Source organism: Nylanderia fulva, unplaced genomic scaffold, assembly GCF_048542155.1.
Source record: "Nylanderia fulva isolate GAGA-0341 unplaced genomic scaffold, ASM4854215v1 Scaffold264, whole genome shotgun sequence".
Classification (NCBI taxonomy): domain Eukaryota; kingdom Metazoa; phylum Arthropoda; class Insecta; order Hymenoptera; family Formicidae; genus Nylanderia; species Nylanderia fulva.
This window is the reverse complement of record NW_028190330.1, coordinates 6,125-109,800: the sequence shown is the minus strand read 5'-3', so window position 1 is coordinate 109,800 and position 103,676 is coordinate 6,125. Positions and strand designations below refer to the sequence as shown.

Sequence of the window (103,676 nt, the reverse complement as noted above, 5' to 3'; positions counted from 1 at the left end):
ATACGCGTACGCGTGAATATCAGCGGGCGGGCATCATAATAACGGACGGAGTCCGGCGTACGGTGAGGGTCTACTCCCGACGGGCGCTGATCCAGAGATGGAAGGACAGCCTCGAAGATCCGAGGCTGCCAGAACAGCGCACCGTCGGGGCTATACGACCCTGTCTAGAGAATTGGCTAGACAGGGTCAAAGGAGGGGTGTCTTTTCACACAACGCAGGTGTTCACCGGACATGGTTGTTTCGGTGAGTATCTGCACAGGATTGGAAAAGAGCGCACAACGCGATGCTGTCACTGTGGCCACGAGCGAGACACCGCCCAGCACACACTCGAAGAGTGTGCTGCCTGGGCGGGCGAGAGAGAGGAGCTCGTGGCCATAGTGGGGAGGGATCTGTCATTGCCCTCAATAGTGAGGGCAATGACAGATAGAGAGGAAGCCTGGAAGGCGTTCTCCTCCTTCTGCAGCAAAGTTATGCTGCAGAAGGAGGAGGCAGAGAGAGAGAGGGAGAGAGGAGTGACGGAGGATGGGGACGTGCCCCCTCTTTCCCCGGCACCGGCGGGCGTGCCCGCTCGTGGTGCCGGGGATCGGGGGGGGGGGGGCGCCCCCAGTGAAGAAGAGGGAGAAGACACGGAAGGGGGAGGTGTGCCCCCTCCCGCTCCCCCGCGGACACCCCCCCGTGGATACCCGCAGTGGGTTTAGTGTAGTATGTCTTGGGCCCCCTGACCGATTCATTAGTGGATCGGCCAAGGGGAACAAGAAGTCTCACATAACCATCCGCTCTCTTTCCGGAGAGCGGTGGTATCCATGAGGATTCCCACTGCGTCAAAAAAAAAAAAAAAAAAAAAAGGTGTAGTCCCCACTGTGGGACTTGGGCGGCGGTGATGTACCGGTGGGCTTAGCCGTGCCGGGGTGATCCGCCGCACTTGTCTCATGGATCGCCTGGGGTTTGCTCGCGTGACCATCTTCTCACTCACCTGAAAGGGTGTGGAAGGAGATGGTCGTGAGGATTGTGCTTAATCCTCCGGAAATCCGTAAGTACACTTACTTCGAGTCATTTACTTCGAGACACGGATGCCCACCGGGGCGCGGTGATGTCAAGTGACGGGATATGCTCCCAGAGGCTGACATCGCCAGCAACAGGGGTCCGCCTTCCCCCTCGTATAAAAACGCGGAGGCGGGGATACGGGTAGGGATGATGATGGTTGCTCGAGTTTATCTCGAGTGATCAGACATCATACAAACAGGGGTCTGCCTTCCCCCTCGTATAAAAACGCGGAGGCAGCCGGGCCGGGAATGTTTCAGTACTGTAAACATTCCCGGGGCTACGTTTAGCCGACAGCACGGGGGTCCGCCTCCTCCTGAAAAATCGGAGAGTGGCTAGGGACTTAGATCGCGTGCCTCTACCGGGAGGCTCGGGTAGAATCTCCTGGTGCTTTGGCAACAGGGAAGAAGAGGGTTGTGCTTCACCCTTCGGAAATACGGAAGCACATTACTTCGAGTCACGGATGCCCGTCGGGGCGCGGGGATGTCAAGTGAAGGGACAAAGTCCTGGAGGCTGACATCGCCAGCAACAGGGGTCCGCCTTCCCCCTCGTATGAAAACTCGGAGGCGGGGACACGGGCAGGGATGATGGCTCTTCGAGCTTGCTCGAAGAGTCAGACATCATACAAACAGGGGTCCGCCTTTACCCCTCGTATAAAAACGCGTAAGGCGGCCGGTGCCGGGATGTATTCAACATGGAAACATCCTGGTTAGACATGGCATGGTCTGAACGGGAAAAGGCACGTACTCCTGCGGATTCGAGCCTGCATACGCTGGGTGATGTTTGGCACACATCAACCCATAAGGCATGCGCGGGGTCTGGGCCCTCTATTCTGCTGGGAGGCTGCACCCTTAGAGGAAAAACAAAGGGCTATGCCCACAAGGAGGAGGAGCCCCGCAGGAGGGGCTCTATATTTTCCTGGGGGATCTGCGGGAGTGGCGGCTTTGACTCAACACAGACGTCTGCCTAGTGGAAGATCGTTTACTCCACTATAAATAACCGGTAAACGACACGCGAGGGAAAGGGGGAAATCTGGGAAAGATACTCAGATATCCCTCTGACGGGAAGGGAACCCTAGCAGAGGGAGAACTAAAGGGGGGCATTCGAGTCTTACTCGTCTTATCCGAGGCAAGGCCCGGCGGCGAGAGCAGATATCTCCGGTCGGTCGGGACCGTTTCCTCTTCCGAACCGACCAACCGGGGAGGCGCGCACTCCCTCGTCGAAAGCCTTCGAAGGCTTTCGACGAGGGGTAACACGGTAGCTGGTCGCCACGGCGTGTAGGGCAGGGCCGGGGAGCGGCGACCTTGTCCAAAGCGTCCGTGGGGCCCCTCGGGTGGCGTTGCCCGTCACGGTACCCGCGCAGTCGGAGGCGCGGGACCCCTGAAAGCCCACGTAGGCGTCAAAACCTGCGTGGGTGTGTAAGGGGCTCGGGGTCAGGCCGGGGTGCGGTATCCCCCCGGCCAATGACGTACGTCCCCTCCCCGGGGGAACTTGGGGCCCGGATTTGGAGTGTGGCCGGTCATGTTTCGGGGCACCCTTTGGCCGGTGGGGGTATACCCTGGGGGACAGGAGCCGTGACGGGAAAGTGGGATTAAACAAGAATGAGTTACAATCTACGATCAAACACAAACACAGATGGGGCGGAAACACAGGCGACCTCTATTGCCGATAAAATAGGGGACGGGACAGTGGTGGGCGGTGCATCAGGGGCACCGGTGGCGAGCTGCCGCCCGGGCCCGAAGTCATCGAAGATGAAGAAGGCCGCAGAAGAGAAGACGGTGGACCAGGGAAGGGACGTGTCTCGCGGCTCCTCAGCATCCACCTTGGGCTATTTGTCCGAGGGTGAAATCTTCGGCTCGATAGAGTCGTTGCCGAGCACCCTCATGGACCGCGGGGCAGTGGAGCCCCCAACATCCTCCCACGTCAATCAGGGAGAAGAGGTGCGCGTCGATGTCGTAGCATCGGAGGACGAGGCGCCACCAGAGAGGGACATGCGCGGGCGTAAGCCCAAAAACCCGGCGCTTGCCGGAAAATTCGCGGGAGTAGGCAAGGCGCGCGATGAACTGCGCAAATTGCGCTATGCGCGTAAGCTGGCGCAAGAGGAGGCCGATGAGAGGAGAGCCCAAGCCGAAGCAGCCCGCATAGGTGTCATGCTGAGGCGAGAACCGGGATCCTCCTCCTCTTCCCCATCCGACCAATCAAGGTCTGCCAGGGAGGACAGACGGACGATCAGATCGTCGCGGAGCGACCCCCACCGCTCCACCGTCGAGCAGTTGGCTTCTTCCATAGAAGAAGCAATGGGGGTGGTAGAGGGTGTTGCCCGCAAATCGGGCAACCTAAAGGGGACTTTCGTCCTCAATCTGAAAGACGTAGCGGTAGATGTCAGACAGACGACGGACGAATTACATCGTCGAGTACTCGAGACTGGCGATGCGGACGGTCTTCGCGCCGACAACGCGAAGCTGAGGCTGGAGAACGAATGTCTCCGGAATCAGATAGCATGTCTCCAAGCCTCAGTGGAGGCGTACAAAGTGCACATATGCACTGCAACGTCCGGCCAAGTCATGGCCACCCCGGGTTACCTGGCGGCCCACGAGGAGGAAGCGATGTATGGAGCCCACTCGGTTCTGCCGGAAGTTCCGGCGCAACAAACGGGACCAAACGGTCCCAATCTACCGCCGCTCCCCCAGCGCAAGAAGAGGGGGGACAAGAGACAACGAGTCGACACCACGAACAAAGAGGACTCTCCCTCGGAGACCACCTTCAAGGTACCGGAACAACCGGTACCTGGGAAGAAGAAGAGGGTCACCAAGATGGAGCTTGGTGACCAAGAAAAACAGGGGGTCTTAAAACCAGAGATCCAACCGCCACAAGGGGTGGAACACCCTTTGCCGGCTCCCCGCACACCACTGCGAGAGTCTGGCGTTAGGAGGATGGAGGAGAGGAACGACCTTGGCGAAGATATCTTTGCCAGGATAGAAGAGCTCCTGGAAAAGAAGCTCGGGGCATTCCGCCAGAAGATCTTGGCGGAGGTTAGACCAAAGCCCCGTATCATAAAGAATGAGGTCTTGGTGCCTCCTCGCCGCAGCAAAAGGGGCTCTGGGGGGAATACGGGAGGTGTCGGGGTTGGGGGGGGGTGTTATTGTTTCGGGGGAGGGGGCGGGGCCGTCGGGATGCAAGTCTCGGGGTTTTGTTTCCCTCGCACCCGGAGCCGGCACTCAACCAAAGCCCGGATCCGGCACCTTACCGGCGCTCGAGTCCGGCCCTCAGTCGGTTAAGAAGAAAAAGAGGAGTGCTGAACCCCCCGTCGCGAGCAAACAGCCAAAGGCTGTCACGGCGGCCGCCACTGCGGGCACCTCCCCGGTACAAATGGCGGAGATCTGGTCCAAAGTGGTCGGCCGCAAAGAGAGGAAGGCAGTGGCCAAAGCGGCAAAGCCCGCGGCGGCTAAGCCCGCCCAGGTCCCCCAGGTTTCTCAAAAGAGGACCCTGAAAGGGAATCAGAAAGACGAGGCGCCGCGGAAGGCGGCCAAGGCAAAGCTGCCTCGCGCCCCTCCAGCGTCAGCGATCACGCTGATGAGGCCAGAAGGGTGCGAGTGCACTCTGGACAAAACCATGGGCCTTGCGAAGGCGGCCATTAATTTGGCCGATTTCGGCCTAACCGGACTCAGGTCCAAGAGGGCCGCCACCGGGGCGCTTCTGCTCGAGGTTCCCGGTGAAGGGGGTTCCGCCATAGCGGAACAGTTGGCCGCCCGCATGGCGGAGGCCCTTGCTGGGACGGGCATTAAAGTCGCCCGCCCCATCAAGCGGGTAGAGGTCCGGATCTCCAATCCGGACTCGACCAACTGTCAGATGAGGCAAGCAGGAAGGAGGTAATCTCCTCCCTTGCTTCCGTAGGAGGATGTCCCGAAGGGGACATACGCGTCGGCGATATACGACGTGCCCCCTCGGGTCTGGGAACCCTGTGGGTTCAGGCCCCGCTCGCGGCCGCCCGGCAAATCGCCGCGGCGTCCGACAGGCGCGACCTGGTTGTCGGTTGGGTGATTGTGCGGGCCGAAGTCCTAGCGACCCGACCCCTGCAATGCTACCGCTGTCTGGAAATAGGCCATCCCAGTCAACGGTGCACAAGCGCCGTTGACAGAAGCGAGCGCTGCTACCGCTGCGGGGGCACAGGCCACACGGCCGCGAAGTGCGAGGCGACCTCCCAGTGCCCACTATGTACGGACCTGGAGAGGCCGGTTAGTCACCGTTTGGGAGCACCATCCTGTGCCCCTAAACAGAAGAAGAAGGGAGGAGGCGCGTCCCAAGAGGGACTCAAGGCGGCTCATCGGAAGAAGGAAGGAAAAAATCCCACCGGGGACACTATCGCGGGGGGTTCTGGGGGGACGCCCATCAATCTGGGCGGAAACAATCGGGGAGCACCCGCTAAGGGGACCTCCCGCAACAAGGAGTCTGGTACGGGGGCCCAGACACCAAAGTCGTAAATGATGGCGGGTGTGTCCGCCACCACCACTACGCTAAGGTAGTACAGGCCAACCTGAACCACTGCGCCGGTGCGCAAGACCTTCTGGTCGCCAGTGCGGCGCGGTGGGGGGTTGACCTTGTAGTCATCGCTGAGCCGTACTCGATTCCGCCGCTGCGGTCTCGAGCAGGTGCGGCTCGGCGGTGATCTTGGCCCCATCGCTGCTGCCCAGCACATCCTTCGAGCGCCTTGCGGCGGGAGAAGGATGGGCAGCCGCTCGGTGGGGGGAATTCACGGTGGTGAGCTGCTACATAAGTCCGCGTCACAAGCGGCCCGTGTTTGAGAGGATTTTGGGTGCAATACGCTCCTTCGTAGCACAGTGCAGGAGCCCCAGGATCCTGGTCCTCGGGGACTTCAACTCCAAGTCGGTGGACTGGGGTTGTCCCGAGGACAGTGTAAGAGACCGCATACTGCGGACTTGGGTAGAGGGCTCGGGGCTACGCGTTCTTAATCGCGGCTCCGAGCCTACGTGCGTCCGCGCTCAGGGGACGTCCATTGTGGACGTAACGTTCGCGACCCCTGATGTCGCTGCCACGGTGTCGGGGTGGAGGGTGATGGACGAGGAGACGCTGTCCGATCATAGGTATATCGCCTTTGATCTGCGTCTCCCGTCCAGCAGGGTACCTCCTCGGCACACCCACCCGAGCAGCTCACCAAGATGGGCACTGAAGCGCCTGGACCGAGACGCGTTGCGAGCGGCCATCGCCGCCGCTGTATGGGACCCAGACGCAGACCAGGACCCATGCCCGGATACAGAGTCGGAGGCTGCCGCGCTCCGGGATGTTGCAACAAACATCTCGGACGCATGCATGCCAAGGGCAGGAGCGGCACCCCCAAACCGGCGTTCCGTGTACTGGTGGAGTACGGAGATCGAGAATCTCCGGAATGCGTGCCTCCGGGCGCGCCACCGGTATGCGGAGCTGCGACGTCAATTCCAGGGCGGAGTAGCAGTCGGGGCGGGGATGCCTGCGGAGACCGAGATGGCCCTCCGAGCGGAGTATCGCGATGCTCGCGAGGCTCTTTCGGGGGCCATCGGTAAGGCAAAATTCCGGGCATGGGAGGAGTTTATCCTCACGTTGGACCAGGATTCGTGGGGGCGGCCGTACAAACTTGTACGCAAGAAATTGCGTGCATGGGCCCCCCCGGTGACGGAGTCCTTAGACCCCCAGTTCTTGGGCGGGGTCGTCGACACCCTGTTCTCTGGCACTCAGGGGCAGGAGCGGCCTCGCCTAAAAGACCAGGACGTATCCTGGTCCGAGGACGATCTGGGGGTCACGGAGGATGAACTCAACAAGGCCATGCGCCGTCTGGGAGCCAAAGACACGGCTCCGGGTCCAGATGGCGTTCATGGCCGAGTCTGGGTCGTGACGCGCAACGCTCTCGGTCACCGGCTCAGGAAGCTCTTCAATGCATGCCTGAGCCAGGGTGAGTTCTCCCCGCAGTGGAGGGGCGCTAAGCTAATGCTCCTCCACAAGGAGGGACGGTCCGCGGACTCGCCTTCGGCGTATCGGCCGATCTGTCTGCTCGACGAGGTGGGCAAGTTATTCGAAAGAATAATCGTCAACCGCCTCGTCGAGCACCTGTCCCACGTAGGGCCAGACCTGGCGGAGTGCCAGTACGGTTTTTGTGAGGGACGCTCGACCATCGATGCTATCGAGCATGTGAGGTTCCTCACGGAGAGCTGTGTCGCCCAGGGGGGTGTTGCGCTAGCTATATCGTTTGATATAGCAAACGCATTTAACACCCTCCCATGGGCTAAGATAAGGGAGGCGTTGCGCGAGCACGCGGTGCCTCCCTATCTCCGCCGGGTGCTGGACGCCTACCTAAGGGACAGGTGGGTGGAATACACAGACAGTGAGGGAGCGATACGTCGGAGGGCCGTGTTTGCGGGAGTTCCACAGGGGTCCGTGTTGGGCCCCACTCTGTGGAACTTGGGGTATAACACGGTTCTGCGGACCGTCTTGCCCCCGGGAGTCACGGTAGTCTGCTACGCAGACGACACACTACTCGTGGCCACGGGGGCGGACTGGCTCAAGGCCCACTCTCGAGCCGAAGTAGGGGCGTGACAATTGGCCGCGCGGATTCGCGACTTAGGTCTCCGGGAAGACCTGCGTAAGACCGAGGCGCTATGGTTCCATGCGCCTAGGTGGCGGGTCCCGGGCCCGGTGACGACGATCCGGTTGAGTGAGACCACACACATCAGGACAGAGGCGAAGATGCGATATCTCGGCCTCTTCCTGGATGGCTCTTGGGCATTTAGAAGCCACCTCGATGAAATGACCCCCCGTATACAGGGAGCATCTCTAGCGTTGGGCCGAGTGCTCCCCAATAAGGGGGGTCCCAAGCACGTGGTGCGCCGTCTTTACCTAGGCGTGATACGGAGCATGGCCCTTTACGGGGCCCCGGTGTGGGCGCGCGACCTTCGCGCGTCGCCGCACAACAGGAGAGTCCTCTTGCAGATGGGGCGGCGCGCGGCACAGAGGATCGCGCGCTGCTACCGTACCGTATCCGCCATGGCGGCGCATATCCTCGCGGGGGTCCCACCACTGGACCTCCTGACGGAGATGTACTCCAAATTGTACCGATGTACAAAGGAGATCCGCCGGGGGGTACCCAAAGGGGTACCTTACATCTCGTAAGTGAGATCACTTTTACTTTATTTACAGCCCGTTCACTCAGTGGTCTCTTTTTAGCAAAAGAATTTAATCTCTTTTGCATAGGATGGGACCTTGCGCAATTATTGGTGTTGGGAAAGGAACGAGGGTGGGTTTATTTAATTTATTAGTAGGTATACTAGGCCGGTTCTAACTCAGGGGCAATGAGGGAAGGTGAGGCGCGGGGGGAATCGGAGGCGAGGAGGGTGATGTCACGCAGGGGAAGGGGTCTTATCAGTTGATAAGCTTATCTTATCAGCTCAGGTTACCTGATAAGGGGCTCATGTTACCTGATGTTTATAAACAAATATAAACATATATCTATTACAAGATAAGATATATAATACAGCAATATCTATTATCCAAGATAAGATAAGGTAAAAATTCTGATTAATCAAATTCTAAAAATTATTAAGAACAAAAGGGCGAACAAAGGGCCGCCGTTTCTTTGGCGAGCGCCGTCAATCAAATATTTATTACTAAGGGGGAAGGGATTGCGTTTCTTCCCCCCATACGTGGCTGTGAGCGCGGCTGCTGCTGATCTATACGTTATCTGTTTATTTCTAAGAAATATCAGCAGGGATATTTTGCGTCATTGGGAACGAACGTGTTGCGACATGTCTTCGCCGCTTGCGACGTGTTTTCGCCGCTTGTGACGGGGTGAAATTTACACCAGGAATGTAACAATAATCTGCCGAGCGGCGGCTTTATAATTGTTATCAATTTCGGAGAATTATTAGCGGGGAGATATCGCAATTATTTCTTGCAAATTAAAAACTGCATCATCGAACGTTGAAGAACAAAGGGTTGAACGGGATATATAATGAGGGCTGATGCTGCTGTCGGGTCATAGTACGTTGACCACGAAAGCGCTTAAATTCGGTCTGCAAGAAAAAGTTTAGTGTGTAATCTCAAAGCAGTAGTTATATCTGTGTAAAAAATGTGAAACGTGAATTCACAAAAATGGAGAACACGGAGAATGTTGAGCGCAACCATTTCTCAATTGATTATAAAAATATGGAGAAAATGTTTGGGCATCTCGAGGATCATGACGAAGAAAAGTAGTGGGATATTAAACCTCGTGAAAAAAAGGAGGAAAACGTTCCGGTGACTTCGATTGTACAATATTTACAAAATCGCAAACTTGGTGTGCGAAAACCTAACACAAAGAAAGTGCGAAATTTTCTAGGAGCTCGTGAACATAGTGTAAAAAAAGCTCAGATGTGTAGTGTATATACATACTTACAGCATAAATCTTATATATGCCCTGGATACAAAATACCATCATGTTATATACATAAAATGCCTAAACGCATAATACCAACATGTTATGAATATAAGTTACATAGTAAACTTCGAGAGATATATATAAAAAATTAACTTTTTAGTAAAAGTAGTAAATATAGTTGTCCAGGTGAATTAATACTATCACCACCATCATCACCATCACCGTCAGAAAAAGTACTCGATTAGAGACGTTGGGTAAATATTGATTTGTTTGCTTATTGTAAATTAAAAAAGTGATTGCTAAACATATGTGAAGAATATAGTATATCAAAGTTTCTGAGAAACGTTGTATCATACTTGTAGAAGATATGTCTTCGCGGGAGGTGTAAACAGAACGATGATCAGCTATTGAGCAACCGCTGTATTTGTTTCGGCGAAGATTATCTTTCTGAGATAATTGCAATCACACATAAAGAACGAAGAGCTAAATGGAATATGTAATGACGACTGATGTCCGTGTCAACCCATAGTCCAGGAATTGACAATGCGACCGACGGTAGAAGTTCCGTTGAGCAAACCTTTGTCCGAAGTCGCAGGCACGTCAACATTGTATGCAGAGAAGATCTTCGAGAACACCAGTGGAGGACAGCAGGCCCAGAAACAAAAGAAAATCAGCCAACAGGGAGCGGAATTAACGGAATAAATAAAAAAGGTATCAATTGGAATACAATTTCGATAAGATATAATATTCATCCGCGCAAATATAAGATAAGTTTATGCGATTATCAAAATTTTAAGTTTACGCGAAAAATGCGAATAAATTTCGTTTCATTATATTATTTAAATTTTAAGTTTACGCGAAAAATGCGAATAAGTTACGTTTTACTATAAGTATAAAGAGCAACAAATTTCGTTCATTATATTGTTTAAATTTTAAGTTGACGCGAAAGACGCGAATACGTTTCGTTTCATTACAGATAAATTTATTTATGTTATGATTTAAAATTTAAGTTCACGCGAAAGAAGCGAATAAAATTCGTTTTATTATAAGTAAAATAAAAAAAAAGATTATTAAATTTAAAGTTACGCGACAAACGCGGTTAAGATTAGTTTCCTCCAAAAAAAGTTAAGTCTAGTTTAAGGAACCTGAGTACAGGTTGATTTAAAATGGTGCTGGTCGGAGAGCTTGCTCTCGTCCCAGTGTCCCTGTGGCCTACCATCCTCGGGCCGCTCGGACGTTTCCGGATCCGGGCCGAGGATGGTGGCGAAGGCGCGCCGCGGTTACCCAAGGGGCATAGCCCGGAGGGGTTACCCAAGGGGCATAGCCCGAAGGGTGCCGCGGCCGCCCTGCCCCAGGGCCGCTCGGACGTTTCCGAGGCGGGGCCTGGGGCGAGAGTAGGTATCCCCGGTCGGTCGGGACCGTTTCCTCTTCCGAACCGGCCGACCGGAGAGGCGCCTGCCCCTCTCTGAAAGTCTTCAGAGAGGGGCGCCCACATATGCTGGTTGCCACGGCGTGTAGGGCAGGGCCGGAGAGCGGCGACCCTGTCCAAAGCGTCCGTGGGGCCCCCCGGGTGGCGCCACCCGCTGCGGTGCCCGCGTTGTCGGAGGCGCGGGACCCCCGAAAGCCCGTGTGGGCGTCAAATCCCACACGGGTGTGTAAGGGGCTCGGAGTCTGGCCGGGGTGCGGTATCCCCCCCGGCCTAAGACATATGTCCCCTCCCCGGGGGAACTTGGGGCCCGGCCTTGGGGTGTGGCCGGTCATGTTTCGGGGCACCCCTTGGCCGGTGGGGGTATACCCTGGGGGACGGAGCCGCAGCGGGACAGTGGGATAAATAGAAATGAAGAAATTTAACCATACAAATATATTAAAGGCGGAGGCGAATCCCCTGAATAACGCAGGGGAGGAATCGGCATGTGACACCGAGGCGATGGAATCAGACCATAGCCAAGGTCCTGTCGGCAGTGGAGACCCCTCGACAGCAAAGGGGGAACAGAGAGGTCAAACACCCATAAACAAGGAGATAAGCGCGGAGATGCAGATCGCCGCGGCGTCTACTCCCCTCCCTCTGGACACAGATCCACACAAGGAGATAGAGTCTGACATGGAGGGAATGAAGAACTGGAGGTGCAACAAGGAGGGAGGAAATAAAAGGAGGAGAACTATGTCTCGCTCCCGTACCCTTTCCACCTCTTCGGAATCAGATGATGAGGGGGAGTTGGATGTGGTAGGGATAGATGGGGAACGCGTACAGGTACGTGTAGTAGAACGCCCAACCCTCCCGGCCAAACGAAGAAGAGGCAGACCCGTCACAACCGGCGCCTACGCAAAGGTTAAGGAGAGAAGGAAGGCGAAGGAGGAAATGGATCGCCTAGAATGGGAGGACATGACCCGACAAGCGGACAGGGATATCTCTGAAAACTGGACCGAGAGGGCCAACACCCGGGCCATGAGGGCTCTCAAAGGAGAGCCTATAGCCGAGAGCCTAGAGCCTATAGGGGACGGAAAAGGAGAGGTAACGGAGAAGCGAGAAATAGCAGATCTTCCCGCCTCCGAAATAATAGCAGAGGCGAACAAGTCTGTCCAAGCTGTCAGACAGATCTCTGGTTTCACGAAGGGATACAAGGGTACATCCCGCAAAGTATTAAAGGAGGCAGCGGACGTGTTCTCTTCGGCTCTGAAAGAACTCGCCAGACGCACGGCGAACGAAGAGAACACAAAGCTAATGGAAGAGAACCGTCAGCTAAAAGCGGAGATAACTTCGATGATGAAACACATTGTACAAGGGTTTCGCGAAGAGATCAGAGTACTAAGGGAGGAATTTGTCACATCCGGCAATAAGGAAGTGATCCCGGCTAAAAAGGAGGATATGCCTCCTGCCTGCCCTCAACCAAGAAGGACAGGCAGGAATATTAACATCGTGCAAGGACCCTCCCCACAACAAGTTCTCGATGCGGAACAGGCAAAATTGGAGGCCTCCTTGATCAAACAAGTGGGCGACATAATAAATGCCAGAATGGCAGCCATTGAGGAAAGGCTACCACCGGAGAGAAACTTCCGACCCCCGGTGGGCAAGTCGAACAACGAGCCCATACTCAGATCAGGGAATAAAACCCCGATCCCTAAATCGTATGCGGCGGCAGCAGCGACAAAGAAGAGGGAAATCCCCGAAGAGAAAAGGGCACAAAAGTCAACCGCTCAAGTCCCTCCTTCTTCGAAGGACACACTAAGCTAAGAAGGGAGAACAAGTCAGTGCAGAAACCCAAGCCAAAACCGAGAATAATCTCGATTGAGGAGGTTAGCGCTGATTTGAAGACGCTCTCGGTCGCCAAGGTCTCCAGAGTCTCCAAGGAGGAACCGGAAGACAAGTCGTGGAAGGTGGTGGAGGCAAAAAAGAAGAAGAAAAGCAGCATAGGTGCAACCAACACCCCTAGCACCCAACCGCAGCCACAACCAACCACCAAAGAGGGGAAGAAGGCCAAACAGGCAGCTGCGACGGGAAGGAAGACAGCCACAAGCAAGGCTACTGGGGACAACAAAAAGAACATCCCCGGCATGAAGGAGACCAAGAGGCAAAAGGTCAACATCCGTCTCCACAAAAGGGCGGCTATATTAATAAGCCTACCGCCCAGGAAGGGAGACGAGATGGAGACAACCAATGGAGAGGGAGAGAACGTACAAAGATCCCTGGGGGAAGCGGGGAAGCGATGGCCGGGGTTCAAAAGGAGATCCACCTGAAGGACTTCGGCATCACGGCTCTCAGACCCAAACGAGCAGCCACAGGCGGAATCTTGTACGAGGTACCGGGGGAAGCCAACGCCGAAAAGGCAAAGAGACTGGCTGACGCCCTAAAGAAGACGCTAGAGCCCAAAGGGATCAGGGTGTCGATCCCCATAAAGAAAACCGACATGAGGATATCGGGCTTGGAGGACTCAGCAACACTGGAGGACGTCAGGGCCTTAATTGCTGAGAAAGGAGGATGTCAAGCGGAGGACATTAGGACTGGCAAGATATCTAGGTCCCCCCGAGACGGCCTGGGCACTTGCTGGATTCAGGTTCCATCCACAGCGGCCAGCAAAATAACAAAAGCAAGCCCGCTGGTTATAGGATGGACAGTGGTAAAGGTGGAGGCACTGGAGGCGTGTCCGTCCCCTCCAGTGCCTCAGATGTATGGGAGTGGGGCACACCCGAGCCACCTGCAGGTCGGAGACTGACCGCAGCGGTCTCTGCTACCGCTGTGGCCAAAATGGTCATAAAGCCGGCGAATGCATGGAAAAGCCTTGCTGTCCGTACTGTAAAGATCACGGACACAAGGCTGACCATAGGTACGGGGGCAAAGCGTGCAAATACGCCAAAATCGAACCAAGGGGAGGAAAAAGAGGCAAGCAGGGGCCCAAAACAAAAGTCAGCGAGGGAGGGAACAAAAATCCCGCGAAGCCAGCTCAAATAAGAGCCAAAAACGAGGGGGGTAGACGTGGAGAGGAGAGCAATTCATCAACATGAAAGCTCTCCTCCTCCAAGCAAACATAAACCACTCCGCCAGGGCACAAGACCTGCTCATGCAACACCTGGTGGAGTGGAACATCGATTTGGCCGTGGCCGTGGTGACGGAGCCCTACCGAGTCCTCCAGAAAGATAACTGGAAGGGGGATGAGGTGGGCCTCGTCACCATTATTGGTAAAACGGAGAGAGGAGCCCTTCCCTTATCCCTAATAAGAAAGGGGGAGGGCTATGTATTAACAAAGTGGGGGGAAACCATAGTGGTAGGGGTGTATTTCTCTCCAAACAGAGACCTCGCCCAATTTGAGGAGTACCTGGGTAGACTGGCGGACGAGATAGGCCGCCACCTCCCGGGTAGGGTGTTGGTCATGGGGGACCTCAACGCGAAGTCTGACGCGTGAGGTTCTCCAGTGACCAATGCAAGGGGCGAGGGTCCTAGAAGAGTGGGGGGCACAACTCGACCTTCTGGTCCTGAACAGAGGGTCGGAGTACACATGCGTGCGGGACAACGGGGGATCCGTGATAGATGTCACCTGGGGATCCCCACAAGCCGCGCGCATGGTTAGGTTAGTGGCTGGCGAGTGATGGTGGGGGTCGGAGAGTTTATCGGACCATAGATATATAAGAATGGAGGGTCTCCGACCCCTCCTTGGGACGCCAGCCACGCCCCCCCTGCGGAGAGAAGGGGTTACAAAGCCCCTACCACCCCCGCCCTCTATTTTTTCGCTAACTCTCCTCGATAATTACTGCCTTATTGTCTTCCGTCCCTCTTGAGCTAATTCTGTGGAAAACCCGCCCCATTCCCATACCTCCTGCTAATAACGTTAATGAGGAAGGCTGCCTGTGTTTCCGCTTCTGCAAAATGACGGACATATGTGGAATGCCGCCATTTCCGAAGGTGCCAGGCCCGACTCAAAAGGCAGGGGGGTTTAATTGGTGGCCGCAAGAAATTCGTTGGGATGTGCGAGGCCCACATGCCATACGAACGTAACACCGATACAGCCCATGCAGGCCCAAGGCGTCATACCATCGCAGAGGGCGGCGAAACCTGCCCTTGGAGTACCTACAAGTCGTGCAAAAAAGACCCCTCCATCATGGCCATCAGTGAGGGGCCAATGCCCCCGGGCGTGTAAGCCGAGGTTGTTTGAGTACCCTCAAGCTAATGATCCATGGCTGCCCTTATGACGGAACCAGTTTTCCAAAGATCTGGAAAGAAGGCTGGTCCTCCTAAGGAAAGAGGGGCGACCCGCCAGAATCACCCGCGGCGTACCGCCCCATATGTTTATTAGACGAGGCGGGCAAGCTATTCGAAAGAATAGTAGCTGCCCGCCTCAGGGACCACCTGTCGCTGGTGGGACCCGACCTGGCGGACAGCCAGTACGGATTCCGAGAGGGCAGATCGACAATAGACGCAGTTATGCGCGTGAAGGCCCTCTCGGATGACGCGGTGGAGGAGGGCGGCGTGTTGTTCGCGACGAGTCTCGATATCTCGAACGCGTTCAACACGCTGCCTTGGCAGATCGTCCGCGAGGCACTCCAACACCATGGAGTGCCTCAATATCTACAAGACTTGGTCGGGGGACTACCTGAGCGACAGGTGGATATCTTACACGGGGCGGTACCAAAGGCCGCATCAACAAAGAATGAGCAGGGGGGTTCCACAGGGGTCGGTCTTAGGACCACTCCTGTGGAACCTAGGATACGATCGGGTTCTGCGGGGCGCGCTTCTCTCGGGCATGCACCTTGTGTGTTACGCCGATGACACACTGGTGCTTGCCCGGGGGAATGATTGGGGGGATGTGAGGAACTTGTCTTCGGTGGGTGTGGCACTCGTCGTCGGCAGAATCCGCGCATTGGGTCTGGGTGTGGCCCTCCAAAAGACCGAAGTAATACACTTCAACGGTCCAAGGAGGAAGCCACCTCAGATCCAAATAGAGGTAGAAGGAGTCCAGATCGACCGTGAAGCCCCATATGAAGTACTTGGGGCTCACACTCGACAGCCGGTGGAGCTGGCGGGAACATTTCCGTCGCTTGGCCCCCAGGATTAGGGCGGCGGTAAACAGCATTGGCTGTTTGCTGCCGAACATCGGGGGGCCCAAGGAAAGTGTACGTCGCCTTTACAGAGGAGCAATTGCGTCTATGGCGCTCTACGGAGCGCCAGTGTGGGCGGGCGACCTGATGGCGCCAAGTCAAAGGCTTCTTCTGGGTATCCAGAGGAAGCTAGCCATCAGAATCGTCCGCGGTTATCGCACGCTCTCTGTGGAGGCAGCATTAGTGGTGTCGGGGTCAATCCCATGGAATCTGCTGGCGGAGGCGTACAAGGAATTGTATGATCATAAGATCAACCTCCGTCAGCGGGGCTTGGCCCTGACACCCAAAGCGACGGAGGTGGCCCGGCGACAGGCCAAGCAGCGCGCGGTAGATAAATGGTCGGAGGATCTCCTCCGACCAAGAGCCGGGCTGCGCGCTGTGGAAGCCATAAGGTCGGTCCTTCCAGACTGGCTGTCGAGAAGATCTGGGCTCTCATATAGGGTCGTGCAGGTGCTCACCGGGCACGGGTGCTTCGGGGAGTACCTGCATGACAAGGCACGGAGAGAGCCGACGAGAGGGTGCCATCACTGCGGCGAGGTCATGGACACGGCGCAACACACAGTCGAACTCTGCCCAGCCTGGGCAGACCAGCGCCGTGTCCTGACCGACATCATAGGAGGAGACCTTAGGCTCCCCAGCATGGTCAAGGCCATGCTGGAGAGCCAACATAAATGAGAGGCGGTCACCTCCTTCTGCGAGGATGTCCTCACGCGGAAGGAGGTGGCCGAGAGGGAGAGAGAAGCCGACCCTAACGCGCACCCGATGCGCCGAAAAAGGGCCGGCGCAAGGGGGAGGCGGTTCGCCGCTCACGCAGCAATTAATTAAGGATTTTGTGGAGGGGGCGAGATGGGGGGAGGGAACCTCTCTCCTCCCGATCTCCGCCCAGAAGAAGACAGAGGGAGGACTCCCGCGGGGACCAGGGCCGATTCCCAACCCATTCTGGGGAAGGAGGGAACCTGATCCCCGGGGGAGAAACATCAACGGGAGAAGCGGAACGGAGGGGACGCGACCCCCACCCCAGGGTGGGATCAAGCGTCCCCCCCTTTTTTTCTTTTTTTTTTTTTTGACGCAGTGGGAATCCTCATGGATACTACCGCTCTCCGGGAAGAGAGCGGATGGTTATGTGGGACTTCTTGTTCCCCTTGGCCGATCCACGAATGGATCGGTCAGGGGGCCCAAGACATACCTCACTAAACCCACTGCGGATACCTTCACGGGCGTTAATGGGGGACGGCCAGGATGCTGGTTTCCCATGCCGACTAGCCGCCCCCCCCCGCCTAATCCCTCCTTGGGAGGGTGCCGCTGAGGGCGACACTCTCCCCCCCCGCGAATTGCATCGTGCGGGGGTCCTCGCGGTTGCGACGCAGGGCGATATCGACCCCACGTCGCGCCCTCCCAAAGAGTTTGGGGGGCGGGGTTGCGGCTCGAGTATCCCGCTCGAGCCGCCACCCCCCGCCTCCGAAGCGGTGCTCCCTCCCCTTCCCGAAGGGAATGGGGATTTGGCATTCGCCCCGGAGGCCCTCTCCAGAGGGTTCCTCTCAGAAGGAGAGGAACCCCCTCCGTGGACGGCGTTGCCCTCCCACCGGTGCCCTGTGGCTCCCGGTGAGAGGGCCCCGTGCGTCACGTCTCCGTCATAAAGGGGGGCCCAGGCGCCCCAATCAAGCGTCCCCTCCCTTCCGCTGAGGGGAGGCTTCCTCCAAGGAGGGAGTCTCCTGGGAGAGGTCTCGGGTGTTGGCGCCGAATCCTAATCCCCCTTTGGGGGCGGAAGGAGCGCCAACACCCGGGACGGGAGAGTCGCAGAGCTCGAAGGGCCCCCGCCCTTCGAGCTCATTGCACGCGGCTCTCCAAAGAGGGGAGAGGAGTGGTGGTGGTCCCCACTTCTCTCCGCCTGGCGGGTTTACCCGCCAAATGGGAGGGACGCACCCGAAAGGGGTGCGTCACGACGTTTCGGAGGCCCCGGTTGCATGCGAAAGCGATTTCCGGGGCCTCCGAGTAGCGCCAGAAGGACCACCGTCAGGTTTAGCGGGTCGGGAGTGGGGCCTTCAGCCCTCTCCCATCCCCGCATAACCCGAAGCCTCCCCCGAGGTGGAGGGTATGTGTTGAACACATTCCTGACGTAAAAAAAAAAAAAAAAGGGTTGCCCATTGAGCCCAATACTATTTAACATTTTAATAGCGGATTTAGAGGAAGAAATGGGGAAGGTGCGAAGGGGAGGAGTGAGTATAGGAGACAAAAGAATATATACATTGGCGTACGCGGATGACATGGTGTTGCTGGTAGAGGAGAAAGAAGAACTGAAGAGTATGATAGAAAGACTAGGAGAATATTTAGACAAAAAGAGATTGGAGTTGAACGCAAAGAAGACGAAGATAATGAGGTTTAGGAGAAAGGGAGGAAGATGGAAGAAAAGAGAGTGGAGATGGAAGGGAGAGAAAATGGAGGAAGTGAAGGAGTTTACATATCTGGGATACATAATACAAAAGAATGGAGGACAAGAGAGGCAGGTGAAAGAAAGAATGAGGAGAGCGGCAGCTATTATGGGGCAAGTATGAGGAATAGGAAAGAGAAGGTTTGGAAAAGATTGGGGGAGAAGATTATGGATGTTAGATAAATTAGTGTGGACAGTAATGAGCTACGGGATGGAAATATGGGGGTGGAAGGAGAGAGAGGGAATGGAAAGGATGGAGGAAAGATACTTAAGATGGACGCTAAGGGTAGAAAGAAGGACACCAGGATATATGGTAAGAGAGGAATTGAGAAGAGAGAAGTTGAGGATAAGAGCAGGGAAGAGGGTTTGGAATTTTGAGAAGAGAATGGAGGAAGGAAGAGGAAACGAACTAGCGAGAAAATGTTGGGAGGAAATGAGAGAAAGGGCAAAGGTAGGAAGGGTGGGATCGGACTGGAAAAGGAAAAGGGAAGAGTATTTTAGGAAAAGAGGTAGTAGGATAGAGGAGGTGGAGGAGAGAAGAGGAGAGGAAGAGGGATGGTTTGGAGAGATAATAAGGAGGGATTTGGAGGAGCAGAGGAGGGAGAGGGAAGAGAGAATAGAGGGGTCAAAATTTAACAAATGGTACAAGGAGGTTAGAGGAGAAGGAGTGCCAGAATACTTAAGAAAGGATTGGGGAGAAAGTAGATGAAGGAGAGTAGCAAGATTTAGATTAGAAAATGAGATATTAAAAAACAGGTATTGGGAAGAAACAGAAAAGAGGAAATGCAGGATATGTGGAGAAGAGGAAGAGTCATGGGAGCATGTATGGGAGAGGTGTGGATTGAAGGGAGAGAGGAAAGAGAGTTGGCAGGAAGTGGTGAGAGAGATGTTAGGAGAAAAGGGAGAGAGGGAAGGATGGATGAGGGAGATAGAGAGAGAGAGAGTGATAAGAGAGGGGAGAGGAGAGAGGAGTGTATGGGGAGATTAAGAGAGAAGAAGAATGAATGGAAGAGTGAGTGACGCGAGGGGGACAAAAGGGAAGAAAGAAAAAAAAAAAGAAAAAAAGGCAAGAGGAAACGGAAGTCCCAAAAGCGTGTGTGTGTGTGTGCATGGGGTTGGGCAGAAGCCATGGGGAGACGGCCTGGGCAACGGGCGACCCAAGGCGGAAGTCCAACCCCTTAGGACATTAAGTTAAGTTAGAGATAAGTTAGAAATAAGCTAGGTTAAGAATAGGAAGATCATTGTAGCGTGTTTTTTATTTTTGTATTTTTTTCGTTTGTATTTGCGGCTGTTGTATTGTTAAAATTGTAAAGGAATTGAAACCCCAAGGGGATCAATAAAATTTTACTACTGCTACTACTATAATATATATATACCTATATATATATATTACCTATATATATATATAGGTATATATATATATATATATATTACCTATATATATATAGGTATATATATATTATAGTAGTAGCAGTAGTAAAATTTTATTGATCCCCTTGGAGTTTCAATTCCTTTACAATTTTAACAATACAACAGCCGCAAATACAAACGAAAAAAAATACAAAAATAAAAAACACGCTACAATGATCTTCCTATTCTTAACCTAGCTTATTTCTAACTTATCTCTAACTTAACTTAATGTCCTAAGGGGTTGGACTTCCGCCTTGGGTCGCCCGTTGCCCAGGCCGTCTCCCCATGGCTTCTGCCCAACCCCATGCACACACACACACACGCTTTTGGGACTTCCGTTTCCTCTTGCCTTTTTTTCTTTTTTTTTTTCTTTCTTCCCTTTTGTCCCCCTCGCGTCACTATATATATATACAGAGTTTACCAAAAGTGTGGCAACCCCTAAATATCTCGGAAAATATACGTTTTACAGAAAAGTGTTTCCAACAAAAGTTGTAGAGTTTAAAAAGATCCACATACTGATTCTATCAGATTGTGGCGTTGTCAAGGTCAGGTCAAGGTCACGTTGATTTTTTTAAATGGCACCCCCTACATTTGATTGCATATTCTTATAGCTTAATTCAAGAGCTTTCTAAAGCACTATAATAATGTTCATTTTTATTACGTACTTTGCGAGTTATGAGGGTTTAACGTTAGAGTACCGCCGGTTTTAACATTATTCAAGGTATACCACATGGAGGGTTACTCGCTCGGATTTGCATCTGTTGTGTGTGTGATCCAGTCAACTATAAGGCAAGATCGGTCGTGGATCCAACCAACTAGGACAAGATCGGTCGTGGATCCAGTCAGCAAAAGCAAAGACCCAACTGAAACCATATCTGATCGAAGTTTTCACCTGTTATTGCTTGTATTGCCGAAAGTATCTGATTCCTCAACATATCCTCATATTTCGCTGAAGTCAAATTACCAAAAAAACTGTTCCATAAAACGTGTATAAAACATCTCGTTAGTTCCTTTATTTACCGCTATGTGACGCACAAAACATGCAGTCTAACTTGCATTTAACATTCAACTAAGAATGTATAAAGCTATCAAAGAACGAGCACCTTCTAACTGCAGCTTTGAGCAAGCAGAAATTAATTGTTATTGTCCAAATACAACGTACGATTAATTAAAATTAAACGTTTTAAAAATGGCTCGCGAGTTGTCGGAACGTGAGGGAGGAGAGGATTGGCCACCTCGGTCACCAGATCTAACTCCTCTTGATTATTATCTATGGGGATACCTGAAGAGTAAGGTTTACAGAACAAAACCTAAAACCATTAACGAATTGATACAGCGAATAAGGGATGAAATGGCTTTGATACCTTTTGAAACAAATCGTAAAGCCATTTCTACATTCTACCAAAGATTAGCATATTGTCAGGAAGTCAATGGCAGCCACTTTCAGCATTTACTTTAACACATTAAAACATATCTGCAATTTTCTGGTGCAACCTAACCTAATCTCTGTATACACGCACCGCACGCACGCACACGCATTTCGAACAATTATTATGATAAATAAGCATCCACAAATTTGTTTACTATGTTTACTATGTCGATTACTTTCCAGGTCTTTAAATGCTCCATTGTATAATAATTTGGTTGGGTCTTTGCTTTTGCTGACTGGATCCACGACCGATCTTGTCCTAGTTGGCTGGATCCACGACCGATCTTGCCTTATAGTTGACTGGATCACACACACAACAGATGCAAATCCGAGCGAGTAACCTCCATGTGGTATACCTTGAATAATGTTAAAACCGGCGGTACTCTAACGTTAAACCCTCATAACTCGCAAAGTACGTAATAAAAATGAACATTATTATAGTGCTTTGGAAAGCTCTTGAATTAAGCTATAAGAATATGCAATCAAATGTAGGGGGTGCCATTTAAAAAAATCAACGTGACCTTGACCTGACCTTGACAACGCCATCCAAGGTCAATCTGATAGAATCAATATGTGGATCTTTTTAAACCCTACAACTTTTGTTGGAAACACTTTTCTGTAAAACGTATATTTTCCGAGATATTTAGGGGTTGCCACACACTTTTGGTAACTGATATTATATATAATATATATACTTATATATACAAGGTTCCAAATTGATAGTAGAAAAAAATAGATATATTCTACAAGTCAAATAAGGTAAAATTGTCCTATAAACATTGTCCGAAACGCACCCCCTCTGAGCTACACCCCCAAAGTTTCCCCAAAAAACTCGAATTTTCCGTATATTGTCTAAACTGGACTTGAATTTTATGAAAATTGGTACATACACTTTCTTTATGCGTTTATATTCATTTTTATTGTTAAAAATTTTCTAACAAATTTCGAAGGGGGTTTTAGAGGAGGGCTATTTTCAATATGACAAAACTTGTGTGGATGCAATAAATTTGAAAACATTACAGTTTTATGACGAAAATACAAAAATAAGCATTCTTTGACTCTTTGATTTTTTTTCATACGACAAACCGTTTTTGAGATAATTGACTTAACAATGAAGACACCTGTATCTGTATCCTACACCTCAACTACTGGCAAGTTTTGCGCGAACTAAGTAGTGCTATTTTTTTTTAATGTTTGTTTTATTTTTGTAATCTACCATTTGTGGATGAGCGGATAGTGCTTTGCGTGCGAACTACATGTTGCGCAAAACTTGCCGTAGGTTGAGGCGTAGGGTACGATACAGGTGTCTTTATTGTTAAGGTCGATTATTCAAAAATGGTTTGTCGTATGAAAAAAATCAAAGAGTCAAAAAATGCTTATTTTTGTATTTTCCGTCATAAACTGTAATGTATTTCAAATTTATTGCATCCACACATAAGTTTTGTCATATTGAAAAGTAGCCCTCCCTCTAAAAACCCCCTTCGAAATTTTGTTAGAAAATTTTTAACAATAAAAATGAATAAAACGCATAAAGAAATGTGTATGTACCAATTTTCATAAAATTCTAAGTCCAAGTTTAGACAATATACGGAAAATTCGAGTTTTTTGGGGAAACTTTGGGGAGATGTAGCTCAGAGGGGGTGCGTTTCAGGACATATGTTTATAGGACAATTTTACCTTATTTTGACTTGTAGAATATATCTATTTTTTTCTACTATCAATTCTGGGACACCCTGTATATATATAAGATTTTATAGGACAATTTTTATTATTTGTCGCAATTTTTTGATATTATATTTTTTTGAAAATATTTAATTTGTGCAGTAAAAATATTGTATAAAGTTATAATGATTTTTTAGAGAAGTTTTTTATAGTAATTTAAAACATTGTTTTTTTGTATAACCCCTTTCACATGGATGCGTAAAATTGTTGCTTTTTTTAACCTTTTTTTAAAGTATGAATTATTTCACGTCAAATCGACCACCCCTTAAAATTGTATTGAATTCTATCTGCTGATTGCGAGATACCAAAATTTAGCTTAAAGCTAATTTTAGCTATTCTTCTAGTTACTGATATTGTCCGGTGATTTTGAAAAAAATTTTAAGTAGAAGTTTTGGTTTTAATAATAAGTATTTTCTTATAAAATGTCTATCATTTCTTAGAATAATGTGCAGATAATGTGCAAAAGTCAAGTTTTCAATCTAATTTACCTTGTATGTGTGTGTACTATAACATTAATAATAATTGTAATCTGCATAATTATACTATTTGTTAACATCAGTTTTTAATGATATAATGTTAAGTAACTACTGCATTATAGAAGATTGATATTACCATGCGCATTTCTACTTCATTAAAAACTCATTAAAAACTGATATTGACAAATGATATTTGTGCAGATGTTTGTGCAGAATATGATTAATGTTACTGCATTAAGAAGTTATATTAAGATGAAAAAGAACATTTTTCAAAATATTTACACTAAAGTTTTATCTTTTAAAGTGGATATCAATAATAATTAAATATATATTTATTTAGAAAAATATATAATTTTGTTTTTTTTTTTCAGATTAGGATGCAGTTAGCAAAATTAAATTGAAAATGATTTTTGTACTTTATCTTTAAGAAATAGTAGAGATTTGAATAAGAAAACACTTAAGACTATTTTCTATTACCGACCAAATCAAAATAATTACTTGAAATTTTTCAAAATCGCTAGACATAGCATAAAAGTTTTGAGCTCAATTTGAGCAAACTTCACAAATTAAATATATTTTGATGCAATGTTCAGCAGAAGTATGGCCGATTTAGAATATAATTCATGTATTATATGTGCTACAATTGTTTCTCTCTCTAATAAAACATTTGTTGTAATTTACAATATTTAATGTGATAAAAAACAAATACATAATTATATGTATTTTGTAATTACGAAATAATCATTAAAATTATTTCAATTGCGAAAATATAAAAGAAAAACGTGGAAAATTATAATCCACAAGTTTTTTTAAAATACTTTATTGAATTTTATACTTTACCTTGTAAAAATAATTATCTTATAATTCTTTAATATTGTAAGTATACACTTGATTAGATATTATTAATTCTTATTTGGTTTTATTTTGAATTGTATAATTATTATTTACTATTGTTATTATTATGTAATTATTTTTCATATTAATTACATATTGTATATAATGTTTTAATTTTATTTTATTATTATTTCGAAAACACCATTATTTAGAAAATATTATTTTCATTTTAACTTCTTTCAGCCGAAGATAATAAGAAAAGCGAGTCATATATCCTGCGGAGGGTTAATTCATATCGACATAAGATAGTTATTTTTTAACACTGCATCCCAATTGGCAATCTCCACCTATATTTTTACTACACGTTGCTTTTTGCAATGACAATGTTTTGATCCCTCTTGACAACGGCAAAACACTCGGTAGGACTTTTTAGTCAATCATCGAAAAATATTCCAATATTATCGGTCAAACCACATTATTGAAAAAATATCTAAGAGAAAAATCTCAAATTTAAATATTAAAAAAATTAAAATATATATAAAAAGATATACTAGAAGATTCGGATAGAATATTGCAAACGATGTTTTTTCTTTTCGTGTTCTAACTTATTTATTTATCCGATTACTTTACAAAATAGATAATTTTCTCAACCTTGTGTCTGTTATCGTGGGTCACATACCCGTCAGCCTTTAGAATAAGACAATGGTGCAGTGCACCACTGCGCCATATAACTCAGGGAATTTAATCGAGCAAGTTTTGTCGACACAATTACGGTGCCACAAAAATCTCTTAATCTATAATTCGATAGAACCTCCTGATTATGATCTATCGAGTATTACGGTACCGATCGCAATATTTTATGCCAACAATGACGATTGTCGATCCTATTGTAAGGAATACAGGTAATCCCGTTGCAAAATATACACGTTGATAAAAAGAGAATTAAGAGTTTAACAAGGCTCTGTAATATAAATATAAATTTAAAGTGTAAGACAGGCAATAAGAGCCAAATCGCGGATGACAGTGCGTTATCCCAAAGAAACTAAATTTTTTCGTTAGAATTAAATACCTGTGCACAAGGCACCAAATTTTACTTGGTCACGGCCAAGATTTAAAATTGGAATAATCTCTACAAGAGATTTAATTCCATACATCCCCTGTTCTCCCCTAAGGAAATACATGCGAGAGAAAAATATAGATCCGAAAGTCGCAGAATCGGGAATCAAACCCGAGACCTTTTGCTTGCCGGGCGACTGCTCTTTTAACTGATTGTGAGTTATTCAGATCCTTTCGATTCTATACTTTTCTCTGCTATATATAATGTTGATAAACAAACGCCTTTAAGCCAGCGTGTATAAATTAAGAGTTTAACAAGGCTCTGTAATATAAATATAAATATAAAGTATAAGACAGGCAATAAGAGCCAAATCGCGGATGACAGTGCGTTATCCAAGTAAAATTTGGTGCCTTGTGCACAGGTATTTAATTCTAACGAAAAAATTTAGTTTCGTTGAGATAACGCACTGTCATCCGCGATTTGGCTCTTATTGCCTGTTTTACACTTTAAATTTATAAAAAAGAGAATTATTAGCAAATATTATAGTAGAGTTTGTTTTGTATATTAATTAGAAAATATTATTGTACAGATTGTTCGTATTATCGTATTTTTTCGTATAATAATTAGATAATATTATAGTAGAGATTGTTTCGTATAAAAAGTTAGAATAAATTGAGAGTGCAGTTTAAAAGAATTATATAAGTATAAGTACGTATATAGTATTTGTATTGTATATAGTAATTGTATAAGTACGAAAGAGTTTTAAAGATCATGAAAGGGAAATATTCAAACAATGTACATTAATAGGTAAGTGTACATTTGATGATCAGTGTACATTAATGATGTGAATTATGTGTTTAAAAATTAAATAAATACATAAATACTAAATAAATAAATAAATAATATGTAAATAAATAAATAAATAATATGTAAATAAATAAATAAAAAATATTGTATATTTTAGTGATTTAAAGTATTTAAAAATATTGTTCGCTTGTTGTCTATGCCTATTATATTATATTATTATAATTTTATCAATTTATATTTTTTTTATACATGTATATACAGTAAATTATATACATATTATAGCTTCGTATATAATATATGAAAAAATCTACTAATTTACGTTGTCATTGTTGTTAAACTGTTGAATCTACTAAACGTAGTAAATAACGCAGTGCATCCTTTGCTCTTTCTATCAATCTGTAATTCATTTTTTTTTCCATTAATATAATATCACAAGTCATTGATGTAGCATTATTAAATAGTGGACAGGATATGTTAATCAGCTCAGTCTTTATGTATTTCGCTCACTTGTTTTCTGTTTCTTTTTCGATAATACATATCCCGATACTCCAGAAAATTCTTTTAAGTTGTTTGTTTTCATTTACTGTTTAGTATTGTTAATTATGGATGGAATAAGATTGATAGAAATTATGTGTTTGCTGTCACTTTACGTGTGTTTTTATGGGGACGCGACCACCGAACCAAACGAGCCCGTAGAAAGAATACTTCGATCTAGAAGGAACAACGCCAACATCAATTCCGATTTACATCTCAGCACTGTAAGTACATTTTTATTTAATTGAAATGAGGATTAAAGTTTTTATTGTTCCAGTTAGCTAAATTTCTTCAACACTGTCACAAATTGATTAAAAAAAGCGCGATCTTATACATGATGTCATTTAATTCGCGCCCACTAATTGAACTTTAACCTATGTACTTACTGGGCGCGAATTAAGTGACATCATTTATATCGCCTTTGCCGTTTTTATTGTTCATAATCGAAATAAAATTCCCAAAAATTTTATGTATGTACAGCATAGTTAAGTAAGTCTTTAATGATATTTATTGTTTTTTTTAGAATCATTTTATTTCATTTGTAGTATCGTTTAAAGTTAGATGCTATTAAACTTTTTTTCCTTATTGTTTTAAAATATAAGAAATACGTAATAATATATGAAATAAGAAATGTGAATATTAACATATAATAGCATGTATAAAGAAAACACACATACAAATGTCTTACAACTTTTGTAAAATATTTTTTTCGAAACTAGTACCGTAGTTTTCGTCAAATTAAGGGGTTTCAGCAGGATGGGTAAGTTTATGATTTTTTTTAACTAAGTTAAGTTAAAGTTAGTTGCTCATAAAATTAATTTAGTTAAATTAAAAGTTGCATAAACAAAATATTAACTCTCAATCAGTTAAAGTTAAATTAAGCTAAATTAACTGAAGTTAATCAAAAGAAGGGAGAGGATAAAGAAACTGAGGAATTAAGATCTAAAATCCGAGATTTTTCCTCAATAAGTTTTAGTAATTGCTAAGCAAATTTTGTGCTTCGTGCACATATATAAGATGACGAAAAATTAAATTTTCGTCGTCTTCGCACACGTATGTACATCCGCGTTGAGCTTGTATAGCGAATCTTATCTTTCTAGTTAGTATTAAATTATAAGATTTTAAAAACATTATTTATATTAAATTAGAATTTTGTTTGTTAATTTTTTTAAAATATATAATAACAAATAATAGAAAAATTTTGATTTTTATATAAAAATATATTTTTTGGTAATTACAATTAATGACAAATGAACATAAAAATTAATCTTGGATTCAATTCCCGATTCAGCCAACTTTTGGACCAATATTTTTCTCGCCTATTTCTTTACAGGGGAAGTTAAGAGAGGAACAAGGGGAATTTCTGAGATCCCAATCATAGGATACAAATTTCTTAGTTTCCAAATTTTCTTTCTTAATTGTCGCAATAACATCGCGTTTGGCTTTATTGGCCGAAATGAAGGAGGTGTACGAGGTGTGTTCAAAAAGTATCGCGAATTTTGTGTTTTTTCAAAAATTATTTATTTATTCATGAATATCTATTTTGTCCCCTTCAAAGTAATCCCCACCAGATATTATACACTTGTGCCAACGTTTTTTCCAATCCTCGAAGCACTTCAAAAAATCATTTTTTGTGATCTTGTTCAGCTCCTCCTTCGATGCCGTCTTTATCTCCTCAATCGTAGCATAGCGTCGTCCTTTCATGGGCCTCTTCAGTTTCGGGAACAAGAAAAAGTCACAGCGGGCCAGATCTGGGGAATACGGTAGGCTGCGGCATTATTAGTGTGTTGTTAATGCGATGCTGTTTTTGGTCGAAATTAAGCAATTTTGGTACGAATTTCGCGGCGACCCGTGTCATGCCCAAATCATTGGTAAAAATCGAATGGCACGAGCCAATCGATATGTTTAGGTCCCTTACAACTTCTCTAACGGTGATTCGACGATTGACCAATACTATTTTCTTCACTTCATCAATGTTTTCGTCTGTTGTTGACGTGTTCGGGCGTCCGGCACGCTCTTCGTCGTTCACATCTTCTCGGCCCTCGGAAAACATTTTGTACCACCGATAAACGTTGTTTCGGTCCAAGGTAGCTTCACCATATGCCACAGTCAACATTCGGAATGCGTCCGCGCATTTAATTTTGTTTTTCACACAAAATTTGATACAGATTCTTTGATCCATTTTTTGGAATAGGCAAAAATCTAAGACGAGCCAAAACACGTGCAAGCAAAGCAGCTGTCAAAAATTAACTGAACATTCAAAATGGCCGTACTTGTCGGCATAAATGAGAAACATGAGTACCAACATAACGCCACAAAAAAATCGAAAATCGAATATACGTAACCCGCGGAAATTCAAAATTCGCGATACTTTTTGAACACACCTCGTATATTGTGTTTTTAAAATTAAGGAGCCGACTTAGTATTCTTATTATAAAAATTAATAATATGTTTATAATTTATAAAAAAACAGTAATGGTATTCAGAAATTAAAAAATTTAACTTAGAAAATAAGTTAATAAGTTTAAGGTCAAAAATTATTTAAAGTTAAAAATTGATACATTTTAAATCAACTAAGCTAAGTTAAAAATTATTAATTTTTTAACTTTTAACTAATTAACTAATTATTATCCAACCCTGGTTTCAGTATTTATACATCTTGTGTATGTGTATAGTTCTGTATATATACATGTTAATGTATATGCAAACGAAAGAAGCAGTTTTAAAATTCATTATATATCATTAAATTGATATATGTTTATACATGAATATTGATAAAATCTATATTTATATAATATATACTCATTGTCAGAATAATCTCAAACAATCTATAAAAGTTTTTACACTCGATAAATGATGATATCTAATAATAGCTCAATGTTATCTTAAAAACAATTATGTGTATTACCTTTTTTACAGCAGTTGACTCCTCTTATTATATTGCCAATAATATTATTGAAGTAAGCTCTTCAGAAAATGTTTCTAGATAGAATATTTTACTAGATATTTCAGAGTTTATATAAAATTAATATTGAAATAAACTAGAAAATATCTCGTAAATTATTCATTTTTTGATTATCCTATTCTTTTAATTTTTAATTTTTAATGCAGGTTATTGTTAGGAATCGATTTAAAAAAACATATAAAAAATATTGTAGTTCTATTTTAAAAATACAAGATTTTATTTGGCCTTGGCTATACCACTTAAAGTCCAAATAATAAGATCAATAAATAAATATTTTAAACTATAATTTTTTTATCTAAATTTTTTTCTATACAACTTATATTTGTCGAGATGTTCCGAGGTTTCGATATTTGTGGAACACTTTGTATGTATATACATACATATACATATATACACATATAGTGAAATGAATAATGATTGCATGCAACTGCTACTTACAACTACATATTCAATATTGCAGTGTTGCTTATTATGGTGATGGTCCTTTCTTTAACTTTTTTAGAGGAAGACTATAGATACATATATACAGAGGTACGAGTGTAAAAACTTTGATAGATTATTTGTGAGATTATTCCGAGTATATATTATTTAAATATAGATCCTATCTTTAAAATGTAGTATAGAAGTTTTAAAATTTTGCTATTCTTATAGTAAGGTTACGTGATTCGTAGAAAATAACTTTGAGAAATCAAAATTAAAAACATCATTTATTTAAAGATTAATTTGATAAATAAATATTCAAAATGTGCTCCCTGAGCTTGAATGTAGGCACTGCAAAGAAGAATCAAGGAATCGTACATAGATACATTACATTAGTCATGCGAATTTTATTTGCATTGATAATCCTTTAAGGCATGACTTACTACTGATACTTTTTTTACAGCCTCTGTTTTTATAGCTTGTTTTTCAATAAAATAAAGTTAAGCTTTCAAACTTGGATATTGGTTTGCTGTTAATCATTCATATAGATTATATGATAAGTTTTCCTAATTATTATACGTCATATGCAGTTTCTCGAGAATAATATTTATTATATTATATTTAATAATTAAAGGTTTAATGATTAAAAATAAATAAATAATTATGTGTATTTTAATTAGAAAATAATCATTAAAATTATTGCAATAACGATGATATATGTATGTAAGAGAGAGATATATAACAATATAATGCTCTACAATTTCTTTCTAAAATATTTTTAATTGAGTTTTACACTTTATTTTGCAAGATTACCATAATTATCCTATAATTTTTGGAAATTATAATAATAGACTTAATTAGATATAATTAATGTTTATTTGATTTTATTTTAGATTTTATAATTATTCACTATTATTATTTATATTGTTATTGCAAAATGCTACATTATTATGAGAATAAATATATTCTCATTTTATTGTTTCTTTTTTCAGCCAGAGATAATAAAAAAAGCAGGTTATCTCACGGAAACTCACGTTGTAACAACGGAAGATGGCTATATTTTGACATTACATCGTATCCCAGGTGGCAACGGCTCTCTACCTGTATTACTGGTACATGGTGCTATTAACGATGACATTATTTGGATCGTTCTTGGTAAAGGCAAAGCACTCGGTACGGCTTTTAAATCAATCATTGAAAGATATACCAGCACTGTCGAGCAGATCACATCGTTAATCTTATTTTTAATAAAAAATATCTAAGAGAAAAATATTGAAATTAAAGGGCAAATATTAAAATTAAAGAAACAAAAAAATTTTATGCACTTTTAATTACGATACATTTTTAGTTTATCTTACTTTTTGAAATTTGTTTACATTTAAAAGTTGAATTTCTAAAATTTGTTATATAACAGGTGTATATATTTTTATATATTTTGTATATTTACATATTTTACATATATGATTATAATAATAAGAATATTTTTAAGTTAGCTCCTTAATTTTTAAAAACCCAATATACACTTTATTCCTCTCGACCAATAGAGCCAAACGCGATGTTATTGCGACAATTAAGAAAAAAAGAAAATTTGGAAACTAAGGAATTAGCTAAGAAGCGGAAGGTCTCGGGTTCGATTCCCGATTCAGCCGACTTTCGGACCAATATTTTTCTCGCCTATTTCTTTACAGGGGATGTTAAGAGAAGGAACAAGGGGAATTTCTGAGATCCGAACCATAGGATTCAAATTCCTTAGTTTCCAAATTTTCTTTCTTTCTTAATTGTCGCAATAACATCGCGTTTGGCTCTATTGGTTGAGAGGAATAAAGTATATATGATTATATTTAGGTAATGAGTGAATTATAAATCAGATTACAGTTTTAATCTTGTTATAATAATATTTCTATGTAAAAAATAATAAAAATATAGAATATGCAAAAAACGATACAAATAAAATATTGCAAATGTTTTTTTATATTGTGTTTTAGCTTATCTATTAGCGGATCAGGGATACGATGTTTGGTTGGCTAATTTGCGTGGTACTACTTATTCGAGAAAGCACATTTCCCTATCACCATCAGAATTGAAATATTGGAATTTTAGGTATGCTCGTAAAATAAAAATAATTCTTTAAAAATAGATAGTTTTTTCTTTGGTGAAGTTTTCGTAAATGCTAATTTATTATTATTGCAAAAAAATTATATTTTTTCGTAAATACATCTCATATTTATATTTCAATATACTAATACAGTACTTTCTTGTTCTTTTATTGCTTTCTCATAGAGGAAGCTTTGTTTGGTGAAAAAATTTTTTTTCAAATTTTTATACCAATGTGTTTAGAATGTTCAAAACATCGAAAAATCACATTTTTAAAAAATGGATATGTATGTACGGATGTATGTGCTGCAACGTCGTTTCCTGCTCCGAAACGCCAAATTCGGAGAGGGGAGCGTTCAATTTATATAACTAATCGTAGGTAGCAATAGAAGGCGGTACCGGCGTAATTAATTACGCTTACAAGGAAAGTTCGGCAAGTGTAAAATTCAAAAAAATCTGAAACTTTGTATAAGTTTAGAGTAGATGAACCTAATCACGAAACAATTTTTTTTAGCTGCTGATATTCGGTTTTAGGGGTGCAGCATCCCCTTAAATAAAATCGGTGTTTACGTTTTCAAGCGAATATCGCCGAAATAATGAGAAATATAAAAAAATGTTTCCAGCAAAAGTTTTATGGTTTTGAAAGCTCTTTATAATGGCATGATCATATTTTGCAAAAATGTTTAATTTTTCAAAATACCCCCACCACGTATCTTTTTTTTTTAATATTTAAATTTTTCTTGCAACTAAAATTAAAATTAAAGTTTATTTCACGCCAAATTCAACCATATATAATAAAGTTGCGATCCGTAAACGTGTTTTTGAGAAATAAACTAAAAACATCCTTACAGGGTATGCTGTCAATTTTAATTCAAACATCTAAAGGTTGTATAAAAGCAGTTGTTTTTTTTGGTATTGTTAAAATATTTACTTGTTTGTCTTTTGGTACAAGTTCTATACAACCTTTAGATGTTTTTGGCTTTAGAATTTGGAAAAATTTTATTCGAAGCTTCTCTGATAATGTTATTTTAAATAATTACGATATAAATTTACATTTACGCAATAACATTATAAAATTACAGTCTTTGGCACACAATCAACTTTCTTCTCCAAGATTTCGAAATTTATTTGAATATAGTTGGTATAAAAGTGGCTATTTATCAACACGGCCTGAAAAGTTTGAAAATCCAATCAATTACTGTTATTTTAAAGAAGAAAAACATATACCGAAATGTAGCATTTGTGATAAAATGGCTTTTATACGTTGTGCATGGTGCAAAAAATACTTCTGTTTTGAACACTTCTTTGAACAATACCATTATTGTAACAATTATATAGAATAAATAATATCTTATTTTTGTAAAAACTACTATATTATTTATAAAATGTGTAATATACAAAAATCAGTTACGTGATTAGATTTATTACGAACATCTGTTTCATCGTTATCTTGTATTGCGAAAAATTACAGAGAGAAGGGGAGAAAGAGAAGTCGTAGCCAAAATTAGCGGGCCGATAAAATTGACAGCATACCCTGTAAGGATGTTTTCAGTTTATTTCTCAAAAACACGTTTACGGATCGCAACTTTATTATATATGGTTGAATTTGGCGTGAAATAAACTTTAATTTTAGTTGCAAGAAAAATTTAAATATGAAAAAAAAAGATACGTGGTGGGGGTATTTTGAAAAATTAAACATTTTTGCAAAATATGATCATGCCATTATAAAGAGCTTTCGAAACCATAAAACTTTTGCTGGAAACATTTTTTTATATTTCTCATTATTTCGGCGATATTCGCTTGAAAACGTAAACACCGATTTTATTTAAGGGGATGCTGCACCCCTAAAACCGAATATCAGCAGCTAAAAAAAATTGTTTCGTGATTAGGTTCATCTACTCTAAACTTATACAAAGTTTCAGATTTTTTTGAATTTTACACTTGCCGAACTTCCCTTGTTAGTTCGGTAGCAACGAGAACAATAACCGAGACTAATTGTAAGTTGGGCGCCAGGCGCATCTTAATGCGCCGCGGTAGGCATGAAAACGGTACCTTAAGGGGATGCCGGAGCGTTGGCCGAACTCCGACGGGTTAGCGCCCTCATCTAAGCGGAACTAAAATTGTCGATAATTACCGACAATTTTAATTTTGCTATTATCGGCAGTTTCCATATATTAAAAATTTACATGCATGTAAAAAAAAAACAATTTTATTGTGTTCAACATATTATATTTTTTTAGACAACATAATATATTTTTACTGTTGAATTATCTCGCACACGCGTTTTTATCTAAGCGTGTCAATGACAGTAAAACATACATACATAATTGTGTCTATCTTTATCACATAGTTTGAACACTATATATATATATATATATATATATATATATATATTTGTTTTTTTGCTTATATATTTACATGCAATTCTTATATATATAATATATGTATATATCATTCACATGTGTATGTATGAATATAATTACTTATCATTTACATGTGTGTGTATGAATATATTTACTTCACATGTGTGTGTTTAAATATATTTACTGAGTGTTCTAAATAAAACGTTACAATTTTGTATTTCTAAAAGTATAATTTTTAGAAAATAATGCTGCAAATAAAAGTTCCAGTATTTCAACAGAGATATACATACTTTGATGTTACAGAAATGTTTGTAGAAGGCAATTTTTAATATCATTAGTCAACTTGATTATTTAATATTGATTAGTCTAATAATAAGTATTTATGCATGTAAATTGATTCCTTGTAACATATTTTGCATACAGGGTAAAAGTCAATAATTGAACGGTTTACGAGATATTTTACATAATTTAACATTATATATACGAGGGTCACTATTTATATTTCGGGAATTGGCAACACTGATGTCATGTGAGTCCATCTGACGGTTCCATCGTAAAGTTTGACATTTTTGACGATATACGTACTCAGAACATTTTGTCATACGGACGCTATTTGTTTATTTTATATTTAGTTGAAAGTTTCGTCTCGGCAAAAAATGGAACTGAATCGTGAACATTTTCGTGCGATGATTTTTTACGACTTTCGACGTGGATTATCACAACAAGAGTGCGTCAATCAACTTAATTTGACTTTTGGCGATGAAGCTCCATCAAAAACCACTGTGTATCGCTGGTATAGTGAATTCAATCGTGGTTGTAATTCGCTGTCCGACGAGTTTCGTGAAGGTCGTCCAAAATTGACTGTAGTGCCAGAAAACATCGATGCTGTGCACGAAATGATTAAGCAAGATCATCATGTAACCTATTGTGAGATTGAGGCATCCCTAAGCATTAGTTCCACCAGCATATATGCGATTTTACATGAACACTTAGCTGTGCGAAAGTTATGTTCGCGTTGGATCCCACAAAATTTGACAATCGCTCAAAAAAAGGCTCGTGTTGATTGGTGCAAAGAAATGCTTAAGAAATACAATCGCGGTGCTTCAAAAGACGTTTATAAAATCGTGACAGGTGACGAATCATGGATATATTCGTATGAGCCCGAAAGTAAGCAGCAGTCGACTGTATGGGTGTTCCAAGATGAACCAAATCCAACAAAAGTTGTTCGCGCACGAAGCACTTCAAAGAAAATGGTGGCCTGTTTCTTCGGAAAAACTGGTCATATTGCAACAGTGCCTCTAGAGGATCGTAGAACAGTAAATTCTGAGTGGTACACAACCATCTGTTTGCCAGAAATCTTCGGTGAAATAAGGAAAACAAACAAGAGACGTCGGATTGTTCTTCATCATGACAATGCGAGCTCTTACACATCGGCTCAAACAAGAGACTATTTGAGCACTCAAAACATCGAATTGATGGGTCATCCGCCGTACAGCCCTGATTTGGCACCCAATGATTTCTTTTTGTTCCCATCCGTGAAGAATAAACTGCGTGGTCAACGATTTTCATCGCCCGAAGAAGCTATTGAAGCGTTCAAAAATCATGTTTTGGAGATACCTCATTCGGAATGGAATAAATGCTTTGAAAATTGGTTTAAGCGCATGCAAAAGTGTATCGATCATCGTGGCGAGTACTTTGAAAAACAATAAAAATATATTCGCAGCTTAACTATTTGTTTTTGTTCCTATTCTCGAAATATAAATAGTGACCCTCGTATATATATATATATATATATATATATATATATATATATAGGAAGAATAGAGATGTAATAAATATGCACCGGGTGTTTCAATAAGCGTTACAAATTTTTATCGCTAAAAATGTTTGTTGAACAAAATGTTTCAAATAAAAATTTTAGTATCTCAAAGGAAGCATAGTTGATGTCATAGAAATGTTTGTAAGAGGCAATTTTCAAGCTTATTTATAGTCAATTTAATTATTTTATATAGAATTATTCTAAGCGTTTATGTAAATAGATTTTTTGTAATATTCTGCATAAAAATATAAGGAAATGTAGCTAAGAATTGAACAGATTCCGAGATATTTTACATAATCTGACATAATTTTGATATAAAATACAAAATATCACGTAAAATATTTAGTTTTCAATGGTCTTGTTTTTATGTATAGAATAATTAGACAAAACAATTGGTATAAACAACAATGTTGTTTTTACAAAAAAATATATATAGCTGCATGTAGCAAATTGTATATTTTTTTTGCTGTGTATCTTTTTTTATTTGTCTATAATTATTCTGTACATAAAAGTATTATCAAACACTAACTATTTTATTTACGAAATATTTTTTATTTTTTATATCAAAATATGTTAGATTATGTAAAATATCTCATAAACCGTTTAATTATTGACTTTTACCCTGTATGCAGAATATGTTACAAGGAATAAATTTACATAAATACTTAGACTAATCAATATAAAATGATCAAGTTGACTAATGATATTGAAAATTGCCTTTTACAAACATTTCTGTAACATCAAAATATGTATATCTCCGTTGAAATACTGGAACTTTTATTTGCAGCATTATTTTCTAAAAATTATACTTTTAGAAATAAAAAATTGTAACGTTTTATTTATAGACCAGTGCAATTAGGTGTTAAAGAGACCAAAAACGGAAAAAATTAATAGCAGGACGGTTCTTGGTGGAATTGGTAGATAATTTTGCACTGATTACGGGGAAAAAAATGCAATTTGATCAGATGTATTTTAGGGTATTCTGGGGTGACTTTTAGAGGTGGCAAGCGGTTTTTTGTGATTTCCGCCAAAAGTTGACCTCGGATCAAAAAATGTTCTAAGAAAAAGTTGTAGATATATTAAAACGATCTAAAACTTTTATATACATAATTTTTCATATAACCTCAAAATTTTCGAGAAAAATTTAAAAAACTGTGTTTTTCGTATTTATTTTTTTTCTCGGACAAAAAAAATTTTTTTTCACCAAATTTGGTGGAAACTTACCTTTTTATGACCCAAATAAGCTGTAATTTTTTGGAATAAAAATATTTATGTTTTAAAGTTTTGTTGACGTAAAACCGAAAAATTACCCCTAACTTCAATCAAAAAATCTCGTGTTAAAATTTTAGATTTTAGATTTTTTCAGGGGGGGATTTTATTCGTTGAAATGTCTATTTTCAGATGGTTCAAAAAAATTAGACCTCACTTTGCACAAAATTGCCAAAAATTGCGAAAAACTAAAAAAACGTGTTTTCAAAAAGTAATATTTGCAGTTATTGCTTGAAATGTGATATTATTTATTAAAATTTTTAGTTGAAATGTATAAAAATGGTATCATTTAATGTTGCATTGATAAATAAAGTAATTGCAAATTGTTGAAGAATGGGATGCATAAAAAATGCCAAAATAATTTTTAAATCCATTGAATTCAAGTAAATTTCACTGTTTTAAACAAACTTAATTTTTATTCAAAGATATGAAAATGTAGATATGTAATTTATAGTAAGTTAAATCCGTCGGAATCATAATAGCGTGGTTGCCAGATTGTTGGATTATAATGTGGCAACCTCGCAGAGCAGCTTATGAACCGTTACATAGTTATAGTATTCCAGGAGCAAAGCAGTGAACAGCATTTTTTACACGTGGCTGAGTGTTTTAAGACAAAAACTTCTTCAATAACAAATAGAACGTAAAAAATTTGTTGCTTTGCAATGAACTTTTGAAATCTAAATTGCAAGGTAAATTCGAAAATGTTATCTTTGATCTGCTCTAAAATAGATATATTATTATTTTTCCTATACGTGTAATAAGAGAAAAATAAAAAAAACAAGGATAAAATGATAAAAACTTTACTTGAAAAATTAACATCGGAAGGATTTTTCTGCCAACAAGCTAAAGAAGATGCTGATGCTGACATAATTAGAACCTTGATACAAGTTTCTAAGGACAATGCGAAGACCGTCGTAGTTGTGGGACAAGATATTGATCTTCTTGTTCTTCTAAATAAATTAAGTTCAAAGAATAGTACCATTTATTTTCACAAGCCAGGTTCCGGTAATGTCAAAAATTCTTTTTACACCTCAAACAGTTTCAAACACAAATCATTAACAAATCTTGTTGCATTTTTACATTGTTTTTCTGGTTGCGATACAACTTCTGCATTTGCTGGAAAAGGAAAAAAAAACAACAGTGAAATCACTATTGTCCGATCAAAATTTATCATCATTGGCCAGCATTTTTTATAACAGAGACGCAGACAAAAAAGACATCTCCGAAAACGGTTTACAACTAATCAAGGCAATTTATAAATGCAAACAAGAAAATGCCACTTTAAATCAATTGAGATTCCGCAACTATCAAGCAGCAACAGTGGAGTCATCATTTAAATTAGAAAAACTTCCACCAAGTGAAGACGCTGCGAAACAACATTGTTACCAGGCATACTATCAACTTCAGACTTGGCTCGGTAACACACTAACCGCAACGGATTGGGGCTGGCAAAAATTTCAGGATGGAATTATGCCGATATTCACAGAACAAGAATTGATTTCAGAAATATTACTGAAAACTATTTGCTGCAACTGTGAAACCGGATGTAACAGTAAAAAATGTGGATGTCGTAAACATGGATTGAAATGCACAAATTTGTGTTTAAACTGCCATGCTTCCGAGAAATGCTGCAATATGAAACAACAAAATATTCAGGAAATAAGCGACTCAGAAGAAGCTATCGACGATGAACCAGTTCTTAGAAACATCGTTCTTACGGAACATCGAAATTGAAGAAGATGATAACATCAATGAAGGTCCAACCGAATCCGCAAGTTTTATACAATCTGACGACGAAGAACTGCCAGCGAAAAAGAGAAAATTTGTGTGACACCTGATAAATTTAATTATAATTATTATTAGCGTCGGTTAATGAAAACAATTTATTTATAATTTCCATGGGCATTTCCTGAAATTTATTTTTTGTGTTAAAATAATATTTTAAAATCAACATTAAATGATACCATTTTTATACATTTCAACTAAAAATTTTAATAAATAATATCACATTTCAAGCAATAACTGTAAATATTACTTTTTGAAAACACGTTTTTTCAGTTTTTCGCAAATTTCTGGCAATTTTGTGCAAAGTGAGGTCTAATTTTTTTGAACCATCTGAAAATAGACATTTCAACGAATAAAATCCCCCCCTGAAAAAATCTAAAATCTAAAATTTTAACACGAGATTTTTTGATTGAAGTTAGGGGTAATTTTTCGGTTTTACGTCAACAAAACTTTAAAACATAAATATTTTTATTCCAAAAAATTACAGCTTATTTGGGTCATAAAAAGGTAAGTTTCCACCAAATTTGGTGAAAAAAAATTTTTTTTGTCCGAGAAAAAAAATAAATACGAAAAACACAGTTTTTTAAATTTTTCTCGAAAATTTTGAGGTTATGTGAAAAATGATGTATACAAAAGTTTTAGATCGTTTTAATATCTACAATTTTTTCTTAGAACATTTATTGATCCGAGGTCAACTTTTGGCGGAAATCACAAAAAACCGCTTGCCACCCCTAAAAGTCACCCCAGAACGCTCTAAAATACATCTGATCGAATTGCATTTTTTTCCCCGTAATCAGTGCAAAATTATCTACCATTTCCACCAAGAGCCGTCTTGCTATTAATTTTTTTGTCAAACAATATTAATGGCACTGGTCAAATATATTTATACACACATGGGAACGCTCAATAAATATATTCATACACACACATGTAAATGATAAGTAATTATATTGATAATTATATGTAACTCGATAATAAAAAAATATTATATAATATTTTTTTAAATATCGAGGATAAAATGGGCCCCTCCATCGCCCATTCCTGTGAGAACGCAGCTACAAAATGTTTTTTTTTCGTCTATCCGATTATAGCAAACGAGACATTTGCATTGAAGCGTCTTTTTGCAACGATATGTATTGGAATATAACAAATTATTGATTTGATAAATTTTTATTATTTAAGAAAAAACGACACTTTTTGAATACTAACTTTAGAATCCATTGTATCTGAGAATAATTCCACCGATTTTTGAAAATTGATGGATTTATTGCTAGTATTCTTATATGTGCTATTCCTAGAGCCATTTTCCTTTTGGCCTTCGGTTTTAGTTTTTATGAGTTTCCAATCTTTAAATTGGCACTCTATTTCTTGCATATGATTATTGAATGATCTCTGAAGTTCATTTCACATATGAGAAGAGTCGACAATGCGACGCCCTTGAGCGCATGCTTTCCTGGATACGATTTATATCCAGAGAGCTATTCTCCAGATAACAAAATGATTGTTATCTTCACAAAGTTCGACATTTTTACTACACGTACCTGTATTTGAATTTGACTCCAGGCATTGCATTGTAGGTACTAACCATTGGATACTAACTTTAATAACCAGAACGCACATGCAAATCGTTCTGGGAGAAGATATTTTTAAAAGTAATTAGCAGACGAATATATCGTCTCTGGTATAAAATATCTTTTTTTAATAACCAGGACGCACATGCAAATTGTTCTGGGAGAAGATATTTTTAAAAGCAACTAGCAGACGAATATATCGTTTCAGGTATAAAATATATTTTTTTAATAACCAGAACGCACATGCAAATCGTTCTGGGAGAAGATATTTTGGAAACAACTAGCAAACGAATGGATCGTCTTTGGCATAAAGTATCTTTTTTTGTTACTACTGCAACTTTATAACTATTATTACTACTATTGTACTATTGTAACTACTATTTATTACTACTATAATATTTCTATTACTAATAACTATTTAAAATAAGCAAGTGACTGCTTTAATTTTTCAGAAATCATTATTTTTCGAAATTATATATATATATATATATATATATATATATTTATTTATTTATGTAAAAAAATTTTATAAAAATTGAACCCCATAAATGTTGAATAAGAATGAGGGGGGTATCATTAGAATATCGCAAAAAATTTATAGATGAAGAAAATCTTGAAAATTTCAAAATCATGTTTATTTTTAGAATAATCTCAAGAATACAAATATAAGTTTCACTGTGGACATCAGTTGCAGGACATCCTATACATACATACATATATACATACATACATTTATATATACATACATATATACAATATATACATATATATATATATATATATATATATATTATATATATATATATATATATATATATGTATTATGTATGTATGTATGTATGTATATACAGGGTGTCCTGCAACTGATGTCCACAGTGAAACTTTGTATTCTTGAGATTATTCTAAAAATAAAGATAATTTTAAATATTTCAATATTTTCTCCATCTATAAATTTTTTGCGATATTCTAATATAAATATATACAGGGTGCCCCAAAAAGATCGGAACACTGAACAATCTTGAAAAGTATACGTTTTACAGAAAAAAGTTTCAGACAAAAATTGTAGGGAAAAAAATCTATTTACTAATCTTATCAATTTGACTTTGGACGGCGTGACCAAGGTCAGAATAATGTCCTCGAATTTCTTAGATGGAATCTTATATTTTTTATTACATATTCTTGTAGCTTATCTCGAGAGCTTTCCAAAACATTATAATCAAATTATTTTTTATTAAGTGCTCTTTGAGTTAGGTTAGAAGCTAACAATTTTTTGACATAAAATGTTAAATATCTTTGTAAAATAATCCATTTTCGGTAATCATACCTACTTTCTTGCACAGTATAATAAGATCAATAAAAAAAACAGATAATTGTTAAAAAAAATATGTAATATTCAATATGCAGTAAGCATACTTTTTTTATAAGCAATTGTTTTTTTTTTACACCAATTCATTGGTCTCATTATTCCGTGCAAAAAAAGATATGATTACCGAAAATGAAATATTTTACAAAGATATTTTACATTATATGTCAAAAAATTGTTAGCCTTTGTAACTCAAAGAGTACTCAATAAAAAATAATTTTATTAGTGTTTTGGAAAGCTCTCTAGATAAGCTACAAAGATATGTAATAAAAAATATAGGATTCCATCTAAGAAATTCAAGGTGATCTTATTCTGACCTTGGTAACGCAATCCAAGGTCAAACTGATAAGATCAATTAATAGATTTTTTACAACTTTTGTCTGAAACTTTTTTCTGTAAAACGTATACTTTTCGAGATTTTTCAGTGTTCCGATCTTTTTGGGACACCCTGTATATATACACACACACATATATATATATATATATATCGATTTATTTAGCAATCTGTCGTCTATCTATCGAAATATCTATCGATTTACTTATCTATCTATCTATCTATATGTCTGTCTATCTGTCTATCTATCTATTTATCTATAATATCTATCGATCTATCTGTCTATTTTCTCTTCTACATTGTATTCTTTCATACATGCACACGTATATAATAATTTTTTTTAAATAATCTACATTGCCAAAATAAAAATAATTAAATATAAGAGTTTTAACAAGGCTCTGTAATATAAATATAAATTTAACGTATAAGACGGGCAACAAGAGCCAAATCGCGGATGACAATGCGTTATCCTAACGAAACTAAATAATTTTTCGTTAGAATTAAATACCGGTGCACAAGGCACCAAATTTTACTTGGACACGGCCAAGATTTTAAATATGAAATAATCTCATATTTTGAGATTTAATTTCAATACCCCTTTAACCCCCCTACGGAAAATAAATAAATGAATGCAAGAAAAAAATATAGATCCGAAAATCGCTGAATCGGGAAACGAACCCGAGACCTTTCGCTTGCCGGGCGACTGCTCTTCCAGCTGAGCTATTCAGATCCTTTCGATTCTATACTTTTCTCTGTTATATATATTAATGTTGGTAAACAAACGCATTTTTTAAGCCAGCGTGTATCAAATATAAGAGTTTCAACAAGGCTCTGTAATATAAATATAAATTTAACGTATAAGACGGGCAACAAGAGCCAAATCGCGGATGACAATGCGTTATCCCGATTCAGCGATTTTCGGATCTATATTTTTCTCTTGCATTCATTTATTTATTTTCCGTAGGGGGGTTAAAGGGGTATTGAAATTAAATCTCAAAATATGAGATTATTTCATATTTAAAATCTTGGCCGTGTCCAAGTAAAATTTGGTGCCTTGTGCACCGGTATTTAATTCTAACGAAAAATTATTTAGTTTCGTTAGGATAACGCATTGTCATCCGCGATTTGGCTCTTGTTGCCCGTCTTATACGTTAAAAAAAATAATTAAATTTATAATCTAAAAATATATAAAAATCTTTTATGAATATAATTACCTACTAATAATTGATTATAAAGTTTTAGTGGATAATTTTTTGTAATAAATAAATGATTTATATGATTTATTCTCATCTATCTACTGCTCTGTTTTGATAATAATAGTGTTATTATCTATTCAATCTCAAAAATACTCTTCAGTCTCTAAAAACAAAATTTTATATAAATCATTTATTTATTACAAAGAATTATTTACTTTATAATCAATTATAAAAGATAGGCCTGTTTTTACACACACACACACACACACACACACACACACATATAACTTGTTAGCTAGAATGTAGACAAAAAAAAATTGTTACACCCTAATCTACATACATACATACATACATACATACATACATATATATATATATATATATATATATATATATATATATACATATGTGAGTGTGACAAAAATTGTTTTTTCCACATTCTAGCTAACAAGTTATATGTGAGTGCGTGTGCGTGTGTGTGTATGTGTATAACAGGCCTATCTATAATAATTATAATTGATTATAAAGTAAATAATCCTTTGTAATAAATAAATGATTTATATAAAAGTATTTTAGAAATTGAATATAATAATACTATTATTATCAAAACAGAGCAGTAGTTAGATAAGAATAAATCATATAAATCATTTATTTATTACAAAAAATTATCCACTAAAACTTTATAATCAATTATATTCATAAAAGATTTTTATATATTTTTAGATTATAAATTTAATTATTTTTATTTATGTAATGCAGATTATTTTTAAAAAATTATATATACGTGTGCATGTATAAAAGAATGCAATGTAGAAAAGAGAGAAGAGACAGCGAGACAGAAACAGGAACACAGAGAGACAAATAAATCGATAGATAGATAGATAGGTTGATCGATAGGTAGATCGATAGATAGTTCGATAGATAGACAGGCAGATAGCTAAATAAATCGATAGGTATGTATATTTCTTTATAAACATTTTCTACGCATACATACGCATACATACATACATACATACATACATGCATATAAAGAAATATACTAACCTTTTCATCCAGCCTTTCTTAAAGGAAACTCTATGTTGACAAAGAGGCAGACGTTTTGCGTTATATTATGCTATGTATGAGAGAGAATAAGATAATATGACTGTCTGTCCTTGTCTAACTGCACGATTGCAGTTCGCTCTATCGCGACATCGCGCAACTAATTTTCTGCTCTGTTTTATTCCTAAATGTCATTTCGCACATACACATGTGAATGAAATATTCCACAATCGAGATCTTTTTTATTAGATTTCTAAACTTATTTCTGCAAGTTCACTAATATTCCTTTATGCAATCTTTTGGAGGAAGCAGTCTTATTTTGTACATATAAATTGTGAAACTTTTATACAAGCAAATATTGTTATGACGTGACGCGAGAAGCCAAAAAAAAACTCGTATTTAAAAATTTTTTGTTTTTTTATCACAAATTCAGACTGCTCCCTCTTTTATTATTGTATTCACTTTAATCGTGGAAAAGCATTTGTTATTCTATTAACGCAATAAAAACTTCTTGATTGTGGCAAAATATAATCGGTTCGGTCGGTAAAAGTAGACCTCCGGCATCCCCTTAAGTCGGTGAACGGAAATTCGGTGGTCAGTCGCGGGTCTAGGTACTTCTTATTCTAGGGGAGAGAGAGAGAGGTAGTTAAAGAGAACATACACGGTGGTACATGAATAGACATATATATTGCAGACGCTTACAAATAAAAAAAAATAACCCTACGGGGAAAGAATAGATATTAACAATTTAACGAGATAATAATAAGTAACAGGGATTATTGAACATAGAAAATTTTACCTACAAAGAGGTAACTCGCGGCGTCAATGGTATCGATCTTCAATGATCGGAAATCCGGAATACAATAAATAATTATGAAAGTTAACAATCGCGGCTGATTGAACAACGGTATTCTAACGACGAAAGATATAACAATGTTCGGTAAACGGACCGATAACTCAAACTCGCTATCACGTGAACACGGTATGCGTAGAGGTCACATCAACACGAGTCGAAACACGGCGCAATACAAAAAAAAAACGGTTAACGAGAATTAACGGCAATTTCGTGACTTTCTTGCGCGACTCTTGCCGAGTCGAAAATTGAATAATTTACACACTCGCGGAGAACGGCTACACGCAAATTTCGCAATTCTATCCATAGAAATGCTTAAGGTATAAGATTTTACACTTGATTATCGTAACTTAAAAAAAACGGGATCTCGGAACATAACGGTTAACGAGAATAGAAGATTCTCGCTTTCAAAAAAGATTGACTGTTGGCGGCATTCCGCGGAGAGGGCGAATCTCGTGAAACCCAAAGCCGACTGGCCTCGCGGTAACGTTACTTGAAGAGAGAGAGCACCCTCTCTCTCGAACAAGGCGATACAGTAGACGAAAAAAACGAAACGGTACTCCCGGTAATTACTTTAATTTCACGGTACCCTCGACACCAACCAACACCCACGACACTCACGAACAGCTACCCGAGAGGCGGTTTACAATAATTGGCGATAAAGTCCGAAGTCCTGGTGGTATCTAGGCCGGTCTCTGGAGGCACCCTCACGTGTATCTAGTGCCTCTTCGCCGAACAGTGAAGAACCGGGCCTCTCGCTCTTTGGTACCTTGAGCGCCGCGCCGATCTCCCGCGCATTCCTTCGATGATAGGGTCGATGGCGGGGGTCCTAGGGTCTCCCGGACTCTCCCCTAACCGGTGTAGCTTCTCGCCGGGAATTTTGAACACTGATCGAGAGGATGCTTTCTCCGACGTCTCATGCTGGCATTCCTCCTGCGGGATAGGCGGTAGGCTGGCCGGGCCATCCGTCCGTCTCTCTCCAGGAGATGCAAGGTGATCGATACTATCCCGAGTCCTCTCGGTATTCTATAATATGTCAATTGTATTACTATTGCGCGAGAGATATTTAACTAAATTTCGGCCACTCGATACTTATCTGCGCGAGATCCCCGGCTCTCTCTTCCTCTCGCTCTATTTCTCTCTCCATGCTCCTGCGGTATCCTGGCACATCCGGTCTTGCTTCCTCTTGCTGCACAAAATGGCTCTCGGACTGTCGTCGTCGCGCTTCCTAATAACCTTACGGCACGCGCATCGACAGACCGATGCTATGGGTAAATCCTAGTTTCGCACAGAAAGTCTTACAAAATACTTATCGCACCCTCCCCGATACGAGGGACGCTCCAGACCCTCGCGTCCTATCCGGTCGGGCTTTCCGCCCTTGTGACGGCGCTCCAAAGGCGTCATGTCACAGTGCACACTCACATTTATGTTTAAATTTTAAATATCTCAAAAATTATTTTACTTGCAGTGCTCTAATTTGGCATACAAGTGAAGTAAAATTACACTTTTATTTACTATAATTTCTAGAAAAATTCATAAAGTATTATATTTTTTATAAAATTTTGAATTTTTTTAGAAATGTCCGTGGTTGCTCTAACTTTCGTAAATTTTAAAATATCTAAATATAGGATTTTGTAAAGCTTTTGAAATAACCTACAAGAATATGTAATAAAAAATAGGTAATTCCATTTAAGAAATTGAAAATGATCTTTACGTGACCTTCAAATAACTGTTCAAGGTCAAATTAATGGCACGATCTTATGTTCCCCTCGAAATCCTACAACTTTTGTTTGAAACATTTTTTTTGTATTTGAAGTCATTTCTCAAATGAAGTGTCCGGGTCGGACTTTAGAGACATCCTATATACATATATATTATTCAATTTATAATTGATTGACATTAAAATCGTTCTAAATGTTATGTGCGTGTAAGGCACAGAGTAGTTACGGGATCGTTACCGAATGGGAACTGAGAAGTTCGGGACCGTCAAGGGGAAAGTTTACTCCCGTTTTATAATAGTTTTAATAAATAGTTAAAGATACAATCTTTTTAGGCTTACACGTTTTTGCGTTGATCACTCGTGTTTACAGTTTTGTTGAAACAGTACTTTACACAGCGTGTCGTGTTTAAATTAACTGGACCCTCGAATGTTATGATCGGGTCCTTTTTATATCTGGCAATTAGGTTATTAGGTGCAAGGGAAGGAGGTTATTGGAACGCTTCGCTTGCGCTTTCGATATTTCTTAATAACGCTTTGCTTACTCGGCTTGTGCTTACTTGGCGTTAACTTCGTTTGTTTATTTTGCAAGCTTGTGCGCTTAGCGTTTTCGCAAGTATGCGTCTTACTTAATTTTATAAATAATTATAATATATAAATATACTAGTTATAGCTTTTAGGGCTATAACATCCCTCCCCCGTTAGAAAAGAAAACGGAGGACCGTAGTTTTCTTAATCTTACAATATTACATACCATATATGCGGTATTTATAATATTTTTTACAGTATTACTTAATTCTAATACCGCGTGCTTTAACTACGTTCTAGTATCGGTCTGAATCTTAGTAGTGTGTTGGGTTTGTACACAGGTAATTGTTCTGTCTTTTTGTTTTTTCGAATGATGTAAATTATGATGGCTATTCCTACGGTTATGATTATTCCGTTGCTAGTGTTACATATGTTAAAGTTTCCTTGTCTATCGCAATAAATTCGTTTGTTACATCATTATATTGTTGTAGTCTAGAATTGGTAGTGCCACTATTTTTATAATGTCATACGTAGGCTTTGCTGTTAGTGGAAACAGAGAATAATAACAATTTTTTCTTTATCATAATACGCGCTTAAAGATATATATTTTTCTATTTCCAATCAGTTCTTAGCGTAGATTGAGAATGGGAAATATGAACCTCGCGTTTGAAGAAGATATTTTTGTAAAAGTTTTTTGTGTTGTTTGATTATATTCTCTAACTTTTTTTATATGCGCTAATATTCTTTGTGTCGATGATTTTTTTCTTTATGCTTCTATAAATAGCCTCGAAGCACTTCAAAAAATCATTTTTTGTGATCTTGTTCAGCTCCTCCTTCGATGCCGTCTTTATCTCCTCAATCGTAGCGTAGCGTCATCCTTTCATGGGCCTCTTCAGTTTCGGGAACAAGAAAAAGTCACAGGGGGCCAGATCTGGGGAATACGGTGGCTGCGGCATTATTAGTGTGTTGTTAATGCGATGCTGTTTTTGGTCGAAATTGAGCAATTTTGGTACGAATTTCGCGGCGACCCGTGTCATGCCCAAATCATTGGTAAAAATCGAATGGCACGAGCCAATCGATATGTTTAGGTCCTCAGCAACTTCTCTAACGGTGATTCGACGATTGACCAATACTATTTTCTTCACTTAATAAATGTTTTCGTCTGTTGTTGACGTGCTCGGGCGTCCGGCACGCTCTTCGTCGTTCACATTTTCTCGGCCCTCGGAAAACATTTTGTACCACCGATAAACGTTGCTTCGGTCCAAGGTAGCTTCACCATCTTATTTATGTGTATGCGTATAGTCTTTCTCCCCTTTTTTATTGTATAATTTACTTCGAAGTTCTTTTCCAGTATTGTATATAGTCCGGTTCATAGCAATTTGAGTTTTTGCGATCGTCCTCGTCGTAACGTCTTGTCGTAGACCAGTGCTTTGTCACCTACTTTAAACTGCGTTACTTTGGTTTCCTTGTCATATTGTTTCTTCGCCTTACTTTTTTTGTTTTTCAGATGTTCTCTTGCCTGTTGGTTTGTGGCTCGTATTCTTTCTCTCGTTTCTTGTGCATAATTATTGTAATTATATGTTGGTTTCGGAGGTTTTGTCAGTGCTGTGTAGTTCCGCCTGTCGTCCGTACATTAGTTTAAACGGGGTATATCTCGTTGCTGTGTGTGGTGTCGTATTATACGTAAATATTGCGAACGGTATCCATTCATCTCAGTTTGTTTGATTTTTGTTAATATAATGTCATAGGTATTCGGCCAGCGTGCAATGCGATCTTTCTAAGGCGCCATTACTTTCAGGGTGGTACGCTGTTGTCTGTATTTTATTTATTTATAACAGTTTACACGTATTTTTAAACATTTTGCTAAGGAAATTCGTACCCTGATCTGTTAAAATTTTTTCGGATATTCCATTCTTAAGAACAATTTTTGTAACGAATTCTTTACTGACCGTACTTGCCTCTTAGTTTGGGATTGGTATGGCTTCGCTAAATTTTGTTAGATTGTTCTGGAACATTAGCAGATATTTGTTTCCTTGTGTGGTTGATGTTAGCGGTCCGACTATATCAAGGCACATTTTTCGAAAGGCATACTAGGCGTGTCTGTAATTATTAATGGTATTTTGACTTTTTTAGACAATTTATTCTTTTGACATGACTCGCATTTAGCTACATAGTTTTTTACGTTTTTTGTTAGTCCTGGCCAATTATGATTTAGGCGAATTCTTTTTAAGGTTTGCTCGATCCCTTGATGCCCTCCTAAAGGTGCATCGTGGTATTCATGTAATATCTGCTTCTTTTCTTCCTCCGTGTAATTTTTTGTTTCATCGGCGCTTTCTGCGTCTTTTTCCGTGTTATTTTTCGTTTCATCGGCGCTTTCTTCGTCTTTTTTTATCGTATATATGTTTTGCTCTTTCCTTGAGTCGATCGCATTTCGAATTACATTGCGACTTAATGCGTCAGCGTTTGCGTTAGCGCTTCCGGATTTGTGTATTATTTCATAGTCATATTCTTCCAGTTTGAGTTTTCATCGGATCAGTCTTAACCCGGGGTCATTGACATTAAATAACCATATTAATGGTTTATGGTCGGTTATGATTTTTTTGTACCGTATACGTATGGCCTGAAATGTTTTACGGCCCATACTATTGCAAGTAACTCTTTTTTAGTTGTATTATAATTTCGTTTGGTTCGCGATAAAACTCTGCTGGCGTAAGCAATTGGTCAGTCATTGTCTACCTTTCCTTGTGACAATACTGCTCCGATTGCAGTAGTCGGAAGCGTCGGTAGTCACTATGAATTTTGTGTGAAATCCGGGTATTGCAATATTGGTGCAGTCATCAATTTTTCTTTTAGTGTTTCAAAAACGTTTTGCTGATCCGTCGACCACTCACATTTTCCGCTTTTTTCGTGAGTTTTGTTAGTGGTTTGGCTATCTTCGAAAAATCTTCTATAAATTTTCTATAGTATCTTGCGAGACCTATGAAAAACTGTATATCTTTTACCTTTGTGGCCTTGGAAATTCCTTTATTGCTGTTAGCTTTGATGGGTCTAGAGATATTCCGTTTTCTGAGATTATGTGACCCAGATAAATTACTTCTTTGCACAAAAATTCGCATTTGTCTGGCTGTAACTTTAAGTTATTTTTTCGAAGTCTCTGTAATACTTCTCTAAGTCGTTTGTTGTGATCTTCTAGGTTTGCTCTGTATATGACGGTATCGTCAAGTTAAACTAGGCATTTAAATCCTTGCATCCCTATGAGTATGGAGTTCATTAATCGCTGGAAAGTCGCTGGCGCATTCTTTAATCCAAACGGCATTCGATTGAATTCGTAATGTCCGTAGGACGTTGAGAAGGCAGTTTTGTTTTTATCTCGCTCGATCCGAATTTATCGGAATTTGATAGTAGCCCGACGCCAAGTCCAGCGTTGTAAAGTATTTTGCGTTCCCTAATTGATCTAGTATGTGTGTGATATTAGGAATAGGGAAAGAATCGTTTATAGTTAAGTTATTTAATCTCCGAAAGTCTACTACGACTCGTAGCTTAGGTTTTCCGGGTGCATCGGCCTTCTTAGGTACCACTAGCAGGGGTGCGTTTCATTGACTCGTACTCGGTTTAATTATTCCGGCTTTTAACATTTCGACGATTTGTCGATTTACCTTGTTTTTGTGTTTTTCCGATAAGCAATAAGGTCTCAAATTTACCGCCGAGGAATCGGCGAGCGTGTTTATGTTATGCTCGAATGCGGCCGTTCATGTCAATCTCCTTCTAAATGGAATGTATTGTTATATTCCTCGCAGATGCGCAAAAGTGCTTGTCTTTCCTCCGAGTTTAAATGATCGGTTCGTAATAGCTGCCAGACGCGGTCTTTTCGTGGTATCTTGAGTTCAGTTGATTGTTCTGCTTTTACCATGTTTATCTCGGCTGAAATGTTATATTCGACTTCTTCAAATATTACGGTCGGTGTTGATATTTCGATTTTTTTGTCCGTTGTATTTATTACACTAACAGGACACATAAAATTCGTTGGCTCTACTAATCCGTTTCCGATGTATATCCCAGGGGCAGTTTCTTCCGCTTGAACTATGCCTATTTGATTTGTATTAGTTATAGCTTGGATAATTGTTTCGCAGCGCGGTTTTAATGCTATTCAACCGGGGGGTCGCAATGGTAATGCGTTTTCTTCTATTTTTAGTTGTGCCTTTTTGAAATCGTAAATGGCGGAGTGTTCCTGTAGGAAGTCGAACTCTTTAATGCTGTCATTTTCAATCGGCATATTATCTCTTACTGCATAAAGAGAATGTTTTATTTGGTAATCGCCTATTTTGATTGTGGCGTGCATTTTCCCTATTGTCTCTATTTTATGTCCGGTTACTCCGGTGAGCGTAATTTTATCTTCGTAGATTAACGTATTGTCTTTTAATTCTTTTAATTTTATTAGCGATATGGTCGCGCCTGAATCGCACATCATGTTTATCTTTTTGTTTCGTACTTCGCATATGGGTAGAATTACTACCGGTAATTTTAGCTGATTTGGCGCATTTTCTATATGTGCGACGCGATATTCTAATGTCTTGGTCAGCGGTTTTTTCTGTCGTCTTCGCTACTGGCGGACTCGGTATTTCCTCTTTGCTCGTTCGTATTGTCAGCGCGCGGTTTTCTCCTTTGTTTGCCTCTCCTCGGATCTTTGGTCGTCCGTGTATTTTCCAACATTCATTAATGCTGTGTCCGGACCTCTCGCATTGATGGCAGTACTTAGCTAGTGTGTTTACTCGTAAAGGCCTTTCGAGTCTCGGGAGCGTGTGTTGATTGTTACTGCAGCAGTCGCGTTCGTAATGTCTGTGCTTTCCACATTTAAAACATTGTATGCGCGGAGTGTGAACCCATTTCGAGTATTTTGTTTCGGTTTTTTCTTTGTCTTGGGTCCGCGGTGGTTCGAGGAGTTTTTTTTCTTTGCTTGCACCGAGTATCGCCTTTTGCAAGGTCATATATTGTTGTGCTCTAATGACCATTTTGAGGTTTTGGCGTAATCCGGTTTGGAAATTATTTAAAGCTTGTTTCTTAATGGTATATTGGATGGCGCGTCTGAACGTGGGGTTGTAGTTTTCTCCCTCAACCATTGAATTATATAGCTTTATAGCTAGTAAATCGACGCGTTGTCCGAAATCATGCGCGTTTTTCCCAGGTTTTTATTTCAACGAATTGAATTCTACTTGTAAATTTGCGGTACTCTGTCGTGTTTGATAACAAAACTCTAATTGCTGTTTGAAATTCCTCGTATGTGTAGATGTCGCGCGTCTCAAAATCCTGCATAGCTTTCTCGTCGAATTTTGTACATAATATTGCTTGTACTAATGATTCTTTGTCCGCAGGGTATATGTTTTACAGCGTATAAGCAAGTGCAAGGAATTTTTTGAGTTTTTCCGGTGACGATCCGTCGAATTCAGGGATCATTATGCGGGCATCTTTCAATGTTATATAGCGTGAAAACATGCTACGTCGATTTCTAATGTCATTTTCAGATCTTTCGTACGTGTACGTGATGCTAAAGTCGTCATTGCGTGTACTGCGGTGATCCCTGCGTTGGATACCGTCTGATTGGTTCCAGTCTTGCGCGTGACTTACTTCTCTATTTGGGGCACGCGTTTATTTCGTGACGTAGGTGGTTTAATTCGTTTCGCATTTTGCGGTTTGCTCATGAACTCAACAAGTAGGTCGTTTTGTGGACTGAAAACTAGATGTAGCGTCAGCATCATGCGCGGCGGCAATATTATTCATAATTAATCGTACTCTGCTGATGTCTCGGTCCAGTCCTTTGACAGCGACCTTTTGCGGGGGCAGATTTCGTTCTCGCGGCAAATGCCTATGACGCTACCTGTATCTACGGATACAGAGGAATAATTTCTCCTTACTGAAATTCCGTTGTCAAATACGCGGCTCGCGGGCCGTTCTTCCTTGTCTATGTCGCTAGCGCTAGATAGTCGCACGTATTCCGCGATGTCTTCGGTGTCGGGATTAGGATAGTACGCGCCTAAGTTCCAGCGCGCGTTACGAATATTTCGGTTTTCCGGTTTGGCTATAAATGCGGGGTCTACGAGGCGCAATTGAGTCGGGGAGCGATTAGCTCTGCTCTAGAACCGAGGTCTGAACGTTACGCGTTTTCTGAGTTGTGCTGACATGAGGTAGTTTTGCTCAAAATATTTTCTACGCTACGCTCGCAGGGTAATTTTCCTATTGTACAAAATTGTATTACGCACTTACAATAGTATTACGGCTCGCATTTTGCTGTATTTGACTTCAGCAGCTAGTGCGGGGGTTCCAGGTTCCTTTGATGCTGTGACGATCTGCAGCTTGGCGGCGATGTCTCGTCCCTTGCAGTCTCACTGCACTGTCTTGTCCGTCTTGCGGCGATGGCTTTACACTTGACACATTCTTTTTTTTACTATTTTCCTTTTTCACTGACTGCGACAGTTTTTGCGCTTGGTTTTGTCAACTATTTTTGATTTGGGAAGTGTCTTGTCACGCCTTTTGTAATACGATCCTTCGGTGATCCCTCCGCTGGCACCAATTTATGTTATGTGCGTGTGAAGCACAGAGTAGTTACGGGATCGTTACCGAATGGGAACTGAGGGACTGTCAAGGGGAAAGTTCATTCCCGTTTTGTAGTTTCTATAATAGTTTTAATAAATAGTTAAAGATACAACCTATTTAGGCTTACACGTTTTTGCGTTGATCACTCGTGTTCACAGCTTTGTTGAAACAGTACTTTACACAGCGTGTCGTGTTCAAATTAACTGGACCCTTAAGTGTTATGATCGGGTCCTTTTTATATCTAACAATTAGGTTATTAGGCGCAAGAGGAGGTTATTGGAACGCTTTGCTTGCGCTTTCGATATTTCTTAATAATTTCGCTTACTCGGCTGTTGCTTACTTGGCGTTAGCTTTGTTTGTTTATTTCGCAAGCTTGTGCGCTTAGCGTTTTCGCAAGTATGCGTCTTACTTAATTTTATAAATAATTATAATATATAAATATACTAGTTATAGCTTTTAGGTTATAACATAAATAATCTTAGAAACTTGGTATTACAAAAATATTTACTGTTGCGTCATAAATAAAGAAAGTCGTGCACGATCGCGATACCGTATGAAAACCGATATAAACAAAGCGATAAAAGAAAGTATCATCGCAAAAGGACACTTCGGCGGCATCGACATAGAGCCTGCGGTTCCCTTATCTCTCCCTACCATTAATTAAGTCGCACAAAAAACAGAGGGCGGACTCATAATCCACCAATAAGACAAACCTGTTTGTAGACTTTGGAGAAGTCGAACGAGACCTCCACACATTTGGTCAATCGCTTTCACGCGTGAAACATCATACGAATTAATTAGTGATCACATTATATCAATTGTCGCGACCCGGTATTCTCGAGGCGTTATCGCGACCCGAGTCGAATCTCGAGGCGTCGTCGCAATCCGGAATACACGAGGCGTCGTCGCGACACGGTATCACGACCCGAGTCGAATCTCGAGGCGTCGTCGCGGTTTGAAACAGTACGCGACCCAAGTTGAATCTCGATGCGTTGTTGCGATCTGATATCGTATAACCGAACATTGTCACAAGCGATCAATGCGGGGATATTACCTGAACATTAATATAAACATTGCAATGTAAATTTGTATATCCAACAATAAACAATCAAAATAAACTACAGTACGAATACGAAAATATCTTCACTGATTCACGAAACATTTACTAAATAATTCTGAAACATCAAAAAATCTCAATTTATTGTGAGATATTGATTTACGTGATTTTCTCTACACATAGTATAATAATATTTAAATGTTCCCTGCATTTCTAGGAAAAACTACTATGGTTTTTACATTATTTTAGATGTATGAGATCTAAAACAACTCGAATTTTACACTCGAGGTAAAAAGATCGTACTTTTTGAACATCTTCCTTTGAATTTTCAAAAAAATAAAAATTTTCCAAAGGAGGAGGGCCAATAAGGCCGATTTTTGGGCACAAGCGTCGCACGTTTTTGATCGTATATTTGTATAGTTGAGGTCGAGAGCTTTCCAAAACACCCTATGAAAAGCTTTTTACGTTGAGGAAAGTGAAAGTTATTAGTTCTCAAAGTTAAAGAAACACACATATGCATGAAGTAGACTGCCTTAATTTTGTGTGTGTGTGTGTGTGTGTGTGTCTATCTGTGTGTGACAGATTGAAAATATATACATGTATTTGTTATTTTATCGTCATCTTTTTAAATACGAGCTTGGAACCGTCAATGGCAGAATTACTTTTTTTTATTTTTTAAAATAATTTTTAATTTTTTTGTATAGTTTTTTGTTTTTTATTTATTTTTTTTTGTCATAAATGTATTTTTTGCGCATTTCTTGTGTTGAATTCGACGGCACTTAAGAAGAGTCACTGTTTGATGATTCTTCTTTATCTGTTCAAAATGAAGAAGCATCATCAAACAGTGACTCCTCTTAAATGTCGTCGAATTCAACATAAGAAATGCGCAAAAATACATTTATGACAAAAAAAACAAAATAAATAAAAAACAAGAAACTATACAGAAAACAAGAAAATTAAAAATTATTTTAAAAAATCAAAAAAATAACTGCCATTGACGGTTCCAAGCCCGTATTTAAAAAGAGGACGATAAAATAACAAATACATGTATATATTTTCAATCACACACAGGCAGACACACACACACACACACACACAATTAAGGCAGTCTACTTCATGCATATGTGTGTTTCTTTAACTTTGAGGACTAATAACTTTCACTTTTCTCAACGTAAAAAGCTTTTCATAAGGTGTTTTGGAAAGCTCTCGACCTCAACTATACAAATATACGATCAAAAACGTGCGACGCTTGTGCCCAAAAATCGGCCTTATTGGTCCTTCTCCTTTACAAAATAAATATAGGAAAGTGAGTACACACATACACATATATCTATCTAACTTTACAAAAATTATAAGGAAATTAATGATTAGTTCGACCATACTGGCTCTTATTAATAATTCGTCTTTATTAGATATGAAGTACACTACGTTTCGACCTTAAATTTAGGTCCTTTTCAAGTGCTAAAATTATAAAAAATCAATAGTTAGCGACGCAAAACTAAAACTAAATACAAGTCAATTCGTGCAAGAAGAAACAACAATGTATTTACTTAAAACAATTCTAATAAGCCACATTAAGATATAGAGATATAAATTATGATATATTAAGCGCTGTAAACTTTAACATGTCGCTAAGACATTCTGTCAACTACTGATACAAGACGCTAAATTATTTTAATAATCTTATCATAAACAGAGTTGAGATTGTCTGTGTCAGTTTGAAGATTGATTGTGTTTGTTTGCTTTTTAATATATAACATTTCAGCAATCTCTCTCTTACGTCTATGTTTTTCAGTATGTAAAATAGAAGGGTCAAGCCACCGGAAATCGTGATTGCATTCTATTCTATGTTTGCTAACAACCGACAGATTCGATTCATGCTTTTTAATGTTGTTCTGGTGTTCCTTTATGCGAGTATTTAGATGTCTCTTTGTTTGTCCTATGTAAGAAACATTGCAATCAATGCATTCCAATCTTTAAACGACATTTGTTTTATTTAATTTAGGAGTGGTATCCTTACCTCTTTTAATAAGGCTACTTAATTTTTTCTGTAATTTATATACTACTCGTAGTCCTTTTTTTCTAAGCGATTTAGAGATGTTGTCGCTGAAATTTCTCATGTATGGTAACACAATGTATTTTACATACTGAAAAACATAGACGTAAGAGAGAGATTGCTGAAATGTTATATATTAAAAAGCAAACAAACACAATCAATCTTCAATCTGACACAGACAATCTCAACTCTGTTTATGATAAGGTCATTAGAATAATTTAGCGTCTTCTATCAGTAGTTGACAGAATGTCTTAGCGACATGTTAAAGTTCACAGAGCTTAACATATCATAATTTATATCTCTATATCTTAATGTGGCTTATTAGAATTGTTTTAAGTAAGTACATTGTTGTCTCTTTTTGCACGAATTGACTTGTATTTAGTTTTAGTTTTGCGTCGCTAACTATTTATTTTTTATAATTTTAGCACTTGAAATGGACCTAAATTTAAGGTCAAAACGTAGTATACTTTATATCTAATAAAGACGAATTATTAATAAGAGCCAGTATGGTCGAACTAATCATTAGTTTCCTTATTATTTTTTAAATTTTCTCTGGCGAAGAATACAAATCTATTATTTACAAAAATTGTTACTTTATGTAAAAAAGTGAAAATTTGAACTTTATTATAAAATTATCAATTTTTCAAAAAAAATTTTCTTAATAAATTAAATTAAAAAAAATGCCGAACATTAAACAAATATATTTTATGATTACACATTTTTTTAACTTATCCAGAGCTTATTATTTCCGTAATTAAGATAATTAAAAAGAAATTTTAATAAAAAGGTTGTGCCAATTGAAATTTGCACATTGCTTCTTCACCATATTAATTCAATTATGGTTTCCTTATAGAGAAAGCTTAACTTGCACATTAATTGAGCAAAATTTAATTTCACTCATTAAGATTCCTCTATGAGGAAGCAATAATTGAAAGAGGATAATAATTTTGCTTCCTCATAGAGGAATCTTAATAAGTGAAATTAAATTTTAATGAATCAATGTGCAAGGTAAACTTCCTCTATAAGGAAGCCATAATTAAATTAATGTGGCGAAGAAGCAATGTGTTTTTTTTTGTATATGTAATTTTTCGTGATAAATTTTTATAATTTTGTAATTACGTTTAATTTTCAAATTTTAATGTAATAAAACATTTGTACGCAAACTCAAAGAAAAAGAAAAAAGAAAAAAATTAATTTTTTTAAATAAAAAATATGATTCCATTTAAAAAATTCAAGATGTCTTCAGTATAATCTTAATAATATCATCTAAGGTTTAAACCGTTACATCAAATAAGTTTTTTAAACAGTTTTAATCACAATTTTTGTTTCACACAAACATTTCTTTTTCGTAAAATACTTCCTTTCCGAAATAATAGACAATTCCAAACTTATCCCGAATTTTATATATATATATAATTTTATATCATATACGAGGTGTGTTCAAAAAGTATCGCGAATTTTGTGTTTTTTCAAAAATTATTTATTTATTCATGAATATCTATTTTGTTCCCTTCAAAGTAATCCCCACCAGATATTATACACTTGTGCCAACGTTTTTTCCAATCCTCGAAGCACTTCAAAAAATCATTTTTTGTGATCTTGTTCAGCTCCTCCTTCGATGCCGTCTTTATCTCCTCAATCGTAGCGTAGCGTCGTCCTTTCATGGGCCTCTTTAGTTTCGGGAACAAGAAAAAGTCACAGGGGGCCAGATCTGGGGAATACGGTGGCTGCGGCATTATTAGTGTGTTGTTTTTGGCCAAAAATTGAGCAATTTTGGTACGAATTTCGCGGCGACCCGTGTCATGCCCAAATCATTGGTAAAAATCGAATGGCACGAGCCAATCGATATGTTTAGGTCTTCAGCAACTTCTCTAACGGTGATTCGACGATTGACCAATACTATTTTCTTCACTTCATCAATGTTTTTGTCTGTTGTTGACGTGCTCGGGCGTCCAGCACGCTCTTCGTCGTTCATATCTTCTCGGCCCTCGGAAAACATTTTGTACCACCGATAAACGTTGCTTCGGTCCAAGGTAGCTTCACCATATGCCACAGTCAACATTCGGAATGCGTCCGCGCACTTAATTTTGTTTTTCACACAAAATTTGATACAGATTCTTTGATCCATTTTTTGGAATAGGCAAAAATCGAAGACGAGCCAAAACACGTGCAAGCAAAGCAGCTGTCAAAAATTAACTGAACATTCAAAATGGCCGTACTTGTCGGCATAAATGAGAAACATGAGTACCAACATAACGCCACAAAAAAATCGAAAATCGAATATACGTAACCCGCGGAAATTCAAAATTCGCGATACTTTTTGAACACACCTCGTATATGTATATTATATACTAAAGTATATATACAAATGTGTATGTATATTTAAATATTTTAAGATGATATATTGTATCTTCTATCAGCTTTCACGAAGAAGGCATCTATGATGTACCCGCAATGGTTACATACATCACGAATATGAGATCACAACCTTTGCACGCGTACATTGGCCATTCTATGGGTACATCAGTATTTTACGTAATGGCAACAGAGCGTCCAAAAATTGCTAAAATGGTGAAAATGATGATCAATTTCGGAGCAGGAGCTTTCGCAGATCATATGAAAAGTCCACTACGACCAATATTTTACATGATGAAAGATAATGAGGTAATAATATAATATGTAAGAATACTATTAGAAAATAATTTATCTTGTAAGATAACTGTTTAGACTATTTTTCTGTAACTGTTAACACTATTTTTCTGTAAAAAAAAACATGATTTTATGTCTCATTTTTACATGTACAAAAACACACAAACACACTATTTCTTTAATATTCTCATAAACATTAAAAATTAATATTAAAATAGCTTAAGAAATAGCCGACCACGCCAGGCTCTCAGTTAGCCCGTTGTTTTATTATTTATTAAAAATTAAAAACAGGATTATAATCGACTAACACCGGCAATGTTTTATTTATTTATAAATTAACACAATGTTTCGACCATGGGTTTTGGTCCTTTTCAAGTGTACTAAAATACAGTAAATGTATAATAATTAGCGCAAAGACACAAATATCAGCAGTAGAAACAAATATCAAACTCAAACAGTAGTAGCAGTGTTAGTAACAACTTATACATTATATATACATTGTAAAGTTATCTACTTAACGAAAGATTGTCACATAAACGCACATACAAATATGGAAACTGCAACATTATCGAGATTAAAAAGGAAACGTTGTGTATTATAACACCTCGTCAATACGTATAAACCGAGAACAGACTATAGACAATCTTTATTATTTCGTCAGAATTGTTATTTAGATTTTTAGTGTTCTTTTGTAAGTTGAGAGTGTTATTAAATTTTTTGATAAAAACATTTCAGCAATTTCCCTTTTCTTAGCATTTTTCTTATTATATAATATTTGGGGAGCAGACCAATTAAAATCATGTCCCAATTCCATTCTGTGTTTGCTAATTACTGAGTGATTATACTAACATACATTTTTATATTGTTGAAATGTTCTCTCATACGAGTGCTTAAATGTCTTTTAGTCTGACTTATATAAGAAGCGGTGCAATTCTCACAATTGATTTTGTATACGATTTCTGTTCTGTTATTTGTCAAAAGTTTGTCCTTATTCTGTGTAATTATCGTGTCTATTTTTTAGGTACGCTGTAAGTAACATTTAGACCGATTCCATTGAGCTCACGTTTAATGTCATCACTTACGCCGCGAACGTAAGGCAATGCAATATAGGCAGATACCATCAAAACTATCATTCTTGAATTTATCCTTGTCTATATCCGGATTCTTGGTGTTATGAAATTTTCATTTATTAAGTCTTTTTTTGATGTGACAATTAATTATGTGAGCCGGAAAACAGTTGCTATGTAGAATTTTTCCCACAATATCAATGTTTTTGTGATGGAAGCGTTTATTAGAACAGGATAGCATGATCAACAAGATTATAAATTGTGTTGACTTTATATTTCATTGGGTGATTAGAGTAATAATTAATGTACCTGCCCGAACAAGTGGGTTTCCGAAATCAATTAGTCACAAGTTTGACATCACATCTAATGACTATGGTATTTAGAAAATTAATTAAAATATTCGTTTTTATTTCATGCGTAAAACGTAAGCAAGGATGGTAGTTTTTAAAAGTCAATAACATCTCATCGGTTTTAGTCATAGGAACAATAGCGAATACATATGTGTAAAACAATAGAACGCAAAAACCAAGTAATTTTAAACATTGTATCTCTAAATCGTCCATAACTATATCAACCAAAATAGATGATAGGGGGGAACCCATCGGACTACCAAAAATCTGTTCATAAAATTGGCCGCCAAAGCAAAATCTTGTTGAATCTAAAATGATTGCAACTGTGTATAAGAACTGAGACAAATCAAACATTGTGTTATGAGCGATATCACACCAACGTTTTTCAATAGCGTTTTTTACTAATTGTTTATGGATATTATATTGATGAATAAAGAGGCGACATCTAATGAGATCATCACCTCATCATCATCCACAGTGGCATCACGAATAGCAATGGCAAATGACCAATCATCTCTAATATGAGATGCCGGTTTTTTTTATAGAACGGTGTAATATGTCATGAATAAAACTTGCGACATTATAAAGCGGGCTACCGAGCGCCGATACAATTAAGCGCAAAGAAGAACCAACTTTATGAATTTTTGGCAGTCTGTAACATCTAGGCAAATTTCCGTTCGTGCAATTTAAATGTTTATATGTGGTCGCATCTACCAAATTATTATTTTGCCATGACTTAAGCAAGGAATTTATTCTTGTAGTCACACGCCCGGTGGAATCCCTGTCTAATTTTCAGTACGTGGATTGATCGTTCAATAGCAATCTCATTTTTTTCACATAATCGGTTCTATCCATGACGACAGTAACCTGACTTATCAGCTCCAGTGACAATGACATTATCGTTCCCTTTTAAGAATTTTTTGCACAATGAAAATCTATCGAGGATATATCTGTCCGTATAATTAATATGTCTACGTACACAAAGAAACTTATGGAGTGAACTCGCGACTGAAATTCTAGTTGCTTCCAGTGAATCCACGGGAATTCTGTAGACATTTGCTTCAATATTTTTAACCATTCCGAGTACAAATTAAATATGGTTCATTGAGGTCTGATACAAAGGTAGTCCAAATCCAGCACCAAGACTAAAAAGATCAGTGTTAGGAGAGAGTATCGACAATTCTTCTCTGATGCAAAATTAAGCAAAGATAGCAAACTCATGTAACAAAAAATATTGCGAAGGCTTTGAGCAAGGACCGATGCTCTTGTTAAAGCCTCGTGGACAGCAAATTATGGGCAAGACGACAATTAAAGCAAAGTAATCGACTCACCGCGTAATGCGTGCCTCGTGTTCCAAAGAAGGCAGATCCTTCGAAAAAAAAATCCTCTGCAGTAGGGTGCGGATGTCTTCAAACAAGCAATAGGATAGCAAAGAGAAAGATAAGCAAGCCAAGCATGCAATCACGCAAGTGAGCAGGCAAAGTTCGGCGTTTTCCTCTCTGTCTTCAGAGTTCGTCTCAAGCGTGGTACCAGCAAGCGCCCAAAAGCAAGTGGTCGAATCTTCTTTCCTGTAAGGTACGGCAAGCAAATAGTCTGCTTCCACTCCCGATCAATAATTTTTATCGATGGATGACGATGATAGCACCGTTTAGTAAGTCGATTACCGTTGAGTGCCAATTCGCTATCCATCGGCAATGCGTTACAATTTTTTTTTGCGATGCGGCGCAAGGCAGAGAAATCCTTTTTACTGATACCAATGGGGCTGGCCCCATGAGTTATGTGGAGACTCATCCAGCTAGGACATCACACCACAAGTGATTCACCGGCGGCCTTAACCACCGATGACTCACAAGTGATAATAGTGTGTCCTGGTTGGCTTTACCCACTAAAACTCCGCCCGAGCCCGATGCATGAGCCTCCTCGGTCCTTTCTCTCTGTGCGACAGGAACTGTTTTGCACAATACTTCTATCGCACAGCAGGATCTCGCAATAATCGCTTCTCCTCCCTTTTCCCCCTCTTGTGTTTCCACCTTCCTTCCTTGCGGAAAACCTTCCTCTCACCATTATACACATGGTGCTTCTCCCTTCCATGGATACATCTATACACACTTCCAATCTAAAATAAATTCAGACAAGTTTCCGTGCACACATATGCCCATGACCCTCCTACATGTATAAATATATACACACACACGCACATACGCACACACGCACACATCATTATTTACATGCTTCTCTCTTTTTCTATCCGCACGCATCACTATTAAAGGTTGGCAGACCCGTTTCCACGTACCTGCCTTTTCCTCTCTCTCTTCTCTCCTTCATGCGTTACAATTTGAGCTAAATTAATATACAATCGATTAACAATTATTCGATAAGCAATAAAAAATTAACATTTAAATACAATAATTAGTGTGACAGCTAAATTTAACAACTAACAATAAACGCGACAACGTAATTGATGAGCACCAAACAATCAGACACTCGGTCAGGTGTTATTTTACTACTGATATTTAATAACCATTTCGATCTGTCTATGTTTATGAACGGATTTACAAGTTTATTATATCTGTGTATTAAAATGTTAAATTTTTTATTGCAATAATTTTTTTCTGTAATTAACCCCCAAAATAATGTTTGTTGAAGGCAAAAAAATTTTTACTAAATCGTTTGGTAAGCAATAAAAAAGTCTATCCTCGATCTTCTTGATATTGTTATGCAAATAATTAAAAATGGTAATAATTTCGTCAACCATATCTGGCTATAAATACTATTTATTAAACTTTACGACGTTTCGGCCATGGGTTTCGGCCCTTATCAAGTGCTATCAACAATTGATATATAATTAAATTAATAATATTACAGATTAATACAAATTAGGTGCTTAAATATTAATATACCAACCTACTTAATACCGCATTATTGTAATAACACTACTTGTTTGATCTTAAGTCATGACGTGATGTACTGTCATGATAATGTGTTACGAACTAACTATATTAATATGTCAATACGGAACTATTTATATACTAGATCAGACTAAACGACCTTTATTAATTTTTCGTAGACATTGTTTAGATTGTCAGTATCTTTTTGTAAGTTAATATCATTTGTCAAATTTCTTGATGAAAAATATCTCCGCTATTTCTCGTTTTCTAACATATTTTTCATGATGTAAAATTTCGGGCGAAGACCAATTGAAATCATGTCGCATATCAATTTTATGATTAGTAATGAAAAACCGAAAAATTACTACTGTGTACCTTGATGTTATTAAAATGTTCCTTTACACGTGTGCCTAATTGTCGTTTAGTTTGACCTATATATGATGCAGGACAATTTTCGCAATTAATTCTATACACTACTTCTGTTTGTTCTTTTAAAGGTATAGGGTCTTTTACACGTTTAATTAAAGAAGTTAATTTCTTCGGTATACTGTAAACGCTTTGCATACCCGTAGTTTGTAATAATCTCGTCAAATCATCGCTGAGTTCTTTGACATAAGGTAATTTTATAACATGATAAAATTTCGCACTGCCTAAATTATTGTTATTATTAATATAATCATCGTTGTTTCGTGTACTAAGTAATTTTAATCTGTTTTTTACAAACTTATTGACAATGTCCGAAGGAAAACCATTGTTCATCAATATCGTTTTTACTTTGAGGATGTTCGCTTGATGAAAACATTCATTAGATAGCATCACCGCATGATCAACTAAACTGAAAATAGTATTCTTTTTATATTTAAACGGATGATTGGAATAATAATTAATATATCTGCCTGAACTTGTGGGCTTCAAAAACTAATTAGTTAATAAATTGCCATTTTTCCTAATTACTGTAGTGTTTAAGAAATTAATTATGTTATTATTTTCAATCTCATGTGTGAACTTTAATCTTGGATGATAATTATTAAAAGTTGACAAAATTTCATCAACACACCCCTGAGGGATAATTGTGAAAATGTCATCCACGTATCTAAAAAACGGCATAGTTTCGAAACCCAACATTTCCAGACACTCAGTCTCTAGATCATCCATCACCATATCAGCTAATATTGGTGAAAGCGGAGACCCCATAGGACTACCATAAATTTGTTCATAATATTGACCGTTAAAAACAAAACTAATCGAATCCATGATAAACTCGATCACATATAAAAATTGAGAGGTTGAAAGTCGTATTGATCATGATGTCATTCCATCTCTTTTCTACTCCCTTGATTACTAATTCCTTAGGGATATTCGTAAACATGGAAGCAACGTCTAACGATATTAATAACTCCTCGTCCTTAATTGACATGTTATTAATGCTCTTTACAAAGGACCAACTGTACTGACTTAACATATGATCTTGGTTTCTTAATAGATTTACTCAGTATATCATGTATGTAAGTCGACAAGTTATATAATGGACTACGTAAAGATAACACTATGATACGCAATGGAAAGTCAACTTTGTGAATTTTCGGTAACTCATAACAACGTGGTAAATTACCATTAGTTGTGTTTAAAAAATTATAAGTATTTATGTCTATGAGTTTATTATCAAGCCATGATTTAATAAGAACATGCATTTTATTAGTTAATTTTTTAACCGGATTTTTGTCTATTTTTTTATAAGTAGATTCATCATTAAGTAACCCTTCCATTTTTCTTATGGTCCATTTTTCCAAGAATGACAGTCGTTTGTCCTTTGTCAGCTTTTGTCACAATAATGTCATCGTTAACTTTTAAAAAATTTTTTGCTTCCCCGAAACTTCTAAGAATATATTTATCTATATGATTAATGTGCTTTTTTGTACTTAAAAAATTGTGGACAGAATTTGCTACCGAGATACAAGTTGTTTCACGTAGATATGCCGTTTTTTAGATACGTGGATGACATTTTCACAATTATCCCTCAGGGGTGTGTTGATGAAATTTTGTCAACTTTTAATAATTATCATCCAAGATTAAAGTTTACGCATGAGATTAAAAATAATAACATGATTAATTTCTTAAACACTACAGTAATTAGGAAAAATGGCAATTTATTAACTAATTAGTTTTTGAAGCCCACAAGTTCAGGCAGATATATTAATTATTATTCCAATCATCCATTTAAATATAAAAAGAATACTATTTTCAGTTTAGTTGATCATGCGGTGATGCTATCTAATGAATGTTTTATCAAGCGAACATCCTCAAAGTAAAAATGATATTGATGAACAATGGTTTTCCTCCGGACATTGTTAATAAGTTTGTAAAAAACAGATTAAAATTACTTAGTACACGAAACAACGATGATTATATTAATAATAACAATAATTTAGGCAGTGCGAAATTTTATCATGTTATACAATTACCTTATGTCAAAGAACTCAGCGATGATTTGACGAGATTATTACAAACTACGGGTATGCAAAGCGTTTACAGTATACCGAAGAAATTAACTTCTTTAATTAAACGTGTAAAAGACCCTATACCTTTAAAAGAAAAAACAGAAGTAGTGTATAGAATTAATTGCGAAAATTGTCCTGCATCATATATAAGTCAAACTAAACGACAATTAGGCACACGTGTAAAGGAACATTTTAATAACATCAAGGTACACAGTAGTAATTTTTCGGTCATTACTAATCATAAAATTGATATGCGACATGATTTCAATTGGTCTTCGCCCGAAATTTTACATCATGAAAAATATGTTAGAAAACGAGAAATAGCGGAGATGTTTTTCATCAAGAAATTTGACAAATAATATTAACTTACAAAAAGATACTGACAATCTAAACAATGTCTACGAAAAATTAATAAAGGTCGTTTAGTCTGATCTAGTATATAAATAGTTCCGTATTGACATATTAATATAGTTAGTTCGTAACACATTATCATGACAGTACATCACGTCATGACCTAAGATCAAACAAGTAGTGTTATTACAATAATGCGGTATTAAGTAGGTTGGTATATTAATATTTAAGCACCTAATTTGTATTAATCTGTAATATTATTAATTTAATTATATATCAATTGTTGATAGCATTTGATAAGGGCCGAAACCCATGGCCGAAACGTCGTAAAGTTTAATAAATAGTATTTATAGCCAGATATGGTTGACGAAATTATTACCATTTTTAATTATTGACTGATGACTTCTTAGTTCTTTATATATATAAGCAAATAATTAAGTTAAGTGTTTTTAAACCACAATCTATACTTCATTCTTCTCGACCAATAGAGCCAAACGCGATGTTATTGCGACAATTAAGAAAGAAAGAAAATTTGGAAACGTGGTTAAGTGTTTTTAATTAAAATTTTTTTATTTTTTTATTTGTATTTAATTTTTGCATAAATTTTTAATTTCTTATTAATTTTTAATTTTGTTTTTCTTTGTTATTTATCATCCTTTTATATTATGACTCTACATAGGTTTGCAACTTCCATCATGAAGGAAAATCCATAATTATATTATATGTATGATGGTATGCTACATGGGGGTTTGCAACTTTAATTTTTTAAAACCAAATTAGAAAGGAATCGATTGACCAACACCGGCAAAGTTAAAAATCTTTTATTAAAAAAGAAACGACGTTTCGACCACAAATTGGGTCCTCTTCAGACTACAAAAATTACGTTATAAATTTCAGTAATACAATACAAGCAATAAAATTATCAGTAAATAATCGATGCAAAAAACCAAAAATATAATAGGATGTACATAAATACCTGTTAAATTAAAATACATATTGAAATAACCAAATCAGGTAACTGTCAGTTGTAACCAAGCAAAAAAGATAGACTTGAAAGTAAAGATAAGAACCGAAAGTTCACTTTGACATGTAAATTTACACTAAACAAAACCATCAACAATCTCTCGCAAATAAGCCTGATTATAACATATAGAAAAATAAAGTCATCTAATAAATTATAATACAATAACAATATATAAACAACAAGGTCTTATAAATAATTTTATGGAAGGTTAAAACAATTAATACATTAAATCTAATAAAGTATAGACAAAATAAATAAAATTAATAAAATAAAAACGAAGAAGACATAAATCAATAAAAGTACAATTATTTAAAACAAATCAAGAATAATATCGTACATGTCATTTAAATTATCAGTGTCCCTTTGCGAATTAATAGTATTTCTCTGTTTTTTAATGAAAATCATCTCGCTTATCTTCTCTTTTTTTACATGTGCCTCGTTATGTAAAATGGACACATTAGACCAGTCAAATTCGTGTTTAAAAAGAGTTCTGTGTTTACTGATAACCGAATGACAAGTAACATGTTTTTTAATATCAGAGTTATGCTTCCTTATTCGAGTTTCTAAATGACGTTTGGTTTGCCCAATATAACAAGAATCACAATCAATACAAGAAATCCTATACACAACATTTATTCTTTTACTGATAGAAAGTTTATCCTTTCCTTTTATAATTATTTTGTCTAATTTATTATTAACAGTAAACAAGACTCTCAGCCCTCCCCTATTTAATGTTTTTTGCACATTTTCACTCAAGCTTTTAACGTAAGGAAAACAGACCCTGTTGGAAGTGACATAGGAAGTCCTTCCTTCCAGTGGATAATTATCCAACGATTTCAAATGTAGCTGATGTAATCTTTTGCTAATAATTGAGTTAATTAGACTCAATGGATAACAATTGTTCACAAGAATTTGTTTCACTAAGAATATATTTTGAGGATGGAATCTACTGTCAGACAATATAATGGACCTATCTGTGAGACTGAGAATGGTACTAATTTTGTATTTGTACGGATGACTAGAATGAAAATTGATGTATCGTCCCGAAAAGGTGGGTTTTCGGTACCAGTTAGTAATTAGTCCTTGATTTTCCCTTATAATAGACGTGTCAAGAAAGCCAATGCAATCGTTAGCTTCCATTTTATATGTAAACTGCAATCGAGGATGATATCCATTAAATTGTGTCAACATATCGCCTATTTTCTCCCTCTGAACAATCGCAAAAATGTCATCAACATATCTACAATAAACTGACACAGGAAAGGACAAAGCGTTCAAACAACAAGTTTCCAAATCATCCATAACAATGTCCGATAAAATAGGGGACAAAGGGGAGCCCATAGGCATTCCAAAAATCTGTTCATGATATTCATTGTTAAATGTGAAACTTGTGGAATCAATGATCAAAATAAGTTGAAAGAATAAGTTGAAACAAAAATAAATTGTTCATAAGAGAAAGTCGTATTTGGAGCGATGTCTTTCCATCTCACTTTAATCGCCGACATAACCAGAGCTTTAGGGACATTAGTATATAAAAATTTAACATCGAGCGAAATCATGCACTCACTATCCTTAATGCCCCTAACGAACGACCAACTATCCCTGACGTGTGAGATAGGTTTAATGATATGTATTTTAATTTACCGGTATTTATGTACATCCTATTATATTTTTGGTTTTTTGCATCGATTATTTACTGATAATTTTATTGCTTGTATTGTATTACTGAAATTTATAACGTAATTTTTGTAGTTCGAAGAGGACCCAATTTGTGGTCGAAACGTCGTTTCTTTTTTAATAAAAGATTTTTAACTTTGCCGGTGTTGGTCAATCGATTCCTTTCTAATTTGGTTTTAAAAATTTAACTGGCAATTAAATCACTTTTTTCTTTAATTTTTTAATAGTACAAGTTTCTACTTTTACATGGCGTAATTTTTTTGATAACATTTTTTTGTAGTACAAATCTACATGGGTTTGCAATGGATTAAACTAACACTATTTTGAAAACAATTTTTCAGAAGGCGCATACACTTAATGCCTTTTTTTACTTTTTTTAAAATTATTTTTTTCAGATATCATTCTTTTTTGTACCTAGCAAATAACATAAAAAAGTTATAAAGAATATATATTTTTAACAGCTCATAGCATTTATAATTCTGCAATAAGATATTAATTTTTTATTATTTTTTCTCTTTATGTTATTTATTATTTTTTTATAATATCTTTCTTTTTTTTGTACCTAGTAAATAATATAAAAAAGTTATAAAGAATATATATTTTTGACAGCTCATAGCATTTATAATTCTGCAATAAGATATTAATTTTTTATAATTTTTTCTCTTTACGTTATTAATTATTATTAGCTCCATTTACTTCCTTATTTTATATTACTAGTCAACATAAGCGCGTCATTGATTTTATATGCTTTGATTTAATATTATTTAGAATAACTGTCAAACTATTAACCTTCGAAATGACAGCTATATCTTTGTTCTTTTGATCTTTTAGAAATATCACAAATAGGCCGTGGTCTATCACTGATTTTACAAAAGCTATATATACCATTAGTGCTGTGTTAACTTCCATTCCCTATAAGATTTTATTTAGCCATCTTAGGATATTACACCTCTCTACTTTACCTTTCAATATTTCGATTTGTCTTCTATAAGTAATTTGAATATCATATGTGATTCCTAAGAAACTTGCTTCTCTTTCATACCTAATAATTTCTCCTCTTAACTCTATTTCTCTATTTCTATTGATTTTACCTTTCCTATTAAAGCCTATCAACTTTATCTTAGACAATTCGATTTCTAGACCAATGTTTGTCAGTAGTTTATCCAGCGACTCCAGAGATCTTTCCAGTTTCTTTACCATTGTACCAATATTTTTCCCTGTTATGTAAATACCAACGTCAATTACATACTGCAAAATATTCACTCTTTCTCCTAATTTTCTAGTATACACTGCATATAGTAGCGGACTCAGGACTCCCCCTTGAGATAATCCTTTATTTATCATTCTTTCTTTTTCTTCTATTTCATTAATAATTAATTTCGTCGACCTATCTTTCATCCATGTATCTACATACCTCACTATCTTTGACGGACATTCTATTTCATTCAGCTTTTCTATTAATATCTTCCTAATCACATTGTCATAGGCAGAGGATGTATCAAAAAACACTGCTATCGTTCATTTATCTTCCAACAAACCTTTTTCTCTATATTTTTCTCTTGCATTTATTTATTTCCGTAGGGGGGTTAAAGGATTATTGAAATTAAATCTCAAATATGAGATTATTTCATATTTTAAAATCTTGGCAGTGACCAAGTAAAATTTGATGCCTTGTGCACAGATATTTAATTCTAACAAAAAAAAATTTAGTTTTGTTGGGATAACGTACTGTCTTCCGCGATCGGCTTTTATCGCCTGTCTTATACTTTAAATTTATATTTATATGACAGAGTCTTGTTAAACTCTTTTCTATTTCTATTGATAACCTTGTAATATTATCATTACATGACCTATCCTTTTTAAAGCCATTCTGTATATCATCTAATAATCTGTTGTGTTCCAACTATCACATAATCCTGTCATTTATCATTCTTTTTAAAATCTTTTCTACACAACTGGACATTGTAATGGATCTTACTTTCTCTTTGTTTAATTTATCTATAAATATTAGATGATTCTTTTTCCATTCTTTCGTCATTATGCCATTTCTATAGCATTCATTAAATATTTGAAGAATTTCTACTTTCATTCTTGTCCCAATCTTCTCTCAATCATCATTTTGTATTCAATATGATCTAATCCAGGCGATGATTTTGTCTTAACTCTCCTCAATGCACTTTCTAATCCCGATATTAGAAAATCCTTATTAAAGTCGTTCTTTTTTTATCTATATATTTCGTTATCTAATTCTTCAATCTCTACCCAAGAAGGCGCGATTTCATCAATTTCCTTCCTAACTACCTTTTCTCTGTCTTCTCCTTGCCATTTCTTCCAGTCTACTACATTGAAGCTGTTCTTGATTACTTTCATATTCTTTCATACGTAGCTTAAATTTTAATTCTTGTTCAATCCGCTAGCAAATTCTTTAGCTAGCAAGTTCCCCTTTTTTTGCCTAATAGTCTTTCTCGCTACAGCTCTTAATCTTTTGTATTCCATAAACTTTTCCATCATTATATCTTTAAAAACTTTTTAAGACTCTTTTCTGTTCTCTTTCGCCTTTTTACATACCTTATTCCACCACTCAACCGGATTCTTTTTATTATTTGATCTTCTCATTTTTCCCTTTTCGCTTCTTTTGTTCCTCATATCTTCTCTAATATTTTGTTCTTTTTTCTTGATTCCTCTTTTGGTCTTCTATAAATTCCTATTAGTGCTACTTCTTCACATTTCTCTACATTTTTTATTCTTATTCCTACACAGTCCATCTCCTCTTTTGCTACATTTATGTTTTTATTTCTATCAAAATTGGAAAGCTCGTATAAATTAAACAAATTAATTAAAACATAAATTGATATTTAGGCCAATTAAACAAGCAATAAATCTTAAGATGTTATTTATTTATTTTAAACTTATAAACATTAAAAAACCGCGAAAGTTTCGACTGTACTACAGTCTTTTTCAATACAATAATAACATGGATAATGATTACAATATAAAATCATAAAATTAATATATAAAAAAAAGAACAATTAAAAATATGCAAATAAAAGCGGTAGTAGTAGTAATAGTAGTTGTTGTTTATTTGTTTCCCTTGGGGTTACAATTTACAATTCTTTTCTACAATAATCTTATAATACGCAAACATTAATTACAGAAAACACAGAAACTTAATCTAACTTAGCCTAACTTATCCTAAACTTAACCTAAATAATTTCTAGGGGGATGAGCTTCCACACCGGATCGCCCTTACGGCCTTCTCCCCTTAGCTTTCGCTCAACCTCCTAACACATATATACACACCTACGACGCTCGGGATTTTCGTTTCCTCTTGCCTTTTAAATCTTTTTGATTTCTTTTTCTTCCCTCGTCACTTTCATCCTTTCATCCAATCTTTCTCACTCTCCTATATCCTCTCTATTTTCCTCTCTTCTCTTCCTTCTCTCCCTCTCTTCCTCTATCTCCTTCATCCACCATTCCCCCTCCTCTCCTTCTCCTAAAATCTCCTTAACTACCTCCTGCCAACTCCTCTCCCTTTCACTACTTATCCTACATCTTTCCCATATGTGTTCCCACGATCACGATTCTTCCTCTCCACCACATATCCTGCATTTTCTCTTCTCTTCCTCCTCCCAATATCTACTTTCTAACACCTCGTTTTCTAGTCTGAACCTCGCTACTCTCCTCCATCTATTCTTCCCCTAATTCTTTCTTAAATATTCTGGCATTCTTTTCCCTCTAACCTCCTTATACCATCTATTATATTCTGACCTTTCTATTTTTTCCTCCTTTCCTTTTTCTGTTTCTCCCAATCCTTCCTTAACAATTCCCCAAACCATCCCTCTTTCTCTCCTCTCCTCTCCTTTCTTCTACTTTCTCTATTCTCCTTCCTCTTTTTCTAAAGTATTCTTCTTTTTCTTTTTCCTATTCTGATCCTACCTTTCCTTCCTTTGCCCTTTCTCTCATTTTTTCCCAGCATTTCCTGGCTAATTCGCTTCCTCTTCCTTCCTCCATCCTTTTCTCAAAATTCCACGCTCTCTTCTCAGCTCTTATCCTATCCTCAATTTCTCTCTTCTTAGTTTCTCTCTCACCATATATCCTAGTGACCTGCTTTCAATCCCTAATGTCCATCTCATGTACCTTTCCTCCATTCTTTCCATTCCTTCTCTCTCCTTTCACCCCCATATTTCCACCCCGTAGCTCATCACTGTTCACACCAACTTGTCAAACAACCATAATCTTCTCCCCCAATCTTTTCCAAACTTTCTTTTCCCTATTCTCCATACTTGTCCCATAATAGCTGCTGCTCTCCTCATCCTTTCCTTCACCTGCCCTTCTTGTCCTCCATTCCTTTGTAGCCTGTATCCCAGATATGTAAATTTCTTTACTTCCTCTATTTTCTCTCCTTTCCATCTCCACTCCTTTTTCTTCCACTTTCCCCTCTTCCCCCCTTTCTCCTAAATCTCATTACCTTCGTCTTCTTCGCGTTCAATTCCAACCTGTTATGATCTAAGTACTCTTCTAACCTTATGATCATACTCCTCAATTCTTCTTCCTTCTCTATCAACAGCACCATATCATTCGCGTACGCCAATGTATATATCCTTTTCCCACCTATCCTCACTCCTCCTCTTTCACCTTCCCCATTTTTTCCTCTAAGTCCGCTATCAGGATGTTAAATAGCATTGGGCTTAATGAGCATCCCTGCCTTACCTCTTTCTCTATCCAAAATTTTTCCCCTAAATTTTTCCTCCCCTACCTTTATCCTACAGCTTGTCTCCCTCATCACCTTCTCTACCCTTTTTCTTAATCCCTTCCTTATTCCTCTCTCTTTCATTGCCTCCATTAATTTCTCCCTGTTCACTGAATTGAACGCTGCCCTCAGGTCTACGAACATTGCGGTCAGCCTTCCACCTTTTTATTCCAATTGTCTGTTAATCAGATAATTCATAATATAGATGTTGTCCATCGTACCCATTCCTTTCCTAAATCTCATCTGATTTTCCGGCACTATCCCTTTTTCTTTGACCTCCTTCCTCAACCTTTCCGTATTGTATATACTTTATACAATATTGGCATCAAGGTTACTCCCCTGTAATCTTTTACTTCTTTTCCTTCTCCTTTTTTCATTATCGGCACTATCACACCCTTCTTCCATCTCTCCGGCCAGCCTTCTCCTCTCCATATCCTGTTACAAAATTCCAATGTCCATTCTTCCAAGTTCCCTCCTCCGTACTTTCATACCTCATTTGGGATCTCATATATTCCTGTCGCTTTTCCTTCTTTCAACTTCTTTATCGCCTCTAACATTTCTTCTCTACTTATCTCCTCTTCCTCCTCCTCCTTTACCTCCTCTTCTTTGCTTCCCCTGTCCTTTCTCTCCTTTCTTACTCTCCTCTCCTCCATTCCTCTTAGCAGCTTCATAAAATATTTTCTCCACTCCCTCATCTCAATTTCTTCATTTACTCCTTTCCATCTCCTTCTCTCCCTGTTTACTATTTTCCACATTTCTGATTCTCTTTTCACTTCTGCTGCCTTTTTTCCTATTTCCTTGTTTTCTTCTTTTTTCTTCCTCTCACATAATCTCTTGTAATCTCCTTTTCTCTTCCTATATTCTTCCCCCTCCCCTCCTTCCCTCCTCCACCTCTTCAGCTCCTTCCTTACCTTCCTTTTCTCTCTTCTACACTCCTTATCTCATCATCCTTTCTTCTCCTTCTTCCCTTTCCTCCATTCCTTCTCTGTTACTCTCATTGCTTCTTTCAACTTCTCCTCTATTCTCTTCTATTCTCCATCTATCCCTTCTTCTCTTTCTCCTAATTCACCCACTTTTTCTTTAAACCTCCTACGACCTTCCTCATTTCATCCTCCTCTTTTTATCTCTCCTCGATTCTTTCTCCTCTCTCTTCTCTGTTTTCTTTCTATCTCCACCTCCACTGGATGATGATCTGAATCCACTTTATTCCTTACTCTTAACCTTCTCACCTTCTCTCCGCTCTCCTCATTTCCTAGTACATAATATAATCTATTACCGTGTTCCCTCTTCCTCCTGTAAATGTCCATTCCCTCTCTTCATCTCCCTTTGTGTTCCCGTTCAGTATGCTCCATCCTCTTTCTCCCATAAATTCTATCAATTTTCTTTCTTCTGCGTTGATTACGTTGTCCTTCGACTTTCTATTACTTTCTCTTATTCTCTCCTCTCCTGCAATCTTTTCTCCCCTAACTCTTCCCCCTTCCATTCCCGTCCTCGCATTAAAATCTCCTCCTATTATCGTGTAAACCTCATCCTCTTTCTTCTCTGTTCATTGCTCCATCTATTTACACGTTTCCTCTATTCCTTCTCCTACGTATACTTCTATCACCTTCCATCTTTCTTCCCCCATCTTTACTCTTCTTACCACAAAACCTTCCTTATCCATCTCCATCTTTCTTCCCTTCTCTGCTAACTCCTTTCTTATCCCCATGATCATGCCTTCTATCGCTCTTCCTCTCTTGCTCTTTCTGTATGCTATGCTCCTTGAACACCCCATACGTATCCTTTTGGTAAAAATCTTCTCATCTTCTTTCCATCCTTTCTCTTCCGTCCATGTTTCTGATAACACCCTAATCACACGATCCCATCTCCTCTATTCCCTTTTCCAAAAGTTTCTATCTATCCTTGTTAAAAGAGCAATTTTTTTCATTGTCGGCTAGTAAAAATTTCAAATCAACTCTATAAACGACAAAATTTATTTTGTCACTAAGAATAAAATATCGCACTTATTTTTTAAAAACAAATTGTAACATTTTACTTTTTGTATGTATATTCAATGTAAACCCCTTCACCTTAAATAAAATTCACATTTTTTTTTTATGGAAAAATTTTTTTCTAAATTTGTAATTACACTTTGTATTTCACTTAAACTGGCCTTTAAAAAAAATTTTTTTTACTTTTCGTGTAATTTATTATTAAAATCGTTTAAATTTTTGAGTACCTTCTTTTGAACATGGCCTCTTTTTTTTTTTTTATTTTTTTTTTTGGGTATTATTTATTGTTCGCTAATATTCCAAAAAAAAAATACGATCGCTAAAAAACTCAGATCTTTTTTTAAAAATTTTCCTTTTTTTGTTCCTTGATATTAACTCTCAAATGATCCTTTTAAATATTTTTTCGTTGTCCATGTTAACATTGCCCAAAAAAGTATGATTTCATTTATTGGGGTTTTTCAAAATTACAAAATGTTTCGTTAGTCCCCCCTAATATTATTTTTATGTTCTTTATTCGCGTTAAAATTCCCCCTCTTTTTTTGGCCTACATAAATGTTAAAACAAATTGCAACTGATCTTTAAACCACATTCGAATTGCTGGATTTTAGTTTTTTTTTTCTGCGCTTTAATAATTTTAAAATCCGTTTTTTTAAACATCTATACCCACCATACTTTTTTTTTTTTTCCCGGGGAAACAATTTTTTCGAAACCCATCTATATCGGATAAAAAGAATTTTTTAAAACCGGGGCATTTCTTATACTTTTTGTTTTTTCATTTGGGGCCTTCTCCAAAAATGCTCCCCTTAATAATGGTTCTTCCAATTAATTTTGTTAAAAATCAATAAGAGGGAAAAAATTGCTTCTATATTTAAAATCACCCCAAAAATTTTTTTAAAAAAAAAGTGGATGTAAGCAATAGACACTTTTTACAAAGTTTATTTTTTCCTTTTGCAAAAAGGGGGTTTTTTAATAAAATGATAACGCCTTCCTAGAAAATTTCTTTTTAACCCCTCTATATATATTTTGTTATTAAAAATTTTTAAATGAAAAAACTAGAAATTCAAGTTTGATTTAAACCCCTTGTTCGACCGTGAAATTTTAATTTTTCATATATTTTTTAAAAAATTTTCAAAATCTGAGTCATATTACCCCCTAGAGGGGGCCCCATTTTAAAGTCCCCCAAAAACAAAAATAAAAAAAACCTTTAAAAATTCAAGTTTTTGGAAATTTGTATCCCCAGATTTTTCAAAACCCAAAAGGGTCTGAAATAATTGGGGGAAACGGTGCCCCCCATAGGGGCCCCAAACCCCGGTTTTTTAAAAATTAATGTCTAAATGAAAAATTTAGGTTTAAATTTCAATAGGGAAATTTTTTAAAACCCCCCAAAAAATTCGTTTTTCGGAAATTTTAGTATTTTTTTTTCCGTGATCCCATCTTCGTTAATCCCGAAATCGCAAGATCCAGAAAAACTTTCCCGTAAACAAAACCCCAATCCGGGAAAAATCCTATCTTTCTCATAAATTTTTTTTTCCCAGACAATTTTCTTACAAATCAAAACTATTATTGATTGATTTTTTCCGTTTTGGGGGGGTAGGCTATTGGAAGGTTTTTTTGTAAAAACGAACCCAAAGCGAGAAATAGACGGGAAAACCCGAGAAACATATTCTAACTGGATATTTTTTCCCTTAGGATTTTAGGTAATCCATACGTTTTTAAAGGAGAGAACACTACAACGTAATTTATAATTTTTCCTTTTTTTTAAAATATAATTTTCCTTAAAGCCATCTTTTCAAAAAAAATCATTAAAATTTCTTTTCTCATTTTTTTGCAGGGTTTTTTTTTAACAATAGTGTAAGGGGTTGAAAAATTTTTTAAAACGTTTTCCATTTTTTTAAATATAATAAATTTTTCCCCTTTGAAACCCCGAAAAGCATTCCCCTTTGGGTCCCGCGTGTGAAAGAACATTCGGATTGTCTTTACAAAATTTTATAAATCCCCCGTGTGAAACCAAATTTAATTTTTGTTGACTGTTTTTTTTAACCCTTTTTGGGGTTGAAAAGTTGTGAAAATTTTGGGAACCCGCAAAATTTTTTTTGATCTTTGTGAGATTATTAATTTTTTTTCTTTTGCTTTTACTCTCAAAAGGGCCCTTTGGGATAATTCATGTCTCGCTTTTTTTTTAAACTAATTTTTCGGAGCCAAAATTTTAAATTCACCCTTTTTGCAACAATTAGAAACTTTGGGGGAATGTTTTTTTGGGAAAGATTAAAAAAACCATTTTTTTTATTTTTTAAAAGGGGTTTAAATTGAAATCTTTGGGAAATTTATTGGCTTCTATTTGTATATTGACCCCCTTTTTGGCTCATTAGTGTTTCCCCTGAAAAAATTTTGGATATTTTCGTCGGTTGGGGAAGTTTCAAAATGTAAAAACAAGAAATATCTATGGGTTTGATGCCTTTTTGATATCCTTTTGGGGTGTTGTTTTCTTTTAACCAAATTGAATTTCTTTTCGTGTGAAAGAAACCCCTCTTTTTGTGGCAATTTTTAAAAACCCAAGTTTAAATTTTCCCAAAAATTTCTTTTCCCCACGCGATTCCCGGAAAAACATTAAAAAAACCCGCTGGGGGAGATAAAAAATCCTATTTTGTAATGACTCTACCTGCCCTATGAAATCAAGATTTCAAAGCTCATCCCCTTTGGGTTTTTGGAATTTTGTACAACGTACTATCTAGCCCTTCTGATGGGATTTTGTAAATGAAAAACTTTAAAATTTAAATGGGGGCAAAACCTTCTAAAGGTTTTAGGAAAAATATCCCCTTTTTTAAACAATTTTTTTAAAAAATTTAAATTTTTTGGGCCCCCTCCCCTCTTATTAACAATTTTTTTCCCGCTTTAAAATCCTTTTTTTAAAATAATCTGGGGTTTTTTTTTCCCAAAAAACCCCTAAAATAAAATTAAAAAAAAAGGTTTAACCCGCCCCTTTTTGGTTTTAAAATTGCGCTTTGGGGAAAGGGCCCAAAGGGGTTAAAAAAAAAATAAATTAATAAAAATTGGTCGCCGTATTTTGAAAAAAAAGTGAAAAATAAAAGGCCAAACCCTTTTCGAGCTAAATTTTTCCCGAGATGTTTCACCCAACTACCATTTTTTTACATGATAAATTAAAAAACTAAAATCATTATAAAAAAACTACGAAAATTTTACAATCATCTAAAAGGGTTTCGACCCCCCACGGGGCCCTTTTTTTCCAGTAAATCTTTGGGGAAATATAAATTTTTTTACATTCACAAAACCCCCAAAAATTTTAAAATTATAGTTTTCAGAATCGAGATTTTTTTGAGAAATTCCGCTTTTTTTTTAAAATCCGTCCTTCCAACAATTTCGCCTCGATATGATCTCTGATTTTGTTAAAGATCTCGGATGGGTTTCAAACCATCTTTAATAGGGCCGAAAAAATTAACCCTTTTTCCGTAGGCGTTTGCGATTAAAAAAAATTTACCGTCAACGAAAGGCCCAAATTTAATAATATTAAACCTAAAATTGGTAGTAGCTTACCTTCATCGTTCTTCTTTACTTTTGCTTTTAAAAAAACATTTATTAAGGATGACACAAAAAAACCAAAAATACAAAAACAGCCCCTTTTTAAACTCAAACTTAAATCGGGGGACCCGTGGGGTTTTATAAATGATCTAATATCTATGTTTTACTCGTTAATGTCCCCCATTTTTTCCTATTATTATTTATTTTCGCTAATATAAACCCAAAAAACAAAACGACTCGCTAAGTACTCAGTAAACTTTTTTTAATTTTGTCCCTTTTTTTTTCCCTTTATATGTACCTCTCAAAATGAGTCTTTTTAATAATTTTTTTCGTTTTCCATGATTTCCCTTGTTTCCCCAAATTAAAAATTGATTTTTCATTTTTATGGTTTAGAAAATTTCTGAATTTTCGTTGATTTCCAAACCCAATATTATTTTTATGTTTTTTTATTCGGGGTCTGCAATTGCCTCTTTTTTTTAGGCCCCACAAGATCATTACAATTTGCAACCCGGGTTTATAAAAACCCCCTTCGAATTTCATGGATTTTAGTTTTACTTCTGCGCTTTAATAAAAATTATCCCGTTTGGGTTTAGGGCATCTATCCCCCCCCAAACTATTTTTATTTTTTTAAAACCGGGAAAAAATCATTTCCGAATCCATCTAAAATACGGAAAGACCAAAAAATTTTTTTTTTAACCGGGGTAAAAAATTAAAATATTATATTTCTACCAGATGTCGAGTCTGATGGGCCGCGATGGGGGAAACGGGCTCCTTCCCCTCACTGTCCCCCTCGGGGGTTTTAAAATATTTAAAATCCAAAAAAAAACTTTTAAAAAAATTAAATTTTTTATTATTATATTTTTTAAAGTGTAATGCCCTACCTTGAGCCGCCACAAATTTTTCTCCCCTCTCCTCCCGCCTCTCCCTCACTCGCCGCCCGTACTTATTTTAAAAATTTTTAATTTTTTTATTTTTTATATTTTTTATATTTTTTTATTTTTATATTTTTTTTATATTTTTATTTTTTTTTTATTTTTTTTTTTTTATATTTTTAATTTTTTTTTTTACATATATTTTTTTTTTTTTTTTTTTACACACACAGTTAAGAGGGTTTGGAGTCGTTAAAATACCGCGGAAGTGCGAACCGCGGGCCCCCTCATCTCTATGCAACACATGTAAAGTACACACACATACCCACATGCACATACTCTACATTGAGGTGTAAATCCGACCGCAACCTCCCTCTACACTCGGGTAATGCCAATGCCGGCGGTAATATTTAAATAGAAAAAATTTAATAATATAATAAAATTTTTATTAATTTAAAAAATGTTTCCCTCTTCTTTTCCTTATAAAAAAATTGTATAAAAAATAATGTAAAAATTATGTAAAAACTAATATAAAATATGAATAAAAAGTAATGAATAAAATATGTATTTTATTAAAATAAAAAATGTTTCCCCTCCTCTCCTTCACTCCCTCGCCGCAACCTCTCTCGCCGCAAAATCCAGGCTTGGATCTCTCTCGTTCACCGTCGCCTCTCTCGCCGCAGGCCCGACCGCCGAATCTCTCGCCGCGCCCGAGCCGGCGGAATCTCTCGCCGCAGGCCCGAGCCCGCCGAATCTCTCGCCGCCCGAGCCGCCGACTCTCTCGCCGCCGCATCTTTCGCCGCAGCCCGACCGCCGACTCTCCTCGCCGCCGCATCTCTCGCCGCCGCATCTCTCTCTTGCTCTGCCTGCGCGCTATCTCCTTCTCTCCTCGAATGCGTGCATCTCTCTTACTCTCGCGCGCTGCGTCCCTTCTCTCTCGAATGCGTGCTGATCCAAGCTTGGATCTCTTTTCTCTCTGTCTCTTTAATGTCGCTGCACCTCGTATGAAAAATTCGTTTTTTCTCGCTGAATGCAATGTCCTTGACACATATTATATCTCGCAAGTATGTAACGAGTGGCGCGCAAATAAAGTACACCATGATATACATAAAGTATTTATTCATCTTATATTTAATACATAATTATTATTAAAGTTTTTATTACATATTAAAAACAAGCCACCACTCGCATCGACAAGTTTGGTGCATGTTGAAGCATTGCTAGCGCGTATCGCATTCGACAATTCTCTCGCATTCGTTACTGGATGCAATATTGGAGAATTGAGTATATTTTGATATCACCGTTGCGACGAGCCTCGTCAATCGTTGTAACATTATTTCGATACATGAATCGAGCTCGAACATACGATGTAACGTCGATTCGACCATCATCATGCGCACGTCCGCCGATTCGAGACTTATGAGCTTGGTGCCGTTTTATCTTGTGAATCGCACTGTTAGCGGCCCGACACTTATGCAATTATCACATCGTTGTTTGGAGGAGGATCATTGTTCAGGTAATTGTGAATAGCGTGGCGTTTGCTCGTAGAGTCCTTTCCACTTTCGAGAGATAGTAATAGCTGTTTTCCCCGATGATCTCCTATGGCGATCTCCACATAACCTCGGCAGATTCACTCTGATGCCGATTTCGAGAATTTTGAATTCCGTTGCCGTCAATGCGTATCGCCCCTTCCAGTATGCGAACCGCACGAGGCTCCAGCGAACGCTGTAAAATTAGATAAAAAAGATAAAATAAAATTAAAAATATAAAATATATAAAAAGATACAAAAAAAAAGTTATACTTACTCGTCGCATTTCTCTCGCACGTTTCTTCATGTCCTCGGCATGTAGTAATTCATGCTGCTGCTGCTTTTTTGAACCGAAGGTATTAAAAGTGAACCGTCAGTTAGAACGGTCGACGAAAGACTGATTGTATAATAAGGTACTAATAATCGAGTACGGTCCCTTTTTAAAAATATTAGGAGAAGGGATTCTTAGAAATATATCTGGAGGGAAAGAACAAAGAGAAATATTTAAAATATTAGAGAGGGGATTCTTAGAAATATATCTGGAGGGAAAGACAAATTATTAAAAGGTGGGGGTAAAAAATTCTTAGAAAACGATTGCGTGAGAAATTTTTAAATAGGGGGGTAAAAGAATTCTTAAAATCTGGTTAGGAAAAATAACAAAGAAATAGTAATGTAAATAATATGTTTTTATTCAAAAACGGATATCGTCGCGATTAGCCGACCACCAATTGAATAATTTAAATACATTTTGTAACGCGCAATTTTTACATGTTTATTACATCGTAGAGTATATGTGGGATCTAATTTATTTAATGCAGACACATCTTCATATATGGCATCCAAGATCTCAATCATGAAACCGCTGCTCGCATCGTCCACTATTTCGGCAAGCCACTCTCGCTTTTCGAGTCCTTTTACATACACAAGAGAGGACTCTTCCTCCTCGTCTGTTCATTTATGCCATTGATAGCTGCCGGATCAGCGCTGAGCCATGCAGTATGGAACATTTCCTCCCCCCATTGCAAGCTGTGATGATGCTGAGTTATCCTGAGGCCTGGCGCCTTTCCGACTTTAAAAAGCACGCTCCACGGCACAGGGCATGCGAAAAAATAGTGCTGACATGATATATTCCTCTTCTCAGGATTGCCGCTTCCTTTACGATAATCGCTTGTTTAGGATAAATCCTTGCGGTCGACAAAACGTTGGTGCGGACAATGATCTCTTCGATGTTAGTCAGTCGAGAGGTATTACTTCACTAACATCAGACCTCTCGCATCATCATGATTATGTACTCCTCCTCCTCCTCCCCTCTCTCACGCGCGTAGTTGTGTAAAACATTTTAGGGTGATTTTGCGCACAACGTTTGGTCACTACGGGTTGTACTGGATCACGCGATCGTGCATGATGAGACAATATGCTGTGGTATTATTGGGCACCGTTTTCCTTACACTCAAATTCCAATCTCACATCCACCGTTGCGCTCTTGACCGATTCGTTTTGTCGAGAACAATCGATAATCACAAACGGACCGTTTTGTAAAAACACGTGTAATGGTGAGGCTCGGCTCGAGATACTCGTATCCGTAATAATTTTTGCAGAAACGCGCATACGTGTTATACAGAATCGACCATCTGTTTCTATCGAAATCCAGATTCATATCGTCGTACGGATAACATTCCGAGTTCAGATAGGTTTCACGTTGGTTAATTTACAGTTGTCGAATCGACTCGTATCCTCGGACATGACATTTTTACGCCCTGTCTGCAGAGCAAAAATTACATATCGCGGCTTCTCCAGTTGAGTCGCGGTCTTAATGGCCCACGAATGCTGGTACGTAGCCTGCAATAGCGTAAATTCGTCATAGATCCCACGAGCGGAACCCCTGCTGAGGGTAACGTCCGCTTTCCAGAGCGCGCAGCATCGACAGCTTCTTAATCTCGCTCAACAACACGTGTGGCATTCGCCATTGTATCTTGAATATGTTGATCACAGGCTCCAGTGCAGAATCTCCATACAGACAATTTGTCGTTGCGCGCTCGTATTAGGATCAACTCATGACGCGCATTAATAACAACGCGTTTGTAATCCTCGCAAAATCCCAGCAACATGTGCAGCGGTACGCAAAAAATTAAAGTATCCATTCACAGTAGTCGGGCTATCCCAGCCTGCATTTCGCATAATCACGCTTCTATCGGATGACATTGTCACCTAGTTTTTCAGCAGACTTGTTATTCCTACATTCCTGTTGCGATCAATCTCCACGCCCATCGAGCTCGTAGCGAATTTCGTCAAACATGAATGCGACGCAATTATTTCCCAGCATCACATTGGATCCCTCAACTGGATGAGTTATCCGCAGTTCACCCTCGATGTAGAGGAAACTCTCATACGGCAACGTATATAAATTCTGTTGTTGTATGGGTATTCCTTATCTCGTCGCTGTATCCAAATGTTGTGTTGGCAAACGGGTTGTATGTGTGAGTCTCAATCTTGACGATGCGATCGTCAAAGGACTGGCTCTTCCTCGATGTTAAGAATCTCAGTCATTGTTCAGATGGCGCGCACCGCAAATCCCAAAGATTGTAAAAACGCAACGTTTGACGAGGTGAGTCTCTTCTCGTAGTTGATTTGATATTAGCGAATTGATGTTGCTGCTGGCCTGATTGTGTTCTTTCGTGTCTTTATTCAACAACGAGCATCCCGTCGCACGAGGGTGGCCCGCCGTCGTACGTGGCAATCTAATTGTTATCTCTTCACCTCGAAAATCGAGCAATCGTCCCTCCTGGTCAGTAACGCGTAACACTAAATCAGTAATGCTCCGTACGAAGACCGGCAGGTAAATGAATCCTGCGCAGCGTTTCCGATATCTTATATCCTAATGGTACCCTCGGTAAAAATTCGTGTATCGTGTGAACGAGTTTATCGTTGCTGTATGCACCCGCGGTCACGTTACACTCTATGCGGATAATGTTCACGTTGATAATATTAATCGCCATGTTCGATTTGTGCCATTTTCGCGGTTTGCAGTTATACGATTCGAGAATCCCAGCCGCGATCCAATGTTGTTGGACATGCTAAAGTTTATTCTGTAGGCACACTTGATCTCGCTTCTCATCGTATTGTAATTAGCGCGGAGCACGATTGGATAATCTTCATCGTCGACACCTTTATCGCTAACAGCATATGTTTTCGGGAAAGTGCGCGTTTCAAAAATTCATGTATCGCTTGCAGCTCGTACGATCCCTCGGGAATCGTAATTTCCGCATCGTCTTTGCCGTAGTAAAATTTATTATTCGAGGAATTCACATTTTGATATAGTGTGATAAGTTTCAAATCCGTCAGGACCGAGCTCGTAGTCCGCGTCGCTCAAATCTATGGGCGAAAGTAGGTCGCCGCGAGGACGCCTACTCTCTTCCCAGTCAATGTTAGTGTTAGCGACATGTTGACAAAACTGAGTTAAATAACGCAATGTCAGTCTTTAAATTCGCTGCAAGTTGAACTAAAATTCAATCTCTTGGAGAACTGCAAGCACCAATTGTCCACAGATACTCTGATCATACGTTTGATAAGAGGTTGTAATTGTATTCCAATTTCGGCACGTTTAAATATCGCACCAATTCCTCGGGTGGTCGAAGATTGCCAAAACTGTCGAAATAGATTGCGCGATTTCCCCTTTTTGCATACGCCACCCAATGGGACCGTCTGTGCTGTCCAGATTGACGATACCGCTCTCATTTTCCTCGCGCGCCATTTATCGGTAAATTATTGCGCATAAATACACCTTTAAAATATGGAATGTGCATACGTTTTGCAAGTTGTAGCAATTGCACATTTGTAGTTACACCTTGCGGCATTTTTAACGTTTTTTTGACGTTTTTTTTTCCTCGCTCCTCGTCCATATTTGTAAGGGACGAGATACAGTCCGCGACCTTCCATGGCGCGATTGTGGCGTAGTATCTCTTGCAACTGACGTTGCGCGGCTTTATTGTCGTTACTGCTTTTGCTACGCCAGCCGCTCCGCCCGACCAGGGATCCGAGCGCGCCCAGCATTGGTAAAATCGGCAAAAAATCCGCCTCGTTTTGCTACCGAAAGTACCCTCCTCCTCTTCTTCGTCCTCTTCTTCAAGCCCATGCCGAGCTTCGTTTTGGCTTTCATCGCTGTCCAGACAAACTGCGGCCGCGGCTCTCTCACCGAGACTCGAGTTCTTTCGCGACGATGCGAGTTTTCGCTTTCTCGGCGAGTACCTTATCCGCCGCGTGTCTCTCGGTAAGTTCGCTGCTCCGAGAGTACGCTATATCGTGTTCACGACACGCCGCGTCCAATGGGTTGATACCTTGATCACCTCTAGCCAATCGCTTTTCCAAACGAGTTCTCGGGCCGCAAAATTGATAGCCGGGAATATGAAGCTCGACCGGAAGTGCGTTTATCGCACGATTTAATACACCTGTGCCTATTTTCGTTGACATCCGTTTGCAATCTCTAGACATTACTGAGCAAAGCGCGAGTCCGCGCAGCTATAAATAGGCGGACGTTGGAGGTCAAATCGGGAAGTGAGAAAATGAAATTCGTGCGACAACCTCTGACGATACGAGTGATGAATTACGACGACAGAGTACACTGCAGCGTGAACAAAGGTGTGCGCAAACACGGTACGATGCTACCGACAACTATACGCGCGATCGTTTGCGGCCCCTCAAACTGCGGTAAAACCAACGTGTTGATAAGCCTGCTGGAAAGTCCGCACGGTGTGCGTTTTGAGAACGTGTACGTGGTACTCGAAATCGCTGCAACAGCCGAAATATCGCTATTTGGAAGATTTATTGACGCCGATTGACGAAAATCGGCTACTTTACATTCTCCAATAACAGTGACGTCATTCCACCGAGCGAGGCATGTCCAAATTCAATTTTTGTCTTTGATGACGTGGCATGCGACAAGCAAGATACGATAAGAGAGTACTTCTCAATGGGGCGCCACTCGAACATCGACTGCTTCTATCTCTGTCAGACATACGCGAGAATACCGAAACATCTTATACGCGACAACGCGAACCTGCTAATCCTATTTAAACAGGACGCCACCAATTTGAAGCACGTGTACAACGATCACATGAATACCGACATGTCGTATGAGGATTTCGGGGAGTTATGTCGTACATGTTGGCAACAAAAGTATGGATTTCTAGTGATAGACAAGGACAGCTCGCTTACGAACGGGCGATACAGAAAGGATTTAACGAGTTCACGATACTGCGGAGCCATTAGTCGTCGACAGCACTCTCTAGAGTTTAGGATGGCTGATAATATTCGCGAGCGTGAAAAGGTTGCCATGGAGATTGCGAAGACGGCCGAATCGATCCGCAAGAAACACCGCGCTCTGAAGACCGGAAAGATCGATGATGATATCGCCGTCAAGACTCATTTTAAACCTATTATCGAGCCGCTACAAAAGATTGTCGACAACGCGACGATTTCGGTGAAAAACGAGCCTAACACCGACGACGACGACGACGACGACAGTGTGAAGATCGAGACACGGTATGAGGGGGAGGACACCGAAAAAGAGAAAACATAAAACTATCAAGCAATATAAAAGGAGGAGGCATTGAAAAAGACAAAATATGATATTTCGAAGCCATTGGACGCTTCACTGTCAACAACATCTACACCGATAAGCGCACAACCTGTGATACCCAAAGCACTCGTAGACGAAAATGTTTTCGAAACCACGCGTAACCCGCCCGAAATATCCCTTCGACACTGGTTAAGATCGTCGGAAGGTCGACAAATGATGCGAAAGGATTGGGGACCATTAGGACAAAAGTACATGGACGCTCTCCTCGGTGCTGATGAGAAGAAAGAAATTGATAATGTATACGGAGTCTACTTCGGCGAGAATGAAATGCGGCTCGGCAGCAAGCGATTTGCGATTGACAAAGATGACAATATAATCATAGGCGACACGCGGTACATTGGAACGCCCGGATTGTACGAGTTGATCTTCAAGAAAAGACCTGATTACCGGGATGACGATTTGCAAAAATACAAACACATATTATTGACAACAAACGTGCATAAACGCAATTTTGATGCACAAGGTCGTGTGAAGGGTAGCAAGGGGGACAAGTACAAATATATAATCGCACCGTTGACGCGGGTGGAGAGTCCAAAATCTGGCACTGGATGCCTCGCGCTATGACGCTAACCGACAATAAGATTGATTACGTGCACTGGGACGACCCTAACGAGCTAGTGGATCGCCTACGATTGTACGAGTCCCGTTATCAGAGACGATGGTGTCCGGGCAGCCGTGACGATATATAATACGTCCAGCTACTTCTCGCGTGACGTGGCGGCGGTGGCTTGGCGGAGCGGCGTCATCTCTATCCATTTGGAGAATCGATCCTGCATGGTCAGGCAGCCAGGTATGACCACTGGTCGATCGTGGTAATGGTCCGACCAGATCAATGGAGACCTGTTGCCACGGGTGCGTGACGTTGGTGGCTCGAAGTTTCCCGGCCGGCAAGGTTTGTGCGGCCTTGTGGGTGGCGCAGTTTCGGCAGTCACGGACGTATTGAGTGACGTCGCGGAACATTCCTGGCCAATAATATAAGCGCGCTACTCGTGCGATGGTCTTCGCAATGCCAAAGTGTCCGGCGGTCGGGTCGTCATGCAGTCGGTGCAGTATTTCCGCGCGCTGGGGTTTCGGGACGCACTGTTTCCATTGCTCCTCGCTTGGCGAGTCGTGGAAGTTGAGATCATGCAGGATGTGTCGATGCAGCTGTCGATTCTGGATGCGGTAGTCCGCATGTTCGGCCGGGTGTTGTTGTACCTGGTGATAAAGGCGGCGGTACCATTACAGTCTGGAGCGGCTTGTATGACACAGGCCTCGGGTTGACGAGAGAGAGCGTCGGCCACGATGTTCAGTTTTCCTTTACGATACCGGATGTCGTAGTCGTACTGCTGAAGCTCGAATACCCATCTCCCTAGGCGACCGGTGGGAGCTTCCAGTCTCTGCAGCCATCGAAGCGACTGGTGATCGGTGACAACCGTGAAGTGATAACCCTCCAGATAGTCGCGCATTCGACGAATTCCCCACACTACCGCCAGACATTCTAGTTCTGTAGCGCTGTAGTTCCTTTCTGCGCTATTTAGCGTACGGCTGGCGTAGGCAATGACGCGTTCGCCTTCGGATAGTTCTTGGGTGAGCATGGCACCTAGTCCACACGTGCTGGCGTCGGTCTGGAGGGTAAACGGTCGGCTGAAATCGGGACAAGCAAGGACTGGTGCGGTGGTGAGCGCCCGCTTTAGTTCGTCGAAAGCCTTTTCTTCTTCTGGTCCCCACGCAAAACGTGCTCTTTTTTGGGTCAAGCGTGTCAACGGTGCGGCGGTGGTGGAGAAGTCTGGTACAAAACGGCGGTACCAGGAAGCGACGCCGAGGAATTGGCGCACTTGACGTACGGTGGTCGGTGCTGTCCACGCGGCTACCGCGCTGACCTTGTCTGGGTCAGTTCGAATGCCGTCTTTGTCCACTATATGCCCCAAATATTTGAGACGGCTGCAAACAGAAGTGGCACTTCTGTGGGTTAAGGCGGAGGCGCGCTTGTCTCAACCGTCTGAAGACCTCGGCCAAATGTTTCATATGGGTCTCCAGTGACGAGCTGACTACGATGATGTCGTCGAGGTAGACCAATACGTGTGGCTCGAGTTCCGGGCCGAGGACACTATCCAGCAACCGTTGGAACGTGGCCGGTGCCGAATGTAACCCAAAAGGCATGACTTTAAATTGGTAGAGTCCTCGCCCAGGAATGGTAAAGGCGGTGGCTGGACGGCTGACCGGATCTAGTGGCACCTGCCAATATCCGTCCTTTAAGTCTAGTGTCGAAAGGTACCAGGCCCCTCAGAGCTTATCGAGTGTAGCGAGGATGTGCGGCAGTGGGTATGCATCTTTGTCGGAGGCTTGATTCAACTTGCGGAAATCGATACAAAATCGGTTGTCCTCCATCCTTCTTCTTGACGAGGACTACGGGGGAACTCCATGCGCTGTTGGATGGTTCGATCACTCCGGCTTCCAACATTTTATTCACCTCGCTATCAATGACGGCCTGCATGGCCGGATTACGGGGTCGGTACCTCTGCTTTATTGGGGCCCCAGGCCGTAATCTGATCTGGTGTTTGGTGCGATCGGTGGGCCCCTGCACGGACTCAAATAGCCGGAGTTCGGTATCCAAGAACTGCCGGAAACGCTGGTCTTCCTCTGGTGAGCGTGGGGAGATTCCGGCGGACAATTTGCCGTGGACAGACGCCACCTGGGCTGGAGCCGTCCTCCCTGGTCGGTTGGATGGAGGAGGCGGCAGCGTAATGCGTAACCGAGCCCATAGGTCGACTCCGATTAGTACCTCGCTGTTGAGGTCATCCAGGACCTGGAAGCGGTGGCGGACAGAGCGAGGGCCGACTCGGATGGCGAAGCGGATCGAACCGGAGGTGGGTGCCTTGGAACCGTCGGCTAAGTTGACCGGTTCTTCGGACGGCTGGATCTGGAGGCCGCGGCCGGACAGGCGTTTGGCCATGGCGGCGTTCACAAACGATACCTCGGATCCAGAATCGAGAAATGTCCAGGTGTTGAATCGGTGAATCTGGACTGGTAAATGCGGCCGCGGTGTGTACTCTATCTGGACGCGGGTCGGGCGATGGCCGCCTCGTTTCCGACCCGCCGGTCGTTTTCCGTCGGAGGGTGGCAGTCTCGCGTTAGGACGCCATCCTTCCCGCACTGCGAGCAGAACTTCCGTGCTGGGCGGCGACAGTCGAGTCGTGTGTGCCCTCGCTGTTTGCATCGCCAACAGCAACTCGCACGGTCATATGTAGTGGCGGCAAGATTCGCCTCGGTAGACCGTGATGTTTCGCGGCGTTGTTCTTGGCGACGCCGGTGGATTTCCTCCCACTCGGCGGCACGACTGCATAGCGCGGAAACGGAGTGCAGTTCGTCCAATCGAACGTATAGCTGGAGTTCCGGGTCGGCGTTTTCGTATAATTGCTCGAGCCGTTCCTGGCTAGTGTAGCCGCCAGCCCGACGCATCATTGTCTAAACGGCGGTAGCGTATCGCGTAAACTCCTCTCCTGGCTTCTGTCGCCGGCCTTGTATTTCCCGTCGTAATTGTCATTTGTACCCGGGTGATAGATACTGGGCCAAGAAATCCTTTCGAAACCCGGCCCATGTGGACCACTGTTCTCTGGTGTTTCTCCACCACAGAAGGGCGTCGCCCTTTAACAGCTCGGACAGACCGGTAAGAAGATTGTGGTCTTCCAGACCATAGGCCACACTGAGTTCCTCCAGATGCTCGAGGAAAGCGAGGGGGTCCTTACCATCAAAATGGCAGCCCCATTTGCGTATCTGGTTGAGGGCCTTAGCCGGGTCGGCTTCGGGTGGTTCGGGGGTTCCGCGTGCACTCCGGTAACGTTCTTCGCGGCCTAAGCGGCGCGTGGAGCGTTTCGGCCGCTCCGGTGTTTGGCTGATTGGCCATTACGTGGTCTCTTATGCGGCGGCGGAGGTCGATTAATCTCCCTTCTGGGTCTAGATCGCGGTTGGCGAGGTATCGGACGGCTTCCTCTTTATCTAGGCGGTAGATCCACCCAAGCATGTGGATTGCAAACCGGAGTCTCAGACGGTCGAGTCAGGTCCCTGTTCGGGCGCCATGTAACGAAGCACCTTTCCCGACGCCACGGATCGGCTCGCCGGTGCCAGGATTCGGGAAGAGGGGAGACTCAGATTTACAATGACACACGGTTGCTCTGGTAAAAGTAGAGTTTATTCGGGGCCACCTTCCTGTGGTTCTCCCGTGATTCAAACCATTATACACAGCACAGTATAATCGGACGAAACGCGACCAGATGATACGGACGCGGACACGACTTATTGCTAGGATTGACAGATAGAAATATTACGGACGAGACGCGACCAGATTATATGGACGCGGACACGACTTATTGCTAGGATTGACGGATAGAAATATTACGGACGAGACGCGACCAGATTATACGGACGCGGACACGACTTATTGCTAAAGTTTCCAACGCGGACACGCGTACGGGCGCCCTGAGAAGGGCGAGCTCCGTCGGGCGCCGGTGACTTTCAGGTAGGACCCGGTAACCGAGGACGGTCGGCCTGCACGACGAGAACGCTCGTCGGCCGGGGGTGATTTACGGACAGGACCCGGTGACCGAGGACGCTCGGCCTGCACGACGAGAACGCTCGTCGGCCGGAGTGATTTCCGGACAGGACCCGGTGACCGAGGACGCTCGGCCTGCACGACGAGAACGCTCGTCGGCCGGGGTGATTTACGGACAGGACCCGGTGACTGAGGACGCTCGGCCTGCACGACGAGAACGCTCGTCGGCCGGGGTGATTTACGGACAGGACCCGGTGACCGAGGACGCTCGGCCTGCACGACGAGAACGCTCGTCGGCCGGGGTGATTTACGGACAGGACCCGGTTGACCGAGAACGCTCGGCCTGCACGACGAAAACGCTCGTCGGCCGGGGTGATTTACGGACAGGACCCGGTGACCGAGGACGCTCGGCCTGCACGACGAGAACGCTCATCGGCCGGGGTGATTTACGGACAGGACCCGGTGACCAAGGCGCTCGGCCTGCACGACGAGAACGCTCGTCGGCCGGGGTGATTTAGTGTGGGAGTTGAGGAGTGATCCCTGAGTACGCTCGAGGGACCAGGACGGGACTGGTGCCGAAGTCTCGGCTGCGCCGCTCTTTATACCCGTCAACCACCCCACTCTAAGACTAGCTTGGAGGGGGCCGAGTGACGGGTGGGGGCGAAAAGGCGGATTCCCAACGTGTTTGTGTGGTGGCCCCGAAAGGGGCCGTTTACATGAGCGCGGGCGACTAGTGACGGCTAATCGGGTCGTCACACACTATATATTTACAATACTATGAGCGCTACTGTATCTCTAATTTTTTTTTAAATAAACTATTCAATAAAAATTCTTGTTTAGTTATATGTATATAAAATATTTATTATAAAATTTTTATTTCTGTTTGAAGAACATAATTTATTAATAACAACGATACTAAACGGCTCTCCTATATTAAACAATAACTGAAAATATAAGAACGGCTATGAGAGCTAAACGCTGATTTTTATTAGATGAGTTAGGTGAGAATGTTAGATGAGAAGGATATCGGTTGTTAAGGTGTCTGAATAGCTCAGTTGGAAGAGCAGTCATCCGGCAAGCGAAAAGTTCTCGGGTTCGATTCAGTCGACTTTTTCGGACCGATATATTTTTCTCGTCTGCGTCACTCTAGGGAGTGGGGTAAAGATAATATTAGAAAGTTAGATCATACGAAATTCTTCCTTAAAAGTCTTAGCAATTGTTAAGCAAATTTTGTTGCTCTGTGCACATGTTTAAGACAGCGAAAAATTAAATTTTTACTGTCTTTGCGCACAAACATCCGCGTTTAGCTCTCATAACCGTTCTTATATTTTCAGTCATAATTTATTAATTTGGTAAATTAAATATATTAGTAGTGTTGCGAAAAGAGAGAGAGAGAGAGAGAGAAAGAAAGAAAGAAAGAAAAGGCGTTATTTATTATACGCTCTGGAACAAGTCCTCTCAAGCGTAAAAAGCATATACACAAAAAAAACTTACAATATAAAGTAAATTATAACTTACAATTAGTTTGATGTGTACAGACGCATGTGAGAAGCAATAATAATCTGAACATAACTAAAATCTATACATAACAAAAATTTAAACATAAAATGAGCTAATAGATAGTAACAGTGTACCCTACAGAACATGACATAAAACACAATATACAAAAGCAATAAGATATAAAATGTGAAAAATGGATATCTAACGTAACAAGAAACAAAAATCCAAACACACTTATATAAAATATAATAAAGCAATCAAGTTGGTGTATGTCAGAGAGTTAAAGAACTCTATGACTGTGCAAGTAGGTGCGCATATAAAGTTTGTTCTTGAACTCCTTTTTACTGCGAGTCTTCCGTAAAGCAGAAGGCAATTCATTTCAAAACTTAGCAGCACTTATTCTGTAAGAGCGGTTATATACTACCGTACGGCAATTTGGCACGTTGAACAGATTAGCAGATCCCCTCGTTTCACGACTTACGATACATTAGCTCTTGTGATAAAATTAGCATATATACATGAAGGTTGCTTGGTAGCTAATATGTCATAGAGCAGACATCCCACAAAATAAAGTCTTCTATTATCAATCTTTAACCATTTAAGTTTGTGATAACATGATGTTATATGCGTGCCCGCTCTAATGTCAAAAACAAATCTAATACACAAATTGATAACTCTATACAATTTTATATTAAGCTCAGCCGTCATATCAGTGAAAGCAGCGCAGCAATAGTCTATATGAGGCCAGATTAAGGAAACAATGAGTCTTATTTTAAGAGCATTCGGAAGAAGGTGCTTGCTTAATTTCAACTAGTATAAGATAGTACGAGTTTTTTTTCCAATACTTGTGACCTGCCTCACCCACGACAAATTATTCAAAATCAGAACACCCAGATACTTTATATGCGTAGAGTACCCAATTATAGACTGATCTACCATGATTCCAGGAACACGTGACAAGTCAATATCGTTTATATATCTAGAGGTTCCTAATATGATGGCCTGAGTTTTGCCGGAGTTCAGTATTAATTTATTACTTCTTGTTCAGTCCAGGATCTTCTTGATGTCATCGTTAACTTTGGAAATAGATTCTGTCAGTTCGGCAGGTCTACAATGCAGATATACTTGAAAGTCATCCACAAAAGTTATAAAAGTTATACTTGCAGTGCTCCAACACGTTCCTAAAATCCAAGATATACAGTGTATAAAGCAATGATCCTAACACTGAGCCCTGCGGAACCCCGGCTCTCATAGTTGACAGAGCCGAAATCATGCCATTGCAACTACCTTTAGTAGCCTGCGTTCTGCCCGTCAAGTACGACTCAAGCCAAACAATAGTGATGTCCGAAAATTTTAACTTCTTAAGCTTTCTTAATAGTAGAGAATGCTTTACTTCAAATGCCTTTGAAAAATTGAAGAAGACAGATACCGTGACCATTCTCCCTGTCAGCTGCGCCCCTCACATCATCTAGCATTTGAATTAAACATGTTTGTGTCGAATAATGTTTGCGATATGCAAATTGATAAGTATCCAGACAATTTGTCCCTTCTAAGTAACAACAAATCTGTTCACTGACCACTCTTTCTAGAACTTTAGACAAGGCAGGTTATATAGAAATAGGTCGATAGTGTAAAGGTAATGTCGAATTCTTAATTTTTGGTATAGGACAGATAAGTGCCGATTTCCATTGATGAGGAAAAATTCCATGAGTCAACGAGTAATTTATTAGGTGTTCTAATACCGGCATAATAGATGGTGCTACCATCTTAATCAATATTATTGCGACATTATCAATTCCCACAGCATTCGATTTAGTTTTAGAAACCATCCGCTGAATAGTCGAAGGCAAGATATATGACCAGTAGAAACTATCATCAGCGTATTTGTATTTATACACAAATTGTTCAGTTCCACAAGAATCCTCACTATTTTCATCACACACTGCATTATCTCCAGCAAAAAATGTGTTTAATTCGTCCACCGAACATGAAAGTTGACCACTTATATCTCTGGCCTTAACCAGTCCAAGATGTCTGAGATTACTCCAGATTTTATTTGAACTATTTGCTGGCTGAAAACATTTACATAATACAACTTCTTCGCAAAACGTATCATTTGTTGCACTCTATTCCGCAATCTTCTAAAGTTCTCATAATATTCGTTTCCTCTCTTCCTACGCCAGGCTCTTCTTGCTAGATTCCTATCCCTCATTGCTTTCTTAATATCCGCTGTCAACCATGAAGCAGGAAGGTTACGAAAGTATCTTCTTTTCAGAGAAGCATGCACATTATAACAAGTCAATAGCCGAGAATTAAAGATATCAATCATTTCATTTAAATTTCATTTAAATCATCAGTCGCAAAGAGATCAGATCAGTCTATATTATCAATATCCGTAAGGAAATTAGTCTTGTCAAACATAGAGTAAAAATTCATCCCAATGTGCATATAAAAATTGGCAGTTGACATGACATATCCTTAAATACTCAAGATCCATAGCATAGTTATTCATATTTAATATTAGCTATGTATAATATCCTTAATCTTACGGCCAAGTATAAGACATTTCTTTGTGTCTGTCGCAGCATGGTCAGCACCTTCCTTAATACTCGAATGTTGTAAGCAATTATAACACACCGGCAACTGATCACGTTTTTACAATCCTTTTTATCATGTTTTCCCGCACAATGTCCGCAGAAAGGGCCCGTTTTGCAATCTCTGGCCATATGTCCGAAAGCGAGACATCTATAGCATTGCACTATTATATAATCAAAGAAAGTGCACGATGCATATCTCAAAAAAATGCGACCACATTTTAGTAATTCTTTACGTATCACAGATGAAACCTCAAAAACGCAATTCGTCGTACGCTTATTCTGATTTGGCGGAAATATATATATATATATATATATATATATATATATACATATATATACATGGTATATATATATATACATACATATATATATATATATATGGTATATATATATATATATATATATATATATATATGTTTGAGATGCAAAGTAAATTTTTAGTAAATTCTAGAATCATCGATCAGCGTCAATAATAAAAGTCACGTTCTTTTTTGTATGTTTGTCAAGGTAAAAAGATGTCATAAATTAAAACCTGTCATCACAAAACATTCTTTGCATATAAACAATTAGCGGTATCGCAACCGTTTTCGCCGGATACTTATCGCGCTAAAAGCATGCGCAAAATTGCCACGCGGCCTCAATCACCAATTAGAAATATCGAGCGGCCGCGCGCGCATGGCAAAACGCGAGTCCTTTGCGCATCTTAGCGAAGCGGCCAATTATGAGCTGTGTCCTCGAGTCACCTCGAACACAATTTAAATTGCTCACAATAATTGGCGCTTCCCGAGAGGGTGGGTTTTCTTCGGGAAACCATAAAAGAGAGCTCGCACCCGAAATTCGCGCCTTATCGCTTTTCGCAGTGACCGCATAACGCAAACCGCATATTAGCTAATCTGCAAAATACTCGTTGACGACCGCCGCTTATTCCGCACTTTGATCTCGATTACGTTTTCTCTTAAATAATTAACTGTTGTAATAAGCCTTGTTCAAGTGTATTTTGTAATTAAGTGTGTGTTGAAATTAAACCTTTTGATACAAAAAAGTGACTTATCCTGTTGTGTCGCGCGATCCTCTCTCACGCAGCGCGTTCGCGAACAATATATATATATATATATATATATATATATATATACATATATATATACATGTATATATACATATATATATACATATATATATACACACAGTTTTATTTCTTTTTATTTACGCTAATTACCGTAATCGTTACGAATTGTTAACAGCCAAATTTAAACATTGTTTTGGCTCTGTGCCGTTGTGACATTGAAACAATATTCTACAATTTTATCGGCTTACGACCTTTTTGACGGGTATTATTGTATTTTACTGTTGCTGATATATCGAGTGAGCGGTGGACTTTGCTACGTGAATTATTGAGATTTCGGTAGCAAAGTATTGTCGTTGCGAGGATGGAACGGTCATCTCAAGACAAATTGAACGATTTGACTGTAAATTTGAAAGATATCGCACGGCAGATCAAAGTGTCTGCGAGCGGTGCGAAGGTCGAATTGGTGGTGCAAATATTGGCTGTCGGTGAGGACGGATGGCGGGATACATATGAGCATCTTTTGGGCGGTGATGTCGCGCAAAATTTGTTGACGGACGCGGATGCGGATGTGTCGGACCAGCGATCAAGTTCTGTTGGTGGAGTATCGTTGCGTTCCGGAGCGGTCATTGCAGCCTCGCACGGCCCCGTGTTGCCGCCAGAATTGATGGAGAGAGAGATAGAGATACTGAGGCGCGAGAAAGCTCTTTTAGAACGAGAATTGAGTTTTGTACGTCGGGAAGCGAGCATGACGCCGAGCATTGAAAACAATGCAAGCGAACGCAGTATCGATTCAAGAGTCAATATCCGAATTATTAGTGATTTGTTAAGTGAGTATTGCGGCGACTACGACAGTTTCGAAACATGGAAGAGACAAGTTGAACTTTTACGTACAACATATCGATTAGAAGAGAATTAGACTAAAATATTAATCAGTTTGAGACTAAAGAACAAAGTCTTGAGCTGGTTTCATTTGAAACCAAAACATTTACAATTAATTGCGGCAGATTTGCTGTCGGAAATGTCTCGCATGTTCGATAATTGCCCCAGTAAACTGACGTTGAGGCGTGATTTTGAGAAACGCAAGTGGCGAAACATTTGCGGAATATTATCACGAGAAAGTGGTTCTCGCTAACAAAGCATCCGTTGACGAGAAGGAGCTCGTTGACTGCTTATTTGACGGGGTGCAGGACACACGTATGCAGAATCAGGCGCGGATGCTGCGCTTTACGTCGGCGGTAGACGTATTGGACGCATTCAGGAAGCTGTCGTTGGATGGCGAGACGAGAGGTGGCGGGGAGCGAGCTGCTAGGGGACAGTGGCCAGTGCCAAAACCCGGTGGAGGAGGAACATCTGTGACGAAGGGAAGTACCGTTCGCTGTTACAATTGCGGAGCGACCGGACATTTCTCCAGAGACTGCAAGGAGGAACAAAAGTGGGTGAAGGGCTCGTGCTTCGAATGCGGCAGTTTGGAGCATCGCGTGAGGGAGTGTCCAAAGTCGTGGCCGGGAGCGGAAAATACAACGAGTGTGGTCCAGACAGTCTCGCCGAGCACTCCATATTTGGTAACCCTTGCGTATCAGATCGCGGACGCGTCCGATGACAGGATTAAATACTCGTTGATGGCGATGATTGATTCGGGATCTCCCATTAGTTTAATTAAAGCAGATTTTGTACCGGCTCATATTCGCATGCCGATTATTAAACAACAATCTTTTTTCGGTATTAACGGAGCTAAGTTGGAAGTGTTGGGGATCTTCGAGGATGTTGTCAAAATCAACGATATTAAGTTGAAAATAAAATTTTTTGTTGTGCTGGATACAGCAATAGCATGTGCTCCTCTGCTCGGACGGGACTTCACGTCGTCGCCGTTAATTGAAATAACAGGGGAAAAATTTAGTCTTTCAAGGGCAAACTCACGAATAGTGGATAGCTCGGATTTTTCGAAGCAGATTTTCCACATATCGTATGTTGAGCGTCCGTTGTCTATTGCCGAGGCGATAAATGTTAACCCGCAAATTGATTTTAAAATAAGAGAACGCGTCGAAAAATTGTATAATAACGAGAATATTATTGACACCGGAGTTGCGAATCCTCGAAAAGAAATTGAAATGAGTATTAAGTTGATGCATGATCGGCCTATTAGTTTTAGACCGCGAAGATTCTCGTTTGCCGATAAAGAAAAATTAAAACAGATATTGGATAAATTATTACAAGAGGAAATAATAAGATCGAGCAATTCTCCATACGCCTTTCTAATTGTACTTGTACGTAAGAAGGACGGTGAATCGTGATTATGTATCGATTATCGCAAACTTAATAAAATAACGGTGAAAGATAATTTTCCGACACCTTTGATCGACGATCATTTGGACAGATTGCGCGGAAAGTTCTACTTTTCTAGTCTCAATTTGAGAAACCGATTCCACCACGTTAAGGTTGCTGACGAATCGGTAAAATATACGTCTTTTGTGACTCCCTTGGGTCAATTTGAATTTTTAAAAATGCCTTTCGGGCTGGCGAATGCTCCGCGTGTTTTCCAGCGGTATATTAACGACATTTATCGTAATTTGATTCGAGAGAATAAAATATTTATATATCTTGATGTTATATTAATTGCGACTGAAAACGTTGACGAGCATCTGGAGATTTTTTATAGTTTTTAATTTGGCTCGGCAATATGGATTGCAGTTTCGCTTAGACAAGTGTTCGTTTCTATATCGCGGAATTACCTATCTTGGTTATCTGATTGATGGAGATGGCATTCGACCTAGCGCTGTGAATGTGGAATTGTTGTCGATTTTCCGGTACCGCGTAACGCAAAGAAAGTTTATCGTTTTGTAGGTCTGGCAAGTTATTTCCGTAGATTTGTAAAAAATTTTTCGATTATTGCAAAACCGCTCTATGACTTAATAAAAAAGAATGTAGCTTTTAAATTTGAATCGGAAGAAAATCGTGTATTTAAATTGTTAAAAAATTTGTTGTCGCCACAGCCGATTCTCGCCATTTATTCGCCGAAATTGGTAACAGAATTACATTGCGATGCCAGTGCTAGCGGATTTGGTGCAATTTTATTGCAGAGACAGAATGATGGTACAATGCGATCCGTATCTTATTTTAGTCGCAGAACTACGGCAATTGAAGCACGATATCACAGCTTTGAGTTGGAATGCTTAGCAGTTGTGTACGCAATTAAAAGATACCATATTTATTTGTCGGGAATTCCGTTTACTATCGTTACGGACTGTGATAGCTTCTACCTTACACTGAGCAAGCAAACTGTTAACCCGTGTATCTCGAGATGAGCGATGTTCTTGCAGGATTACGACTATAAGATCAAGCATCGCCCGGGCAAGCGAATGTCACATGTCGATGCATGGAACCGATGTAACAGCGTATTGGTTTTGGAGGCCAACACTTTTGAACAAACATTGTCGATTCGACAAAATAAAGATGAAGAAATTTGTGAAATTCGAAATAGACTAGAGAACGGTGAAGATAAATTTTATGAATTGCGAGTCGGTTTAGTTTATCAAAAGTTTAAGAATAAAAAATTATTGTTTTACGTCCCGAAGTGTATGGAATTAAATGTAATTAAGACTTGTCATGACGATTTGCGCCACCTCGGGGTTAATAAGGTTGTCGATAACGTAATAAAGGTAACGTAATATTGGTTTCCAAACCTGAGAAAAAAGTACGGGAATATATATCAAATTGCCTAAAGTGTATCGAATTCTCCCCAGTTTCCGGGAAAAGAGAAGGATATTTACACAATATTCCGAAAGGAAAATTGCCGTTTCAAACGTTACACGTCGATCATTACGGGCCACTAGAAAAAATGGGAAAAGGCTACCGATATATTTTATCGTTGATAGATGGATTTACGAAATTCATAAGATTATATCCGTGTAAGACAACAAAGACTGAGGAGGTAATTCGATACTTAAAATTATTTTCGCGCATACAGTAAGCCTAAGCGCTTGATAAGCGATCGTGGAACGTGTTTTACGTCGAGCGTTTGAGAAATTTGTGAATGAAGAATCTGTTCGTCACACGTTGATTACTGTCGGTACTCTTCGCGCTAACGGACAGGTCGAGCGATTTAATCTTGTTCTTACGCCAACATTGGCAAAATCGTGCGATAGGCCGGAGAGGTGGGACAAGGTACTAGAAGGCGTCGAGTTTGCTTTGAATAATACGCGCTGTCGAAGTATAGATAATACTCCTAGTCGATTGTTGTTTGGAATTGATCAAATGGGATTTGTAAGAGACGAAATTCGTACTCTACTCGACTCATATTCTGATGGCGATAGAGATTTAGAGGTCATTCGAAATTGAGCAGCGAACGTTATTAAAAATTGTCAGCGAGCGAACGAGATCCATTATAATAGCAAACGGAAGCGTGCTACTATTTATAAAGTAGGTACGTGGTAATCACCAATACCGATGTAACACCGAGAATAAATAAAAAATTGATCCCGAAATTTAAAGGCCCATATATTGTAAAAACCGTATTAGACAATGACCGTTATATCGTATCTGATATTGAGGGCTTTCAAGTAACTCAAATTCCGTACACGGGAACTGTAAACGCGGATCATATGAAAATGTATAGTAAAAATTAGACCTCGAAATATTATATTTCGTATTTAATTAGAATATATATGTACACTTAAATTTTGACGAATATTGTATATGGACTCTATTGTATGTTTTTATATTTTTTAACGCAGTTATTATGCCCATGGCCGAGACGGCCATATTGTCAGGCTGGCTAAACTGTAGACAATAAGGATATCCTAAAAAAATCATAAAAATGAAAAGGTGAGGCCATGTTCAAAAGAAGGTACTCAAAAATTTAAACGATCTAATAATAAATTATCACGAAAAGTAACTGATATGTTATTCAAGGTGCCAGTTCAAAGTGAACATACGTAAAGTGTATATTATCTAAATTTAGTAATAATATATTACCATGAAAAGTAACTGTGATATTTTATTCAAGGTGCAAGTTCACATTGAATATACATACATATAAGTAAAACTGATTACAATTTGATTCTAGAAAATAAGTGCGATATGTTATTCTTAGTGCACAAAATATAATAGTCGTTTATAGAGATTTGATTTGAAATTCATACTAGCCCGTACAATGAAAAATAATTGCTCGTAATGCCAGAGTACCAATTTGTTAATGACTCAGAAAAATAACATGGCGGCCTTCTCTCAAAAAACTATTATGTTTCTCGATGTCATTTAGAAATAATGTTAAAGCTCTTAGAGAATAATTACTACAACATTTGAAATACGAAAAGTATTACATTAGAAGAAGATTAGATTAGAATAAAGATTCAACGTATTTTTAAAAGCTCTACACACACAACGAAGTGAATATACAAAACTGTATACAAATACCTTTTTCTT

General features: G+C 39.3%; 1 protein-coding gene across 1 annotated transcript; it reads left to right on the top strand.

The window, feature by feature from the left end:
• The first annotated feature begins 26,703 nt into the window (after positions 1-26,703).
• Positions 26,704-88,501, top strand: LOC114944916 (uncharacterized). The gene is made up of 5 exons (XM_085483729.1): positions 26,704-26,951; positions 31,105-31,285; positions 32,098-32,212; positions 60,167-60,410; positions 88,001-88,501. The coding sequence occupies exons 1-5, from the start codon at positions 26,796-26,798 to the stop codon at positions 88,499-88,501; spliced, it is 1,197 nt and encodes a 398-aa protein (XP_085339855.1). The 5' UTR covers positions 26,704-26,795.
• The last annotated feature ends 15,175 nt before the right edge of the window (positions 88,502-103,676 follow it).

What these genes read in the sequence shown, in the direction of transcription:
- LOC114944916 (XM_085483729.1), top strand. Translation starts at nt 26,796, where the DNA reads ATGGATGGAATAAGATTGATAGAAATTATGTGTTTGCTGTCACTTTAC. An exon ending in CCGATTTACATCTCAGCACT is followed by an intron (nt 26,952 to 31,104) that starts GTAAGTACATTT and finishes TTCTTTTTTCAG; the next exon opens with CCAGAGATAATAAAAAAAGC. An exon ending in TGGTAAAGGCAAAGCACTCG is followed by an intron (nt 31,286 to 32,097) that starts GTACGGCTTTTA and finishes ATTGTGTTTTAG; the next exon opens with CTTATCTATTAGCGGATCAG.